The following is a 141,549-nucleotide window of genomic DNA, read 5'->3' as shown; positions in this document are numbered from 1 at the left end:
AAGGTCTTTGTAGTCCAGCTCAGAAGCTGTGCGCTCGCACATTAAAGAGGTCATTTTTGGCGGACATTCCATGCGACTGGCCCTACTGTGTTAGCCCACCGGTGCCCTGGGCCCCACCCCCTCTCCCTCTCACGGACTCGTAGCGGGCATGTTACCGCCCTTTCCTGCAGTGTCAGCTACTTCACCTGCTGTCAGCCACAGACTTCCAGCCTCGACTGCTCTCTGCCAGTCTAACCCCTCCTGCCACCTACCCGAGAGTGCCGGGGTCAAGCGAGTAGTTCAAGTGCGGTCCTTCCTTATTAAAATGTTGATATTGTGTTCATCACGGGGTTTTGCATTAATTTTGATTTTCAAAAATTTTCTATTAAAATATTATTTGTCTTATTGATGCGGGGTCGGTGAGCCGAAGAGTCAAAAGAAAGATTTCTTGGACTCTCAAAGTCTGGCAGTAGTGCTCTTTTATTTAGAGAATAGTATGGAATAGCATGGGGTCAGGACACACGGGCAGGAGGAGATGCTGCTGCTGCTGCTGCTGCTGCATGGGTTGAGAGTAGGGCTAAATTTAAGGCATAGGTATGTGAGTTATCTCTTTACAAGACAAAGGAAAGAATCTGTAAAAAAAAGTTGTTAAAATGTTATCAGTGCAGGTGGGGTCTGGTTGGGTGGTCCTGTAACTTTTAGATAAGAATCAAACCAGATTAAGTAAATGGCAGAAGCCACCACCTTAAATACTATCTTCAGCTAAAGACAAAGGAGGATGTTGGTGGTGGGGGGTGTCAGCTACATGAGGTTACCAGACAAGCACAATAAACAAGACTTAAGTCTTTGCCGTCCCCATTAAGAGTTTCTACAAATAAGGTTATCCCCCCTTCCTCCTGGTGCAGAGACGGAGACACTCCCACAGATGGAGACTTCCTTCACAAATGCAAATGTCTCTCATCAAAGGGCAAGCAAATTCCACTCCTCAGAGCCTCCTTCTCATCTGCAGTTTTTAAAAGTAACTAGCCTAAAATAATCCTCATCATTATGTAAGAGATGAAGCTATAAAACTCTTAGAAGAAAACCTGGGGGTAAATCTTCACGTGATGTTGGATTTGGTAGTGGTTTCTTAGATATGACACCTGTCGATGAAAATAATCCATAACCAATCTATAAATGAAAATTTGGGAGAGTTTATTCTGAGCTAAAATGTGAGGACCATGGCCCAGGGCCTTTCTTCCCCAAGGAAGAAAGGGCACCGAAGAAGTGAGGTATACAGAGTAGTTGTATACCCCCAAACAGGATATTTTACATATGACTGAAATGTCTCTCCCACAATAGTCACAAGATTGCCCTGTAGGCACAAGGCTTGATGGACACAGCAGGTAGTGGGTCTGCTATCTCGGCAGGCGTAGCAGGAGGCAAGTCTATTGTCTTGAGCTGGGCGTCACAGGTGAGCGCAGCAATCAGTTCCTAGCCTGCAGCAATCAGTTCCTAGCCTAAAGAATGATGCTTAATCCTTAAGTAAATGCCAATGTTGGGAGGGAGAAGGAAGTTGCACCTTTATCTCAAGGGCCTTTGCTCTTGCCATAGGGAATATCTAAAGCAGATATACAATGCATGCTCAACCGCTATGGTCAGGCCATTTTGGAAAAACAAGGTCAGGCTGAATTAGGTTTACACCAAATGGCTTCCTCATATACTTCAATATCCTATTGCTTGCCATTTTTATTTGTCACACCAAAAGGACAAATAACACAAGAAGACATAGAAATATTGTATTTCATCAAAATTAAAAACTTCTCTGCATCAAAGGACACTATCAAGAAAGTGAAAAGACAAACAGAATGGGAGAAAATATCTGCACATATTTGGCTATTGTGTATTGGGTACGACCCTGGTATCCAGAATGCATAAAAAACTCTTACAACTCAACAGCAAAACAACAAACAGCCCCATTTAAAACTGACTAAAGGATGTGATTAGATATTTCGCCAAAGAAGATACACGAATGGCCAATTAAAACTTGAAAAGATGCTCAGTGTCATTAGCCATCAAGGAAGTGCAAATCAAAACCACAATGAGATACCACTTCACACGGAGTAGGAGTGTTATAGAACCAAAAGTGTGTTCGGATCCTGGCACGGTCAGAGTCAGAGCATGGCGTCCCTGAACAAAGGAAAGCAGGGACATTTATTTCGGACAGGGAATGACTATTCAAAAGGGAGAAGTGGGTATTGGCTTGCGCAGGCTCAGCTGGAAAACATGCTTCCACACACACTGCAGGTGATGGCAATAAGGCCTAAGCTCTTCCTGGAGAGACAGCGTTAAAAGTAAGGCAACGGTCATAGGCAGAGCTCCTGTGGGCTGGGTGTGGTTCAGGGTGGTTGGTGATTGCATCTCCTTAACAGAACAAAAGGAAAAAAAACTATCTATCTGGAAAAAGAATTAAAGGATTTTGAACCCACCCTTGAGTTCCTCAGGGCAATTAGGGGGTGGCAGGTTGGCTAGAATTAAAAAGGAAAACAAGTGTTGACAGGGTGGCAGGTAGGCTAGAATTAAAAAGGAAAACAAGTGTTGACAGGGACGTGGAGAAATTGGAACCTTCATACATTGCTGGTAGAAATGCAAAATGGTGCAGCCGCTATGGAGAATAGGTAGGTGATTCCTCAAAAACTTAAACATGGAATGACTCAGCAATTCCACTCCCAGGTATATACCCAAAAGATTTGAAAACAGGTATTCAAGCAAAACCTTGTACACAAATGTTCATAGCAATGCTATTCACAATTCACAAAAGGTGGAAACAACCCAAACGTCCATCAACAGATGAATGGATAAACAAAATGTGGTGTATAGCCATATAATGGAATATTACTCAACTCTAAAAAGGAGTGAAGAACTGATCCGTGCTACAACACGGAGGGACCTCCAAAACGTGCTAAATGAAAGAAGCAGACACAAGGGTCACGCATGGTGCGGCTCCATTTCCATGAAGTGTCCAGGACCGGCAAATCCAGAGAGACAGAAAGGAGACTCCTAGCTGTCAGGGGCCAAGGAGAGGTAGGAATGGGGAGTGACTGCTTATGGGTGCAGATTTCCTTTCAGAGTGATGAAGATGTTTTGGACCTACACAGAGGTGATGGGTGCACAACATCGCAAATGCGCTTAATACCACTGAATGGTACTTTAAAACGGTTACTTTTAAGTGAACTTTACCTCAATATAAAAATATTATTTGTCCTGATTACTGAGGTTTTTGGCATCTCCACCATTAAATTTTGTGCCTGAGGTGAGTGCCTCTCTTCCTCCCACCCCTGTGTCCCCCCTCTCCCCGAGTCCAGTGTAAACTGGTGCCACACTGTGAAGAAGAATCTGGTAGTATGTGGCTGGTAAGTGAAAATAATCAGATCCCCAGGCTCCAACATTGCACCTGACAAATAAAAATAGCAAGCAATAGGATATATTGGAGTATATGAGGAAGCCATTTGGTATAAACCTAATTCGGCCTGACTTTGTTTTTTCCAAAAGGGCCTGACTGTGGCTGTTGAGTACATATTGTATATCTGCTTTAAAACATTCCCTATGGCCAGAACAAAGGCCCTTGAGATAAAGGTGCAACTTCCCTCCCCCTCCCAACGTTTGCACCTCCTTAAAGATTAAGCATCTTTCCTTAGGCTAGGAACTGATTGCGGTGCTCACCTGTGACCACTCAGCTGGAGACAACAGACCTGCCATCCTGCTGTGTTCACCGAGACAGCAGACCTACCTGCTATTTCCATCAATCGCTGTGCCGACAGAGCAGTCTCCCGACTATTGTAAAAGGACATTTTAATCCTGTGTGAAGTATCCTGTTTGGGGGTATATAACCTGTGCACCCCTCTTCCTTGGTGCCCCTTCTTCTTTTGGGAAGAAAGGCCCCGGGCCATGGTCCTCAGATTTCAGCTTAGAATAAACTCTCCCAAATTTTCATTTATAGATTGGTTATGGATTATTTTAGTCGACACACCCCAGCATGACCAGGAAGCCCCAAAGGCCAAGAACAACACTGAGGGTGGCGAGGAAGCCTCCCACCCTGCCCAGCAGAGGAGGAGGGGCAGGCCAGTCCCCCTCGAAGGGCCTTTGGGTGAGCCTTGTCCTGCACCTGATCCAGGGTGGATGTTGAAGAGGTGGGTGGGAGAGTGCCTTTGGAGACCAAAACACAGGATATGGCATTCCCCCTCCCGCCGCCCCCCCCCCCCTGCAAGTGTTAGGGCCATCCTGGAGGCCCCTTGAGCTGTGCCCCTGGAGGCCCTGGGGCCCAAAAGCTGGTGTGGGCTGGTGGCAGTACCTCTGGTCAGTGAGTGGGGGCAGGGACTGCAGTGGGGAAGGCCACACTCCCGGCTGGTCAGAGCAAAGGGTGCCTACGTTGCCTCTGGCCTGAGTGTGCCCTTGTTGGGGGGAAAGAGGGGCCTTTACCAAAGACCGGAAGAGTGGGGGTCTTGTATGGCATGGGTCAAAAATCCACAGACTTGGGGCTGAAGGATGTTGGGGCGACCCTGCCTAAGTGAGGGACCAGGTGAGAGGCCCGCAGTGAGGAAGGGCCCTCTGAGGAGCCCAGCATGCGCACAGGCCTGCAGCCGGGCACCAGCCAGGACACAGGAGCCAGCCCTTTACTCTGGGCCCCTTCAGTTCCCCCTGGCGGTCAGAGGTGGTCTAGGGAGAGAGGCACAGGCCAGCGCTGGGGAGGGGAGATGTTTAACATACAACGATGTTAGAGTGTTGACCCTTCCGTGGACCCAAACCTTTTAATTTCTGAGAAAAACATTTTTTTTTAAACTAAAAGTGAACGGAGAACTTGTATCCAAGGCATAGGGAAAAACTAGCTCACACAGTGAGTCTGAAGGAGCAGAGGGCAGGAAGAGGAGACATAAATGTGTTTTCCTAAAGTTTGAGATCTGCGTACCTAACATTCTGGTTACATTCATGAGGGGACAAGCCCGAGGTGCTTAGCAACATTATTTATAATAGAAGAACATAGAAAGCAACCTTGACGGCCGTCAGCAGAATAGATAAACTCGAGTCTATTCCCTCAACAGACGACCAGGCAGTTGTGAAAGGGAATGAACCAAAGCTACGTAAGCAGAACCGAGTGATGCTCACTCCAGTCCTTAGAAGGACACTTGCAGCACAATCGCACTATTTAAAGTTTGGTAACATGCAAAACAATATATTGCTCAGGGGTTGGTTCCAACGGAAACAGTAAAGAAACGTGAGAATAATAACAACTAAACCTAGGTGGATGGATGCCTCGGGAGGGTGCTGGGGATTCTCTCTTGGAGGGTGCACTGAGGCCGTCAACTGTACCGGGATTGTTTTCTTTCTTTGGCTGGGATGTGGGCACGTGGCTGTTATTATTCCCTATAGATTTTGTACGTCTTAGATGTTTTATAATCACCCCTCACACTCCCTTCTGCCGACGGTCCCACGTCTCTGCTCTACCATGTCAGCAAAACTTGCCCAGAGTTGTATGTGGCTGTCCCCACCACGCCACTGACACAGCTCTTATCCAGGATGACCTCCTGTTCCCAAACCCAGTGGCCACCTCTCCCACCTCACCTTCCTCAGCCTCAGCTGCACCTGACAACAGCTGGCCACGCCCTTTCTCGAACGCCCTCTTCCTGTGGCTCCCAGGACACCACAGCCTCTTGGCTCTCTCCACCCCACTGCCGCTCCTTCTCTGGCTCCTCCTTGGCCTGGCCTTTAAATACTGGAGGACTCTAGGGTCCGTTCACTTCTCCATGTGTGCCTTCTCCCTATATGACCTCTGAGTCTTCAGCCCTGACCTCTCCCACTGTCTTAATCTGCTCAGGCTGCTGTAACAAAATACCATAGACTGGGCAGCTTAAACAACAGACGTTTATTTCTCGTAGTTCTGGAGGGTAGAAGTCCAAGATCAGGGTGCCAGCATGGTAGATTGTTGGTAAGGGCCCTCTTTCTGGCTTGCAGATAGCCTCCTTCTCATAACATCCTCACATGGCCTTTCGGGCCTTTCCCTGGTATGTGAACCCAGGAAGGAGGGAGAAGGAGGCAGAGGGAGGGAGGGAGGGGAGGGAGAGGGAGGGGGGAGAGAGAGAGACAGAGAGACAGAGAGACAGAGAGACCTGTCTGTTTCTCTTCTTATAAAGCCACTGATCTCATCCTGAGGGCTCCAACCTCATGACCTCATCTAACCCTAATTACCTCCCAAAGGCCCCACCTCCAAATACCATCACATTAGTGATTAGGGTTCCACCACATGAATTTGGGGGGGCACACACTTAGTCCATAACCCTTCTAATACCAGACTTAGATCAGGTGTCCCACAGGAAACTGCTGAGATTTGACTGTTTGGCCTTCAAAGCAGCAGTTTTCTGTGGTCCAACCTCAGTCCCTTCTTGGGTAGCTCTGGTTGGGATGTAACAGGCACAACATGATCAAACTAGGAGTGGAGTCACCCTTGTTTGTTCTTTTTCACTCACATCTAACATCCAGGGCCAGTTTATTGTGCGTGCAACCTGGGCAGTCGTACAGGGCCTCATACTTAGAAGGGCCCTGTGCTTGCTTTAAAGCTCTGCTGTCACCACCTTGAAATTCCTAACAATTTTTGAACGAAGGCCCTGCATTTTCATTTTTCACAGGGCCCTGAAAATCATGTAGCCAGTCCTGCTGACATCCAATCCGTTAACAAGTGCTGTGTTTTCTGAATTCCCCACCGCTCGCCGCCTCCACCATCACAAACCCTAACCAAGTCGGGATCAGCCCACTCACATAGCAGTTGCTCTTCCAGCATCTAGGCCTGGCCCTTTGATTTCACTGGACTCCCCCTAATTGGCTTCTACCCCTCATAATTGGCCTTCCTTCTTTCACTTCTGCCAGCCTACAATCTGTTTCCCCGCACAGCAGAATGATGCTTCCAAGGAACTCAGACCAGAGCCCTTCCCTGCTTAAAACCCTCCAAAGGCTTCCCATCCCATTTTTGAATTTGAACCCATTTGAATTTGAGATAAAATTCAGATATGTGCCCACACCCTCAAGACCCTGCATGCTCTGGTCTCCGACCATCTCTCCACCTACGTCTCCTACCACTCGCTCTCCTTCCTGCTCACTCCAGCCACACTACTAACCTCTGTCTCTCCGCCTCCATGCCTCTGCGCTCACAGTTCCCCCTGCTGGAAATGCTACTCCCTAGCTCTTTATGAGGCTTGCTCCCTCATTTCATGCAGGTCTGCTGGCTCAGATGGCTCCTCCTCAGAGAGGCCTTCCCGGACTACCCTGTGTCATTCTCAATCCTGATCTCTTAGCTATTTTTCTTTACACCACTTAGCACATCTGAAATCACACATGCCTTGGTTATTTTTGCTTGTTTCTCATCCCCATTATAACGGACGCTCCATGAGAAATGGGATGAGGGCTAATGCCTAGAAAAATGCCTGGCACGCAGCAGGTGCTCAAGAAATGGGTGTGGAATGACTAATGCTAAACGAATTAACAAGGAACGAAAGAAAAAAGTCAAGAGGGGATAATAAAAAAATGAATAATAAAGTGGTAGACCTAAATCCAACCATATCAATAATTATATTAAATGGTGATAGTAATCACATTAAATGTTGATGGTCTAGTATTTCAATTAAAAGGCAGAGACTGACTGAGTGGATAAAAAAATAAAACCCTATTAAACGTTGCCTATGAAAGACCATTTTAAATATAAAGACATGAATAAGTTGAAAGTAAATGAATGAAAAAAGATATGCCATTTAAACAGTATGCACAAGCCTAGTGTGGCTATTTTATTTTTTCCAGTTTTATTGAGATGCAATGTGCCTAATTTATTTATGTATGTATTTATTTATTTATTTTTTGAGGAAGATTAGCCCTCAGCTAACTACTGCCAATCCTCCTCTTTTTGCTGAGGAAGACAGGCCCTGACGTAACATCCATGCCCATCTTCCTCTACTTTATACATGGGACGCCTACCACAGCATGGCTCTTGCAAGTGGTACCATGTCCGCACCCAGGATCCGAACCGACGAAACCCGGGCTGCCGAGAAGCAGAATGTGGGTACTCAACCACTGCGCCACCGGGCCGGCCCCTGCCTAATTTAGTAACAGGTAGAAAAAGACTTCAAAACAAAGATTATTACCAAAGATAAAGAGAGATATGTCATAACAGTAAAAGGAGCAACTCATCAGAAAGACATAACCACAAATGTGTATACACCTAATAAATAGAGCCCCAAAATACACAAAAGCAAAAATGGACAGAATTAAAGAATGAAATAGACAATTCTACAGTCATGGTAGGAGAGATTAACATCCTCTCTCAGCAACTGACAGAAAAACTGGACAAAAATTCAGAGAAGACACAGAAGATCTAAGCAAGAGAATCGACCATCTTGATCTAATTAACATGTATAGAACACCCCCCCCAACAACAGTAGAATATACATTCTTCTTAAGTGCAGGGGGAACATCCATCAAGACAGACCACACAGTGGGCTTTCAAACAAGTCTCAATAAATTTAAAGGCATAAAAATCATACAGAATGTATTCTCTGACTACAACAAAATCAAATTAGAAATCAATAACCGTAAGATTTTCACAGAAACTGCAAATATCTGGAAATTAAACAATCCATGTTAAACTAATTCATGGGTCACAACTAAAATAGGGGAAATTAAAAGATATATATATTTTTTTTTTTTTTTTTTTGAGGAAGATTAGCCCTGAGCTAACTGCTGCCAATCCTCCTCTTTTTTGCTGAGGAAGACTGGCCCTGAGCTCACATCCATGCCCATCTTCCTCTACTTTATACGTGGAACGCCTACCACAGCATGGTGTGCCAAGCAGTGCCATGTCCGCACCTGGGATCCAGGCCGGCGAACCCCAGACCACCGAAGCAGAAGGGGCGCACTAAACCGCTGCGCCACCAGGCCAGCCCCTAAAAAACATTTTTAACTGGGGCTGGCCCCGTGGCCGAGTGGTTGGGTTCGCGCGTTCCGCTGCAGGCGGCCCAGTGTTTCGTTGGTTCGAATCCTGGGCGCGGACATGGCACTGCTCGTTGGACCGCGCTGGGGCAGCGTCCCACATGCCACAACTAGAAGAACCCACAACGAAGAATACACAACTATGTACCGGGGGGCTTTGGGGAGAAAAAGGAAAAAATTAAAAAAAATCTTTGAATGATAAAGATAGGACAAATACATGGCACCTAGGTAAGCAGTGTTTGGAGGGAAACTTACAGCAATAAGTGGTTCCATTAGATAAGAAGAAAATCTAAATTCAGTGACTCAAGGTTTCACCTTAAGAAAGTTTAAAAAGAAAAGCAAAAGAAGAAACCCGAAGTCAGACCTCCCCGGGCGCTCAGGTTGCTCAGAGTCCCGCCTGATTCCACTGTTTTGTGGCCAGCTGTCCCCAGGAGGGGGATTCCTGCTAAGGGGCCTCCTCGCAGGTTCAGGACACTGGGCCGCATTCATCCTACCAGCCCTCCCGGACCCGCCGCCCACACAGGCGCGGGAAGGGGCCCCACTCGCGGCTTCAGAGACCCCCGCGGCCCCCGTGACCCCCGCGCCCCGCGCCCTGCGGCCGTTGGCCCGCCCCCGCAGCGCCTCCCCGTTTCCCCAGGGCGGCGGGCATCATGCGGCCGGGACCCGCGCTCCTCCTCCTGGGCCTGGGCCTCGGCCTGGGCCTGGGCCTGGGCCTCGGCCTCGGCCTCGGCCTCGGCCGCCTCCCTGCGCCCCGGGCTGCTCGCGGGGTGCGGGCCGCCGTCCCCGGGGCGCCCGCCTCGCTGCCCGGCGGCCTTCGCGGCCTGGGCCCCGCCGAGGCCCGTCGCCCCCCGCCCGAGGCCCGGGCCCGCATCCCGGCGCGGGGCGAGGCGGCCGCGCCGCCCTCCTTCAGGGGCGCCCCGGGCCTCGGGGGGCGCGGCGACCGCCTCCGCCTGCGGCCCCGCGTGGCCCCTGGGGGCGGCGTGGTCCTGAGCGGCGGCCGCAGCCTCTGCCTCCCTGGCGGCCCCGCGCGGTGGCCGCGCCGGGCTTGCCTCCGCGTGCACGTCCTGCTCCGAGCCGGCCGAGCTGCCCGCAGCGCCAGCGCGCCCACCCACGTGGACCTGCACCTGTCAGCCGCCGGGCGCCGGCTGGCCCTGCTGTGGGTCACCCCCCGGCTGCGCTCACCTGGGCGACTGCAGTGGACGTTCTATCTCTGGCCCGTGGAGCCCGGAGTGGCCGCCGCCTCCTCCTCCCACGTGTCGCCCCGTTCCGTTCTGCCCGGAGAGCCTCAGCCCTACGTGGGCTTCGTGGCCCAAACCAAATGTCCTACAGATGGGCCCACCCGTGTCGTTTTAAAAGCTGTCAACTCAAACAGTTCCCAAGACATGGAGTCTTCCGTGTCCTGCCAGATGTCACCACAGGTGCCCTGCGTTATCCAACAGGTAAAGATCATCAATACGGATGAGGAAGGGTCTCCCTTGAGATTGACCAGGAAGATGGAAGCCACCATCAATGTCACCGAGGCGTTTGACTGCCTGTTGGCCCTGTCCATTTCTCGGCGCTGGAGAGTCTACTCTGTGCCTTCTGTATATGATGAACCAGACTGGACTCACCCTTTGGATGCACCACAACTCCCGTTAGGGAGACCTCCAACAACGATACATATCCCCCAGAATTCGTTATCTCTGGGGGTATATGTGTTTAATTTCACATTGTCCATCAATGTATCGGATCCCATCAAGCGTACCTTACGAGGTTCAGATTCTATCTATGTTGCCATTGTTAAGAGTTTCCTGAAGGCGGTTATTCTTGGGAAGTCCAACATAACAGTTGATTTCACAGATGGGCTGGTTCTGAATGGAACAACGTCCTCTGATCCAGATGCAAACAACCCTTCAGAAGGCCTCCAGTTTTCTTGGTACTGTACCACCAATCCAAAAAACTACCATACAGATAGAATAACAGTGATGAGCAAGGACGTTTGTCTCCCAGAGCAGGCTGATCTGAAGTGGACATGGGCCTCTGGCCCTGTGCTAACACTTCTGCCAGAAACCCTTAGAGGTGGCCATGTGTATTTTTTCAGAATGGTGGTCCAGAAGAATGACCGAACAGCATTTGCTGATAGAAGGGTACATGTGCTCCAAGGACCAACACCTATAGCAGACATTTCATGTATTGAAAATTGTGATACGGTTTTAGTTGTATCAGATAGATTTTCTTTGTTTCTAGACTGCACAAATTGTGCAAGAAACCGTGATTCCTATAAATGGTCAATTCTGTTGTCTTCAGGTGACGAGATGCCATTTGATTGGACGGGGCAAACGACGACAGGGAGAAATGGTGCTTATTTGTCTGTAAAAGCGTTTGCTTTTAAGCATTTCTCTGAAGCTAAGTTTTGGATTTCTCTATCTGTAGCAACTTGGAGTGGAGCGAACTTGTCGTTCAGGCATTCCTTTATTATTAACCACGTCCCTGAAATCGGAGAATGTGAAATTAACCCAGCTAAAGGAATTGCATTTTTTACTAAGTTTGTTGTCCAGTGCCGTAATTTTAAGGATAAGAACATGCCTCTTACATATAAAATAATAGTTTCTGATTTGCATGGTTTGGGTGAAATCAGTTCTTTAAAAGAGAACACCTTTGGGGCCATCCTGTATTTGGGAAATAGTCCCACATCACCTCCTTCCTTTCTTCCTGTTGGTGGGTTGACTGCTCGCTATGGCGTGAAGATACATGCTCAGGTATATGACTATCTAGGAGCTTTTTCTCAGGCGACTTCGTACGCCACTGTAGAGCCTCCTACTAATAAATACTCGTCAGAGGCTGTGCTGCATCAGTTACACAATGCCACCATGGGACCCAATTCATCACTGTCGACCTTGCTTCAAAAGCAGGATTTTTTAGCTGCAGGTTATTTAATGTATATAGCAGCTTCCATTTTGAACAGCATGAAAACCGAAGTAACTCTGCAAGCTGACAGAGCCAAACTCCAGGAACACCTCGTCAATCAGTCCTTCCTGCTTCCTGTAAGCACTTTGGAGGAAATTAGCCAGGTAGTCACGACTATAACGAAATTAACCCAGAGAGCCTCTGAATTCACTCGAGTTGCTCAGAAACTTGCCACGGTCAGGCTCTGGCAAGCAAGTCAAGCCCTACGACGGTATCAACAGAAAGATAAACACTTTCGCTCTGAACAAATAGAAATCTTGAGCACGGGAATATCAACAAGTTTTTCTAATATCCTAAAAGTGACTGCTCGTCACGAAGTTGCTGAAGATCCTTTCTATATAGTAGAATCTCTAGCAGAAACAGTATTGGCTGGTAAAGTGCCGGGGAACAAAAGCACTGTGATAAGGGGCTCCGGCTTTAACATGTATCTCGAGAAAACTGAAAAGTGGGATGTTAGCAAGGTCTTCAGCAATGAGAAAGACTGTCGAAATTGTTTCCATCCCACACTGAATGTGAGCAGCGTTCCTAGTTTGCCTGCAAATGCTCCAGTTTCCACAATGTTTTGCGAGTTTGAAGAGGACCCTTTTCCTTGGTTAAATTACCCCGCAAACGTTTTGACAGAGGTGGTTGGATTCAGAATGACAGGAGCTGCAGCTAACGGTGACGTGGTAGAGATCACACCTGATGTATCGGAAGTGTACCTCGTCAGAAAAAACTTGAGCTTTGCGGCCTTTAATCTCACAGTGGGACCCAGCAGTGACTCGTTGGTTGATGGGTGGCTGAAAAAGACAACAGGGGCATTTCGTTTTGAAGTGGACAGCGGAGCAGTGAAAGAGGTGTTGGTTCACATTGTGACAGAGGTGACTGTGTTGTTCACAGTGTTGGTGTATGCTGGCGGTCAGATCACCCCCACTGCTCTGGTCGCCGCCTTCCTCGTGCCCCATGACCTCCCTCCAATTGCCAACCAGAGTGACCTGTTTGACCCGGCCTGTATGGTGAAGGAGGCCCGCGTGGTTTGCCTTCCACCACCCCTGCTGCAAGTCATAGCTCAGCGAAGTGGCTCATCTGAGTGTGCCATAACCATTCTTCTGCAGGCACCTCGTTTTGTCATGGAGCCCAGTGACAAGCTAGTGAGAATTTCTCTCTTCAGCGTAAACTGCTTGTACATGAATGGGATTCAGAGTGATTGGAGAGAAGATACCTGCGTTCTTGGAGAGAAGACCACCTGGCACAAAGTGCACTGTATCTGCAAGCACACAGGGCGGGCCAAGCGGCAGCTGGATGCAATAAAGCTAGCCAACGTTCACCTGCGCACCCACTATTTGACGGCCAAGGTGATTGTGGTCCCGAATCCTGTGGATCTACGGGTAGAGGTCATCAAGAACGTTGTCCACAACCCTGTGACCCTTTTGGTTGTCGTTTTCATTATGCTCATATACATAGTCCTAGCTTTCTGGGCCTTGCACAGAGATGAAATGGACCCACTTCTTCGGGAACAGGTGATAGTTTTACCTGATAATGATCCTTATGATAATGTATGTTACGTAGTCACTCTTTTTACCGGAAGCCGTTGTGGGTCTGGGACCAGGGCCAATGTCTTTGTCCAGCTGATGGGGACAGAGCGTACCAGTGATGTGCATTGTTTAACCCACCCGAATTTTACAACTCTCTACCGAGGAAGCATCAACCCTTTCCTCCTGACGACGAAAAGTGACTTGGGAGACATCCATTCCATTCGTGTGTGGCACAACAACGAGGGCAGAGACCCCAGTTGGTATTTAAGTAGAATCAAGGTGGAAAATCTGCTTAGCAGACAAATCTGGCTGTTCGTCTGCCGGGAATGGCTTTCTGTTGACACCTCTGTGGACAGAACCTTTCATGTTACGCACCCAGATGAGCCTCTAAGCAGAATGGACTTTTTCCTGATAGACACCGGTTATAAGCTGGGGATGAATCACCCATGGTTCTCTGTTTTTTCTGGTGTCATCCCTAAACCATTCACTAGGCTCCAGAGACTGTCTTGTTGTTTAGCAATGTTGCTGTCCTCCCTGATGTGTAACATTATGTTCTTTAATCTAAATAAACAAAAAACCAAGGCAGAAGGGGGGCAATATATCAGATCAATGATGATAGGAATGGAAAGTGTCTTAATTACCCTCCCTGTGCAAGTGATGATCACATTTCTGTTCACCTGTTCCCAGAAGAAACCTCAAGCGACTCTAGATGAGGTGGCTCCTCAGGAGCATCCCTTGATGTCAGAAGAAAGTGGGTACTGGGAAGAACGTTTGGAAAAGTGGCATGCTCACGAAACTGCTGAGCCACACGCCCAGGAGGCTGAAAAGCTTCCATCTAGGAAAAAGACTAGACTTCCTAAGGCTTCTGTCAAGGCAACCTCTAAAAGAGGGCACCAGCGTAAGAAACCAGGAAGCAAGGTCTCTCATCTCCACAGAACCAATATAAATGCCAGTAATGCAAACGTGAACAACAGTCAAGATGTTCCTCCTGCAGAGCCCGCTTCCCAGGAGGATCCTACACCTGTCGAAAAGCCCAGGATTGTTCTGCCGTGGTGGTGTGTTGATATAGCCTGGTTCCTGATTTTTGCCACTTGTAGCATATCCTCATTCTTCATTATATTTTATGGACTGACTTATGGCTATGAAAAGTCAACAGAGTGGCTCTTTGCATCATTTTGTTCATTCTGTCAGTCAGTTTTTCTGGTGCAGCCATCTAAAATTATCCTCTTGTCAGGCTTCAGAACAGGTAAGCTTAAGTACTGTAAAAACCTTTCGTGGGTAAGCAAGTATCGTTACAGTGAGATCAAGCTGCACAACGTGAGCATGCAGCCCGATGAGAGGCGCAAGCTCCATCAGCGCCTCACCCAAATCCGAGGCACGAGGATGTACCAACCCCTCACAGAGGACGAAATCAGAATATTCCAGAGAAAGAAGAGGCTCAAGAGAAGAGCTTTGCTCTTCCTGAGTTACATTCTAACTCATTTTATCTTCCTAGCCCTTCTGTTGAGGCTTGTCGCCCTTTTACACCACACTGACAGCTTTTACTATAATCAGTTCATTCGTGACCAGTTCTCCGTGGACCTTGCTACGGTGACCAAGCTGGAAGACATCTATCGGTGGCTGAACAGTGTGCCGCCGCCTTTGTTCCACAATGACCTGAACCCCACGTTTCTTCCTGACAGCTCTTCTAAAATCCTCGGCCTTCCACTGATGAGGCAAGTGAGGGCAAAACCTGGTAAAAAAACTTGTCTGCCTGCCAAAAACTTTGTGCAAACCAGCATGGCAGGAGAAATTCATTGTCATCCCGAATATGGCACCGATCCAGAAGACACAGAAAACTATTCTAGCCTTTGGAACAAAGTTAAAAAGCGGGCTATCGACAAGAATGCCAAAGGGTTTACTTATAAGCCTCCAGAAAAGAAATGGGTGTATTTTTCCTATGGACTTTTACATACCTATGGATCAGGAGGATACGCATTCTATTTTTTTCCAGAACAGCAGCAGTTTAATTCCACATTGAGGCTCGAGGAACTCCAGAGAAGCAATTGGCTTGATGAGAAGACGTGGGCTGTGATTCTGGAGCTGACAACTTTTAATCCAGACGTAAACCTGTTCTGTACCATTTCAGTCATATTTGAGGTTTCTCAGTTAGGAGTTGTAAACACAAGCATATCTGTGCACTCTTTCTCACTTGCTGTTTTCAACAGAAAAACCTCAGCAGAAATCTACCTGTATGTGGCCATCCTCATTTTTTTGGTAGCCTACATTGCCGATGAGGGCTACATCATTATGCAGGAAAGGGCTGCCTACGTGACAAGTGTGTATAATTTGCTCAACTTTGCTTTAAAATGCATATTTGCTGTGTTAATTGTGTTCTTCCTCAGGAAACACTTCTTAGCCAGTAGCATAACTCAGTTTTACTTGTCGAACACTGAGGATTTCATTCCCTTTCATGCAATTTCTCAAGTCGATCACACCATGAGGATAATTTTGGGTTTCCTGTTATTTCTGACAATTTTGAAGACCCTCAGGTATTCCAGAATCTTCTATGATGTGCGTCTGGCTCAGAGGGCCATCCAGACTGCCCTTCCTGGCATCTGCCACATGGCCTTAGTGGTGTCCGTGTATTTCTTTGTGTATGTGGCCTTCGGCTACCTGGTATTCGGTCAGCATGAATGGAACTACTGTAACTTCATTCATGCCACTCAGACAATATTCTCCTATTGTGTTTCAGCTTTTCAGAACACTGAATTTTCCCATAACGAGGTTCTTGGGGTCCTGTTCCTCTCGTCTTTTCTGCTGGTGATGGTCTGCATATCGATCAACTTATTTCAGGCAGTGATCTTGTCTGCCTACGAGGAAATGAAGCAGCCCGTGTTTGAGGAACCATCAGATGAAGCGGAAGCAATGACCTATCTGTGTCACAGGCTAAGACATATGTTTAGCTTTCTGCCCTGCCAATCTGAGGCCAAAGATGAACCCGAGTTCTTCGTCGACATGCTGTATGGGCAGCCAGTGAAGACCGGCCGCCAGTATCTGGGGCTGAAGACCAGAAACATTAATGGGCAGAAAATGGTTTATCTTGTTGTGTGATCGATGACAGTTTCAAGAGCCACAGTCCAGTTTCCCCTGAATGCTCAGTTTGCGGGGTTAAGGAACGTTTAGTGGCTCGGCCGTGCTTTGTACCCATATCCTCCTCAGTGCACACCCACTACTTGGCCTCCACTCTCGGGAACATGAAAGGAGGGTGTTGGAGTGTAGTGCAGCATCTGGGGAAAGAGGAGGATGACCAGGTGTGAGTCCTGGGTTGATCTCCCATTAGATAAGAATCAGGCGTCTGGGGGTCCCGCAGTAGTTTAGAGGATTAGAGACGCAGCTGAAGAGACCCAGTCTGAAGCTTCCTGTCGACTCCTTAAGGCTCCTGCACGTTAAAGATGTAAAATTTGATAACATTTTCTGGCCGTGAGACATGAGTTTTGTTAAACAACAGAAAGGTGTGTGTGTGTGGGAATTCCCACCCAAAGACAGTAAATATTCTGTATTTTGAAGATAGCAATGTATTCATCCAGGATCTGGGCTCTTGGTTATCTATGGCATGGTGGATGGTTTAGGAATAGTAAAGAAAATGCAGTTTATTGTTTAAGAGAAGTTTGGGCTAGCAGCTGTTATATTTTCACTCAGAAGCATGTTCATTTATGTAGATGCCACTTTACACTTTCTCAGAATTAAATGTGAGATTTCTCCTATGAGCCTTGAAGTGATTTCTGCACGTGGGGCATGTGCACAGATGGCTTCTGCCCCGCAAGTTGAGGGCCCGCAAAGGGGGACGGCCAAATCAGGCAGTGGCTGCTTTGTCCCCAGGTGTGTGTTACTCACACGGCTGCTGCCCCTGGAATCCTGAGCTGCAGGGGAGTGCACGCTGCACCCTGGCAGGCACAAGAGCACACACACACACACACACACACACACACACATCATTTCCTCCTGAGGGGACGCCTGAGAACCCGGGGCGGGGAGAAGTCTTCTCCGCCAGAGGAGAGAATGGAGAGGCTCAGTGACTCTCCCAGGCCACCCACACGGGCAGTGTCAGAAGGTCGGATTTGGATTTTCTGACTCCCCTGGTGGGGAGGTCACGGCATCGCCTGGTCTATACTGGCCCACTGGTCCCACATGGAGCGCACGTTCACAGTTAGTGCCTCCCTTCACGGCCTGACTTCTGAAAAGGTTGAGAGAAAGAGTAAACGGGGGCCAAATGATTACTTTTTACTGATGGAGGCAGGTTTCAGTCTAGTCAGATGCACTCGCCCATCGAACCACAGCATGAAGAGTTTAAGCCTCAGTTGCTGGCAACGAGGGGCAAGCCTCCCCTTAGAGGCTTCAAAGGCTGATGGCAGGCGAGGCAGACTCATGTGCTCCGTGGGTGGGTGCGCACAGACATTCTTCCCAAATTTAGCAATCAGCTGAAGTCTCTGCCCCTCTCCTGGTGCCGTGGGAGGCTCAGGTTATGCTAGCTGGCCTCCCTTCCTGGGAAGAAAGCTCCGGAGGCGGGGAGAGGCCAGCAGCGCATCTCATGACCTGGAGCTGTGCAGCGGGAGAGTGAATTACAGGGTCATAAACACAGGGCCCAAGTGGGCAATCCCAGCCAGAGAAGCCTCAGTGGTCCAGGAAGGGGGCTCCTGGGACCAGCATGGAGGCAGTCTGAGTGAGGACCCGGGACGGCAGCTGCGTGTCCTGCGAAGGAGACAAGACTCTCAATTTCTGGTTACAATGAGAAGCCTAGGAGAGTCACAGGACATTTTCCACAGGTATTGGGAGAGAGAAGAGTGCCAGGGGCCTTCTTCTAGTCTGATAGAGCAATGGCAAGTATTTATATAGTTTAGAAATACAGAGATGCCAATTACGACATTATCAGGAAAACAAAGCAAGGAAGCAAAGTGAAAATTCAGGTTTGTTTTGAAGGCCATTTGCACTCGACATGGCAACAATTTCCGGAGGAGTCTTTTAAGACTCCTTTGTTCTCAACACCATCCCACAAAGACTCACACACACAGAACTGAAACTGCTGACCCAGGGCCATTTCCAGGCTTTCCAGTCCTTCCTTTCTGCTCAGTCTCTGATGGGGGTGCCAGTGAGCAACAAAACCAGGAAAAGAGTGGCTCGCTGGTGGGCTGGGGAGAGGACAGAGGAGGAGAAATAGAAAAGTGGAGAAAAGTGAAGGACTCAGCCCGTGATGAAGCCATGCGTGCATTTAAACTCAACCCTTAGAACAAATTGGGCTTTTAAAATTCTTCATTGTTTGTGTTTCTCTCTCCAACTGATGCTGTAACTCATATTACCATATATTATAAACATTTTCCCAGGGAGAAAAAAAAAAAAGACTCCTTTGTTCTCATCATATTTCCAGGATTACGGTAGGTATATTCCAGAACAAGTTGGCAACAGTTATGAATACCCTACCAAGTCTGTACTACACAGGAAAACAAGATGGACGTTCCTGGATTTGTTCTCAATTTAGCCCTTATTAACTCAGAGTAGTTGAACAAGTTATATCTGCAGAGAGATCTCTCCATCCACACGGGAGAGGAGACCTGTCCTTCATCTACCTCAAACTCTTTTGTTAATTATGAAGACTTGCATTTCTTTTTTCTTTTCTTTTCTTTTCTTTTTTTTTGAGGAAGATTAGCCCTGAGCTAACATCTGCTGCCAATCCTCCTCTTTTTTGCTGAGGAAGACTGGCCCTGAGCTAACATCCTTGCCCATCTTCCTCTACTTTATATGTGGGACGCCTACCACAGCATGGCTTGCCAAGCGGTGCCATGTCCGCACCCGGGATCCGAACCGACGAACTCCCGGAAGCTGAAGTGGAACGTGCGCACTCAACCGCTGTGCCACGAGGCTGGCCTGAAGACTTACATTTCTAAGGCCTGCTTCTGTATGTATATTATACCATTAAAAGTTTACTTAAAAACTATACAACATTAAAGGTATTTTGTCCGTTGACAACAAATACAGGTCTCTAAATGCAGCCTCCCTCCACCACTCCACGGAGGGCCACACTTTCCCATAAGCCAGAAGAAACCCCCAGCATCACATGGACGACTTCCTCTGGGTGCCATATATACTGCTGTGCTTTGTGAAAATTCATCTTGCTGTACACTTGGGAAGTAGGTACTTTTCTGTATGTATGTTATACTTTTAAGAGTTTACTTAAAAAACTAAGGCCTGCTTCTGGAATTTCGTTAGTGCTAAAAGCAAAATGCAAGCCTTTAGACTTAATTTTACTGGCAGAAATGGAGAAAGAGATGACTAGGGCTGCAGTTAACAGTGAAACAGGGTGCATAAGGAATTAATCTTCCACGGTACTCCTTTTTTGTTTTTAGCAATACTTTGCTTTAGATTCTAATTTACATTCAATTCCTTATTTTCCAATTTTCAGATTTCCTTTCTCAGTCTGTACCTAAATACACAATGTACAATACTTTAGTATTGTGATTTTTAAAAAGCTTATAAGCTATTCTCTTAAGACCACATTTATACAACATTTTATCAGTATTGCCACAATACATAGGTAATCATTTTCCCCAGCAAGCCCACTCTAACATTGTGGGGGCCCAGGGCAGGATGCCAAAATCCAAATGTCTAGATATTTAAAGGTTATAAAACAAGGTTACCAACCATCACATAAAATGTTATATCTACCTACCTTGACAAATACACCTTGATAAGGACAACATAAAAAATTATATGTAAAGCTGTGGCTTTCATATGGCTGAAAATTGGCAAAATATCAAAGATAACTGAACTATTATTGTGCACTTCTGGAGGTTCTGTCCATGGGCCACTGATGCTTGAATAAGTAAGAAGACATACATAATCCATAATTTATTATGTATGTATATATACCACAAAATTTATTTTTCTTGCCTTTGTTTCAGAAAAAAAATCATTGTGTTGATAATAATAAAATTTTCATATAATTGTGTTATATTGACAATTGTGCCAAGTTAGATAAACTTTCCTGAGTCATTATAGTTTGTAGACAGTTTTCAATTATTTCAGTTGGGAGAAACTTCACTCTGCTGAGGGAGCAGCAGCTGGAATTGTCAATAAAATTCTTAAAGCTTTAGATTTAGAATTGATCCATGAATAGTGACATCAGGTTTAAACATGGTAAGGAGGGTGAATCTGAAAAATTAGCACCATTGCAGAAAATATTACAAAATATTTCCATTTCATTATATAAATGAAATAATTAGTTCACTATTCTCACCATATCTTAATATCTTACAACATATCTAGATCCATACAGTAGTTCTTAAGTTTTTCTCCTTTCACATTTTTCAGTACTAAGATATAATAAAGAAAACTGAAAACTACAGTAGGCTGCCCACTTGGTTCAACTCTCTCTTCAGTAGCGACTATACCTTGACCCACAGTGGCCAGAAAATAGTCTCCAGAGACATTATTTTCAGGATTATTTGTACATGAATCTTCTCCTTCAGAGTCCAGCAAATGTTTCTGTTTCCTAGTTCTAATTTCCCTACATTGTATTTGAATGCCACCTTAGTGTTTTCTAAAAAGTACTTTATTTTTTAGAACAGTTTCAGGTTCACAGCAAAATTGAGGGGACGATTCAGAGATTTCTCCTATACCCTCTGCCCCAACACATGCATACCCTTCCCCATTATCAACATCCTCACCAGGATGGGACATTTGTTACACTTGATGAACCTATGTTGACACATCATTATCACCCAGAGTCCATAGTTACATTAGTGTTCACTCTGGGCGTTGTACATACTATGAGTTTAGATAAATGTATTATGACACGTATTTACCACTATAGTGTCACACAGAATATTTTCACTGCCCTAAAAATCCTCTGTGCTCTGCCTATTCATCCCCCACCCCAACCACTGGCAACAACTGACCTTTTTAGTGTCTCCATTGTTCTGCCTTTTCCAGAATGTTCTATAGTTGGCATCATACAATATGTAGCATATTCAGATTGTCTTCTTTCACTTGTTAATATACATGTAAATTTCTTCCATGTCTTTTCATGGCTTGATAGCTCCTTTCTTTTTAGTGCTGAGTAAAATTCCATTGTCTGGATGTACCACAGTTTATTTATCCATTCGCCTACTGAAGGACATCTTGGTTGCTTCCAAGTTTTGGCAAATATGAATAAAGCAGCTATAAATATCTGCGTATAGGTTTTTGTATGGACAGAAGTTTTCAACATCTTTAGGTGAATACTCAGGAGCATGATTGCTGATCATATGATAAGAGTATGTTTAGTTTTGTAAGAAACTGCCAAACTGTCTTCTAAAGTGGCTGCACCATTTTACGTTCTTACCAATAATGACTGAGAGTTCCTATTGTTCCACATGCTCACCAGCATTTGGTGTCATCAGTATTTGGATTCTGGCCATTCAAATAGGTATGTCACGATATCTCACTTCACTTTGCATTTCCCTGATGACATAGAATGTGGAACATCTTTTCATATGCTTATTTGCCATCTGTATATCTTCTTCAGTGAGATCTCTGTTCAGGTCCTCGGCCCATTTTTTAATCAGCTCTTATTGTTGAGTTTTAAGAGAGTTCTTTGTATTGTATATTTTGGACAACAGTCCTTTATCATATATGTCTTTTGGCTAATATCGTCTCCCATCCTGTAGCTTGTCTTTTCATTCTCTTGATTTGTGCTTATTTCACATGCGGTTTCTTTTGGGAACCACTTTTTTCCCTAAAACATTGAGATATTTTTAATCCTTTTGGATTTTTTGGTAAGCTTTTTCTTACAGTAACAACTGTAGACAGCTCAAACTCAAAATTAACTTTATTTTCTGCCAAAGACCATGATTTTATCTTTGGATATGATTTCACTTAACTCTTCGAGTGCATCTCCTAACTTGTCTAAACTGTCTAATGGCTTTCACAGCATTCATGGGATTACCGTCATGTATCGAGAGTGGTTATAAATTAGATTTGAAATGCTTCGTCAAGATGGTCCATCTTTGGGCAGATCTAGAAAAAAACCCAACAGTGTATCATCTTTGAACTGATCCAAAGAATGTCACTGCTGTAAGCACAGTTTGTCATGTTTTCTAGTAACGAAATCAAACTGCTTGCTAATTCCTGGTGCCCAGGGCAGGGGCCCCTCTTGCCTAGGTCCAAGAATTTTGTTCCCAGCGTTACTAAATAGTTTGTATAATCCTTAGTTCTTAATTCCCCGTGGGAAAAAGTCCCAGATCTCAGGCCTGCTGGCTTCAGAATCCTGCCCCTAACTCCACAGAATGATGCCTCGCGTACACAGGCACAGAGGGGTCAGGAGTGGGGCTGGGGTAAGGTAGGACAGTCACTGCAGATTTAGGGGCTGAGGGCAGGGGAGCTTGGGGGCCAGGGGGACCTTTGAAAGTGTGGTTGGTGCCCCGGAGCGAGGCTCAGAAGGTTGAAGGATGGTGGGGCCCAGATCACGACGGGCGTCGCAGGCCACTTTAGGGCTTTCAAAGAGCACAGGGACATGTCCCGAGCGCACAGGTTTACAACGGTCACAGGAAACGACGGGGCTCGTTTTGAACTCATCTCGACTGTTGCCTTAGCTGACACAGTCACCCCCGCCTGCGGCCTAGGCCCGGGGGGCTCCCGTCCGATGGGGGGACAGGGAGCTGGCGAGATCACACCACGGCATCTCAGCCGAGGCGCGAGGTGAGCAGACCATGCCGGGGCGCCGCCGGGTTATCTGCGGGCCACGCGCCCGGGCGCTTCCACTCTGCGGATCCCGGTGGAAAATCCAGGAAGAAGCGGAGCGCCTCGGGGCGGCGAACACCGCGCAGAGCAGGCCCAAGTCTTCCCCGTCCTGCTGCCACCCCCATAGCTCACTGGCCCGGCGCACGAGACGGGGTCGAAAGTCAGCCACGAAGCCCCGCCCTATCCCGCGCATGCGCCCTCAATTGGGCGCCTTCGGGGCGGGCCCGCGCATGCGCCGTGGCGGGGGCCGCGCGGGGCGGCAGAGGCGGCGGAGGTGAGTGTGCGGCCTGGTGTCCAAGCGGCGCGTGCGCGGTGATGCCAGCCCTGGTCTCCACATGCCTCCTGCTCGAGCGGCCGCGGTCGGCGCCTCAGTGGAGGGCTGCGGGGGCCTGCGGCTTTGGGACGGGACGGAGGACGCGGGAAAAGCCACCATGGTGGATGGCGGCGCTGGGGACACTGGGGGCTGGGGAGCTCCGGGGTGGTTCCTACGTGCGGGGCGGCCCCGGAAACCTTGGGAAGAATCGGGGGGCGGGGGCTAGGGATAAGGAGGAATGCCTCCCGGGCCCGTCAGTCATGTGACGCGGCCGAGGAGGAAAGTCAGTGCACTAGTTAGGTTACTAGGAATGCCCCCCGTGAGACACGAAGAGAGGAAGGGACAGACGCAACCCGCAGCCAAGCGTCCGAGAACCGTGGGACGGTGTCGCACGGCCTCCTGCTCTTGCAGTTGCAGTCTCAGGAGACAGAGAATAAGGCAGCAGAAATATTTGACGTGATAATGCTGCGGGCTCAGCGAGGCAAAGAGTCAAAAGAAAGATTTCTTTGGACTCTCGAGGTCTGGTTGTAGTGCTCCTTTATTCAGAGACTAGCGTGGGGACGGGACCCACGGGCAGTGAAGGGCTGCAAAGTGTTGAGGGTTAGGGCTCAATTTATAAGGCATGGGTATGTCACTTACTTCTACCAGACAAAGGAAAGATGATGTAAAAAGTCATTAAATCATGTCAGTGCAGGTGGGGTCTGGTTATTATGTGGTCATATAACTTTAGATATGAATCAGGTCATGATCGGCATATAGGCCAGGACGCCTTAGGCTTCTCTCCCCGGGGCAGCCTTGATCCACGTCAATAATGCTCAAGAATTTTCCAAAAATGACGAAAGATATGAAACCACAGATCAAAGGCTGCTTAAAGAAGCACAAGCAGGATAAATAAGTTTAAAAGAAAGAAAGAGTAAATATATATTCAAAGCATTGAAAGCCAAAGATAAAGAGAAAATCTGCAAGGCAGCCAGAGGGCAATTCCTTGGGTAGAGATGTGGGGAAAAGCCCTCCAGGTGGAAGGAACAGCAGAAGCAAAGGCAAGGAGGTGGAGAAGTATAGGGGCTCTCTGAAGGACAGCACGTGAGGAGGGGTGAGTAATTGGACAAGATGATACCCAAGTTAAAGAGACCTCAACTGCCAAGGAAGGGAGTTTATTCTGTAGTCAGTTGGGGAGCCCCGTAGGGTTGAAGCACCACCCGGAACCTTGAATTTTGTAAAATTCTGTTGAATTTTATCATACTTTTTAATGCATCTATTGGAATGATCCTATGGTTTTCTTCCTTTATTCTGTTACTATTGTGTTCTGTTACTATTGTGTGAATTGTGTTCATTGGTTTTTGAACGGTAAACCAACCTTGCATTCCTGGAGTGAATCCACTCAGTCATGAGGTGTTAGGTTTCTTACATATTATTGAATTCAGTTTGCTAATATTTTGCTAAAGATTTTTGTATCTATTTCATGAAGGATATTGTATTGATCTATAGTTTTCCTGTAACAGCTTTGTCTGGTTAATAGTATCAGGGTAATCCTGTTAGTTTTGGTGTCCATGTGATCCTGGTGTCATAAAATCACTGGGGAAGTCTTCCTTCCTCTCTATCCTGAAACAGTTTCTATCGGTTGGTATTACATCTTCCTTAAATGCTTGACAATTTGCTGGTTAAGTCATCTAGGCATGAAATTTTTTTGGTGTTGTTTTATTTCATTTTTTGGAAAATTTTAAATTATGAATTCAATTTTCTTAGTAGATACAGGGCTATTCAGGCTTTCTATTTCTTTCTGAGTTACTTTTGATAATTGGCATTTTTAAAAGAAATCTGTCCATTTCACCTAAATTTCTAATTTCTTTGATAAAAAGTTCACATATTCCTTTATGACCCTTTTAATGTCTGTAGTCTTAGTGACGTCCCCTTTTTCATTCCTGATTGTGGTAATTTGTATCTTCTTCCCATTTTTCTTTATCAGTCTAGTGGAGGTTATCAACTTTATTGAAGTCTTGAAATAACCACCTTTGGTTTTATTGATTTTTTTTCCTATTGTTTGTCCATTTTCTATTCCTTTGATTTCTGTTCTTTATTATTTTATTCTTTCTATTTATGTTGGGTTTAATTTGCTTTTTTCTAGCTTCTTAAGGTAGAAACCTAGATGATTGTTTTAAACCTTCTTTTCCAGTTTAAACATTTAAAGCAGTGAATTTCCCTTTAACCACTGCTTAAGCCTCATTCTACATACTTTGATATATTGTGTTTTGGTTTTCATTTAGTTCAAAATATTTTCTAATTTCCCTCGTGATTTCTTCTTTAAACTATGGCTTATTTGGAAGTATACCATTTAATTTCCAAATGTTTTGAGATTTTTTGTTACTGATTTTAATGATCTTGGGGTTGCAGAACGTACTCTATGACTTTAGTCTTTTAAAGTTTGAGGCCCATTTTATAGCCCAGCATCATAGCCTTTCTTGGTGAATATCTCATGTGCACTTGAAAATAATGTGTGACCTTGAGCGCTTACTCTGAACTCGTACTTACTCTGAACTCACGGTTCCCTGTCTGTAAGGGGTGCCCTGTGTCTTGTGAGTAAGCAGCATGCAGCAGGACGCTTTGCGATGTGTCGTTCTTGGTTCTGAAGGTGCTGTGCCCTGTCTCTTGATCTTGCAGATGGCGTGTGAGACAGAGTGCCGTCCCTTGGGTGTGTTTACGTGCCAGCTCTGTGCCTTGACAGCTCCATACAGCTATGTGGGGCAGAAGCCCCCTGACACCCAGTCTGTCGTGTGAGTACCAGTGTCCTAGTGGCCCCAGGAAGCCCTACTCGGAGCTGGTTGGCCTGAGTCTGACACATGGCCTGGGTGTTGTGCTCTAGGCCCACCCCTCCAGGCTCTGGCTGCTTCACATGTGACCTGAGGAGGCACAGGACAGGCTTGAGGGCCAGCCAGCTCTTCCAGAACCCCTAAGCCCCTTCCTTCTGCTCAGCTCAGAGTTCAACACCCGCTCCAGCTGTGGGGTAGAAGCCCCATGGCTCCAGCTGAAACAGCTCAGCAGCTGGGAATGAAAGGCGCCCTGGCGGCCTTATGTGGGCCTGAGTCTGGTTGCCATTCCTGCTGGTTCCTGTGGAGACAACATTCTTAGCCGGAAGCCCACCTGCCTTGAGGCCCTTGCACTGGTGGGAGTGAGTCCTGAGGACCAGCTTCCTAGGAATCTGCCCAGGGAAGGCCTAGAGTAGAGCCAGTGGGTCCCAGAGCTTGATTCTTGACCTTCAACCTGCCCTTTGTCAAATGCGCCATTGAGGGAAGTTGACCAGTACATTACTCATGTGGGACAAGTGGCGGGGACAAGGCTTCTTTCTTCTGTCTGGGGTTCTTCTGCTGACTGGGAACCAGGGATGTCATCATGGAACCCTCCTTTCTGGTCTCCTTTCTGATGCATGACGTGGGGCCAGACCATACACAGGGTGTAAGGCGCCCTAGTGCTCCCTGTGCGGAAGCACTTGAGAGTGGGCGTCACTGTTCCTTGGCGTGAGCGGAGGGCTTGGAGGGCTGGGGGGGACCTCGTGACCCTGCCTGCACTCTGGTTAGTCAGGTTGGGGTCTGGGGGCTCGCTGGCAGCAGCCCTTCTTCCAGCTGAAGAGGAGCGGGTCTCTCCACCACAGCTGGTATAGAGCCCAGAGCAGGTCCAGCTTCACTTCCAGCCTGGCGCCCCACTGCTTGCCTTTCTGTTACTACTGGGTGGCACAGGGGGACCAGCCCCTCCCTCCATGAGCCTGCAGTGTGCAGGCCCTGGGGAGGTCCATGCTGCTGCCCAGCTTCTGTGAGCAGAGGTTCAGGCTGTTCCGACCGCTGGCATCACTTACTGTCCTACAGCCTCCTGGAGGAGAGCTACGTCATGAAGGACCCCTTCACCTCGGACAAAGACAGATTCCTGATCCTCGGCTCGAAATGCAGTTTATGCAGCAGGCTGGTGTGTGTGGGCCTGGTAGGTAAGCCGCGTGTGGCTGGGGCTGCCTTCCGTCCCTCCCTGAGGATGGGACCCCACACGTGTGATCGTGGGAGAGGTGACGCGTGAGCCTTTCCCAAGGACTGTGTGAGTGTCAGTCTTTCCTGGTGACCCTAGGAGCCTTCACAGTCCCTAGGTTGGAGGGCCGGTGGGGTAGTTCTTAGAGGCCAGCTGGCCCACCTCATAATGGATGGATCCTGCAGCCCACAGAGGGGGAGGGGACAGGTAGAGGGGTGAGCTGGGGTCAGGTAGGGGGTCTCAGCGGGGGTTGAGGAAGAGAAATTGATTCTTGGAGGTTCGGCCCCACCCCCAGGGACCCCTAATAGTTCTTCCTCCTCCCCCCAACTCTGCAGGGGGCCGTCATGCTCCTCGCCTCCAGGGGATAGCGACCTTCCTTTTAAGTGTTCTGGGGGCACTTTCCAGAGGTAGGAGCCCACTTTCTTGAGCACTTGTGGTGTGCCAGGCCCTCTGCTTGTGACTTGTCTTACCTGTGAGGCTTCCTGCAATCCTGCCCCAAAGGTGGTTGGGCAAAGCAGGTTATTACCCCGTCCTATAGGTGAGGAGACTGAGGGTCCGAGAGCCCGAGTGGGCCTGCTTCACCGAGATTGCTGAGCCTCCTGTTTGAGAGCCCGAGGACGGATGGAGGTGTAGCTGGGGAGTGTGGCCCCTGTAGCCTGAGTGATCCCACAGTCTGAGGTCCCCACGCATTCCACCGGGGGCAAAGTGCGAGCAAAGGAGCCATGTCACAGACCCCACTGACACAGCCTCCATCCCTCAAAGGTCAGGGGAGGAAGCCTCAGCTCAGGCAGAGCCGGGAGGGAGGACACACACGGCACCTTGGGGTGTTTGAGGAGATGGGGCGGCTGACGATCCTGAGGCTCTGGCCGGAGAGGAGCAGCTGGGAAGCTGAGACTGAAGAGGGGGGTGGGGCCGGGTGGGAGGAGCCTCGAGTGCACCCCCTGGGAATTTGGGCTACACGTGGTCAGCAGAGGGGAGGGTGCCCAGGGTGCTCTCAGAAATCCCCAGCCTTCTTTGAATAAGTGGTAGGTTGTTAGGGAGTGACTCCTCGTGGGAACAGACCTCTTCTGAGAACTGTAGGAAGGGCGGCCTTGTCTTAGTTGAGGCACATGCTAAGGTGCAGGAACAGAGAGACTCCCTAAGTGGCTTCATCGAGACAAATAGGATTCACTTAGTTTTCTTCTGTGTAAGAGTCCAGAGCAGGGAGTGCTGGCTGGAAGGGCACGGCTGCCACCCTCAACTCAGCATCTGCTGGGGCCACTGCGGCTGTTGCAGCTCCCACCGTCATATCTACATCTCCACTGCTGGGAAGGGACAGGGAGCACACACCCATTCCTTCGAAGGGCATGACTTGGAGGTGGCCCACAGCTGCCAATGACAGCCACTGACCAGACTTAGCCACGTGGCTACACCCAGTTGCAGAGCAGCTGGGATGGTAGTATATGGGCCGGGCCCCGTGCGGGATGAAAATCGGGAGTTTCGTGTTAGAGGATGGAGGCAGGGGGAGAGTGGACACATTGGGACCGTTCTGGCCTTCCACCCAGAGAAGCCACTCGACCATGGCCTTTTTGATCTGTAGGGCTGGACCTCTTACACCCTGCTGCTCTGAGCATCAGTGGTCACCAAGCCCCTGTCCCACTGCTGTGACAGCCCTAGGGAGGGATCTGGGATTTCTGACCATGTAGCTGTGGCTTGTGCCACAGCTTCTCATGGTTTCTCTTCAGCCTGCAGTGGAGCAGGGCAATCCTGTAGTCTTTCTGTCCTGTCCCGCTTTCCCACCCTGGTTAACCCAGGCCTGCATCCCTCTCTCCTGGATGCCTTTGCCATTCTCACTGGAGGATTCCCACATGCTGAAAACCCTCCGACACCCACTGCCTGCAGGGTCTCACCCTGGCTCTTTTGCCCCTCCTCTCCGGCAGTCCTCCATCATTTCTTTCTCTCTTAGGCAAAGATCACACTCCTCGAGGTGGCTGGCCAGGCCCCAGGGCCCTGCTCTCCCTCCTGCTGTTCTGGCTCTGGCCACACCGTCCCCATCTCCTCTTAGCTGTCTGTGTATCCTGGGGGCCCTGCTCAGCGCCTCCATCCAGCATGCGGTGAAGGGCTGGCCTCCGGGAGAAGCTGCACCAGGCTCCCCGTGGTACTCAGCCCCCTTCCTTCCCCTCTTCTTTCAGGAATGCAGTTTATTCTATTCCAAGAGATTTTGCCTCCCCTGTGTCCAGGAGAACATTGATGCTTTCCCTCAGGAAATTCGGCAAGACTTGGAGAAAAGGAAAGTTCCATCAAAGAGGCCTGCCAGCCAGCCCAGTTCTCGGACGTGAGTGCAGCCAGGTGCCAGGTCCACAGCAGCGCCCTGCAGGGGGCTTCTGTATCGAGGTGGGGCTGAGCTGGGAGCTGCTTGGCCCGGCCTGTTTCTGGGCCGTCAGGAGCAGCGTCTGCAGCCTGAGGTAGCTGGGGTACAGCCTCAACAGCAGCAGGACCGGGAGCCACATAGAAGGCACCTCAAAGGCAGACCTCAGACCAGACACCCTGCAAACCCAGCCCTCTGCTCCAGAGCTCCCGTCCCCTGAGACCGAGAACAGGAACTGGCCACAAAGGGAAGCCACAGTCGGGCCTGTGGGCCCTTTTGCTCTCCTGCTCGGGGGCTGAGGCTCCAGGCTTTCCTGCAGGGTCCTCCCCTGGCTTCTGCTTGCACAGGGCCAGGCATGGAAGGCTCCTGTTAACCCTGCGTATGAGTCATCAGATCCGGGAGTTGCCTCCATGTGCCGTGCTGCTCTGCTGGGTCCTGTGGACACAGCAGCGAAGAGACAGAGGCCCACTGTCTCAGAGCTGTTGATCTAGTATGGGGACACTGTGTGGTCATGTTGAGGGGTCATGTTGTCTGTGCTCATGCAGAGGCAGGAGGGGCTGCTTCTCCCAGCCATGGCGGGGGGTGTCACCTGCCTCCCCAGATGCCAGAAAGTGAGTGCTCCTGCCACGAAGATGTCAGTCAGCAGAATGGTTCACAGGGAGGCGACCTGTATGCTTGTGGGAAGATGCTGAGGTGTACTGAGAGCTACAGAACGCGATTGGGATGACTGGGGGGATAAAATTTTTACTTCCCATCCTTATGTGATGCTTGGAAAATGTTCTTAATCTTGACCATGTGTCATATTTATAATTAAAGACCCAAAGAACCAGTTAATGTTTTGGAAAATAATCCTTCCCCTGAAACATCTACGAGACCAATCTTCTCCGTGGGTGCTGTGGGCCTGGCGGTAGATCCAGAGGTTGAATGTTGGTGCTTCTGGCCTTTTCTGGTCCCTCAGGCTCCGGCTCCAGCTCCAGGCCCAATTCCATTCCAAGGCAGAGGAATGCCCTCAGCTTCCTTCCCTCACTCGTGCTCACACCTCAGAGCCATTCTGTTGCTTGCCTGCCTCCTCTCCATAGTGAACTCAGCCCTTGGTGCCTGTGAAGTCCAAACCCACAGACTGCCGGCTGTCCTGGGGCACCCCGCCCCCAGGCACCGCCCACGGCACTCCTGCCCTCATAGGCCCCATGGTAGCAAGTGGGAACTGTGAGCTCCCTCCTGTCTGCTAGTTCTTAGAGGGTAGGAAGTGCTCTGTCTCATGTTATCGTTACTGCAAGGCCAGTTCACATTCCCGGGGCGTGTTAGGAGCCTGTCTGATGAGAGAATGAATAAAGAGCTTGTGCTGACCCATCTGTGTGCTGGGTTTTATTTTCAGATGCCCACACTTTTAAAAGCTTCCCCTGTTTCATGTTACTTTAGACAAATGGATGTCATGTTCCTGGGCCACACGGTCCCAGGTCCATTCTGTCCACTGACGAACAAAAAGGGACTCTGTTCGGGGGAAGGCCAACACAGATGAGTGGGCGGGAGGACTGTTTCGGGCTAAGGGCAGACACCAAAGCTGGGGATTTGGTTTTTTCAAACCAAACAGTTCATCTCACGGTATCACTCAAAACTCACCAAATAATTTTAAAAAATAGTTTATTTTTTAAAACCATTAAGGCAAAACTGTACCCTGAAATTAAGTCTTTACATTCATCAGTCTTACAGTAGGACATTCCAAACATATGAGTTCCCCCAAATTCAGGATATAAATCAATATATATGATCAGTTCAATCTCCTAGTGGGAAAATGAGTAAGATTTTTTAAAAATTAAAGTTACTTTATAGCCATTTTCTAATTGCCTGGAACTACTATCAGTTAACGTGATGAGGAAGATGCCATTGCTCTTCTCTGCACACCCCTGCTTCCCGAGGCCCTGGATGCCCCCTGCCCAGAGGACACCAGAGCCTGCTCACGAAGATCTCCTTTGGAACTGCTCCTGTTCGGTCGAAAAACAAAGGGTCTGTCAGCCCTGAATACTACGAGAGTGTAAGGCACCCAGGAAAAGTAACGATAAACAAACGCCCAGAAACCAAGCTCAGTCTCGCTTTGGAAACCTGCACCGTCCTGATGGGGTGTCCGTCAAACACTCTCCCTGGCGGGTCTCAGCACAATGGCCCTGTGGACCGAAGGGGCAGGACAGATACACATCAAGACGGAATTTTGCAAAGATGGAAAACAACGCATGGGAGACTCACGGAGTCTGTGGTTTCTGTTTTATGCTTCAGGTTGGGCCGTGTGGAGGCTGCCAGAGAACCAGCTGGTGCAAATCATTTCTGAAAGCATTTTTCAAATTGAAAAGTCTTTGGTAAAAACCCACAGGCAGTAACTTCCTGAAGAGCAGATGGCTACTTACTATGCAGGAAGGGGTCAGGGTCTTCGGTGAGACCCTGCTGTGTGCAACATTGACTTCTGACCTGGGCCTAAGGCGGCCTTGCCGGTAGAAATGATGAGATGGGCTCGCTGTGCTGCTTGCCGGTGAAGTGTGATGAATGAAACAGATTTGTACAGTGAAAAACAGTTCTACGTGGCTCAGGAGAGATGAAAAGCTTTGACGTGTGTGTGTATGTGTGTGTGTGTGTGTGTGTGTGTGCAGTTGCATTTTAGTTGTGACATTTCAGCTTCCTTTGTGTTTCCTATAGGTCCCAGAGCCAGGCTATTAAGAGCATACATCAATTAACACTGATTTCAAAAGAACCCGAACGTTTGTTATTAGATGCATGATTGTAAGTTAGTAAAATATTTATATTAGCATTTTAAAAACCCCTCAAATCACAGTATTTAAGATACAGCTATTAACATAGTTCTTTTCACCATACAGTGCAGAAAAAAATCGTGATACTCGAACGCGAATACTGTAATCTTACCGAAAAGGGTATGACTGAGTGGTATGCATCTTTTGTGAGGTACTTTTTTTTTCAGGCCTGAAAAAAAGGAACAGACCATCTGTGCCTTTAAGAGAAGACAGTTCCCAAAAGTGAATGGTTTTACCTTGAAAAGAATGGTCACTCACTTGTCTTCAAGGCCTGAAGCTTGACCTCCCTGCCTCGAGGAGGCTGAGTCAAGGCCTGAGGCCCCTCTGGCCACGTGCCCCTGGTTTTGCAGCTCACCCCTTGTCCTAGGAGGCAGGGCTCATGCTGTGCACCTGCTTCCATGATGCTGTATCCACTCAGCCTAGTAATGACTTTTAGATGCTGGGTGGAGGGAGAAGGGCAGGAGAGGAGGAGGCTGGTAATTCCCTTCTCTGGAGAAAGACATGGAAGGTTTTCACATTTGACCCAAACTAGCAAACATTTTAAGTTAAAAAATCTGACCCAGGTCTTAATTTCCTCTCTATGATGTAAAAAATTGATGTTTCTTCATTTTTTTTTTTTTTTTGAAAGAATGCATGTAATAGCCATGGGGCCACTGAAGGCCTTGATGTTCTCAATTGCTTCAGTCAAGATGTGACACTGCACATGGATGCAGTTTGGTCTGTTCTGTTTGGCAAAGGATTCCAAAAGGATGTGGCTGTGTGTATTTCAGCTGGACCGCATTATATGCTATGGCTCCCCCTTCTTGGGGAGGGGAAGTAAATGGTTCTATTTCTCACGCTTCAAACTGAGATTCTGAGAAGCAGACGGTCAGTGGCCAGTCCCACTCTAGATCTGAGAAGGCAGCCCAGGCCCCTCAAGCTGGGACAGGGGCGTGCGGAAGGCAGCCCTGGGCGGCGGCCACGCGCTTTCTGTTCCAACCAGCGGGCCTGCACCACAGCTTCTTAAAGAAATAAGCCTGTAGCCCGCTCTACTGAAATAAAGTTTAAGAACCTGCTGCATTCCACAAAAACAGCATAACGGAAAGCATGCAACTATTTAAACTAAAGCATGAAGACTCTGTCTTTTTTTTTCTTGCAAAACTTCCAATATCACATTTTAGTTTGTATTGTGGTTTCCTGAGAAATATATGGATCCCCTATGTCTTGAGTCACACCAGATTTGTCACTTTATTCTTACTCTGGTGTGCTTCACAGGCTGGAGGTCAGTGACCATTTTCCTGAATTCTATTAAAATGGCACCTAAAATATGTATAAATCTCAGCAAAAACTTAGACGTCAATCTTTGGAGCCCACTCTTAGATCTTCCTGGGCAGAAGGTCTTCCAGAGGAGGGCTTGCCTGGGGAAAGTCCTTGCACTCAGAAAGGAAAAGGAAGGCCGCTACACAGCGCAACGGCGTCAAAGAATTCCTTGGTTAGCGAGGAGCTGCCAGCCCACTTTAGGCAGATTAGTCAACATTTGTCACACCCCTTCTTTTGCTCCTCATGGCGACAGCACAGCTGAGCTGTCCATAGAGCCATTCACGGACACTTTACTTCAGACTGTGCCGTCTGAAGGTCGCTGTTGTCAGGAAGGCAAGAGTCTCCTTAGCTGACAACTCGATGCAAAGATTTGGTTGGTAAGAGTCCTTAATCCCAGGGGAGCCCTATGAGTCAGCTTGGACCAAGAGCTAAGAGGAGCTGGGCCACTTTTAAAATGAGAACAAATACAGAGTCTGGCTTTGGAACCGTCTAGTGCCTGGCAGTGCCAATGCCATAAACGCTGGGTGTGGAAAAAATCTTCCAGGGACACTTTTTAATACTCAGGAAGCCCCCACTGGTGGCCTCATCTTAGTTTGTGCCTTCTATGGGCAATAGAATTTCCTTGCCCCTCCTGGATCCACACCACTGTTGTGAGCTTAAAAGGAAGGCTTTAAGCAAGTAACTCCTCCAGGAACAGCGGCGTCAGGCAGACCAGGCTGACCCACAAGAGCGTGGGTGGAGGACAGGGCCGGGGCCGGGGCCGGGCTGTAAGCGGCTGGCAAGAGTGCGGAGGTGGAGAAAGTGCGCTACACCTGGGGGCCAGAGACCTGCAGGGCCAGGCGGCCCTTCACCCTGAGCCTGGGTGTTTCCACTTTAAAATGGGGATGATCCCCTCAAAGGGCTGAGAATTGCAGGAGACGGCAGGAACCTTCTTTGAGAGCTGTGAAGATCCACGGTGTAGCTGGGGAGTCGTGAGCACTTGACATGTTTTCCTAGTGGGATCTGTGTTTTGAAAGGCCACAAGGGTTGAAGAGGTACTTTGAAGGTGGCTGGCTTTCCCTGGGGCCATGGAAGCCCCCCAAAAGGCCAGGCCCGCGGTCAAGTCAGTCTTAGCTGGGAGCGCCGGATTGGTTGGTTGAAACAATGGACCCATATTTAAACAGGAGTTCATTAAGATGTTCCAAAGACAGGCACGGCCATTGGGTCAAGACAAAAAAACCTTCCATTGTGCATCCGGCTGCTAAGCATCAGATGTGCCCAGTGTCAGCATGGTTTGCAAAAGGGAGCATGAGGCAGGAAATGCCTGGAGAGAGGGACAGGTGCTGCCAGCAGGGTGAGACTGCGGGAAGTCACCATCCGCCTAAGGTTTGCTTGGAGGCATCTCCTTCCATCCTCATCCGGCAGTCTCTCCCTGGACAGCTACACAGCCAGCAGGCATAGTTGAACACGACGGGGAGGCCCTTGGTGGGCGGGTCACTGCAGACCAAGACCATCACTGCTTCTCCTGACCCTGCATCATGCTCGTGCTCAGTCTCACTAAAACGGGGCAGCAACTTCTGCACGTGTGTATCTTTGACGCTCCCTTTAAACAACAGAATTTCCTTTAGAAAGTCATAACTTCTCATTTCTCAGCGTGTGGACAAGCAGAGGTGAGTATGCAGCCTCTGAGCCCTGAGCACAGACGGTCTGCCTGCAGATGCACCATAGGGCCCCCGAGCTGGTGTACCTTAATTCTAACAGTGGTTTGTGATATGTCTATTGAGGTAGCTGTTATACTGTTGATTTGGGGAAAAAATAGTTGCTAAATTAATAGTTTACTTATCATACATCAAACAAAAGATTTTACTTGTGCCTTGAGCTTCTGCTCAGATCTTAGGATGCTACCCCGTCCCTGGATCGCACAGTCCCCAAGCCCGTTTATTTCCTTAGAGTTCTGGGTGGCCTATGTAAGAAACGCATCAGTACAAGCAGAAAGATATGTTCTGTGCTCTTAAAATGAAGAGAAAGACTCCCTTTAAAACAGGGACAGCTCTCGCCGGCGTTCTTGAATGCACTGAGCACCGAGTTTCTTTCTCCTCGACTTCATGTTCATTATTTGTGCATATCCATACCTGCTCTGTACTTATGAGCCAACTTATGAGCCAACTGTAGGAAGGTCACAGGGAAACTGGAGAGCAGGTGGGAAGAGAGGAACAGCTCACTAGTGCTCTGACAACTGCTCCTGAATCCCGCTCTCGCTGATGCAATTGGGAGCCTCCTATTTTTGGCAATACTGGACTTCACCGAAATGGCCTCGAGCACGTGCAGCCCTCAGGCTTCTTGCGGGGTGGCAGGTGCAGAATTCAGCGTAAACTCTCAGGAGGCGGAAAAGGAGGGACACGCTGTGGGATGGGGTGGGAGGACCAGGTGGGACCCCAAGCCAGAGCTGGCTGGCACGATTAGGAGGCACGTCTCGGATGAGCCCCAGTTATCCTTTCATTCTCATCAGCACACGAGACAAAAGCTTTTGGTAACTTTGTGGTCTCTGAGGAGTTTGGCACGTTTTGCTATTACAGGTGGAGAAAATGAAGGGCCAGGTTCAAGCAGTGACTTGAAGATCCGTCACAGCTGTGAAAAGGAGGCCGGACCTGCTTTCACCACCAGAGGCGGCGGGCTGCACGCCTGTGGCCGGAAGCTTCCTGAGCCTGTTACGAAGTTGCTGTTGTACTCTGTGCTGATGTCTACTGAAACCCAGCAAGCACTCTTTCAATAGTTCCTATGTGAAATACTACAGCTCAGTGAACTGGTGAATAATTCGTCTATATTTGACTATCGATGCTATGAGGAATCTTTGATTAGGTGACCCAAAATATTCTGAGTGGCCATTATTGATGCTGTATTATTTTAAATGAATGGGAACACGTGATTTTCGTCCTATTAAGAAAAGTGAACAGCATCAAATGACATTCAAGCCGAGGTCCCTGTGGCCTCCTTTCTGGCCTCTCCTTGCTGGTAGTCCAGCTAGGCCCCAAGAGAACCAAGTGCTCTCGAAGACCACTAACGCAGATCCTGTGTCTTCCATCATCTTGACTGTTACTGCAGAAAGCAGGAAATAAGGAGCTATTTTAGATAGGTTTTATGAAAATCTAAACAGAATGAATGACTTTTCTGAAAGCCTGGGTCTTGAGGCTCACTTTCCAAGTCCATGTCCACTTGAGTGGCATCTGTGAGCGTACACCAGAGCGAGAGGCTGGTGGTCAATGGAGGCAACACGGGCCTGGCACTGGAATCCACTGACCCCGCGACCTCAGACAAACCACAGCCCTCCAGTCTTATCAGTCCAAGGAATTCTCATTTTAGGAAAGAATGGTGAAATGGATGTGCCATGTGCCTCAAAGCTTAGCTCCTTTCTGACTTAGGATGACTTCTTGATTGGTGTCATTTATATGTGGAAATACTTTTATTTGCTTCCAACATATCCTTTGATTGGATCTTTAAAAAAACATACCACTAAATGTGCAATTTTTAAAAGGATGTCCTAATTGTAGCTTTCGTTTTTTTCTAGTTCAAGTCTCAGTTTTATTGTTCTTTCTACTGTTGCATTTTCACAATGCTGATCTTGGGAACTTTATCAATATCAATCTTAATCAATTCTTTAACAGCAATAAAATGCCCTTCTAGAGTCCAATCTTCTAAAGATGGCGTGGGAGGGGCATCGAGGGTACAACCAGATCGTAAGTGCTGTTGGTGAGGCGTCCAGTGACCCCAGGGAGGCAACAGTACTGGCAGGCTCAGCCCAGTCTGGGTTGGAGGGAGGGACTACCAAAAGCTCTCTCACGGGACAATTTATCTACTATGGTGGCCAGAAAGAGAAAGTGTCTCCAGGTCCATATGGCCTATGCAAAAAGCACAATCCACACTGCTTTCACAACCGGACCGAAGTTGAGAAGTCGATCTTTAAGGCTGAAACAGATATTTTAGATGTTGGAAAAACCACCTTACATGTGTGGTTGGAAAAGGAGACTTAACTCTCTAAATCTCTGTAAAAACAACCAGCCTGTTGCAAATCCTGAGACTAAGTAAAACCACCCTTTGAAGGACTTTGTACCCCGCCTCGTTCTCCAGGTCACCTCACCCCAGCCCAGCCTATAAAATCCCATTGGCCTCGCCTTCTCCACTCCAGGGAGCATCTACTACCACCAAGAGTTAAAAAAAATAAAGTTGCATATTTTAAATAGCAACACTGGAAAAGACCAAGGAGCTGCCTTGACACACGGGGCCCAGAGGGACATTTACAAATATCTTGTCAGTTTGCCCCTAAAAACACTATCATGGCCCCCAACAGCCTGACTCAGTCAGTTCAGATCTGACAGGAAGTGGAGGTGAGAGGAATGGAGGCTGGCACGCTTGCAGAGTTTGCTTTACCTGCTTGCCACAGACGCTGGCTTACACAGGGACATGGTCAAGTCCAGAGGGGTCTCTTGAGATGTGGTTTTCCAGGATCTTTTACGCAAATCTGGAAACTGGCTTTTCCACGTATTCACTGCGACCACGAAAACAGTGACCCGAAAACAGAATGACTGTGCATCCTAATAGCTTATCAAAGAATTCTCTGAAACTCGAAATCCTATGATTAAAAAACAGCCTGTTGTCTTTCTTCAAATTCAGGAAACAGAATTGAAGTCTTCCAAATAAATATTTTGCTGCTTTTTAAATACCTAACCTTTGGATACAACTAGATTTACAGGATTATAAAAGTTTAAAAGTGCTGATTAGTTCTCAAAATTACACAGGAGCACGATAGCCAAAGTGTGGTAAAATGGGAAGACCGACCACGTGTGGAGGTTGCCGGTGGATTCAACGGTACATTTCTAGTGTGATATAAAGAAATCTGCATTGATTAACATCAGGCGCGTTAAAATCAGACTACTGAACATCATTCTCCTTAATTTTCCAAGTCCTGACTATTAGCCACTTATCACCAGCATCTCAATTCTTTGCATGCTCTTAGAAGTACTGATTAAAAAAAGAAAGAAATTTGTGGACTAGGATTCCGGTTACCTACAGCTTACACTTTCCATTCTCTAAGGTTAAAATGGTGGATGTTTGTGCAAAGTTGCGTTGCTCCCAATTGTCATTTGTAGTGCTGTCAACTTTAAAAACCTCGAAAAGTTTCTCTTTTTTGTTCATTTACAAGAAATCAGTACATATCCCTGTAGATTTCCTGCAGCAGCGGGTGCAGAGCTGCATCAGACTCGGTCTTTTTGATTATCTGCACCAGCTGCGCGTGCTCGGTGACCAGCTGCCGGAGGTCTGCCATTTTCTGAAGAAGTTTTGGGAAGAGAAAGACGTCGTCGGGATGGTTGTTCTGTAAGTGAAGTTTGAGCACGTGCACGATACCCTCCTGCATTTTTTCAATGTGTCCCACGTTTAGAAGGCCAGGACGATCTATTCTCAAAAGAAAGAAGAGATGTGATCATCACCATGTTAACGCCTAATAACTTTATCACTTTGAGAAACCAAACATTCTTATTTCACATGGCCTTTCTTACAAAAAGCTTTGCGGCCTTAGATATTGCCAACGTGACTAGAAGATAGAACTAGATGTTTTCAAAGTCACTAGGCCCAATAGGGGCAGAAAGACAAATACCCCTTCTTAAATATTTATATCACCTTCAACCGACTGGCTGCCTTACAATTTGGCCCTTTCATTTTGCATTTACCTGATGACCACCTGTCTGAGGGTAAACACCCCAAAACAGTAAGAGTAAGTATACATTCTGATGAGGATTACAACAACCAATTTTGCAAAATATGAGAAATGAACTTCTTCCTCCTGAGTCAAAACCGGATATTTGGTTTCAAGTTTTTTACTAATATTTAAGGAGTGTGATCACGTTAGGCTTGGGTTCTGTGATATACAGTACTGTTACAGGTACCTTCTGACATGAATCAGCTGAAGAGACAGTGGAGCGAGATATGAATAGGAGGGCAGAGACCAGGGGAAAGGATGCTGAGGAACTGGCGTGGGGAGCTCTGAGACCAGGTGCAGCAAGGGCCACTGTTCGCACAGGTGACCCACCTGGGGAGCTCAGCCGTGCACGCGGGACTTCCTCAGTCTCAGCCCACATGTCCCGCCCTTGGTCTGGAAAATATCCCCCATCCATATTCAGTAGGCAGTGCTTTAAAGCCCCACTCATTACTAGGATTTTCAAAAGTGTTGCTAATCATGGGAACTTTTTATAGTTTTTTGGTTGTAAAATAATTAGTTTTTAAACATTAAAAAAATAGAAAGTTGGGGTTGGCCTTGTGCCGTAGCGGCTGGGTTCAGCGCTCTGCTTCGGCGGCCTGGGTTCACAGGTTCGGATCTCGGGTATGGACCTTCACCACTCGTTAGCCGTGCTGTGGCGGCAACCCAAGTATAAAGCAGAGGAAGACTGGCACAGATGTTAACGCAGGGCTAATCTTCCTCAACCAAGAAAAAGAAAGTGACCCCCCCTCATAATTCTAACCTCATCATAGAGGTTTAATGTATATCTCACCAGACATTTTTCTTTATATAGGATTAATGTATAATTAGCATTTCTTTTATAAAACTGTGATCATACTGCCTATAAATAGTTCTGCAATTGCTTTTTACCCACAGCACTATATCTTGAGTGTACGAAGGACAGTGATCGATTACATACAGCTGCTAAGTTGTTTTACCCTTTTTGTCAGAGAGAAGGACGCCCTCCCACTTGACTCTGCCCAGCTGGATGGTAACAGGGACAGACCTCATGGGCTGGGCCGCTCATACCCCGCTCCACTTCTGGAGTCCGGGCCGTTGCCGGTCGCGGCCAGCCTCAGTGCCGCGAGTCGGTAAATCACAGGGTGCAGTACAGCTGCTGGCAGTTCGCGGGGCAGTGGCCCCGTCGGCTCCCCCAAGGCCGGGCAAGGTCAGCTGAGTTTACGGTAGAGGATGACCTTCTTACACCCGGGACAGGGCTATTTAAAGGAACGTGACACTGAGCCAAAAATGTGGGGGCTGCAGAGCCACCTTCCTGAAGAGAGGCCCAGATTTTCCTTCACTGGGATCCATTTCCTTTGGCAAAGCAAACTTTGCAATTGCTGCCAGTTAGCTCCTGATACTTTTCAAAATAGCATAAATATACCAATAGTGACAGCAACCGAACTAACATCTGCATGGCACTTTATAGAATACTGTCTGTAATACAGATGTAATATTATAATAAAATAATTATAGTATATAATAATAATATATACCATACATTATGATATAATTATAATTATTATATATTAGATAATATATATTACCTAATATATATATTAGCTATTAGATACATTACAATTATTAATTATACCTAATATAATATTTGATATTATGATTATAAGTAGAATATATATTTATATAATATTATAATTATAAATAGAACCTATTTCTATAATGTTTAAATACATACTTATATAGCATAATGTATGCTAGAACACAGTCCGACACTGCCAGAATCTCACTTAGTTCTGGTAGTGGCGACGTGGGGCTCAGGAGCCGTCCCACCCTGCCAACGCTCGCTCCACCACAGCGCGGCTCCCGCTCATCGCAGATTTACCACTGTCCAATTCTTCAAGATAGGAAGCTGTAAACGACATGTCACCAGCTGATTAAATCAAGAACTTACCTCCACAACAAATTATAGCAGCCACAAAAAGGGAAATATCACTGTCGTCCAGTTCCAGTGCATTAAACTTCATTGCAAAATCAAACTTAGGCTCCATGATATCACAAAACGGTTTTCTCAGGCTTTTTAGGAATTCACGAGTGATAAAACCACTTCCATATGCTACCAGCATCCCGTCTTTGTTCATCACGGAAGACAGCATTGTAAATATGGCCTCATAAACTCCATATTTCAGCAAAGTGACTTGATCGTTCAAGTCCAAGTTTGCGAAGCCGGGAATGGACTTGGCGAATTCCGTGAGCTCCGTGACGGTCTCTACAGACGTGCACTGGCAGCAGTGGAAGATGCGGACTTCCGCTTCCTTGTTCTGGATACCGTTGGCCACCAACTTGGCCACGAGAGTCTTCTCAGCCATACACAATGTCTCCATGTCATGTATGACAAAAGGCTGCAAAGAAAGACATTGGAATAAGTCAGGTAATTGGGAACAAACTGTCTTCCTAACTGTCGTTAAACTGACGAGCAGCCACCGCGCCCAAGTCACCTGTGGAAAATCAAAATAGGTACCAAACACAGTCCTCATCCTTCAACAGCCTCAAAATTAGTTCCAGACAAGACGACATTAATAGAGAACCAACAATATAAATCAGTAAGATAGTAATTGTCATTGCCCGATGTTGGGTAAGGGTTTCAGTGCTACGAAAGTGAAGTACTGATTTTGGCAATAAAGCTAACAAGAGAATACCAGCAAAGCACTTCTAATATTTTATAATATTCTCTGAACTCCTAAATTCTACTGCAATAGGCTTAATTACAATAATTCTTACTTTTACCATTTTATGAACTTTAGAGATAACCATCATTATCTAACACTGACTGTTGAATGAATAAATTTGGCATGAAATATATACAACTCAGAAAGCTGGCATTTGTGTAGAAATAAGCAAACAAGCATTACTAAACGCTTGCTCTTTGGAGATAAACTGGAAAAGCCTTGACGAGCCTGTGTTTCCCTGTGCATGAGACTGAAGCCTTCCATGGGTGCTCCATGTTCTGGAACAAGTGCCAAAGCCCCGTGGCAGCTCCCTATATGTTGTCATACCATTTGTATCCAAACCCACTGGTCCTGCCATTTTATAAGGATCTAGTGGAGGAAAGGAGAGATGGTTGGCTATGATATTTGAAGCCAACATCCCCAGCAAGGATTATATGTCTGGTGGGGCTTCGGAGAACGGGCACAAACACCACCGCTGGCCAAATTGTATGCCAGATCTGTGTGCGGAGCAGAAGAGATGACAGCCTCTAAGGGAGCTCTTGATTGATACGTGTTCTACAGACCAGTGATCAAGTGGGCTGAGGCATTATTTTCAGTCCCTGCTGGAGGACATGAACAAAGAGAGCACAGGCAGCCCAGTGGTTTTAAGAATCACTCTGCCAGTGGGCAAAACACATCACTGACATGCATCTGGACCCACGGCATGACACGTTCCCCGTGTGTGGGCTCACGAGAGCATCTGGAGGAGTCACAGCCCAAAACCATCTTCAGGGCACCTGTGGGGTCCACTTGGCACAGGGGCACGATGGAGGTGTTGAAACGATCCCATGGGCTGTCTTCAAAATTTTAAACAGAATTAGAATTTGCAATGAGTGTCAGACAAAAAAGTCTGATCCCACATCTGAGGAAAAGGGCTATTTTTAAAATTACCCATGAATAAGTGAAAATATTCTAAATACAAAATTCAAAGCCCAATTTCTAAATATCTCAAGTCTGATTAAGGAAGACTAAAATGATCTCTCTCCAAAGACCTTAAAAGCAAGTCAGATTCCCATTATTTTGGGGAAGTTTGGGGGGGACGTTCTGCTTCACAGGAAGTTGGAGCTCAGATTTAAGAAATTAACATTTATAGGGTGCACAGAGAAATGTTTTTAAAGGATAGCTGGCAATATTCCCTCAATTCAGGAAAATACACCATCAGGCTGCCTTGACTTTATGCAAATCACTGCCTTTTTAAAAGTACATTTAGCAGAAATTAAGGTGTTAAATTAAAAAAAAAAAAGAGTTCCATGGTCAAAACAATTCAAGAAGCACTGAGTCAAACAAAGTTAGGGCCTCCCAGAATCTTTAACATAACGAGTGTGCTCTATAAATCAGGGCAAGTGGCAGTTCCCAAGGTGTTTGATTACCAAAGGCTTATCTTCTTTCTTTCTTTTTGGTAGAGCATCTCACAGGACTAGCGCATACTACACTAGCTACATAATTTGCAGGGTCCAGTGCAAACTGAAAATGTAAGGGCCCTGTGTTAAACAAATGATCCAGAACTCCAAGACAGCAACAGCAGCGCATTAAACCCCAGGGCGGGGCCCTGCCAAGCCGGGGGCCTTTGCAAACAGGTCACACACCCAGGAAGCTGGCCCTGGACTAGTTTTATGTGAAACAGACTCTCATAAATGGGGCCTTAAACAGTAACAAATATTTCATGGCCTTTTTATAAAATTATCACTTGGATTTTAGAAGGCAAGTCTCACTAACAGGCAAAATTAGAAAGCATTTGAATTCAAAATAAGTGCCGACAGTAAGAAACCAAAGTTCTGGGGGCCAGCCCCGCGGCCGAGTGGTTAAGTTAGTGCACTCCACTTCGGCGGCCCAGGGTTTGGCCAGTTGGGATCCTGGGCACAGACACGGAACCGCTCATCAGGCCAGGCTGAGGTGGCGTCCCACACAGCAGAGCCAGAAGGACCTACAACTAGAATGGACAACTATGTACTGGGGGGCTTTGGGGAGGAGGAGGAGAAGAAGAAGAAAAAGAAGATTGGCAACAGATGTTAGCTCAGGTGCCAATCTTTAAAAAAGAAAAGAAACCAAAGTTTCTTAAAGCTAAAGAGAAATTGTATAGTAAAACACTTGAAAATTTGCCAAACTTCAGTGATAAACATTCTTGAGAAGACTATTTAAAAAAATCCATGCAGCTTATATTTAATTTTGGTATGTGCCTTCTACTCTCAGGTTTGAATATGAATATATCTGACATTACAGGTGGCCGATTCAAATAAAGAAAGCACGTTGTAAAGATTTTAAACAGCACAAGGCAGAAAGCTGCCCAGTGTCCCCTCCAATCACTCCACGCCAAGACCGGAAGGTGCCCCTAACCACACAGATTACTCTTGCTGACAGCCGATGGTGTTCCATGTGTGTTAATGTGTAGAATTCATCTCCAAAATACACTTTTTTTTTGAGGAAGATTAGCCCTGAGCTAACACCTACTGCCAATCCTCCTCTTTTTGCTGAGGAAGACTGGCCCTGAGCTAACATCTGTGCCCATCTTCCTCCACTTTATATGTGGGACACTTGCTACAGCATGGCTTGCCAAGCAGTGCCATGTCTGCACCCAGGACCTGAGCCGGCAGACCCCGGGCCACCGAAGCAGAATGTACGCACTTAACCGCTGCACCACCAGCCTGGCCCCTCCAAAATACATTTGAACAGCATTTTCTATGAAAAGTTAGGCAGCACCATTTTGTAGGAGAAATTTAGTTGTGAATTATTGGTAGAATTGCTTTGGATGAAATTATTTAATAAGCTTTTGGTTAAGTTTTACTACACATTTCTAGAAACAGTATAAAATCTTAAGTATCTAAAGACACCTTAAGTAGTCTGTATAATATTTCAACATAACACAGGAGGCAAACCCCGCGATGTAGTGCAAGGCAACGCCCATCCGAAGGGGCAGTGCTGTCCCGGGACGGTGCCCGGGAGGCCTCCTTGTCCCAAAGATTTGGCAATGTTGAGAATAATGTTGGAATTCCTCTTTCAAAACGAGTTTTAGAACCCCTTCTGAGCCACATGTAAAAAATTAGTCTCCTTGCTTCACTTATTTCTTTTCAAATACGACATTTTACTCTGTTTAATCCCAGTTTGCGAACAGGCTGGCTGCAACTGATTTATGGTCTTGTCTAAAACTCAATTATATCCTCAGAGGATGAAGATTTTCCATACCTGAAGGTATTCAAAGACTCTAAAGATAATTCCTGACAGTTCTGAGCAATACGGGAATCTTTGCCATAAACATACGCCGTCCCCTTCATTTGAAGCGCATAAAGTTCTGACCCGTGTGTTAGATTTAAACGGCAGCAGCACTGCACTCCCGTCACCTAATTCTGCTCTGTACTGCTCAAGTCGAAACAGTCAGTGCTATGAGTCGGCTTTTTTTTTTAACTGAACACCCTCCCCCTTTGTTCAGAGGTACAGCCAGCTTCTAGAACCAGAAGCAGCTGAGCCTGAGAGAGAGTGAGTGCGTGAGAGTGTGGGAGTGTGCGAGTGCGTGAGTGCGTGAGTGCGCACGTGTGTCCCTGTGCGTTGGGGTCTGAGTCCTTGGTCGCACACAGGGAAGCAGACACCCTCAGACAGGCGCTGACGTCAACGCTCCTCACAGTCTCATTTGCACCTTGCCTCCGGGAAAGTCTTTTCATGGCAGATCAACACATCTTTTTAAAGCACTGTTGAAAAGTGCCTCTCTTGGAAGCCATGCTCAGAGGAGACTACTGTTGCCCCGTTCCCCACCTCTGCTTCTGTCCCTGTCACCCTGAAATCCAGGGGCAGCAAGCTCCCCTGACAGGCTCTGACCAGACAACTAAGGGCCTGGTCATTTTCTGGCCCATGGTGCTGAAGTCTCAGGCTCAACCCAGCTCGTGTCCAGATAGAAACAGACATTCGCTATCCATCCTATCTTCCCCCTTCCTTCAGCTAAAACCCACTTTCCCCTAAAGCGACTGAATCTGTGGCTCCCGTGCGGCTCCCTTCCTCCTCCTGAGGCCCCCTCTCCACCCCTCCCTGCCAGCCCAGCAGGGTCCCCGTCCTCATCTACTCAGCACCCTAACCAGTTCCAGGTCAGCCAGTCTTTGCTTTTTCTGACCTCCAGGTCATGGAAGTGGTTTCTACAGAACAAAGACCGGTCTCCTGCAAGGATAAATTCAGCTCCCCACTTCCAGCAAACCAGAGCCCCGCTTTCAAATTAAAAGTCCGTCCAGCACCTATCTTTCTCTATCAAGGTTCCAAAGATCTTAGGGCCAAGTCGGGGTGGGGAGAGCTCAGGAGCTCAGGTGGCCCTGCCCAGCAGTCCTTGCGGAAGGAAGCTGCTCGCGGGCCGGCCGGGAAGCGCGCCCAGCCCTGAGCTGGTGGCACAGCAGCCCTGGCCTGCTCCGGGGTCGATGCCTGTGCTCCCACACAAGCTCGCGGTCCTCATGGTTGTGTGAATAAATCAGTTTACAGCCTAGACAAATTCACGTCCCCCTGCCCCGCCACGCACCCTCTGGTGGGTTGGCGCCCCCTCTGCAGCCATGTTAACATTAGACACAGCCTCTCCGAAGCACCCCAAGCCTGCAGACTTGGATGTCTGCAAAACAGACTCCGCTTCTCTGACCCACTCCATGTCCCTGAGCATCACTGAGGGCTGTCACATCCTCCCAGGTCGCAACTTTCATGAAAAGCTTACTGAGGGGTGAGCGCAGGTCAAGGTGAATATGCCAGGGACCAAGCTTGGTCTCTCCGACCCGCTTCCCACCAACAGACTGAAGTGCCTTCCAAACCATGGAAGAAATGCAGGCCATGGTCCCGACATCCACTGACTGCAGTGACAAAACCAGGGCTCTGTGAAGAGACTCCAGCAGTGGCAGTGGGCGTGCCACCTGTCAGCTCTTCCTCCAGACTGAGCACAGACAGAAAAGCAGAGACTGTGGCCCCTGTTGGGAGCTCTGAGCTCTGGGGTGCACGGGGCTGGGTGAGGAGACGAGAGAGCCGTGCCTCTCACACACAGAGGACACGGGTGGGGTGTGAGCTCAGCCTGGAGCAGCAGTGCAGTCAGACACAGTAAGCGACCCTGGACACTCCCTGTCAGACGGGACCTTGTCAAGGTGCTCTGGTCTGGAGGTGGGGGCGGGGGCAGGCAATACACCAAATTCTGTTTTTCCGATACGGTGAAGCCTAATCCTAGACGACTGGTCTGTTATTTGTTTCCTTAAGAACAAAATAAAGATTCCTCTCCAAGAGGAACTGTGCGCGAGGGTCCTCCAGTGCCCAGGCCTCGGCGGCTCCGGCCGAGGGTGACGGGGCTCCTTCAAGGCCTGGGGATCCCAGTGGGCGTGCAGAGGGTACTCGATGGGAAGCAGATCAATGTTAACCAAGAGTGTTTAGCTAAGAGAAAAGATGACTTTTAAGTTTGCTTTAAATTTTGAGACTCCATTGGAGAAATAGAAGCTCTCAGAGAGATCTAAAAGAGACCAAAACTCTAATTTGGGGCTATACCAATCATTTCCAGGATAGAAATTCAAAGTTAAAACTCACTTTGCCTTCACCCTTGTGCTCCAGGAAGGAGCCTCTGGGCCGCCCAGCTTGGGTGCGGTTTTACCAACTTAATAGACTTTGCTCGAACCCTTCTGGGGCGTCTCAGCCTATTTAACTAGAGAATTCACTGAAGAATTAAGAGATGCAGTAAAAAAGGGGTTTGGTTTGTTCATGAAAGTAAGCAGCTTGTGAAATACTTTATTTTCCTGTGACTAAAAATTCCAGCTCATAATTCCCAGTAAGGATTGCTTCAAGCTATTCATTAGTACAAATTAAACCTGTTTCACCATGTCCATAGCAAAACGGCAAAATATCTTTATTTGCCAGCCGTGGACCAGCCCCCTCTTTGAAGGGAGCTCTGAGATTAGTTCTGCAATGGAGACAGAGACTGAGGTCACCGTGGGGTGGGGGCAGACGACGCGAGGCCAGGCGGTGATGAAGCACTGGGGGTCCACGAGGGACACTCACAGTTGCTACTGAAAAGGTCCAGAACTGCCCAAAAAGACACTGAAGTTTCCGTAAAGAAACGACCCTTTCTAAGCCCTGAGATGTCACTGCCTTCTTGTTGAAGAAAAAGAAGGGGGGCGGGGCGGGGCGAGGGGTGGGACAGAGGAAAGGACGGAGTGGTTTTAGGAGAAGGGAGGCAAAGGCACGTTTTGAGTGGGAAGTGAATGGTTTCATTTTCTAGCATTAAAATAGGGATTTTTTTAAAAATGTACTTAAGAAACGACTCTAGAATCTGGCAAGCTATTCAGGTTTTTTTTAGTGTATTAATTACATAGCCATTATAATAACTTGGTTGCTAGGAGCTCTGAGGTGGCTCAAACCCAGAAGACAGGAGTTGTTGTTAAGCTACATCTCAGAGTCTCTGAGGAAAACGTTTCCACTCCATTGTCTTCGGTTTGCCTTGGGAATAAATATTATTTTCTCAACATTTCACACATGTTTCCTCAATCCTTGTCTAGGACTCTAGTTGACAGGTTGCCAATAGAACGCTGTAGACTCGTAAGAAACAGCAGGAAAACACCTACTGGATGGTTGCTGGCTTTCCCCGCGAGGATGACCCGCGCCTTGACCTTGTTCATGTTGAAGTTCTTCAAGTAGGCCTCGTAAATTCTCTTGGCAAGAGACTTGAGATCTGCGGTTTCGGCGTCTTCCATGTCATGTTCACATGTAAGAATTTCTGCTTTCAGTTTTGCTTTTTCAGATCTTGGCATTCGTCCGAAGCGAATTGCTGGGGAGTTGGGAGAGAATGGAACAACGGAAAACAAACAGAAATGAACAACACAGCTCGGGATAATGACTAACAGCCGAACGAAAAGTTCGCACCATGAACTAAACAATGAATAAAAATTTGCGGGCAAGTTGAAATCCACTTCTCAACACGATCCAACTTTGTGCTTTGGAGAGATGAAGGCAAAACTCAAACTCCATAAATCCCGGACTTTTTAAAAAGGTTAAAAGGTAACAACATTACTCATTTCACCAGTAGGATGGGCTTAAGGCCGCTTACTCTCGTTAATTGATCCTTTAGGTTAAGGAGATGGAAATAAGCTTTACAATGAGCTTACATAATGTTTTTCTTTTCCCAGAAGGTAGACATGCCCTTCTCATGAACTAGTTATTGTAAATTTACCTTCATGTAGTAATTAGCATGTTCTAAAATTAGAGTCTGATTGAATAAATGAAATTCATAATATGTTAAAATGTTTAAAATGGCACAAGCCTCATATGTACGATATGAACATAGAGACATCCGCAGTGACTTCCGATCGGTTTTACTATCCTCTATCACCGTCTTATCTGAAGTTTCTAACCGTGATCCCAAGTGCTCAGCTCAATCTCAGCTATTTGAGACTTTTATTTTCTTAAGGTATTACGGTTACAAAATAATGTGAGTATTAACTGTTGAACATTCATTCAAAAGACAGTCCATTTCAACTCAACAAGGAAGGTGAACTGAGGCATGGACTGGGAAAATGCAGTAGGCAGCCTTACCTACCATTATGGGACATCCCAACCGAAAGGCACTTGTGAAAACGACAATATTGGCACTTATTTCGATTCTTTTTCTGGATCTTGCAGCTACGTTCACATTTGTCATATACCAGCTTCAGTCGAATCGTCCGCCGGAAGAAGCCCTGTGCGGTCAACACACAGTTTGTTGAAGAGAACGACCCACTAGCGAATCAATGCTGTTGCTTCATCCACAGTTCTTACCGTTCATTTATTATTTCTTTCAAAATGAAGTAAGTTTAGAGAAATAGCTCTTCTAAAAAGTCTGACATAATTGGGACAAATTGAAAACGTTAAATTTCATAACACGTAAAATGAAAAACAGTAAAATGAGGTGGACTCAAATAAGTTCAAAATGTCCTCATCTGGCTCGGGAAGACACAATTATAGTCTCCTAAAGAGTCACTCGGCCCTGTTCAGATTTATACAAACGTAACTTTTTCCTCTTGTATAACATACCATATTTGTGACGAAAAACTTTCTAGGCATTTTCGTAAGAGAATATTAACTCCCTTAAAGACAGAAATTATAATAAAATATAGTAAACAGCAGCCAGCTGTTTGTAAACAATTTTCTAGCTTTATAAAAGCATCTTAAACTTTCGCCAGTAAGAAACAACTTTAGTATTTAGTACACAAAAGATAAAACTAAACAAAAGTAATGAAACCATGGCCATGCAGAAAAGGCCACTTTGCAAGCAGCTTTTTTAAAGGTACATGTTTTTCTAACTTGGGAGGGACTTTCTATCTGCGTTGGGTTCTTTTTTCCTCTCTGCTTTGCAGTCATTCTTGCATATTTCTGATGTGGGGGGTTCTGACCGGCCCGCATGAGAAGGGGCAGCCGTTTCTTGGGGAATCTAAGAAGGCTGATGTCTTCACTTGATCGGTATGTAGGTTTGTAAAGTAGGATGGCCAAAGAACGTATGGGATGATGAGGAGGGGTGAGGAGAGAGGGTTTTAAATGTCAGGATACAGCGATGCCCCACAAATGTGGTCCACTCGGCCTGTGAGCAGACCTCTGAGGCCAGGCCTGGCCCAGGGCAGAGGGCTAGGGTTTCATAATGCAGATTAGGTAGCATGCCATGAAAGGCTGCGGCATTTTCCAAAGTTAGGAAACACCCCAGCGTGCGCAAGGAAAGGGGATTTCTGATTTTAACCCCACACTCAGATTACCGGATCTCCCATGTATCATATCCGTGAAGGGCCAAACCTGAGAATGTACACATCATTCTAAAAGTATGCGATGATTCAGGGGAGGCTCAGGATATAAGAGTATGTGGTCCTTCTCATCATGCTGGAAAGTCATAGAAGGGCCAGTGATGCAGTGGGCAGAATACTGGAGGGCGTGGCTTGCTGGCCTTGGGTCACACACGTTTAGAGGTCCAGCTGAGCGGGCATAAGAATGAGGGTGAGCACAATGGCGCCCACGGTTTGGGTGGAGAGACCCCTGACGTGCAGGAAGGGACTGCTGGGGGAGTCGGGAGCAGCTGCAGGAGGAAACTGCACTGGGTCTGGTCCTCACCTGGCATGTGCTGTGGGATCCTGAGCAAGACACTCGACATCTCTGATGGCCATGAGATCCACTATCCTACCTGACCTTCTGGTGAGGATCGAGAGAAAAAGTGGGCAAAAACTCTCTGACCCCATGTTCAAACGAAAGGGTCATTAAGGAACACACTTCAAGTTATTTACAAAGTTCAGTCCAACAATGCGCCGTAGACCCTCGGAAGAGGGAAATTAATGTGTTATTTAGGTCAGTTTCTTATCTATGATTTTTTGCAGATCTGTTTTAGTCACGACGAACATTTGTGTATAAGACAAAAGGAAGCACACACGGTCCCTGAAGCCAGCCACCTTTCTCCTCCTCCAGGGTCCACGCACCTTGCAGCCTTCACAGGCATGAACTCCGTAATGGTACCCCGAGGCTTTGTCCCCACAGATCCTACACTCGATGTTCAATGCTGTGCTGGAAGATTCATCGGTGCTGCCAGGAACCACAGGATAAGTGACTGACGAGGGACTCGAAGCGGGTGAAAGGGTATCTGAGAACAGAAGAGGAAAGATGTGCAAACAGTCACGGCATCCCCATCCTATGTCTAAGTTAGGTCTATGAGGCTAGGGTTTTGCATGTGAGGTATTGAGGGAGGGGGCGTCAGCTAATGGGCAGAGCTGCCGTCCTAAGTCGGCCCCTGCCTGAGGCTGTCCCACCTGCTCTGTGCTCATACGATTACCATCGTGCTGCCATCCCCAGAGCTCTTGCTGAGGGGTCCCTGGGTTCTGGAGCTGCACATCGGCTGCCTCACAGATCCCTCCACCCCGGGCTCCCCAAGCCCTCCCCACTTGATGCATCCTACAGAGAACCTGTTACTGTGTTTGCTTCCTTCCAGCTGGTCTGCAACTGTTAGCTCAGTAAATTGCACCAGTATCAAAATCCATGTGTGCAACACCAGAAACATAACCCATGGAAGAAAAAAAAATAAATTGGACTTTCTTAAAATTAAAAACTTCTGCTCTGCAAGAGACTATTAAGAAAATGAAAAGACAAGCCACAGACTGGGAGGAAGTATCTGTAAAACACATCTGATAAAAGACTTGTAACCAAAATATACAAAGAAGGCTTAAAACTCAACAATAATAAAATGAACAACTCAATAATGGCCAAAAGATCTGAAGAGACACCTCACCGAAGAAGATATACAGACAGCAAGTAAGCATATGAAAAGATGCTCCACATCACTGGTCATCAGGAAACTGCGATTCAAACAACAATGAGACTCACTGCATACCTATTATAACAGCTAAAATCCAAAAAAACTGGCAACACCAATTGCTGGCAAGGATGTGGAACAACGGGCACTTTGATTTATTGCCGTGGGAATGCAAATAACAGCCACTTGGGAAGACTGTCTGGTGGTTTCTTAGGCAGCAAAACAGTCTTATAGGAATTACACTCCTGGAGATCGCCCAAGCAATCTGAAAACGATGTCCACACAAAAAACTTCCAAGACTGTTTATAGGAGCTTCACTCTTCATCGCTAAGAATTAGACACAACCAAGATGCCCTTTTATAGGTGAATGGATAAACAAAAGGCCAGTCTGAAAAGGCTATCTACTGTATGATTTTAAACATATGATAACTGGGAAAGGCAGAAGGGTACAAAGACCAGTTGCTGGGTGGGCATGGGGGAGGCAGGGTTGAATAGGCGAAGTGGTGAGACTATTCACATGAAAGCGTAGTGGTGAACACATGAGAGTTCGCATCTGCCAAAACCCACAGAACTTCACAGTACAGAGTGAATCGTAATGTGTACAAATGAAGCAAAGATGAGTCAGCAGGGTTAGGATTCCAGGAAGGAAGGCAGAACGCGACAAAACAATCGAACTGCATCACAACTAAATGAAACAACCTCACTGAGGGAGGTGGGAAGAAGGTGCCCTAAGTGACCTTGGAAACGAGTGGCATCTGTAAGACTAAAGGCAAAAGGAACTGCACATAAGCGCTGGGCGTTAGCTGATACAGTTGCTTCCCCCGGGGCTACCTGTGCAGCACTGTACACGTACACTGGAAATGAACAAGCGATTAACTGAATGGTGGATGGTGGCAACCAGGTTTCTTATTATTGGAGTGTGAGCTTACAGGTAAGCAAAGAAGGAGTCTAGAATGATCCATGTGGTGATGGATTAGAGTTGCAGACATCAGTATGAACTCATGTTTAACTTCATATAGATACAGATGGCTACATGTAGAAATATCTACAGATTATGTGCATATACACTGGTTAGGATACACACATATGCGTCTTTGCTCTGTGAGCCGTAAGAGCCTAAAGGAAAAGACACTCCTGTAGGAAGGTGAACTGCTTAGAAGGAACTATACCCAGGACTCACATGGGGCTGGGTAAGTCCTGTTCCTCCACCTCAGAGTGGAGAATCTCAGAATGCATAGGGCATTGGGTGAAGCACTCAAAAGGGCTTTGCTTTAGGAGTGGGGCAAAATCGCCTTGAGAGTCGACACTGCCGCGGTTCCATCCAACAAACCTTAACAACCAGATCTGAGCGGATCATGTTTTAAGTAACTTAACTGCGTCCCAAACAAAACTCAAAAATATTTATGGGAATACAAAAACACCAATCACCAACAAAGTTCACAATATATGGCATCCAATAAAAAAATTACAAAACATGCAAAAAGGCAGAAAAATATACCCCATGATGAGGAGAAAAACCAATGAACTGAAAGTGACCTAGAAATGACACAGATGATAGAATTTGTAGACAAGACATTTAAAAAAGTTATTATGACTGTATTTTAAATGTTCAGGAAGCTAGATGAAAGACCGCACACATCACACCCGCTAGAATGGCTGAGATGCCAAAGCCTGACCGCGCTGACGACAGTGCGGAGGAACTGGACTCGCGCTACAGGTGGGAATGTAAAATGGGACGGCACTTTGGAAAAGCTTCTGGCAGTTTCTTAAGTAGCTACACAAATGTGTGCCGTAAGTCGCGGCCATTCCGCCTGAGGCATGACGGAGAGAAGCGAGAGCACAAGTCCACACAGAGACTTGGGCACGAATGCTCACAGCAGCTCCACGTGTGACTGCCAGAACCTGGAAACAACTCAAATGTCCATCCACACGGACAGGTGCCTGTATAGGCAAACAGCGGCACAGCCACACGCCGGATGAAAGATGGGAACTACTGAGTCAGGCTACTGCATGGCTTAATCCCAGAATGATCTTTCCGAGTGAAAGAAGCCAGACTCAAAAGCACACAGTGTATGATTCCATTTATATAAAGTTCTAGGAAATACACACAGATCTATAAGGATGGACAGCAGAGCAGTGGTTACTCAGAGGGAGGGAGGCATGAGAGGGGAAAAGAGAGATTATAAAAGGACGCCAGGAAATTTTGGGGTCTGGTCACTATTATGATGGGGTGATGGTTTCACATGCAAAAATGTGTGTGTGTGCTCATCAAATGATACACTTTAAATAAGTGCAGTTTACTGTACGCCAATAAGGCTCCTAAGAAAAATAGAGGTAAAGACAGATTGGTTGAGCAAGCAGCCTCAGCCAGGCCATCTCTTCGAGTAAAGTCTAAAGTGAATACGCTGTCTATACGGCACTTCCGTGTGAGCAATTTACATAACTTAGAAATATCACCCAAAGGATCAGATACGAAGAAGAAAAATCTAATTTGCAAATAAGAAATAACCTTATGTCTCAAACTAGCTGGTAACAACAACACTGAAAAACCTGCAAAGGAAACAAAGCACGATTTTAAGAATTATGAGATGATTCCAAACAACCAAAAGGATGAGTACCAACAGTAAGGAGAAGCTGGAAGGAAGCACACGTGGACGATCGCACCCCCACCCCAACAGCCAGTGGCCCAAAGTGAAGGATGTGTGTCCACTACACTTCCATGTGGCCACTTTTTTGTAAGTTCCCTTTTTGTCTTTTTGCTATAAAGTTTGTTGGAATTGGTTAAAGACCAATTTGGAGGGCTTTCTCTCCCCGTAAGAACTTGTCTGTAATTTACTGAGACGGGAAAGTGCGTGTCAGCTCGTGGAGCTGGCTCGATTGTGGCTTTCCATGGACTGTGCAGACCACAAGGCCAGTTTATACGAAATTCCCAAGTCTTATCTGTGTCAGAACTTTCAGATGAGTTAGAAATCTATTTTAGATTGTAGTTCTTGACAATGAGCTAAAAGACACTAGTTTTAGCAAAGGAACCTTGAATTAAATTAGACAGAAGAACATAATTTCAGATTCCTCCTGTTCGAGGGCGAGGCTCTGGGAGAGAGAAAGCATAGGCAGAGTGTCACTCTCTGGACTCCTCCTGGAGAAGGCAGGAGGGCGTCTCTGCACCCCTCCCGTTCCCTGCTGGGAGAGAACTTTCCAGAGGCTTTACAACTGCACATCCACCCCATTCACATAAATTCTTTATTTCAGAACAACCTCTAGGGTTTGGCTGACCCAAAGAAAAAAGTATACTCCTGAATTCTTTCATTATAAAAGGGACTACATTTTTTCCAAAGAAGGGAAAAAAAACTGCCTTCCTTAAAAAGAAGGAAAAAAATGAACAAAAAACAGATAAATCTTTTCAAATCCAGATAAAAGAAAAAAATAACAATTTTCTGAAAAATAGTCAATATAAGAAAACAACTGACCAGCAGGCGGTGTGGCTATAATGTGGGGAATAAAGGACCCATTCTGAGGGGTTAAGACCTGGGTTTTGATCTCCAGCATGTCCCAATGTCCTGGGGCCTGCCTCCTTCATTAAATAGAACAACGAACTTAAAGCGTTGTTCTTGGGATTCAGTGAGATAAGGTATGTGCGGTGGCTCACACAGCACTCGGTAACCTGGGCTGTCACTGTCACTAGTGCAAGCTGACCACGCGGTGACCTGCCTGGGCTCTTCAAGGCAGTCCCACACCATGGAGGAATTTCCTTGCTCCCCTCCCTGACTGTTTCTGGAGGCTGCCATCACCCCGCATGCTTGCTCTTTTCCCCCAAAGCACATCCCCTCTAACGTGTCGTGAGAAAGGGAATCAAAGCTTGAACCATTGTTAAAGGTCCGTCAGGGACACTACAAAGGCTGCTGGGCCATGCAGGTCCCCCGAGTCCACTAACCTGTCATGTCCTCATGGTCTCACATGGATGGCGTGACTGCTGATTTACTAAGCTGGGAACACCGCTGGCTTTCAAAAGGGACGCTCATGCTAACGTGCACAGAGCTCGGCTTCAGAGCCAGCTGAGAAGCGTGGGGTCGAGTCTCGGCACCCTCTCCTTCTGGCTGTGTGACCCGGCCAACTTACCTAATTTCTCCGAGTTTATTCCCATCTTTGGAAAACAACCACAACAAGCTTTCTCACTGAGCGTTTGTGAGGATGAGGAGAGCCCTGGCACATGCTGCCTTTTTCTTCTGCCAGGAATGCTCTTTCCCACTCTTTTGATTTTTCTTAAAGTATTTCCAACATGTAGAAAAACATACAGTATAACACCCACCACCCAGATTTACAAATGGTAATGTTTCAGCCCACCGCCTCATGTCTTTTTTCAAAAGTACAACCTGGAGAGAGTTAAAGCCCCTGAAGACCCCTCCCCAGTCCCACCTCTGTCTCTCTCGGGAGCCGCCCAAGACTTTAAAGCTGGCGCACTGCCTGGCGTTTGAGACGTCACATGAACTGAATCACACTGAAGATGGCCTCGAGCTTGTTTATTTTCATTCGACACTGCTTTTTAGACGGACTCCTGTTGACACACGGGGAGCTAGTTCATCCTTTTAAGTTGCTATAAAGTCTCCCACCGTAGGACCTCCCACAGTGCAGCGGTAGGACCTCCCACAGTGCAGCTATTGCCTTGTTTCCGTTCTTTGAGATCACGAACACGGCTGCAATGCACGCCCTCTTGCACGTCTCCCTTTCAATGCTGGCTGCACCCCGTGGGCTTGCTGGGGTTCAGAGCACACACGCGTCCAGGTGCCGTCTCCACGCAGTGGTCAGCACACCGCTTCCAGCAGAGCGCAAACGCTCCCTTGCCCTGCCTCGAGGGTCGGCACAGTCACTGAAATGATCTTCAGGGAGTGGGAGGAAGCGAGAAGACAGCTGGCAGAAATGCATTCCAGGCCGCGAACCTGACACACGGGCAGGCGTGGAAGGGCATGAGCAGAGACTTCCACCAAGCGCCGCCAGGGAGAACCTTCTCTCGACTGCCCGAGAGCCCCTCTGTTCCACGCTCACAGTGGAAGACCGTACACACGCCTCGTCACCAAGCACAGCTCCTCCTCCCGGCTAATCCACATTCAACGCCTTCAGTCTCGACCCAAGACCCTCCTCTCCAAGAAGCCTGGCGGAGCCAAGTCCATCCAGAGGGAGCTCCCATCACAGCGAGGCTGCAGTTCATACCACGTTATCCGGGGCTGGCTTAAACGTCGCCTGGAAGGGTGGGCTGCTTCGTGATTTCCTCTTTGCCAACAACACCGCAGGTCAGCTGAGCAGACCCCGCACTTCATTGCTTTGTACCCACCTTGCCCGATACCTGATGTAGTTCCTAACGCGGTGCAGGAAGGAGGGAGGGGCTTCACAGACATTTCCAGAGAAAAGGGCATCATTTTTACTACAACAGGAGTCTCTGCTTCTAAGAAATATAAACTCACAGCATCTTTAAAGTGCAGCCGACCATCTCGACTGGATGCCCAGCATGATTTGACTTGTGCGCAGCCTTTGAAGGAAGGCATACGATGAGAAGCGAGACACAGCTTAAAAGCTGCAGGGCCCAGCGGCCCTGGAGGCGATGCTTTCCCTTGTCTGAGATTTCCCTGCAGAAGGACGCGACTCCTTGTCCGGCTAGAGAGAACAATTTCCTCTGTGGAAAGAACATTTCTAAATAAAGCTTTCTGGGAGACAGCACACTCACCTGTAATAACAGATCCATCTGATCCTGGACCACTTCCTAAATACTGGTATTCTGTAAAACTAAAGCTTCCGCAACTGTCCTCGCCAATGGACTGCGAGAGCTCTTGGATGTTTCCCATTTCTTGCAGGAATCCTTCCGATAACGGGCTGTCCAGATCATCAGCCTCGAGAGGGGAGAGAGGGCAAATCGGGCTTTCCGTGTCCACCATCGCGACAGACGCACTGATCTCGCAACGTGCTCCGACCTACTGGGAGGAGGGAGAAGCAATTGGTGAAAACAGCAGAGGAGAACTGGTTTTCTCTGAATGAAAACATCATTGGTCAATGAAGATGAACCTGAATTCATAATTCATAATCTAAATCCATAATCTAAATTCATAATTCACAATCTAAATCCATAATCTAAAAAGCAACTTTGTTGACCACCTGTTCTCAGCTTGCATCTTGGTAAGCACTCTAAGAAAATGAAAATCTTCCAACGCAAAATGTTTAAGGAGCCAGAGCCGATAGTCCAGGAACCATTCATTCTCTCTGAGTGCACACTGTGTGCTGACCTCGATCCACTGTATCTGAGATGGAAAAAACCTGCCACGGACACAAAATCCCTGCTCCCCAGACACCCCTTCCAGTGGGGACACAGTGAGCAAGTCAACAAACACACCTACGGAATGTCTGATGGTGACCCGATCATGCAGGACAAATGGCTGGGGAGTGGACACTGCTGTACACCAGGAGGCCAAGGAAGGCCTCCCTGACTCGGGGACAGTAGGGACCTGAAGGATCGAGGGAGTGAGCTGAGCCGATGTCTTGGGGGAGAATGCCCCAGCAAAGCGAACAGTAAGAGCAAGCCCCAGGATGGAAGCACGCCAGTCAGTACATCCCAAGAAGGATCGGGCCAGTGTGACTCAGGCTGAGGGGCAGGGAAGCAGGAGGGACGAGCAGTCAGTACACACCCTGGGTGCAAGCTCATGCGTTCCCCTTGTGCCCACAGGGTAAGTCATGTAGGTATTCCTAAAAAAATGACTGCGCTGTAAAAAACACATTGTACAGTTCTAAAAATCTACATGGGCGAGTCCCTGACAAAGCTGGACTGTTTCAACTAGCAAACGAAAGAACCCTCTCCATGTGGGCCTGTTATGGGCTGAACTGTGTCCCCCCCCAAATTCATATGCTGGGGTCCTAACCCCCAGGACCTCAGAATGTGGCTGTATTTGGAGATAAAGTCTTCAAAGAGGTGAGGATGCTAAAATGGGGTCTTTAAAGCTGGCCCTAATCGAATCTTACTGGGATCCTTATAAGAAGAGGAAATCCGGACACTTAAAAAGAGACCCCAGGGATGCACGTGCACAGCGGGAAGACCACGTGAGGTCACAGCCAGAAGGAAGCTACCCGCAAGCCAAGGAGCGAGGCCTCGGGAGACACCAGAGCTGCTGACGCTCTGATCTGGGATTTCCAGCCTCCAGGACTGTGAGGAAATAAATGTCTGTTGTTTAAGCTGCCTGGTCTGTGGGACTTTGTTAGGCTGGCTCCAGCAAAGTGACAGGTACAAAATCAAAACAACGGTTCTTCCCATGCTGGCCGGCTTCCTGTTCTCGCTCAGACTCGTGAAACCACTTCCTGTGACGTCCAGACTAGAGCCCAGGCTCCTCAGCACAGCAGTGGGGCCCTCACGGCGTGGCCCCTCCTGGTCTGGCCCTTTTCCCGTCCCCCTGTGCCCACGGCATCAGCGGCGCTGGGCTATCGCCTTGTCCTTCCTTCCTATCGCAGGCCTTGCCTGCACAGCTCCATCTCTGGGCCTTCACCCGGCTCCACCCTCCTGAGCTGCCCTCCCTTCTCCGCCTTCCTCAGGCTGCGCTCCAGGTCCACTCCTCTGAGCCCGGCAGAGTCACTCATCACCCAATGAGGCTGACGAGGTGACATTTAGGTTCCGAAATTGTTTCCCATCTGAAATGGTCAGTGAAGCCCACAGCTCGCATGGCAGAGAGGACCAGAAGGGGTGCATACGGTTACCATCCATCGTGACCACAGAACGCCAGGCTCTTGGGGTGGAGTGAGAATACTATTCCAGAGCAAATCTGTGGAAGGTCCTCGTGTAAAATCATTTTCACACTTCAGCCTTGCTCAAAGGAAATAGTAACTTAAGTGCAAAGGTGAAGGGATGTTTGGTTTCCTTTAGAAACGAAAGATGGGTACAATCCACACATCTGTGAGATTCACATCTCATGCTTGGAATTCTGACCATAAGTTATCATAGTCGACAACAACACACAAGGAAAACTATAACAGCATCACTAATCTTTCAGGGGATTTGAAGACCTTCTTTCTCTATAATCTATTAGTATAAATCAGGCTGTGAATCTGCGCATTTTTCTATCGTATTTTATTCTGCATTATATCTGAAGAAAGATTTCCTCAAATGGCAAGCAAGATAATGGGGTAAGCAGCACTTAAAGTATTTTTCACCATGAACAAAAGGTTCAAAACTGTGGTCACTAACTTACTACATTAACCATAAAGTCCAGCCTAATAGATATCAGCTAACTGGGCAGAGGCTGTGTTACCGCTGGAGCGGGACCACCTCTTCCTCCACCCCTCAGAGTCTCGGTGCCGCGATGGAAGCGCGCGGACGGCAGCCTTTTAGTCCCGCAGGTATTCCATCTTCCAGCCGGGAGAGCCGGAACAGGAGGAACTAACGTCATGATGTTAGTTTCCTTGTCGTTACAATCAGGGAGTCGGAATGTTTTGAGATCTTATCATCTTACTTTTCAGTCGCTTTCAAAGCAAACTTGAGATTTATTTACAGAACATCAGTCTTCCTGTTCATGAAGAGCTGAAGGAGATAAAGTCCCTCCAAAGAGTGACGCAACACCTGAACTCTGGCCAGGGGACTGGCTTTTGCACAGATCACTGGACACGCTGGCCCTTTCTTGCTTCCAGCTACAGCAGATAAGGAACAGTTCCCTTTGAACGCGTCCCCAGGTAAAGGGCTGAGGCCGAACGGGCACACACTCTACCCGCCTGCCCTGTGGCTCCCGGCAGGCTCTGGCACCTGGCTCTGCCCCATCACTATGGCTTCTGCTCAGGGAGCAGAAATACCACTGGAAGCCCCCGCCTCTAACATCCACATAACAGTGCCACAGCCTGCTTCACGGAGAAGAGCGGACCAGGGCCAGTCACTGTGTCCTACGCCCCCAGTGCTCTGGAGTGACAAAGAGGTGCAGAAAACAATGTGTTTTCTCAGCAGCTGCCAATCTGGCCCAGGAGGCAAGACAAAACGACTGGAGAAAGGACAAGCAAACGCAGATGGAAGTGAAATAGCTCCTCGGTTTCTGGCACAGAGAGTTTCACACGAGCCGAGATATGAGCCAGGGGGCAAAGGAAAACTGAGAAAAGGAGTGGCTCAGTCCTCGTCCCGGCAGACGTGATGTTCTGTGTAATCCTGGCATTCCTCCTTCACCTGAGGCCTGCTGGGTTTCTCAATGCATTTCTTTCCCCATCCAGTCGAAATGTTAGAGCTGCACCCTGTATATCGAAACAAATGGAAACTGCTGCAATTCAATCTTCAGGTCTTAGTAACTGAACATTTGCAATCAAAATAATCCTTTGAAAAAACAAAACAAAATAATCCTTTGAGAACCATGGAGCAGAGTATACGAAAACTACAGAATATTTAAAAAAAAAAAGAAATCAAGGGGCTGGCCCGGTGGTGCAGTAGTTGGGTTCATGAGCTCTGCTTCAGCAGCCCAGGGTTCGTGGGTTCAGATCCTGGCTGTGGACCCACACACCACTCATTGAGCCATATAAAGTAGAAGAAGATGGGCACAGATGTTAGCTCAGGGCTAGTCTTCCTCACCAAAACGGGAAAAAAAGAAATCAAAAAGAAAAGAAACGAAGAAACAGAGAATTCTGTTACTGTTTTATGTTACCTAAACATAGGGCAGGTGAAAACACTGGAAGAATTGTAACATTAATTGATAACCTTTCACACTAAGGTATTTTCCATTTTGGAAGATTAGCTAAAATGAGTTATTAATGGTGTAATGAGCTCTCAGTTTGTGAAGCCAGGGAGGGCTCGGCACACTCCCCTCTGGGTTCCCATGGCACCTTGGGCCCAGTTCTGACAGAGCCCTAATGACATGCAGTATTGGAACTTTTCACATCTGTCTCCCACTATATATGTTCCCCGAGGGTAAGGAATGTATTTTGCTAATCTTTGTATCCGTACTTCTGGCACAATCTCCACTGTGCAGTAGGTGTTCGATTTCCATTTCTAACACTTAGCTAAGGCTGGTATAGACCGCACTCACGAATTACTCCATCAGCAACCTGGTGAAGGTGTGTGAGAACTCACCCGGCTCTGCGTTAGCATCTACAGGCTGCCGTCACCCCGAGGGCAAAACGGCACACACAGGCGTCCAAAGACAACAAACCCTAAGGACATCTAGAGCAGAAGTCAGAGTGGTTCTGTGTTGGGAAAGTGATCACAGATTTGCAGAGTGAATCGCAATCATCGCAGGGACTGAAGGACAAAGCAAGAGGACAAATCAAATCAAAGCAAAATAGTGAACAAAGAAGCCTGTGGGCAGGAAAGAGGATGCTTCAGACGGGGATGCAGGGAGCAGACGAGCTGCTCGTCAACACTGTATCCCCAGGGAGAGGACCGTGCCCACGCTGGGCGCACAGGAGGTGCTCAATACAGATGCAGGTAAAGGCACGCACAGACCATCAACTGACTCTCTACCTCAGGAGCAACAGAGAACTTGGCAAACGCTCTGTGATAACACCAATTAGGTGCTTTGAAGGCATAAAGAACCTTCGTCATCGGATTGGACCACTGTCTTGCCGGCTCCCAGGGCATTACTGTATCTTACCCATCTTTGCGCCCCCACATTGTTAACAGGGTTTCTTAGACCCAGAAGATCCTCCCTAAACACCTCCTGAAGTTAAACATTAAATAACAGTGAGCTATCAAAATGGTTTTTATGCTACGGAATCAGATACTCAAGAAAAAGAATACATGAAATTGGGCTTGAATTTTCACACTCCTAACTTATCTCGGACACAAAAGGGTCGGGATGAACAGCCACAAACATTAGACTTTGACTCTGCTCTACTCGTCTTTCTGTAACCAACCCTAGTTTATTGTACTGTGAACCCTCTCCGATTATCACGCTTAATAAGGGCCACCTCGTACAAATCTCTTCACATTCTCCGTTGCTAAATTAAGCCTGAGAAGACTTCATTGAGTGATTTAAAGGTAAAAGGTGGAAATTTTGTCAAAGGAGTACCATTTATGGGGCAGGTAAGACAACTATCAATGAATTTTTGTTTTCCACCAGTTCTCATTCACCACCTTGTCAGATTCTTTATACTTTTCTGTATACTTTCTAGAGATCGTATTTAATATTTAGAAGCCTTTTGGCTTAATTTGTGGGCTAGGATTTAAACAACATTTTAAAATAAACAAAAGAATCCTAAAATGCCCTCTGTACCTTTACCTGGCCCCAGGAATTCACCGAAGTAGATTAATCATTACCACCTGTAGAATGATTCACCTGTTAAGTAAGTAAGTACAGAACTTGCCTACAGAAATATTTAACACGGAAGAAAAAAGTACCAGGGAACAGCAGTGGTAAAGAAGCTAATGACTGGCTGTTAATGAATTAATTCAAAGGCATTAGGAATAGTCCGCACAGCACACAGGCTTAACCAGAGCGATCTAGAGCTTTCCTCAAAATGCCCAACACCTTAAAATTTTGTAATCAAAAGAATTTGGCAGGTGAAATGGGTGACAAGTTCAACGTGGCACAAAAGAGTAGCTGCGAGCCTCTGTACCTTTCTCTGTACAGGGGCAAAAAGAACGTTCTCAACCATTTCCAAGAGAAATTCCCCCAATTTTACACAAAGGTCACACTATGTGATAGTATTTATTACTTCACTTCAAACCCAACACTCTTTCCCATTTTCCTGGAAGTGGACTTATTGTTTTTAAACGGAATCTTACCTTTGTTGGTGGGGATGTCAAAAGAAAGGGAGGCTGCAACTGGGGACACATTTTGTGTCTGCTGCAATGAAATCTGAGTGAGCTGAGAAGCCTGTCACAGAATCGAAAGCCAACGGAAAAGAAATTCCCATCTACCACACAAAGGCTTTGACCCAATACGGACGGAACCAGCAGCAACGGGGAAGACGTGGAAGCGTTCACTAGCCAGATGACGGAGAAGCGACGGAGGACCAAGGGCCTTGCCCGTTACAGAACTGAATGAAGACATTCCAGAACAACGACGGCCTAATGGGTTTTGGCAGAAATGTATCAGACACTCAACAGGCAAATTTTATCAGGCTGAGCCTTCATTTTCAGAGCTAAACGGATGGTTCCCTTTGGGATGGAGGCCACGTTTCATGAACTCCATGGAACAGATGAGTGTGCACCTGAGCTGGTGACTCCCAACATCGGAGGACAGACGCAGAGAGGCAATCTCGGCCTTGGAGGGACCACAGCCGCAGGACAGTGAGTAGGGAGATGGGATGGGGCTGGAGGGGAGGGAAAAGGCGACAAGCAACATTGATGGAGCCCCACCATGGGCCAGGCCCTCAATCAGTTCCACGCACTGTTTCTTTAATCTTCCCAATACCAGGGCAGGGTGGGGGAGTATTGGCCGAATTTATAGAGGATAAAATGCAGAGGTTCAGAGACAAAGAATTTGCCCAGCTGATAGGTGAAGGGGAGACACAAATAAACAAATGATTGTAGAGGCTGCATGATGCGTGCTACCTGGGGAGTCCAGGAGGGTCAGGGAGGCTCCCTAAAGGAAGGGACTCTCAAGTGGAACCCCAAAAGGTCATTAGAAAGAAATGTAGCAGAGGGGCTGGCCCGGTGGCACAGTGGTTAAGTGTGCACATTCCACTTCCGTGGCCCAGGGTTTGCTGGTTCGGATCCTAGGTGCGGACATGGCACTGCTTGGCAAGCCATGCTGTGACAGACGTCCCACATATAAAGTAGAGGAAGATGGGCACAGATGTGAGCTCAGGGCCAGTCTTCCTTAGCAAAAAAAGAGGAGGATTGGCAGCAGATGTTAGCTAAGGGCTAATCTTCTTCAAAAAAGGAAGGAAGGAAGCAAGGAAGGAAGGAGGGAGGGAGGGAGGCAGGAAGGAAGGAAGGAAGGAAGGAATGCAGCAGAAAATAATGACAGATAAGAGGGTAACGGGCATTTCTAGGAAAAGGGAACAGCCTCTGTGCACATACAACCTAAAACCTCGTTGAATAAGCTGTTGAGAATGGCTGGCCAATCCACTTTGAGAACTGTGTCAGGTACGCATCACTGCATAACAAACAACCCTAAAATCCAGTGGCTTAAAACAAAACCACTTTATTTGCTGACAATTCTGGGTCAGCGATTTGGGCTGGGCTCAGCTGGCTGGGCCTTCTGGGGTGACTCGTACAGCTGTGCTCATCTGGCAGCGTGACCACAGCTGGATGGTTGGCGGAGGTCGGTGCTGGCTGCGGTCGGTCTTTCTCATCAGGAGGTCCTTCATCCGCCCAGAGGCCAGTCAGGGCTTCTTAAGATGCCAGAATATTCCCAGAGAGCGAGTGCAGAAACAGTGAGGGCTCACTTGTAAATTATACAACATCACTTCTGCCACATTCTGTGGGTCCCAGTGAGTCACGAGGCAAGCTCAGATCCAAGGGGGAATAAACCCTACCTTTGCTGGGGGGAGCCTCGGAGAATTTGTGACCGTTTTTGATGTAGCACAAGGAGGAAGTGGCCAGAGATGAGGCTGCAGAAGGTGGAGAGGACGGCAGTGCTCCCCACGGTGCACTTTACCCAACAAGCAGGAAGGAGTCACGGAAGGGCGCTGAGCAGGAGTGTGGCGCGGGAAGGTCTGCACTAGGGTTGTTCTGGCAGCAGGGGGTAACCTGGATTTAAAGAGGACAAGGCGAGAAGCAGCAAGACTCCTTATGAGGCTGTCGTAACTGTCCCCGTGAGAGGTGACGATGCCCCTGGGAGCTGATCTGGGGAGGCCGGGAGGACTGGAAGAAGACGAGGAGCTAACACGGACAGCTGGTGGCCGACTGGACCAGGGATCTGGGACACAGTCTACGTAAACCTGTGCTTTGGCTTCAGTAACTGGGCAGGTGAGGTGACATCCACGAAATCCGGAATATGAAGAGAGGAGCAGGTTTCCGGGGTGAAGAGACTGCTGGGAGGTGGAAAGATGGCAAGGTCAGACGTAAACCAGTGTTTACGGCATCTGAGGGACACACGGGCTTGGCCTCTGTCAACCTCATCTCCTCTTGCGGGAGGTTCCGACGGAGCTGACGGTGTTCACCCGTACGGTTCCCATTAGCAGCAGCATCTAGGCAAGATCAAGCCCCGTCCTCAGGGGAGAGGGCAGTGCTCTCCATGACCTTGAATACTTGCACCTCAGTTTCAATAACTGTAAATCGGGGTTGGTAAAATGCACATGCAGCTTGTTCTGAATGTTTGCGGACGATGGACCGGACATGGGGGTTCTCCTCCCTCCTTCCCTCCTGGGAATCCCTCGTCCTCACCCCCACCCCACACCTTTATCCTTTCACCACGCTCTTCCCTCTGCCTGGCTGCTCTTCCTCGAACTAGAATGTCCCCTAAGGCAAGACCAGGCCTTATTCAAGCGTATTGCACAAAATACACCCTTGGATGCACTGAGCTGAACCACAAACGGAAGGGGAAGAAGACAAAATTCAGAGTAGAAACTGCAAGTAACCAAGGATAAATGTCTGAGACACATGAAGGACTTCAGTTACTTAAACAAAATCACACAACACGAAGCAGATTACTCAAGCTGACAGATGGCATCCAGCTACATAGTGAATTTCTATTTTAGGATATTTCAGAATGTACTTCTACTTTACTTATTATTGTATTTCTATTTTAGAATATTGTGTTTCTATCTCACCATATTTCTATACTGCCGATCCTACAGTGTCTAGAGTCGCTGACGAACGTGTGATACTGGTTTTAAAGGACAGAGAAAAGTTCCTCCCCTTTTTCCTTAGCTTTTGGGGCCAACTCAGCGGAAGTCCGAATGTGCTCCGACCCGAGGAGCCAGGGAGCAAGATAACGACTTCTGGTGAAGCTGTATATCCTGGAGGTCAGTTTTGGTTTTGTTGACAGAAGAAGCTGATAAAGAGATATGTCCATTTCTAAAACTTTCTGCTTCGGTTTTTAGATTAAGTCAACGGTATTGGATTTTGTCAGAGCAGACAAGTTCTGAATGTATTTCCACTTCTTCAAAGTCGGACAAAAAGCAGCACCAGAAGAACAGAACAGGGTCCACAACAGAGTCCGGAAGCCAGGGAACTCCGGAGGGAAACGATCCTCACTCTTCTTAGAAAGTTATGGGAACTGGTAAATACCAGAAGTTTCTGATGAGAGAAAAGCTGCCCAGCATGGCTCTGAGCACCCAGCGCCCGCGAGGCCCAGGGAACCTTCTGGGAACTCCTCAGCAGCCCGCACTCAGGATAATGACTTGGCCGATACAGTTCAGCCTCCTGCAAGGTGAGAAGCACTTTTTTGACATTTGTATGAATAACACTAAGGTACAAAGTGAGCGTGTGCCTTCCGCTTTTCCTGCTCGACTAACAATGATGCCTGTTCTTCTCATTCTGTGTTCCGCTCTATGGCAAATTAGTCAAAGGGAAGAAAAAAGCTCAAATCTGGGATATTCAATATAATATTTTCATTGGCTTCATCCTTCTCCATAAGGATAAGGAGAGAGGAAAAGGAAACACTTCTCCTGAGCAGTTCTAGTTAGATAATGGACATGTCACGTGATAACTTTATTCCTATCGTTTCTCTCCAGCGTTATTGGCCTGTGCACGGCCTGCATTAGGCACTTTGGGGAGACAGCTGACTAGGACATAGCTCTTAACCCTTAAGGAGTCCAAAGTCTTTGGGGGGGATGGTGGACGGCAAGAGGCGTTCCCCAATAATCACCCAGGAGACAGAATAAGAGCCGGCACCGAGTGCCGTGTGGGGGAGGTTGCAGCTTCAAAGAAGAAATGCAGTTAGCACACTCAGGAAGTAAATGGAAGCTGAGCTTTGCAGAACTTTTTTTAAATTCAAAATTTAGTCTTAGCCTCATAATTAGGAAGTGCAGGTTTTGGAGTTGGTGGAAACGGCCAGCACTGCTCACCAGCTGTGCAACACTGAGCTCCTCGACCGTTTGCTTAACGCTTCTAGCCTCCATTTCCTTCTCTGTAAAAGAGAGGTGGCCTTGGAGATGCAGCGGTGAATTCTATGTGTTTAGTTTCACTCTTTTCTGAATCCCCTCTGAAACCACAGTAAAGAGATTTAAAAAAAACAAAAACAAAAAGTACAAATCCATGAAGAAGAGAAGAGCAGGGAGGAGACAGCAATAGAAACATCTGGAGGCTGGAAAGCAGACGGAGGCAAAAACGAGAAAGCAGAATGCAAACAACTAGCCGTGGGAAAAGCAAGAAGCACGTGGTTAGTCCTGCAGACCCCGGGAGCTCAGGAAATGGGGTACGAGGCGCCCCAGCACCTCCCGGCGCCCAGTAGGGGGAAGCGGGGGGACGGGCAGAAGCTCTGAGCAGCAGGCCAGTCCTCCATCCCCTCCCCCATCCACCCCGCTGGCAGCCGGTCCTAACAGGCCACTGGGGGCTTGATTCTCTGGGAAGGGTCAACTTGAACCGGGATCTGAACTGGGGGCGGCCAGCAGACACAGGCGAAGGCAGGGGCTCCACAACCCAAGCACAAGCGGACATTCGGTGAGTTCCTGCATCTGGAACGCTGACTCCCAGCCTGGAGCTTCTTCCCTGCAGAACACGGAGTTCTGGGGCTCCCTCCCTCCACCTCTCCTTCCACGGCAGGGGGTTGAAACATTTTATCTGGGGGGTATCTTCACTTAAGAAGAAGGAAGCTCTCAAGCACTGAGGGTCAGCATATCAGGAGCCCATCCGCACCCCTCCCAGCCTGATCTCCACAAGGAAGCCCAATGGTCATCTCACCCTTCTGCCCAAGACCGCAGTCAGCCTTTTAGTTCCTCACTTTTACACAAAAGTAGACGACCCCAAGTCACAGACCCCTGAGGAAGGCAAGCAGACATCAAACAAACGAATACAGGAAGCTGGACGTGGAGAAAAGAATACACAGGAGAAAGAAAGCCACAAAGCCAGCAGGGGAACGTTATTAACATCCTTGGAAAGAGAGGACACTGCACTCATGGAAAGAGATGAGCAGGCCACCAAAAGGAGCATTCAGGGAACAAAAGCCTCTCGGGAATTAATAATATGATCACAAACTTAGCAGAGGGGCTCGAAGATAATCTTCAGGAGAAAGAAATGAAAAGACAGCGATGGGAAATGCAAGACGACAGAGAAGAAAGCAAGAGGACCAGTCCGGGAGGGAGACTCACCCAAATGAAGCCGTCCCAGCAGAGGGCTGGGAAGACAGGCCAAGGGGATTAGCCGCGAGAGGACTCAAGAATATTTCCCAGAAATGAAGGCTGTAAGTTTCCAGGGTGAAAGAGTCCACCACCTTCCCAACGAACGGATGGATACAGCCCCACATCGAGGCAGATCACTGGGAAATTTCAGAACACACTGGGGGCAAAGAGAAGATGCTACAGGATCCTATGAGCTTTCAGAGGGGGGAAAACACGTCACATGGAAAAGATCCAGCGTCAGAATGCTTCTGGACTTCTCAACAGCAGCACTGGAAGCGAAGGACCTTTAAAATGCTGAAGGAAAATTACTTCCAACTCCTAACTCTGTATTCAGATAAACCATCCATCAGGCGGGAGGGCGGGAAGCTTCCTATTCTTGTAGTTGGGTAACCGTGTCTCTCTCAGACTCTAGAATCCTTCCCGCTGTCACACGCGGTACTGATGTTATATTGGGGGTGATTATTGGGGACCATGGCCTTTTATGGAGTTATGGAATTTAACTCACGGCACCCTTTCTAGACGTCTAACTTATAGTGCAGCGTTAGAAGTTGCTTGCACTTCACTGGCATCATGTTAATAGTTTCATAGAACTTTGCGGGCCAACTTTAGGACCGTGTCATCACCAGCTATTATTCAGACACAACGCTGCTATAAATTGGAGATTTTGTTGACGCTGATGACGGTGGCTGACACTCCTTGAGTCCTCACCATGTGCCGAGCACGTATTAACTCATTTCATCCTTACAACCACTCCACAAGGGAGGCACTCTTCAACGTTTACTTTGCAGAGAAGGAAACAAGTACAGAGACGTTACAATAATGCGCCCAGGGTCACCGAACCAGCTGCCTGGGGTTTGAATCCAGCCACCAGCTTCCAGTTTCTGCTCCTAACTACCGCTCCTAACTACCATGCTATAATCCTCTGTATAACTTACTGCGTAACATCTCCCAGGGCTAATGTTTCCCTGCTTTCAATCCAACCATCAACGAGTTAGCGATTTGATAATCTAGTTTCTGAATCACCTGCAAGCTGTTTTTCCTTCCCAGTTTATCTACATTAAGAGGAGACGGCCTGTGGCATGAATATAATTCTTTGCTAGAGTCTTTAGTAAAGTTTAGAGATGAGGGGAAAAAAACCCAGAATTATTCTGATTTGCTTTTAAAGTAAAGATTGGAGGTTTAACGTAACGGCAAAATGAAATCCAGAGGATTACTGGAATTCCTAGTACTCACGCTGCTAACGGTTTGCATATTTCATGGAGAACTGTCTACTCCTTCCGCTGATGGAGGCGCTTCTGTAAGCGTCTTCACGTTGGGCCACTTGAGAGGAAGTGCTTGAGTGCTTAGCCGAAGACCTCAGACCCAAGACCCAGTTCCAGCGCCAGTTATCAGCCAATCATTTTGTTCTGTTTTGTTTTTTAAAACTGACTTTATTGACATATAATTGGCATAAAATAATCTGTACCTATTTAAAGTATGCAATTTAAGGGTCTGGCCCCGTGGACGAGTGGTTAAGTCAGCACGCCCCGCTTAGGTGGCCCCGGATCTCACCATGCAGACATAGCACCGCTCATCAGGCCATGCTGAGGCAGCGTCCCGCACAGCAGAACCAGAACCAGAAGGAGCTGCAACTAGAATATACAACTATGGGGCCGGCCCCATGGCTGAGTGGTTAAGTTTGCATGCTCTGCTTTGGCAGCCCAGGTTTCACCAGTTCGAATCCTGGGCACGGACATGGCACTGCTCATGAAGCCATGCTGAGGCAGCGTCCCACATGCCACAACTAGAAGGACCCACAACTAAAAATACACAACTATGTACTGGGGGGCTTTGGGGAGAAAAAGGAAAAGTAAAATCTTTAAAAAAAATAATATACAACTATGTACTGGAGGCTTTAAGGGGAAGGAGAAAAAAAGAAAGAAAAAAAAGATTGGCAATAGATGTTAGCTCAGAGCCAATCTTTAAATAAATAAATAAAACACGCAATTTGATAAGGTTTGACATACTTTGACATAAGTTTCACACCTGTGAAACCACCATCACAATCAAGATAGTGAACACATCCATGACCCCCAAAATGTTCCTCGTGCCCATTTATAATCTCTCCCTCTTGCCCCCGATGCCTCCATCACCACTGGTCTGCTTTCTGTCACTACACACCAGTTTGCATTTTCTAGAGTTTTATATAAATAGCATATACAATATGTACTCATTTTGACTGGTTTCTTTCACTCAGCATAATTATTTCAAGATTCATCCACGTTGTTGCGTGTATCAGTAGCTCATACCTCTTTGTCGCAAAGTACTGTTCCAACGTGTGGGCAAGCACAGTTTGACTATCCATTCACCTGTGGGTGGACATCTGGATTGTTTCCAAGTTTTGGCTATGACAGAGAGCAGCTATAAACACTCACGTACCGTCTCCATATGGACATATGCTTTCTTTCCTCTTGGCTAAATACCTAGGTATGGGATTGCTGGATCAAATGGCAGATGTTTGTTTACCTTTTTAAGAAATTGCCAATCTGTTTTCCAAAGTGTTTGTATCACTTTACATTTCCACCAGCACTGCATGAGAGTTCCAGCTCCTCCACATCATGGCCAACATTTCGTATGCTCAGTCTTTGTAATTTTGGCCATTCCCCTGGGCGTGCAGTGCTATCCTACCACCACTGCAGAAGCTGTGAGAAACAGCAGCAGGGGGGTTGTAGGGTCATTTGCCTTGTCCTGATGACTAGTGATGTTGAGCATTTTCACATGCTTATTGGCTATCCATCTATCTTCTTTGGGGAAATGTCTGTTCAAATCTCTTGCCCATTTAAAAAATTACAGGTGAAATTTTGAGAGTTTTTACTGTATTCTGCATTTATCAGGTTTATGCTTTACAAAGATTTCTTCTCAGTCTATAATTCGTGTTTTCATTTTGATGAAACTGTCTCTTGAAGAGCAAAAGTTTTCATTTTGATGAAGTCCAACTAATTCATTTTTTTCTTTTATGGATGGTGCTATTGCTGGCATAGCTATTAAATCTTTGCTTAGTCCAAGGTCACAAAGATTTTCTCCTGTGTTTTCTTCTAGAAGTTTTATAGTTTCACATTTTACATTTAGATTTATGATCTATTTTGAGTTAATTTTTGTATATAGTGTGAGGTACAGACCAAAGTTCCCTTTGGGCATATGGATAACCAATTGTGCTGGCACCATCTGTTGAAAAACATTGTCCTTTATCTACTGAATTGTCTTTGCACCTTTGTAAAAAAGCAGTTGTTTTTATTAGTAACAAGTACGAAATTTTATCAAATGCTTTTTCCGTATCTATTGAAATGATAAAAAAGCTTTTCCTTTTCATTCTGTTAAAAGAATGAATTACATTAATTTTTTACTATTAAACCATCCTTGCATTTCTAGGCTGACATTCACTTGGCTATGATATAATAGTCTTTCTATATATTGTTGAATTCAATGCCCTAAAGTTTTGTTTAGAATTTTTGCATCTATGTTCACAAGAGATATTGGTCTTTAGTTTTCTTTACTCGTAATGCCTTTGTCTAGTTTTGGTATCAGATATTGCTGGTCTCATGGAATGAATTGCAAAGTATTCCCCCCTCTTAAATTTTCTGGGAGATTTTATGTAGAACTGGAATTATCTATTCCTTAGATATTTGGTAGAATCTACCAGTGAAGTCATCTGATCCTGGGGTTTTTTGTGGAGAGCTCTGAAACGACAAATTCTATTTGTTTAATAGCTGTATGGCTACTCAGGTGACCTATTTCTTCTTGAATTCAGTTTTGGAAGTCTGTGTATTTCAAGTAATTTGTCCTTTTCATCTGAGTTGTCAAATTTGTTGGCATAAAGTTGTTTATAATATTATCTTGTTACCCTTTTGATATCTGTAGAATCTGTAGTAATGACTCTCTCATTGCAGATATTGATTAATCTGTGTCTTTTCTTTTTTCTGGATCAGCCAGGCTAGAGATTTATCAATTTTATTGATCTTCTGAAGGAAGCAGCTTTGTGTCTCATTGATTTTCTCTACAGTGGTTTGGTTTTCTATTCATTGATTTCCACTCTGATCTTTACTATTTTTTTTTCTGTTACATTGGGTTTAATTTGCTCCCCTTTTTCTAGTTTCTTTAGGACATTGATTCGAGTCCCTTCTACTCTTCTAATATAGGTGTTTGGTGCTATAAATTTCCATCTAAATACTGCTTAGCAGCATTGCACAAATTTTAATATGTTGTTTTTATTTTCATTCAGTTCAAAATACTTTCTAATTTCTTTTTTGGTTTCTTTATTGACCCATGGGTTATCTGGAAGAGTGTCATTTAGTTTCCAAATATTTGGTGATTTTTCAGTCATGTTTATGTTACTGATTTCTAATTTACTTCCATTACGGCTACAGAATCTACTCTGTATGACTAGAATCTTTTCAAATTTATTAAGACTTGTTTTATGGCCCAGAATATGGTTTATCTTGGTAAATTCTCTGTGTGTGCTTGAAAATAATGTATATTCTGCTGTTGTTGGGTGGACTGTTCTCTATATAAATGTCAATTAGATCAACTCAGTTGATGGTGGTGTTCAAATCTTCTACTATATCCTTGCTGATATTCTCCATATTTGTTCTATGAATTGTCTCTGACTATAATTGTGTATTTGTCTATTTCTCCTCGCAGGTCTACCAGTTTTTGCCTCATTTATGTTAAAGCTTTGCTATTAGATGCATCAACTTTTAGACCAGTTCGATTTTCCCAATGAACTGACCCCACTGTTTCTTCAAATATTTTTTTATGCCCTCCACTTTTTTCCCCAGGGTCTCCAATTATACATAGAGTAGGCTGCTTAAAGTTGTTCTACAATTCACTCATGCTGTTTTCATTTTTTAAAATTCTTTTTTCTCTATGTATGCCATTTCAGACAGTTTCTATTGCTATACCTTCAAGTTCACTAATCTTTTCTTCTGCTATGTCTAATCGGCTGTTAATCCTATCCACTGTATTTTTAATCCCAGACATTATAGTTTTCAGTGTAGTAACAATTTGTATCTTTTGTTATGTCTCCTCAACTTTTCAAACATCTGAAACACATCATAATAGCTACTTTAATGTCCCTGTCTGCTAAATCAAATTTCTCTATCAGTTCTAGGTTTTGTAGGTCAGTAGTAGGTTTTGATTTATCAGGTTTTTTCTGCTCATTATGGATCCTCTTTTCCTGCTTTTTTGCATGCCTAGTAATCTTTGATTAGATGCCAAATATTGTGATTTTATCTTGTTCAGTGTTGGATAGTTTTGTATTCCTATATTCTTTTTTTTCCAGCAAAATAACTTTATTTCCTAACACATGGTAAATATATACATCCAATATTTACTTACCTTACACATTTACTCACTAACTGCTTCCTCAGAAGTTTATCAACTGCTTTGATATTTAAGCATGTACTAAGAGTTATCTCAGTTGAGATATGAAAAATGCTTTTAGATGGATAACATGTATTATTGGAATATATTTTGAATATATTGGATTGGTCACAGCAGAAATTGCTTGAGTTATGTTAGTTCTATAAATTTAAAGCTTTGAGAGGCTACTACTTTTGTATCTAATACTTCCAGACGAACAGGATGTGGCAATATAAGCTTGTATTCCAGAGACATTTCCTTAGTTTTTCTGGTGATGGAACCACTTATCCACATCTGTTGGGACTGTGCAGGCAGACTCACATGGCCGTGGTAAAGCATCCACAGTGGCTTTGGCAGCATCAGGATCACACTTGAAGGGACTCTCAGACACCCTGGTATTCATGCAACTGATTCCTATTCCATCGATTTTCTTTGTCACCATTGCTCTCCACTAGTCATGAGTGCTTTTAATTATATAAATTGCAAAGTCCTTATCTTTAAATTCTGCATGGAAAGCAAACTGGTTCCCTGGTTTTCCATCAGGAAGCTTGTACCTTCTAAACCACAGTAGCTTCCAGGTAACCAGGTTTCAGCCGCTTGACATCATTAACATCATTATAATTGGCTGCATCAGGATCATCCACATTAATGGCAATGACTTTCCAGGTGGTTTCCCATTCATCAATCATAGCCAAGATGCCCAGAAATTTCACCACGATTATTTCACCTCTTGAGCACACCTTGCTTCCAATTTCACACACATCAATTGGGTCATGTTCACCACAACAGCCAGTGTGTTTGTCATTATGTCCTGGGTCTTCCCAAGTCTGAGGGATGGCACCATAGTTTCAGATATATCCTTTACAAGGGAACAAATTTGCCACATAACGAAGTTTTCCTTTCATCATTTCTTGTTTAATTGGTTTGAAAGGGTCCTTTGTAGCAATCTCCATCTTTGTCTTAGACCAGAGTGGCGCTTCAACCACCGTGTGGAACACATCCTCATCTGCATAAATTGGAATATCACGAAATGGAGAGAGAGATATATAGTGCTTTTTCATTTTTGAGGAAGACTCAGTACTTGAGGGTGAAGGGCGCGGTGTGCTCCTTGCTGCTGAAGCCTCTCATGCTGCCGGAGACGAGTGGCCACCACTGTGACAGAGCCACAAGCTCACAAGCAGTGCCCAGTGACGAGGAGAGCCCTCTGCTCTGCGCCTGCACACAGCAGGGACTGGACCCCCTATGAATAGTCTTGATCTTTGCTCTGGAATGCAGTTACATTACTTGGAAAAAACCTCAATCCTTTCCTATCTTATTTTTGACATTTGCTAGGCAGAAGCACGGCAGTATGTAGTCCAGCATACTCACTCCCCACTACCGAGGCAAGATCCTGATGAGTACTCTGTCCAATTCCCCTTGAAGTATGAGGTTTTCCAGACTGGCAGGTGGAACAGGCACTGTTCCCGGCCCCGTGTGAGTGCCAGGCACTATTCCTGGCCCAGTGTGAGTGCCGGGCTCTGTTCCCTCTGACCCTCTCAGATGGTTCTCTTCTTGGCCTCCGGTAGTTTTGCTCATATCCATGTACCAGTCAGCACTTGAGCAGACCTCCAGAGCGCTCTCTGTGTGGCATCCTCCTCTGGTACTTTGCCCAGGGAACACTAGACACTTGGGTCTCTCCAGACTCTCAGCTCCATCTCCTCAACTAAGAGAGTCTGCCAAGCTCTGCTTGTCCCCCCTCCACCTGCACCGTAGCCTGTAAACCCTCTCAAGTCCCACCTCTCTCAAGCAGCAGGCTCTGCTACTCCTCCTTGGGCGAATACCCAAGATTCTGATATGTTTTCTCGGATGTACACCTGAGAACCTGATAATAGCTCCTGTGTATATGCCCAAGATCCTAAAATACCTCCTTCTCCTAAGATATACTCAAACCCCTTCCTAAACCCAACACTGACACCCATCCAAAAACCCGTGTTTATCAAGATTATGTAAGAGTGTTCAGAGTTCATTCTGAATCTTAGAGGGTATGATACTATCAAATTTTCACATAAAATGTCAGTTCTGATGTAATGTTAGGATTAATGAAAGCTGACTAGAACAGGAAAGGAAGAAGACTAGCAGGCCATCAAGCAGATTATTTTTATCTTTTTCATATTATTTTTAAAAGAACTAAAGGGATGGCAAAATGATAAAAGGATTCATCCACTAGGAAGACACGACGATCCTACATATGTATGTGCCAAATAGGAAAGCCTCAAAATACATGAAACAAAAACCAACAGAGCTGAAAGGAGAAATAGATGCATCCATCACTATAGTTAGGGACTTCAACACCTCCCTCTTAGCAACCAACACAATTAAAAGACAGAAAGTCAGCAAGGTTACAGAAGATCTGAACAACATAATTAACTGATAGCACTTCACTGACATAAACAGAACACTCCATCTAAGCACAGCAGAATACAGTTTTTTTCGAGTGCGCACACAACATTCACCAAGCCAGATCACATCCTGGGCCATTAAACAAACATCCACAAATTTTAAAGAATTGAAACCTTATAGGGTATATTTTCTAACCATAATAGAATCAAACTAGAAATTAGTAATAGAAAGATAACAGGAAAACCTCTAAATATTGAAAATAAATCAATACACTTCTAAATAATCTATGAGTCAAGAGGAAGTCACAAAGCAAATTTAAAAATACATAGAAATGAATGAAAATAAAAATACAACATATCAAAATATGTGGGATGCAGCAAAAGCAGTGCTCAGAGGGAAATTTATAGCATTACGTGCTTACAATAAAGAAGATGAAAGGTCTTAAATCAATAATCTAAGTTCCTACCTCAAAAAACTAGGAAAATAATAGCAAAATAAACCCAAAGTAAGCAGAAGGAAGGACATAATACAGAGCAGCAATCAATAAGATTGAAATCAGGAGGGGCCGGCCCCACGGCCGAGTGGTTAAGTTTGCATGCTGTGCTTTGGCGGCCCAGGGTTTCACCAGTTCGAATCCTGGGCGCCGACATGGCACCGCTCATTAGGCCACGCTGTGGCAGCATCCTACATGCCACAACTGGAAGGATCCACAACTAAAAATACACAACTATGTACTGAGGGGCTTTGGGGAGAAAAAGGAAAAATAAAGTCTTTAAAAAAAAAGATTGAAATCAGGAAAACAATAGAGAAAATCAATGAAACAAAAAGCTGGTTCTTTGAAAAAAATCAACAAAATTGATAAAACCTGTAGCAAAATCGAGAAAAATAAAAAGACAACATACATATCACCAATATCAGGAATGAAATAGGAGATCACTATAGATCCTTCAAACAGCAAAGAGTTAATAAGAAATGACTAGAAACAATCTAAGACTCATAAATTCTACAGCTCTGAAGAAACTGACCAAGTCTTCAAAAACTACAAACTACCAAAATTTAACCAAGATGAAATGGACAATCTTAATAGCTGTATAACGATTTAAAAATTGAATCTATGATTAAAAATCCCCTGAAAAAGAAATTTTTAGGCCCAGTTGTTTTTATGGAAAATTCTACCAAACATTTAGAGAGGAATTAACACCATACCAATGTTGTACAATCTCTTCCAAAACACAGAAGAAGAGGAAATACTTCCCAACTCATTTTCATGAAGCTAGTATTACTCTGATATCAAAGCCAGAAAAGCCAATAGAAAACAACAACAAACAAAAAACTACAGACCAATTTTGTTTGTGAGCTTAGACATAAAAATCCTCAACAAACTATTAGCAAATCAAATCCAAAAACATACAAAAAGAATTTACACATGGCCAAGTGGGATCTATTCCAGGTATGCGAGACTGGTTTAACATTCAAAAAGCAATCATCAATTGGATAAAGAAGATATGGTATATATACACAATGGAATACTACTCAGCCATAAAAAAGGACAAAATTGGCCCATTTGCAGCGACATGGATGGACCTCGAGGGTATTATGTTAAGCGAAATAAGCCAGACAGTGAAAGATGAACTCTATATGACTCCACTCATAGGTGGAAGTTAACATATTGACAAGGAGAACTGATCGGTGGTTACCAGGGTAAAGGGGGGGGGGGGTGGGGGGAGGGCACAAAGGGGGAAGTGGTGTACCCACAACAAGACTAACAATAATGTACAACTGAAATCTCACAAGGTTGTAATCTACCATAATATTAATAAAAAACAAAACAAAACAAAAAACCAATCATCATAATCCACTACATCAACAGACTAAAAAAGAAAAATCAGGGGCCGGCATGGTGGTGCAGCGGTTAAGTTAGCACGTTCCACTTCTCAGCGGCCCGGGGTTCACCAGTTCAGATCCCAGGTGCGGACATGGCACCACTTGGCAAGCCATGCTGTGGTAGGTGTCGCACGTATAAAGTAGAGGAAGATGGGCACAGATGTTAGCTCAGGGCCAGGCTTCCTCAGCAAAAAAGAGGAGGACTGGCAGTAGTGAGCTCAGGGCTAATCTTCCACAAAAAAAAAAAATTTAAAGAAAATCATATAATCATATTAATTAATGCAGAAAAAGTATTTTACAAAATCTAATACCCATGCATAATAAAAACTCAGAGCAAGTTTGGAATAGAGAAGATCTATCTCAACTTGGTAAAGAACACCGACAAAAGCCTTCCACCATGTTCGAGGATGGAAGGCTCGATGCTCTCCCCCAAGATCAGGAGCAAGGCAAAGACGCCCACTTGCACAACTCCGTTCAACATAGTGCTAGAAGTTCTAGCCACTGTTAACAAGGCAAGAAAAAAACCAAAGGCATACAGATGAAAAGGAAAAAATAAAACCATCCTTATTTACAGATGATATGATTGTCTAGGTAGGAAATCCCCAGGAATCCATAAAAAACTTCTTGGAACTAGTAAGCGAGTTCAGCAAGGTTGCAAGACCAACACACAAAAATACATTATATTTCTATCTACTAACAGTAAACATGCAGAAACGAACATTTAAAACGATGCCATTTACAGTCACTCTAAAGAAAACGAAATACTTAGGTAGAAGCTTAAGAAAACAGATACAGGATCTGTATACTGAAAATTACAAAGTGCTGATGGAAAAGGTCAAAGAAGACCTAAATAAAGAAGAAACATACCCTGGTCACGGATTGGAAGACTCAACACAAGAAAGAGGTTAATTTTCCCCAAAGCAAAGGCCTAACACAGTTCCGTCAAAACCCCAGCAAGATTTCTCGGAAACACAGACAGGTCTCCTCTTAAATTTATACGGAAAGATACATGCCCCAGAAGGGTTACAACCACCACGACAGAGAAGGACAAGGTGGGAGGAATGACGCCACCCAACCTGAAGACCTGCTCAGTAATCAAGACAGCGCGGTGTTGGCGAAGGGACGGACACACAGACCAATGGAACAGACCGGAAAACCCTGAGCCAGACCCACGCAAATATGCCCAACTGATTTTCGATAAAAACGAAAAAGCAATTCAATGCAGGAAGGACAACGTTTTCGACAAGGGGTGCTAGAGCAAACGGACATCCACGATAAAAAAGTGAACCTCAACGTAAGGGTCACTTCTTACACAAGAGTTAACTCACAACGGATCATGGACTTAAACGTAGAATGTAAAACCATAAAGCTTTTAGAGTGAACATAGGAGAAAATATTCAGGATCTACGGCTAAGTAAAGAGTTCTTAGGGTTGACACTAGAAGCATAACTCCTAAAAGGAAAAATCGATAAATTGGATCTCATCAAAATTAAAAATGGTCTGCAAAAGACCCTATGAAGAGGATAAAAAGACAAGCTCAGTTTGGGTGAAAATATTTGCAAACCACTTATCTGACAATGAATTAGTATCTCGAATATATAAAGAACTTTCAAACATGAACAATTAAAAAAACAAAACTACAATTAGAAAATGGGCAGTTAGAGTCATTTTACCAAAGAGAACATACAGATGACAAGATAATCACAGGAAAAGATGTCCCACATCATTAGCCGCTAGGGATCTACAGATGAAAATCACAATAAGATGTCACTGCACGAGGGGCCGGCTCCGTGGCCGAGTGGTTAAGTTTGCGCACTCTGCTGCTGCGGCCCAGGGTTCGGATCCTGGGCGCAGACATGGCACCGCTCGTCAGGCCACGTTGAGGCGGCGTCCCACATCCCACAATTAGAAGGACCGGCAACTAGGATATACAACTGTGTACAGGGGGGTTTTGGGGAGATAAAGCAGAAAAAAAAAAAAAAAGATTGGCAACAGTTGTTAGCCCAGGTGCCAATCTTTAAAAAAAAAAAAAGATATCACTGCACGATTATCAGAACAGCTAAAACAAAAGATAGCAACGCCACCAAATGCCAGTGAGGACGCAGATGAAGAGGAGTGCTCAGACAATGCTGGGGGGAACGTAAAACGGGACAGCCACTCTGGACACCCACTCTGGGTGGTTTCTTATCAAATTAAACGTACAACTACCATCTGACCCGGCGAGTGCCTCTTGGGCATTTAAACCAGTGAAATGAAAACTTATATTCACATAAAAACCTGTACACACACAAAGAGTACAAGTAACAAAAGAAAAAAAATTAATAAATTGGACATCAAAATTAAAAATTTTTGTGCTATAAACACTACCTCGAGAAAGTGGAAACACAACTCACCAAATGGGAGAAAATATTTGTAAATCATACATCTGATAAGAGACTCGTATCCAGAATACCTAAAGCACTCTTACAACTCAACAATAAAAAGAAAATATCCTAATTGAAAAATGAGCAAAGGATTTAAACAGACATTTCTCCAAAGAAGATACACGAATGGCCAGTAGGCACATGAAAAGAGGCTTGGTGTCCTTGGTCATGAGGGAAACACAAATGAAAAGCACAATGAGGCACCAGTTCACGCCCACCAGGAGGCTGTATTTAAAAAGACAGACAATGTAACAAGCATCGACAAAGATATGGAGGAACGGGAACCCTCACACATTCGCTAGTGAGACTGCAAAACGATGCTGCCATTTGGAAAACAGTTTGGCAGCTCCTCAAAAAACTTACACACAGTTACCACATGACACAGCAATTCCGCTTCCAGAGAAATGAAAACAGACATCTACACAAAAACTCAAACATGAATGTTCATCACAGCCAAAGAGTGGAAACTACTCAAATGTCCACCAACTGATTAACGGATAAATGAAATGGACTGTATCTATACAATGTATAATATTTTTGTCAATAAAAGGCAATGAAGTATTGATTGATGCTACAACATGGAAGATCCTTGAAAACATTATGCTAAGTGAAAGAAGCCAGTCACAGGAGAACATAGAAGGTACGAATCCATTTTTATGAGATGTCCACGATATGCAAATCATAGAGACAGAAAGCACATCAGTGGCTGCCTAGGGCTGTGTGGGGGTGGGGGGTGCAGGGAATGAGGAGGGATCAATAATGGGTATGCGGTTTCTTTCAGGGGTGATGGAAAAATTCTAAAACTAGATTGTGGTAATGGTTGCACAACCCTGTATGTATAAGAAAAGCCATGGAATTGTACACTTCAAACCAGCGTTGTACGGTATATAAATTACATCTCAACAGAGTTATATGAAACAAAAACTGAAAACCAGTACACAAATGTTCATAGCAGCTTTATTCATAATAGCCTCAAACTAGACGAGTGGATGTTTCCACCAACTGTATACATCCACTCTATGGAATACTACGCAGCAATAAAAAGGAATGAGTACTGATACACCCAACAAGTGGGACAACTCTCATGGGAGTTATACTGAGTGAAAAAAGCCAATCCCTGAAAGTTACATACCACATGATTCATTATATAACATTCTTGAAACGACAAAGGGATAGAAATGGGGAACAGATTGCCAGGGATAAGGAAGGGGTGGGGTGGGAGGGAGAGGGTGAGTGTCAGGGGCAGCTTTTACGAGGGATCCCTGGGTGTGAACATGTTCTGTATCTGGACGGCATCAATGTCGATGTCCTGACTGTAAGACTGGGCTGCTGTTTGCCAAGACCTTCCCACTGGGGGACACTGGTAAAGAGGACTGGGCATCTCTCTGTAATATTCCTTACAACTGCATGTGACGCTACAATTATCTCAAAATTTTTAACTTAGAAAAAGTACTAATGGGCAGGTAAATTAGGAGTGATATTTTAAGAATAGGTGAGCCGTTACTCATATTTTCTGATCTGCAGCTTTCAGAATCCAAACATGGTAATAAATGTAGCTAGGATATATACTGTAGAAACTGTCTTTTTTGTTTGCCATTTCATTTTTTATTTGGAGGTAATTTTACTTACAGAAAAGTTGCACACACAAAATATTACAAAGAACACTGTAAACCCTTTATCATATTCACTTACGATTAACATTCTACCAATCTGCTTTTTCACTTGCTTTTTCTTTATGGGTAGATAGCCATGGCGTAAGTGTGTGTGTGTGTGTGTGTGTGTGTGTGTGCATCTGGGGGTAGTTACTTAAGCATGGCCCCAACTCCCTCAATACTGAAGGATGTGCTTGCTAAGGATAGCGATGTTCTTTCACATACCACGGTGCCCTTACCAGTATCAGGAAACATAACAAAGACACCACACTTTAATCTATGATTCACAGTCAAATTTTGCCAGTTGACCCAATAATGTCCTTGATAGCATTTTTTTCCCTCCAGTACAGGATCCAGCCTAGGGTCAGATAATGCATTTTGTTGTCATTTCTTTTAGTGTTCTGAAACACTTCGAAAGCTGTTATTTCTCTTTTACAATATTGGCATTTTTAAGGAATACCATTTCTACCTCTCCTTCCATTTCCAAATAGAACGCAGAAACCGCTTTAGTACTTATTTGTACTCAATTCTCCTTTCGGTTGGTACCTGCACAGAAGGAGCAACAGTGGATGAGGATCTCTCACTGGCGGCGTCCTCGTCCCCTCTGAGGCTGCCTTCCTCCACAGGCTCCCAGCCTCTCTAGCAACTTTCATGCCCTCGGTCTTGTCAGTTTGCCAGTTGGAAACGCTGACAAGCCTTTCCTCTTCGGAACTAGAGGTTCCCGGAGCTACACAGCTCCAATTCCTACTCACCACGACAAATAAAAGAACACTAGAAATGTAATTATTCTGTAAATCCCTAAGTAAGAACAGAGTAAAAGAACAGAAACAAAATCTACCCAACACTGATTTTAAGCAGCCTGACATAGTTCAGACATTTAGCAAATGTTAGTAACAATAAACCAAGCGCTTTCTTCACTGGCCTGTCTTAGAACAAATCCTTTTCTAAAGAAACAAGGGTGAATGCAACTTAAAGTGACAAGAACACTAAGGGAACAGAAGCAATCTGTTTAAGAAAAAAAATTTGAATTTTCTGCTATAAAGTAAAACTCTGCATAAAAATAAGAGAAACAGGAAACCCACTAAGAGTTTATTCATAAGACCCAGAGCTGGCGATCTGAAGACAGAGACAGACATGCCTCTGGGGTAACTGATTATGTGCTTCCCGGTGGCCAAATTCAGGAGCGAGCCTGCTGAGGAGCCTGTCAGAGCAACAAAGCTTTATGTGCAGACGGTTCCCTGTGGCCACCCTGCCAACAAGAGGGCATATCTGAGCCGGGAACAGCTGTCAACATGCCATGTACCCAGCACGCCCTGAGATGACCTTGGTGTTTTACGTCTGCACAAAGTTACAGCTTAGGGTCCTTAGCATGGTCTGGTTTGTTTGTCTGCTGTTCGTTTGGAAAGACCGTTTTCTTCTTAAATCACTCGCATCCACCCATCTCCACCCCGACACACAGCGTCACTCCCTCCCACCTGGACTCCGGCAACAGCCTCCTCTTGTCTCCCTCGCAGGCTGTCTCCCCTCTCCAAGGGTCTCGGGGTTGCTGCCAGGTGCATCCCAAAGTACAACCCTCATCAGACCACCCTCTGCTTAGAGACCTCTCTGAAAAGCGCAGTTCCAAATACCTGGGTTTGCAGGTAAGGAAACAGACCAAGAATGAGCAACATCCAAGGTCACGCAGCTGCTTAAATGCCAAGCTAGACCTGAAGTCACCGCTCCCCTCGCCCCCTCCCCCACCCCTGTCCCCACACGGCGCAGGGCTCTCGCTCTCCCATCGCGCCACCTTGCCTGCCGGAGTTGCACACCTTCAGGACCTTTGTAAGCCCTGTTAGCCTCATGACCAGCTGGCAGCTTCTGTCCCTGGCCCCAGACAACAGCCAGAGGGAGGCTTTAACAGCTAAATCAAGCGTGTCACATCCCCTCCTCCCGTGGGGCTGCTTTCACATGGAGTACAACCAGAACCTTTACAATGCCCCCAAGGTCCTCCACGGTGACCCGCTGCCACCTCTCCTCTGGGACCTCACGTCCTCCTCCTTTCTGGGACATTCCTTCCTCATGCTCCTTGCACGAGCCTGGCCTGGCTGCCTGCTCTGCCAGAATTCTCCCCATCCTGGCGTCTGCCCAGTCACGCTCTCACTTTCTTCCAGTCCTTCCTCAAAGGTCACTTTCTCAGCGAGGCCACCCTTGCAGCCCTCCCCTTCCCTGGTGCTCCTGACCTGCTCACCGACTCCCCGACTCCATGCTTGCTTCCCCCCCTGCACTTAGCATCTTCAAACACACCAAGCCGGGTACCAGCTCCCTCTGCTCATCACCTGTCTCTCCCACCAGTGCTGGCTCGATGAGAAAACGGATTTTGTGGGGTTTGCCCCCTTACATACCCATAGTGCTTAGAATGATGCCCGACACCGAGAAAGAACTTAATAAATATTTGATGAAGTTTGATCCTGAATAAATCAATCTTCTCTTTATTTCCCTTTGCAAATCCTGTATTCTGGTCAAAATAAACTACTCAGCATTTGCCAGACTCACCTCATGCTTCCCAGCCTCTATACTCTATCTTACTCCTTTGCCTGGAATGCCTCCCATTCCCACACATTTAGCATGTCCCAATTGCCCCCAAAAGCCTTCCTGGATCCACTCACGGGGAAGGACCCCCTCCCTCCTCTGCATCCCCACTGCTCACATCACAGGTATCAACTGACGCTTTTTCTGCCCAACTGTCCGTAACTCCTTAAGGCCGAATTCACGTCTGGCACGGTCCCCTCTCATACACGGCAGGTGTTCAATAAATATTGACTGTGAGTCAATCTAACACTGGTACATTCTGAACATTGTTCCTTTTCTTACAAAAAAAAAAAGCACTCTTACCATTTTAAATAATGAACCTATGAAAGGAGCTTACACAGAGGAGACCAGCCGTGTTTACAGGGCAAAGGCTGGGTGTAGAACACATGCTTTTCTAAAGAAACAAGGAAGAATGCACCTTAAAGCAACAAGAATGCTAAGGAAACAGAAACAACCTGTTTAAGAAAAATATAGAAATTTCTCCTGTAAAGTTCCTGAAGTGCATCCTAGGACATTCTGGGGGAGGGTGCATTTAGGGGCTGCAGGGCCGTTTCAACTGTCTGTCATCAGTTCTGAGAGGCCACAATGTTCAGCTGAACACAGCTGACATGCCTCAGGTACTTCGTGTTGCATGCCATATCCCTCGAGGGGCACAGGTGGCCTTTCAAATGAGAATTACACCCTCCCGATTGTGTCTCTTCCATGAACATGGTATAGCCATCTATTTATTGGGCTATTTTTAATTTCTCTCAATAACGTCAATTTTCTGAGTAGGTCTTGCACAACTTTTTTAGATTTATACCTAGGTGTACTATATATATATTTAATGTAATTTTTAATTAATAGACTTTTTTAGAGCAGTTTTAGGTTTACAGAAAAACTGAGTGGAAAGTACAGAGTTCTCATATACGCCCTCCTCTCCTCACTTCCCCTCCATGGTTTTTCTATTAGTAACATCTTGGTACATTTGTTACATTTGTTACCACTGATGAGCCAATAACAATATATTATTACTTACTAAAGTCCCTGGTTTACATCAAGGTTCACTCTTGGTCTTGTACAGTCTATGGATTTGGACAAATGTATAATGACATGTAGCCACCATTACAGACTCATACAGAGAAGTTTCACTGCCCTAAAAATCCTCTTTGCTCCCCCTATTCACCCCTCTTTCCCCTAACCCCTGGAAACCACTCATCTTTTTACTGTCTCTATAGTTTTGCTTTTTTCGGCCTCTGAAATAGTTGGAATCATACAGTATGTAGCCTTTTCAGATGGGCTTCTTTCAGTTATATGATACTTTCGATAATAATGTCAGTGATATCTTTGCCAAAATGTTTCCCCAAGTGGCTGTACCATTTTCCATTTCCATCATCAGTGTATGAGAGTTCCTGTTGCTCCACATCCTCAGCCACTCTTGGTCAGTCTCTAATTGTAGCCCATTCTAGTCGGTGTGTAGATATCTCTGTGCCACTAATAGTGGTATCTACTACTATTAATTTGCATTTTCCTAATGACCAATGATGCTGAACATCTTTTCATGTGCTTACTTGCCATTCAGTGCCCTTCTTTTGCCCATTTTTGCTTTAATTCTTAATTGGGTTGTTTGTCTTCTTTTTATTGAATTGTAAGAGTTCTTTATATATTCCAGATACAAGTCCTTTGTCAGATATATGTTTTGCAAATATTTTCTCCAAGTTTGTGGCTTGCCTTTTCATCTTGTTAAGTGTCTTTTGATGAGCAAAAGTTTATAATTTTGATGAAGTCCAATTTATTTTTTATTTTATAGTTCATACTTTAATTATTTATTTTTGTGAGGAAGACTGGCCCTGAACTAACATCTGCTGCCAATCTTCCTCTGTTTTATGTGGGTCACCACCACAGTGTGTGGCTTACGAGGAGTGCTAGGTCCATGCCCAGGATCCGAACCTGCAAACCCGGTGCCACTGAAGTGGAGTGCAAGAACTTAACCACTGTGCCACCAGGCCAGCCCCATATAGTTCACACTTTTTGAATCAGTTATAAGAGATCTTTGCTAAACCTCAAATCACTAAGATTTCTTTATGTTTTCCTCTGGAAATTTTATAGTTTAAACTCTTACAATTAGGTCTGCCCCATTTCAAGTTTTTCTTCTTTTTCTTTCTGTAAATGTAGTGTAAGGTGAGGGTTGAGGTTTGTTCTTTTGCATATGGCTATCCAATCGTTCCAGTACCATGTGTTGAAGAGAGTATCTCTCCCCACTGTGTGACTTGGCACTTTGTTGAAAATCAATTGACCATATGTGCAGGTCTATTTCTGGACTTGCTATTCTGTTCCATTCTCTGTATTTTTTCATATCGATACCATATTGTCTTGAGTACTGCAGCTCGATCACGATTCTTGAAATCAGGTAGTCTAAGTCCTCCAACTGTGTTCTTTTTCCAAGTTGTTTAGTTATGTTTCCACATAACTTTAGAATCAGCTTGTCAGACTCTACAGATAGGCATGCTGAGATTGTACCCTGATCGCTTGGAATCTGCAGATCGTTGTGGGAAGAAGGGCTTGCAGACTCCACTGTACAGGTCTCATGCATTTTATCCCTACGCATTTCATCTTTTTTGATGCTTGATTACTTTTTAAATGTTAAACTAACCTTGTATTCCTGGAATAAATCCAACTTTCAGAACATTGAAGATGTCTTTTCATTGTCTTCTGGCTTCCATTGTTTTGGTTGAGAAATTATCTCTGAATAGTTGCTTCTTTGAAAGGCTTTTGTTTGTTTGTTTTTTTAACTTCTAGCTTCTCTTAAGATTATCACTTTGTCTTTTTTGCCAGCAATTTTATGATAGTGTGTCTAGGTACGGATTTTTCCTTGATTCTAATTCTGCTTGCAGTTCTTTGGGATTCTTGAATTTGTGACTTGACATCTTTCATCAGTGTTGGAATAACTTCAGCCACTCTCTCTTTAAATATTGCCTCTACTCCATTCTCTCTCTCTTATCCTCCTAGGATTCCAATTACACATATGACAGAATTCATCACTGTATCCTCCATATTTTTATTTCCATCCTTTTGTCTCTTTGTGCTTCATTTTAGATTTTTTTTTCTAACCTATCTTATAATTCACCAATTCTCTCATCAGTTGTGTCTACTCTGCTGTTACCTCTACCTCCAGAGAATGTACTTTCAGTTTTTGCATTTTTCAGTTTTATAATTTCTACTTGGTTATCTTTCAAGTCAATGTCCTTTTTAAAAATACAATGTCTAGTACTCTACCAAAATTACCAACCTTATCTTACTTCTTCTTGAATATAGTAAGCAACGTTATTTTAAAGTTTCTGTTTTACAAGTCTAATATTTAGAGTCATGTGGGTCTGTTGCTATCATCTATTATTTCTGCTGGTTCATGAGGTCTTCTCTCCTCGTAGGTTTCGTTGGTTTTGTTGTGTGGCATTAGTGTACACAAACAGTCTTGATTTGCATAGTAGTGCACGACCATAAAAAAAAATCATGCAAGCAGAAACGTGCAAAGTGATTTTATTAATTAATGGCAAAGATTACAACTGCTCCTTGATCTTTAAAATTTTTTGTCAAAACATGAAACATCTCTTATTATCAGTCGTAAATGCACAGGGAAATAAAAAATATGGTAAAACTAGTGTTTATTTAGTACATTGTAATTTAAAACATTAGGAGCACTGAGAATTAAACTGTTTTATTTCTTCGTAAAAAACTTATCAAGAATAGTTCGAACCAGGCTTGCCTTCTCATTGTATAACTTCCAGTACGGAGTGAAGATCTTTTCTACGCCTTAGCGAACGGTCATACTTCTCAGCCTGGATCACCTTCCAACATTTTATCCTTTGCACTTTCAATGTCATGAACTATCTAGCGAGTTCCTTTCAAAGTGATTTTTTTGCTGGGATCACTTCCTCTAGGATATCTTCATCTTTTTCATCCCAACTGCTTTCTTTGTTTACGTTTAGTCACTTTCACTAAGTCCTTCTGGCTGCCCATCTAGAGTCTCGAATGTCAGCAGTGTCCACATTTCCATGGTCCCCTATTTTTTCTACAATTCCGTTTACATCTGATTCTTCCAGAATTACCATTTTTCACTTATTTTATTTCATATTTCATTTAAATAAATGCACTTTCATCTTTGTTGGCCAATTCCTCTTCCACTTTTCCGTTTTCATAAAATGCCACGTGGGCTTATCACTGGGAGACAAGGAGGCAACACAACTATGCACTTTGCTCTCTGCGCGGGAACAGAATGACAGACTGCAGTGACCAATCACAGACTGGCTTTGAAAGGAGTGACGGGATTGGTCACTGATCCTGACGCACGTCTGTGATCTGTGTCGTGATTTGTGGAGAGCTGACAGCAGAGCCTGTGCTCTATGCAACTGCTCATAGTTCTTATGTCTGGTTACTGAAACTTGAGCCGCGTTGTTGGGTGACTGGTGTTACTATTTAACTACCTGTGGTCACTGAAATTCGTGCATCATGGAACTATGCAAAGCAAGGATTGCCTGTACTTGAAAATGTGTTCTTAGAAATAGAGGCCTTGGTGCTGCTTTGTTCCTGCAGAGAGCATATCCGTTTGCTTCTGCAGGGATGGGAAGCCCTAGCGATCTGGGATCACCTTAATCCAACCTCAAGGATTGAGATTAGGTAGAACCGGGCGTCAGTCCTTGAGCAGCTGATCCATTTCCAGATCACCTGTACTTCTAGAGGGCAGCTTTTTGGGGTCCCAACCCAAAGTTTGGGATGTTTACCAGGGTTTTCCCTTCTCACAGGTTTTATATCCCAAACTTTGACTCCTGGCCGCACAGAAGTGCTACTAGGTTCTTAAGTGCATCTTCCATAAACTGGCCAACACCCAGAGACAAAATGACCCCAAATGTCAAGTTTCCATCTTCTCCAGACCTCAGCCTGGCAAGGGTTCACTACCTCATGAGCTCTCCAACACCTCGGCATGTGTTTAACGACTCTGTCCACCTTTTTGAGTTGACTTCCAAACTACTAAGCCATTACCAGAAATGGAGCCAGCATCTTAACATGTACAAAGCACTCAATAGTCATGAATATTTATCAGCTCCACAGTTTGAAATGGTGCTTTTTCTCTTTATTTTTTTACTTCCAGAGCTACCAAGAAGTATTTCTGTCTCTTCAATGAAATCCATAGACTGGAATATAGGGAAACAATTAGATGTTCTTAAGGTTTTCCTCAGATTCAGGCAAACAACAGCTTCCTAATAAAATTTTAGGACAGAAAAATTGTCATCTTTTCCACAAGCAGGAGGGCACAGACCATTAAGTAGAGAGGAAGGCTCTGTTCACTGGGCAGACAGTTTTAGGTACCTCCCATGCTGGGCCATGTTGTAGCCCCTCTGGGCACAGAGTGAAGGAGACAGACAAACATCATGGCCCACGGTGCTGCTGTTCCAGCAAGGGAGTCAGAGGAAAGACGACAATGAAAGCAGCTGCCATGTTAGATGGAGACAGTGCGGGGAAGGGGCTCAGAGAAGACCTCCCCCAGGGGAATGAGCATGACATGACATCCCTCATGACATTCCTCCTTCTATGAACAGGGACACGGAGCTGGGAGAGTCCTACAGACCCCATGACCCAGCACTCTAGCCTCCCCTACAGCTGGCCCCCTCAGCACCAGCCTAACGGAGGGAAGGAAGGAGCCGCCAGGCTCTGCGCTCACTGTGCTGTCCTTCCTGACATCTGTCTCCTAAAACTCTCATGGCCTGGGCGAGGTCCACACTACCTGCCCCACCTTAGCTGCCTAAGGCACTGCGCAATGCTGGTCACCACTTTTTATCTTTGATGTCACAGATTAGCCCTTAATTGACAGAGCTGGACAATGAACAGGTCACCCACACTCGAGTGTGGGTAAGACACGTTCAGTGGTCTCAGTACCCCACACCTCCTTGAGCAGGTGTTAGGTGCCAATAGACTGTGAGTTCCAGGAGGGCAGGACCATGGTGTGGTGGCAAACAATGGCCCCCAAAGATGTCCACGCTCCAATCCCAGAGCCTATGGACATGTCACCATGGCAAAGGGGGCTCCGCAGAGGTGATTAAGGTACCATTATGGGCTGATATGTGTCCCCCAAAAACATACATCCACATCCTAACCCCTAGTCCTTCGGAATGTGACCTTACTGGAAACGGGGTCTTTGCAGGCGTAGTTACGATGAGGCCATACTAAAGTCGGGGGCCCCTGATCCAATATGACTGGTGTCCTTATGAAAAAAGGAAATTTGGACACAGATCCACACACACAGAGAACCCAGGGGAAGACCCAGGCAGAGACCGGAGAGATGCTTCTACAAGCCAAAGAACGTCCAGGGAGGACGGCCACCACCAGGAGCTGGGAGGAGGCAAGGAAGGCTCCTCCTCAGAGGCTCAGAGGGAGCACAGCCCTGCTGACACCTGATTTCAGACTTTCGGTCTCCAGAACAGCGAGAGAATAAATTTCTGTTTTCAAAGCCCCCGGATCGTGGTGCTTTGTTAGGGCAGCCCCAGGAGACCGAGGTACAGACCCCGAGAGGGGAGATCACCGAGATTACCTGGTGGGCCCGATCAGATCGCTGCAGCCCTTAAAAGCAGACAAGTTTCTCTGGTTGAAATGAGGCAGAAGAAAAGGGAGGTCAGAGAGATGCAGAGCATGAGAAGGACTCCACCCTTGCTGCTGGTTTGGGCAACAAAGGGGCCACGAGCAAAGGGATGTGGGCCCCTCAGCTGATACCCAGTGCAGAAACAGGGGCCAGAGGGGGCTTTCAAAACTCACAGAATTGTACATCTAAAAAGGATGAATTTTACTGTATGTAAATTATACCTCAATAAACCTGACCAAAAAAAGCCCTTCAAACCCATCTCCATTGCCTGGTTTTTAGGGAGCCTACTAGAAAGAGGCGGGGCTGGTGTCGGAAGCTGGCCCAACACATCATCACGCCCATGGGGGTTTCCCAGGAACACCTGGCAGCCAGCCCCGAACGCAGCCACAGGGCTCAGGACCCCGGGGCGGGAGACGGCTGCCTCCCTCCCTCCCTCTGCACCCCCCACCCCACAAAGCCAGAAGCCAGCCTGCCCTACCGCACCCCCCCCCCGAGGCGCTGACATCACTCACTACCATCCTAGGAAAGGGCTCACATTTGTCTAGGAAATAATTTGCCTCGTTCGCGTCTATCAAACCAAATGGTGTCAAGCTACCAGCACTCACCGTCCAGCTCATGTCACTTCAAGTCTGCCTGTCAGGAAGCAATTATCACACTCATGTGATTAACACAGACTCACTGCTCAGAAGGCTTATCTGCTCTTAATGCTGGAACTACTGGCGACAAGGAGAGACAGACACAGTGACTAAACACACAGTGTTTCCTGAACGTCAGTCATTAGTAGCACGACGACAGTTAACATCCACCTGAGATTTGGATTCTGCTGACCTAAGAGGGTCAGAAGGATTTCACGTATCACTTAATGCCTTTAAGATAAGCCTCACAACTAAAATGGGTTCTGAAATTTCTTGGGTGACTTTTATTTACTCTTTCCTCTCTCCCAACTTAGTTCCTTTAGGGAATTTGAAAGACAAGCATTTCCTAGGCTGCACATTCTGCTCGGGGTTAAAATGCTGCTTGCTCCGGCAGCCGCCACGGTGCCAGGGAGCAGCCCTGCCTCGAGCTGGCTCTTACCACACAGCTCATGTCCTGGGCTTCGTGCCTGCCTCCCCTCTGAGCCTGCGGTCGTGCTCAGGCAACTGGGCCTGTTGTGTTCCCACTGCTTTCCCAACACGTAGAACACTGCCTGGCACAGAGTAGGCGCTCAGTAAACATGTGCTGAATGAATGAATGAGTTCAGGAAGAAATGACTGAAGTGCCCCCTGAACAGCTGCTGAAGTGAAGGCAGAATCTGTCAAATCAGAGAGATTCAAACTGCCGTAGGGTATCTGAGGGGCGACATTCCTGCATCTGGTTTGGGGGAGGATCAAGGAAGTCTTCACGAAGGAGGTGGTGTCCGATGAGGCCTTGACGGAATCTCAAACGGAGGAGATCCCACAGGAGCTGCAGCTCGCACAGCCGGTCCTGTAGCGCCTGCTGGCAGTGCGCTCCAGGAGGATGGTGAGCGAGGCAGCTAGGGATCCCCCCACCCTCGGGTCCGTGACCCACTGACTCATCACTCATCTGGGAGAGGGACTTCCATCAAGCTGCCAGGCAAATTGCATGCGCTTTGGAGAAAAAGCCCTGAGCTGGTTAGTGCTTCTATCAGAGAGATCGCCCTGGGCACGCACTTCAGAGAGGTTTTCCTAAGAAAGCAATTTGAAGCTGAGATCTCCAGAGTAGAGGTTATGGGGGTGAGGTGGGGGACGAGGGTGAGGGAGTGCCCCAGGGATGAAGCAGGAAGCACGGTGGGTGGGAGGAACCAGTAGTGTAGAAAGAAAGTCGGCCCCTGAGTCGTAGGGCCAGGCCTTCCTAGTCAGGACGGGAGCTGACAAATGAGGATGAGTGAGTCAGCGTTAAGGCTGGAGAGCGAACCATAAGCAAAGAAACATCTACAGAGTTCTTACTATGCCAGGTACCACCCCCCATGGAAAGCACTAGTATTTGCCCCATCTGGAGACAGGGAAACTGAGGCACAGGTGAGAGGAGCAGTCCACGTGCGTCGGAGAGCTGAGGGTCGGGACCCTGCACTTGTCCTGCCTCTGTTGCCCCAGCAGAGGCCACTCACTGGACAAGGACGAAGACCACGGTCAGGGAGGGCAAACACAGGTGGCTCAGAACCGGACGCTCTAAGTTTGAGCCTCAGGGAGGGTGGGTGGTGGTGTCGGGAAGGCCAGTGGGTGCTGGGCCTGACGTCACGACAAGGATGACGAAGAGCAGGGGACCTCTAGGGAGGTGGCGAGGTGGGCTGGATCCAGGCCACCATGGAGACGAAGTGCTGGCACAGGGGGAGGGAAAGCCAGGAGGGCTCGGAGGAAGGTACACACAGAGGACCAGAAAGGGAACAGCCGTCCCACGGCCCCTTGGCAATTCAACGTCACGTGTGTAAACACGATGACAGCAGCTGTCTAGAATGACAGGCCGGTGGATGTGTTAATGCCTTAGGTTGGAACTGCACCTTTTCATCTCTTGAAAGTAATTCCGTCCCTGAGTTCTGAGTTTTAATGGCTTGGCTTGTCTTTCACGTTTCCTTAAAGGGACTGAACCAGATCCGAGACCCTAAGTGGGCATGTATCTTTCTGAACTGTCTCCTAGAAAATGGTTTATTCAACTCAGACAGCCCACATCTGAATTCATTCACGCCAAACACAGCAACCCCATGCTCCCTAGGTACCATGCTCTCTAATCTGTCCATGATTCAGCCGTGGATATACCTGGGTTTTTTTCCTCCTAGATTCTCCTTTCTCTCAAGCGTTGTACCTCTCTTCGTATCAAAGATTACCAGCCGTCCTTGAATCTGGTTAAATATTCACCCTGCCTCAACTTCTGACCTAGACACTGAAAGCTAACTTTGTTAGATTCATCTAAGTAAAGAGAAGAGAGGAGGAAAAAAAGTTGATAATCTTCAGTTTCCAGAGTGAGAGAAAAATTTCATAGTTCTCTCCTCTTAGATTGAAATCCTGCTAAGCATTCTTTAGACTCTACATTCACACACGAAGGCCAGGACTCAGGAAGAATTGCTACTGCTCTCCCCCGAAAGCTTTCCACGCAAACCTTCCTCTGCCACCATCCGCAGTCGCCCCCAGCCAGGAATGGTAACCTTCCTCCTTCTGGTCAACGCATCAGCGCTGATCCGCACTTCCTGTCTCTTCGCTGCCGGTTCTGAGCTTTGGTTTCCAGGCTGCTCCAGGGCTCGGTCAGCATCCTTCACCTGCCATTGGTGACCACCCTCCCATCTCTTTCAGAAATGCTCCACACACAACTGAGTGCATGCGCCTTCACCCACCTTTTTCCCTAGGTCTAGAACCTTCTTTCTCTGACTTGGACAAACCCTCCAGGCACCAATACTTCCACCCCAAGTTCTTTCATCATCACTTGTCATACATGCTTTTTTGTTTTTGGTGAAGAAGATTGGCCCTGAGCTCACATCTGTGCCAATCTTCCTCTATTTTATGTGGGATGCCACCAGAGCATGGCTTGATGAGTGGGCTAGCTCCATGCCCGGGATGCAAACTGGTGAAACCCCGGGCTGCCAAAGTGGAGCGTGCAAACCTAATCACTCAGCCACGGGGCCGGCCCCCACACATGCTCTTTTAATCCTGTTTGTGCTGGTCTTGTCTCTCAAGGAACATCAGTTTCAAGTGCATTTAAATTCTCCAATACCTTTCTCTTCTTCACGCTTCTTATTTTTCAAAGCCGCCTTCTTCTTTGGGGTCTCACCTCCCATCAAGCTCTCACTGTCAATTTCTTTGCACAATTGAACTTTTTTAAAAACTACTTGTCTCTTCTAGCACTCCGTACTGAACATAACGATTAGGGTTATTTCTATGATTTGAGAACCACAGCAAGAGAATGCCTTCCTTTCTAGAAAATACTCTCAACAAGGGAGTTTTTCTAAAGAAAGAAGAGAACAAAGGTCGTTTTCTGAACTGGCACGCACATCGGTCTGCCTGCTGTGCACCATCAGGAGGGCTCGGCAGAGACGGGAGCGGAAGCTGCCTTGCCTAGATCGCCTAAGAGACTCTGTAACATTTTCAAAGTGGAAAATAAGGGCAATCATAATACTCAAGCAAAATACTCCCCTCACAGATCCTAACATCTACGGGAGCCATGCACGTGTCAAATGCAGCCCTGTTTGTTTCTATTATAAATAACTTCCACACACACAGAGATGATTCTGTTTAACCCAAATTTCAAATTTCTCTGAACAATCTTCCGTTTAAACATCATTCACGTTAATCCTATCCTCAATGCACAGACAGAAAAACAGAAATAGACTGTGAGTAGACAACAGTGAATAAAGAAGACACTAGCCCGGTCATCATGCTGTCCCGCAAAATGAGCCACAATGAGACGGCCGTCTCGAATTTATCAAACGTACTGATAATCGCAGACAGAGTGGAATATGCTCCTCTCATTGGCAGCCTGATAGATGTCAACTTGTCCAATAAGGAAAGCTGCCTGAAAATGCTTCCAAGAATTCTTCCAGTGAAAAAAACCCCATCTGGCATACAGGTAATAGAAAAAAACTTGCTTTCAGATCATCAAGATGTGGTTGTCCCTTGATTCTGCAATCTTGTATTTTATAAGCCTATTGCTCAACTGTAAACATGCATTTACATCTTCACATAAGGCTGACAACTAATTACTTAGACTATTTCAGAAAGGGACATAGCCACATGTCAACCTCACCATAACCAGGTCTCTTTCACTGGAGCTTGGCGATTTGTCACCTCAGCGTGGTTATCACATAACCACAGACTGACTCAGTTACAAATGGCGGCAGGAAAACCTGGGGCCTCACCCACTCTTTAAAATGGGGGAAAAAAGGGAACTGCAATACACTGTTTACTTAACTTTATTATAACTTCAAATCATTCCCATGAAGCTCATAATCTTTGAGACAATTAGTCCTTCTGTATTTGCTTTCCTAACTCCTACCATTCAATGCAATACTTCTTCACAAGCCTACTTGGGATCTCTAAGTTAAAGCGTAAATCAATCAGAATAGAAACTGCCACTCCTTTTTATTTGCAAATCTCCTAAAATACAGCAAAGTAAAAGCAGTCAGAAGAGAGCTGCATCCTGGAACACAGAAGATGTTTAATCCGTGTTTTCTCTAATTTCTCCTGTGCAGATCTCACGTCCACAACTGGAGCGTCTGCAGGACCCTTGCCATGTTAAATATCAGCACATCCCAACGCACAAAGGTTTAAACATAGCGCTGTCCAACTGAGTCTGTTGTTTGGGATTTGAATCCATGATCTCGCAGAAAGAAAGAGCATTTTACTTCATTAGCTTCTCAAACCATCTCATAAAAAGTCTACTTAATGCATGATATACCCCAAACCTAATGATAATTACGCATAGAATTGTTTTAACTGCCACCACCACATTTACAGCCCTGACGCAACAGAAGCTTCACGTGGAAGTCCAGTGTGGCGTACAGGACACCCATCTAGCACTGATGGAAGAACGCGCTCTCACCAACCCAGGTACCAGGGAAGGGGCAAAACGGCAGGTGGAGTCCTCCTGTGGAGGGTAGGCCTGCTGTCTGTGCTTCTAAGTGCCCCAGCCAGCTCCCCGCCACGTCTGAGTACCGGAGAAAACAGAGGCCCACCAATAAATACTTGTTGAATTAAATTCTGTTCATCACTTATTTGTTAATGAACATTTACAAGTGCCGACTCAGTATACAGGACCAGCTGCGCAGAAATGAGCAAGGTACACTCCGCTGTCAGCAAGTTAGAACCAGTGGGGAGAGTGACACTAACGAGGAGCCCGATGCAGGGCAGCACCCAGGAGCCGCCCGACACAGGCGCGCCCAGGTCCAGGAAGACTGCACCGAGCCCGCGATTTCGCAGACCCGGCAAGGAGGAGGGCCAGTATGGTCTAGCTATACCGGAGTCAGGACAAATGCAAAATGCATCACCATCCAAACCTGAGGCATGTCCACGTTCAGAGAAAACACGAGCCACTCGTGACGTTTTATTCTAACTGGTGTAGAACTCTCAAGTATCTATTAAGAAATTTTTTAAAAATTTGCATATGGAGAGGAGGTGTGTTTCTTTCTGAAAGCCTTTGAAAAATCATAAAATGGTCAGAGCAAAAATCATACAGGAATCAGATGTGGCTGAGGGAAAGGGGCGGGCAGCTCAGGGTGTAGCTTCGTCCTCTCGAGACGCCTCCTGGGCCACAGACGGTTTTACAGATTTTATAAAGAATCTTCACGTAATCCACCGTTTTTGACCCTTTAGAGGCGGAAGGCAGAGGAAATCCATTTTCTGATGAGAAAATAGCAGTGGAGGGATGTGGACAAAAACCCCAGGCCTGGCAGGCAGCAGCTGAGGGACGAAAATCCAAACCTCAAGGTTAACCACCTAACGCCTTTTCCACCAGAACAAGCTGCTTTCCTGATGCAAACCAAAAATCTTCCAATACTTCTTGTCTATACGCTGATCTCAAAGCAAATGCAGCTCACACACAGGAACAGCTCGAACAGGGCTGACCCGGTGAGGAGTAAATTCTTCACTTTCGAGACCCCACCGTATCATAACTACACGATGCTAAGGAATTAAATCCTCTAGAAGCAAAGGACAAACGCACCTCCAGATAACGAGCAAATCAGACTACATTACGCCTGCGACCCACAGAAGAGGCTGGAAAATTCGCCCATGTGTTCATTTCCCTAAGAAGCTCACTGCACGCCAGCAACAGAAACACCTGGAAGAAGAAACAAGTTCTTTTAAATAAGGTCCACTGGGACATCCAGGACTTCTCCTTTTTGGCTCTTACCTTAAAACTATCTTAACACCAAGTCGGAAATTAAAATTCTCTGCCTAATTTTCCCTAACCACATAGCCTTAGAAGTGGATTGGCTTGTTTTATGTAATTAATAAGGTAGAAATAGCAGATACAGCAAATGTTTTCCTACAAACAGAAACTATGCCTCTTTTTGAAATGTCTATGAAACATTTAAAAGACTGACTTTACGCCAAGCCACCGAAAACAGGCCCTCAAATTCCAAAAAAGCAGAAATTACACAGGCCACATCCTCTAACTGCAAGGCAACAAAATTACTACAATTGTTCAAAAACACCAGCCGCTTGGAACTTAAGATACTCAACCCACTTGCCATTGAGAATACATCCACTCACACACAGAGACCGCGAGAGGGGAAAAAAGAGCAGAGAATCTGGCATGTCTAAAATCTGTTTACATTAAGCAGAGAAACATTTCAATAAAATCTTTTTAAAGATTACTTAAAGAATATTTATCATGAAAACATGGATGCTCATAGACGGCATGCAAGGAAAAAAGCACTGCTCACCAATCGCCAAACAGCACGATGCTAGGCAAGAAGAGTTCCCTCTCTGCACTCCAGTTTCATCCTTTAAGAAGGTGAGGATAATCTTTACATTTCTCTTTCATATTCTGACATAAAAATCAGCTTGACGAGCAGATCCAAAGTTGCCTTGCTCAGTAGTGAGCCAACAGCCCACAGCAGCTACTTAATAACTATTTATAGAAAGAATGAATAAATATACACATACACACACACATATAAAGGAACTGACTAATTAATGTATCTGAACGCAATGGAATATTATAGACATTTAAGATGATAAAGCACAAACATTTATTCACATGGAAAGACTTTTCATAACCTAATAGTCAATAAAGCAGGTTACAAAATAGTTTATATAGAAGAAACCTTTTTTTCTCTCCTCTCTCTGTCACACACACATACAATGTTTAAAAAACTGTTCACAATTTTGACAAACACGAGCTAGTAAAAAAACTGATTTTATGGTTACAGAATGACCTATACGTCTAAGATGTGAGAAAAGAGAGAGAAAACTTTTTTTCTACTGTCAATTTGCCTTTCCTTCAAAGTCGTACAGAATTTTGTCAGGCTCACTGTCCAGCCCCTCACGGACAGTGACCTCTCGAATCTGCAGCGTGGCTGTCGCAGTCCTAGCTGATGGCAGTTCTAGACCTGACCTGCTATCTCAGCAAGCCGTCTGCTTGACACTGAGATTAGAATTAAGACAGCTAAGAGGCCAGGACGCTGCTCTTCCCTTGTCAGCCTGAGCAACTTCAGGGTCCACCAAGTAATAACAGTTCTCTGTTACACGACCTAGTTTTAAATTACATGGAACCAGCCTGCCATGAAGAAATGAAGTTCCTAGCGAAACAGACACAATAAAGTTTTCAGAACTTAAAGGGGAATCTATCCACGTTTATCTTATTTTCAAAGCACTGAAAATATATCTCAGGTACATCACAAAAGGATAATTAACCCCCAAAATGCTGCGTAGGGCAGCGGAAAGCATTTCATTCTGGAAACAAGTAAATCAAACCCTCTATTTCACCTGCGATGCCAACGTCTGGGTTCTGCGCTTGTGCCACAAACTGTTACTTCCCAGGGGAGGGAGGGCCTTTCACGGCAGCCTTGGCACGGAGAAGGTAAAGGAGGAAACGACTGCGATACGTCCTCTGGATTCTCCCCAGCTCTCCACCACCTTGGAAGAGGAAAGTCACCGTGACCCGGCTTCTTCCACGGCAACGGCATGGCAGGAGGGTTGTTCCCAGGAAAGCCCTGGGCCCCGCCTCCCTTCCCCACTGCCCGCGCACCCCTTCCCAAGCAGGCCCGGGAGAGGAGGGTGGCTGGGTGGAGGTGGGCGTGCAGCCCCGAAGGTCCCTGAGCGCCCCTCGAAACCCAAGACAGTATACCACCACGGACTTTCTTAGAAAGAACCTTGACATGTGAGGCACGCCGTCCTTCTTTAAATGAAAAAGGCGAGGACAGCACAGGCGCGCTGCTGTCCGCTGTTAGTCTGGGGTGGGCGTGGGGGCAGAACAGACCCTCGGGACGTCCGCCGGCAGCCCCTGCGCCCCGGGGCCGCCTGACTGCGCGCGGCGCGAAGCGGGGCCGTCCAGCCAAAGCGCCCCGCGGCCGGCGCACTGCCCCGCGTGAGTTTCTCCCGTCGGACCGCGGCCGCCGGGCGCACGGCCCTGGGCTCGGTCTGTCTGGGCCTGGGGCTACCTAGCCTCGGGGATCCCCAAGGGTCTTGGGAAACGTACCCCCAGTCGGTGACGCCCAAACTCGACCGCGCCGAGGGAAGGGAGCGCCCGAGGCCCCCGCCCGGTGGGCCATCCCTCCCAGGGGACAACCTAAGGATCCAGAGGCTCTGAGGGCCCCGGCCTCGCCCGCCGCGCAGCGCAGCCCCGCCGACAGCCGCGGACGCCGGGGCTCCGGGCAGGCCCCCGGCACTCGGGGCGAGGCCGAGCACGGGTTGGCCCCCTGGGCCCGGGGATCCCGGACACAAGTCCGCGGCGGGCGCCGGAGCCCCGAGCCCCGCGCATGCGCCGCCTGGCCCCGGCCCCTCCCCCGCCCGCCGCCACCCTGGGTCCCCGGGTAGCGGAGGCCCGGCCCGCGGACCCCCGCGCGCCCGCCCGCCCGCCCGTCCCTGGGCACCTGGGGCCGCGGTCCGCCGCCTGCCGGTCCGCCGGGCGAGCGCGCCGAGGGAGGCGGCGCCGGGCAGGGCGCTAGCGGCCGCCTCCGCCCCCGCCGCCCACTGCCCCCGCCGCGGGGCCGCCGCGTCCCCTGCCCATGCCCGGCACCGCCTCCCCGCGCCCGTGCCAGCCGCGCCCCCGCGGCAAGCGCCGCCCCCTGGGCCCCAGCCCGACCCCGGCAGCGCGGGCGGCGAGCGCGGGTGGCCGACCCGGAAGCCCCGCCCCCGGGCCTCCCGTCCCGCCCTCGGGTCCCCGGCCGCTGCCCGGGCGGGACACACCTCCCGGACGGCGGCTCCCGATTGGCTTCTCGCGGGGGCGGGGGGGACCACAGAGACCACGGGGCCGCGCTGGGTGGTTCTCACCTCGTGCCCTGCAGCAGCTGCACCAGTGGGGAAACTGAGGCTGGGGAGGCGGAGGGACTGCCAAGATCACCGGGCGGGCGGGAACGGTGCCGCGATGGGACACTGCGGGCGGCTGGGCTTAGGCGCGCGCGTCGGGAGGGGCTGAAGTCCAGGCGGAGGCGGGCGCGAGGCTGCGGGACGGGTGGACGTTCCCGCCCAGCGCCTTGGCCACGCTGGCGAGGCCCTTCCTCCCTCGGGGAGCCCGGCTCTGCCGGTCTGTACGAGGATCTGGTCTAGAGGCTCGGGGGTGCGCGGGGTGGGGAGTCGGGGGCGGGCGGGGAAGGACCTGTCCCCGGGACCCCAGGGTGCCAAAGAAGGAGAAAGGGAACACGAGCTGGGAGGACGCATCAACAGGTGGCGAAGGTGCGGCTGGCGGGGGAACGGGTAGGATGAAGGGCAAAGGGGACGGGCGCGGGGAGGCGCTGCCCTCTCCGACCACCCGCCCCCCACCCCACAGCCGGCTGCCAAAGAGCCGTGCCACCTCCCCCTGTGCGTCGCGGGTGAGGGGCTGACTGTGCCCAGCCAAGGCGCTGGGCCTCTGCCAGCGCAAGGGGAGGTCGCGGCCCCGACAGCCAATAGCTAGGAGCAAGGCGGGGGGGAGGAGCTGCAAAACGGCTGTGTTTGCGCGGCGACGCCCAGCTCCCTGCGGGGAAAGCACAAAACCTCTGGTGCCAGGGCATCAGGATGCCCCTCCTTTGGGAACGAAATGTGTGCTATGCCAGCCCTCCTCCCTGCCCTCCCGCTGCTCCTGCCACTGATCTATTTGTAGCGGCAAGCGCCCAGGAGGACCTACTCGGGGCAGGCAACGCGGCTCCAGCAAATCCCTGCATCAGGCAGTCGCTGGAGAACAGGCCGGAGCGGTCCCTTTCGCAGATGCCTTTTAAACTCACGATGGTTGGTTAGCTCCATGCCTGGGTGAACTTTGCCCCACCATGCACACACCCACACAACCTTCCCACTTGTAGCCAGACAAGTCCAGATTTTATTGCACACTAGCAATAGCCAATATTTGTATTATGTTTCACTAGGAAGTGTTCCCCGTACGTTATATCCTGGCTATCTGTTGAGTGGGGAGGCGACAGTATTATTTATTTGTGCGGCTAGGGGCCATCGTGTGCTGGGTGTCATGGATATAGCAGTGAAGGAAGCTGACGAGCACCTCCCCTTGTGGAGCTTGTGTCCTCATGAGGACCTTCAGGCTCAAAGATGTCACCTGATGTACTCCGGATCCCAGGCTGTCAAGGACTAAGAGTCCAAACGTAGGTGTGTTGGCTTCTTTTCCCACTTGCACCGCAGTGGTCTGCCATAAATCCAGCTCAACCAGGCAAGCTGGAAAGACCCGGGAACGGTCGTTTTGAACGAGGACAAAGGAAGCTGTGCAGGGTTCAACAGAGTGGTGTGCACATCCAGCAGACACAGAGAAGTGATATTCTGGGGTTCTTGGGGTTCCCAAGGTTTTAGGGAGACAAAACTTGTTTTTCATGCATGTGTTGATAGTTGTCGCTGAGCAAATGCTCCAGCCAGGCCCCCACAGGTAGAAAGGGGAAGGAAGTGCAGGAATTTCTCATGGGAGGGTCCTGGCTGGAAATGGCTCCATACATGCTGCCCCCTGGGGAACTGTGGGTTCCTGTTTGCCGTGAAGACCTTGTCACTCACCCAGCATAGGAGAAACTTCCACAAAGGACACCCCCTGCGCCGCCCCCAGCTGCAGGAAATCTCTCCCTCCCTTCTTACCTCCTTCAATGTTGATGGAGCGTAGGCAACACAGCAGAACAGAGACGGCCGTCTGTGCAGGGCCTGAGCAGAAGTCTGTAACTTCAGGGACAAATCAGCGCTCTCGCAAACACGTCTGAGCCCCACCTGGTTCCCCTTGGAGCCTTCGTCAATCCTGGAGCATTTGGGGGCACATGTATCTCAGTTTGTAGCTTCCATTTATCTGGTGCTGATGCTGTTCCAGGGCCCGTTTCATGTTTTCTAATCTTGAGGATGTTCGGAGAAATAATTATTATGGCGCCCACATTACAATGGGGAGGCAGAGGCACAGAGAGGCGCCCACTGCACCAGGTCACATAGATTGTGGGGCCCAGGATAGGAGGTGGGTCTCTGGAGCCCATGACTGCCCCGCTGAGCCACTCGGGGATACCCCAACCTGTCCAGTCCCACCAGCGCAGCCGAGACTCTCCCTCGGCCTCCCAGGGAGAATCAGGAAGTGGGGACATTCAGAGGAGGGGGTGGTGACCTGAAGTGATAGGGGTCTGCCCCCAATACTAGGCAGCAGGTTACACCCCAAACGTGTAAGCAGGTAGGGTCAGCTGTCTGTGTTCAGAGAGAATGTGAGACCCAACTGCTGGCCCCAGCCTGTGCCGGGGGAAGCTTCCCCCAGGGGTCTGGGGGTCCGGGCGGCGGAGTCTGTCTGTTTGCCCTACAACTCAGCCAAGCCCTCTTCCAGGGCCTGTCCAGGGCCTCTGCGGGTCACTTGCTTGCCCTTTGCTGATCCACAAAGCTTCCTGATGAGATGGAATCTGTGCTTCCTGAGTGTTGTGAGCCAGGGCAGTGGCCTCTGATCTCCTGGAAGCGTGCCTTCAGGTCAGGTGGTGGAAGTTGTCGGGGCGGGGGGAGGCAAATTGAGAAAGGGAGAGTTCACTGTCGGAAGGACAGAGCCGCTCCGTGGCCCGCAGCAGGACATCGGTGGGGACCAGCCATGGTCATGTGCATGGCTGCCGTCTTAGTGATGACAGCAAAACCTCATGGGTCCAGGTAATGTAGTCTTGTCACTTTAAGGCACAGAACTCGCAACAGTCCTGCAAGGCAACTAGGTTCGTCCTCGTTTTACAGATGAGGAAACTGAGAACCAGGGACGACGTCACTTCGCTGAGGTCTCCAAGAGAGAGCAAGAACCGGCTCTCAGAGTCCAAACCCACTCTACCATCCACACCTGCCCCGGGGTACCCCCAGGGGTTGGCTGTCTGGTTCAGAAACCTGTGCTTTCCTGGCCTGATACCCGGGCTGTCTCTGGCAGATCCAGGAGCACGGTTTTAAGGATCAGTCTCGGTCCCAGAGCTCCAGAGAGGCAGCTGTGACACAGTGGCAGTGGCAGGAGAGAGGGGCCATATTCAAGGGGAGAGAGAGTGGAAATGGTACAAGACGGACAGAGGTAGGTAGCACCTTGTGGCCAGGTGGGGAGTTTGGCTCGACTCCAACAGATTAGTACAAATAATAAATGATACATGTTAACTAATTGTTATTACTGAAGGAGAAGTGGTGGTGGCGGTAGGTAAAGCCATGTGCTCACTTGAGGTCTGCAGGTTCTGGAACCTTCTGCAGGCCCAGCAGCTGCTGCTGTCATAGACACTCCACCCCTTTGATAAATAACCTGTCCCCAGCCAAAGTTTACAGACTGGCTTTGCTACAGTGTCCACCTCAATGTGGCTTCTCCGTTCCAGAGAAGCCCGCAACAACGCAACAACGCACCCGCAGCAGCCCGGCCCCCGTCCCCTTCCCTCCAGAGAGTCAGATACTCTCCTCGTCAGCACTCGCTATTCCATCCCCCGGTGGCTTAATCTCCTTGGGACAGGGCCTGAGTCATCGACGTCCTTTGTCTAGGGTGAGTGTGGAGCTTCAGGACCCCCGTGACCTGGTGAAGAGAGTCTGGCCGTAAAGCATGATGGATAGACGAATTCGGTTGATCGGGGACGTTCCGCTCTGCTGGAGATGGAGATCTGACCCAGGAGGGGTCCCACCCGGGACCTGCACTGTTGTGGGTGGGCGAGGTCTGGGGGACTGAGACGGGACCCTGTGTGTTGATGCCCAAATGCACAATAAAGGCAGGTGGATATGCACGTCACTGCCTCTGCCTGGGGCATCCCCGTTTCCCTCCTGAGGTCAACAGATAGAACCTGGGGTTTGGAGTCGCACAGACCTGGATTCCAAACCATGCTCTACCTTCTACTCATAACACAGCCTTGGCCACACGACTTGCCCATCTCTAAAAGAGGCAGCAATGCTTGCCTCCATAGACTCTGGGGTGAGAATTAGGAGGCTGCCTGAGGGAAGCGCAGGGTCAGGACCTGAAAGATGGGTCAGATTTGAGACTTGGTGATCACCTACCAGAGGCCTCTACCAAGGATCACCTCCTCCAGGAAGCCTGCTTGGCATCCATCCCACCCGCAAAGCTGCCCTCTTCCCTGGGTCGCAGCTGCCTCCCATGTGGCTTTTGTCTAGTTCAGCGCTGCCTTTCTGGTGCCTAGTCCTGTCTTGCCACTCGAAATGGCGGACGTTGATTGAGCCCTCGAACCTCCCTGACACCTGGCCAGGTGCCTGTGTGTTGCTCCCTCACGTGATCCTCAGATCTAGCCTGGTATCTGCCTTTCATAGAAGAGTCCTGTCAGCCATGGAGGCAGCGTGAACTTGAGCCCGAGCAGCCTGCCAGCCCCCAGCCCCCAGCTGCGGCTCCAGGAGAGAGCTCTGTGCCAGCTGGGCCAGCCTCACCCAGTTCTTCAGTCCGGGAGCCTAGCACCGGGCCTGGCACACAGGAGCCTCCGTGAGTGTGCGAGGCTGTTCTGTTGGCACCTGCTGCCTTGGTCATCACTGACTAGAGGAGGTGGCCCGTGGTGCCCAGCCCCCTGAAGGGACAGACCATGTCTGACAGAATGTTCCCAGTCTGCAGCAAAATGGAGAAGAAAAGCCAGGACATTGCAGAGAGATTGTAAAGCTTCATCTAGTTGATGTCAAGAAATACCCCTTTTCTCCCTGAGAGCGTCCTTTACATTCTTGCATTGTTATTCAAAATGCTTTTTCTGAATAAAAATGTCTTAGATGAAGTGCTGATAACAGGGACTGGTATGTTTTGACTCGACAGACCCCGAAGCTGTGTAAAGTGCTGTTGGTTCATAAATCCCCAAGTCGAGGGCCCGTAGGCCCAGGTGGGCTCTGTTTACTGATAAACACGCAGCCGGTTGTGAAGGCCTGCTGACATTTTTCCAGGCTTCTGCTGCCCAGCTCTCTCCTCCAGGTTTACTTACGATATTTGTGTTCAAGTCAACACCCGGGCTCGGGCTAGTGTCGAGACTTGCACATGGAACGTAAAATCGCTCGTGAGGGCCTGATTTCCATCTTAGGCAGAGCGAGGCGGCAGAGTGTGGGCCGCTGCCTGGGGAGCCTGCGTCAGTCACACACCCACGCAGGGCCTTGGCTCACATGCCATTGGGCACCCTTGGGGCGGGGGTCCGGCCTGGGGACGAGCCTACCCTCTGCCTGGGAGCCTGAGGTCTGCGGGGGAGGGAGTTGGCTGGAGGCAGGAAGAAAGGTGAATTCTGTGTGCTGTGCGAGGGCAGTCCCCAGGGGAACGCTCCCTAGAAGGTGACGGTGGCCCCAGGTGGAGGACTCGGGGCCAGCACCCTGGCGGGAGGGGTTCCTGGATGGTTGGTGGGACAGGCCAACGACTGGGAGACTGTAGCCTGTCATTTCATCTCTCCAGGAGGATGCGTTAGATTAAGTCTGCGAATGTTAGCACTGAGTGTAATTTTAAAACAAAACCCCGAGGGGCTGGCCCCGTGGCCGAGTGGTTAAGTTCTCGCGCTCCGCTGCAGGCGGCCCAGTGTTTCGTTGGTTCAAATCCTGGGCGCGGACACGGCACTGCTCATCAAACCACGCTGAAGCAGCGTCCCACATGCCGCAACTAGAAGGACCCACAACGGAGAATATACAACTATGTACTGGGGGGCTTTGGGGAGAAAAAGGAAAAAATAAAATCTTTAAAAAAAAAACCCAAAATCCCGCCCCCGTCAAAAACAAAGCTCTAGTAGTCGCTAAGTAGGTGCCAGGTACTGTGCTGGCCCTTGAGTGTGACTCCCATGTCACCACCCAGCGCCCACAGTGCTGACTCTCTCTAGGAGGGCGCCATGGGCACTGGGCTCCTGCAGGGCTGCCGGAAAGTTCCGGGTGCCCCCCCACTCCCAACTCCCAGGCGTCTGGCCACTGGAGCCTCCAGCCTACCAGGAGGGAGACTGCTCAGACCTCGACTTCTGTCCTCGCACTCCGTCCCCCCAGGTCAAGGTCCCAACCTTGCCAGCTTGACAAAGGTCTTGGGACAGAAGGGCTGAGCTCCATCTCCTGCTTCCTGCTGCCCCCAACTCAGCCTTGGGGTTCTCCACTATCTTGGCCCTTCTTACAGGCTTTTGACATAATTTTTTTTTTTAATGATTTTTTTATCCAAAATGTTTACTTGTTTGCAGGGAGAGAGGCAGTTGGAATAACCTGGCCTGCCATTACCGGACGCAGAGGTTGAACCTTGCTTTCAGGGGTCGATGGTGTCTGTTTATCTTCTGGTTCAGACACAAAGCTGTTCAGGACTCAGCCTGCTCTGCTCCAGGTGTCCTCACCTCACCTGGCACAGGGCAGGTGGTCACTAATCAGGGATTTTTGAGCACATCCCCTAAGGGCAGTGTTGACCCAGAGGAAAGCGGTCATGGTCCCTCTTCCTAGGCAGAGGGTCAGGTGCCCCGAGCTCCCTCCTGGCTTGGCTTTGTGTAGAGGTCGTTGGTGATGTGCCGCCTGTGTACAGGGCCCTTTGTACTCAGCAACGCTCGGCCTCAAGTGGCCCTGCAGGCAGCCGCTCCTGTCCCTGCTCCCAGCCATGGAAACTGAGGCTGAGAGCTGAGCCGAGTACCTGAGAGCTGCAAGCCTGGGCCGGGTGCTCGACAACCTGGCTCACGTGTGCTCAATTTTTCCACTGTGCCTACTGCTCCCCTCCCGGGCACTGTGACTTTGGACAGCTGCGACCCCCCTGCTTCTGTTCCCAACTGTAAACTGAGAGGCTGGGCTGGATAATCTCAAACGTCCCCTGCCAGCTCGGGATTCCGAGTTGTGCTCGGAGATGTGACTGTGACATGCTCCAGGAGCCAGCTGCCAGTGCCCATGAGGGAGTCATTTTTTCCTGCCTTACTTGGGCGGAAGCAGGCACATGACTGTCCTGCTGAGCCCTTGCAGTGAATTAGATCCGTGTATTGTGCTCTGTGCTTTGGAAATGCGTTCAGGAGCGGCCTCCAGGCCTGGGATGGGCCTCCACGCGTGTTCCCCGGGGGGAAATCAGCCCCCTTTTTGGCTGGAAGCTCCCAGGTCAAGGCAGGTCAAATGAAAGTCACCCGCCTCTGCCTTCTGCAAACACAGAGCAGATAAAGGCTTCATATCCCCTCCAACCCCATCCTGGGGAGGGGACACTCTCGGTGCCCTCCCACCATCCGACTTGCTCTTCCAGTCCCAACCACTGCTTTGGCCCAAAAATACGCTGTAGCTTCTTGTTGGAAACCAGCAGAGGTGACGGATCCTGCTGATAAGAGGAAGAAGTTGCCAGGTGGTGCATGCCTCGGTGAATGCACGGCACAGCAGCGACCCGGGGCTAGGCCGCTCCACGAGGCCTCCGCTCACGCACTGGGACGATAGGGAAACAGAAGGCCAGTTCCCAGCTGGGCCGGGGCTTCCTCGCCCAGTTGCTTCTGCCCTCTTGGAAGAGAGCCCAAGAAGTCGGCTGGGAGGGGTCTCTTGGCAGGACCCGAGGTCCAGCTGGATCTTTCTGGACTGGGGGATTCTTTAAGAGCTCGACCCCATGGAATTCTCTCTGGGCCCCTGGGGCCGGGCACAGGCCCTGAAAGGAAGACTCAGGCAGCCATGTGGGTGACACTAGGGCTGTCGTAGGTGTCACTAGGGTGACATTAGGGCTCACCACTGACAGAGCCCCTTTCCCCATCGCCAGTTATGTTCAGGGCAGCAAAGCTGAGCTGAGTCCGAGCCCTAATGCCGGCTCTGCTGGTGAACTTGGCTGATGGCCTCACCACTCAGCTCCTCATTTCCTTGTGGGCAGAATTAAGGCCGCCCTTGGGGGGGTCTCTGTCAGGGTCAGAGGTCATGAAGGTCGAGGTGGCCCAGTCAACTGGCTACAGGCCCTGATTCTCCTCCACCCGGCCCGCCATGTGCTTTCCACTGGGCGCTTGTTTCTTACTTCCCACCGGCTGCCAGGCCCTGTCCCCCCTGCACAGCCCACCCTCTCGCCACATCCCTGCACTGCTGGCAGCCTGACAGGCGTGGCAGAGCCCCTGGGCCCAACACTTGGGGTCACCCATGGTTATGTTCCCACCTCTCTCCAGCCTCTCCACTTGCAATCCACCACATCACACTTGCTTTTGCTTCTACAGGATGTCTCCTCCTCTCACTTCTCTTTTTCCTTTAAGGATTGCTTCAGGTGCCGCCTCCTCCAGGAAGGCCTCCCTGATCCCCCCCTCTCCAGGCTGTGTTCCTCTTCTGAGCTCCTCAGGACCAGTGCCTCTGCTGGTCTCCCTGTTTCACTCTTGTCTGTTCACTACTTCATCTCCTCACTGGACTGGAAGCTTCTTGGGGATTAGGATCTTATCTGAGATTATTAATAACAATAATAACAACAGAAATGATGGAATAAAAAAATCACCATTTTATTCATATTCTACATCCCACATGTTCAGATTTAACAATGCCCAGCTATTCTGTGCAGAAAACTCTCTCTGGTGCTTGCTTTTACTCATACTACAATCTTATTTTATAGTGAAATATATCACCTATGCCCTCTGAAATTTTGTTTTTATTATGATACATATGATATTCACTATATTTAAATAAACTTTTTACTTATTTATTTTTTAACATAGTAATTTTTTATTGTGGTAAAATATATATAACATAAAATTTACTTCTTTTTTTTTTAAGATTGGCTCCTGAGCTAACATCTGTTGCCAATCTTCTTTTTTTCCTTCTTCTTCTTCTCCCCAAAGCCCCCTGGTACATAGTTGTATATTTTTTAGTCGTGGGTCCTTCTCGTTGTGGCACGTGGGATGGCACCTCAGCGTGGCTTGATGAGCAGTGCCATGTCTGCGCCCAGGATCCGAACTGGGCTGCCGAAGCGGAGCACACAAACTTAACCACTTGGCCACGGGGCCGGCCCCTGAAATTTACTATTTTTAAGTAGACACTTCAGTGGCTTTAAGCACATTCACACCGTTGTGTAACTATTGCCAGTATCTCTCTCCTGGACTTTTTCACCTTTCCAGACTGAAACTCTGTCCTGTTAAACAGTAACTCCCCATTTCCCATTCAGGATTTTAAGTAGCTGTGAGAGGTTTTGGGAACATTTGGTGAAATCAGAATGAGGGCTGTAACAGATAGTATGGCAGTGATGTTAACTCTCGATGTTAGTCGTTGTACGCTGGTCGTATAAAACAGCCATTCTCAAACATTTTGGTTTCATGACTCCTTTATACTCTTTTTTTAATTTATTTTTTAACTGAAGTTAACATTGGTTTATAACGTTATATTCCTTTATACTCTTAAAAGCTGTTAAGAACCCCAAAATGTTTATTTGGCCTATACTTGTCGATATTTCCAATACTAGAAATTAAAACTGAAAAAACCTTTAAATATTTATTAATCCATATAAAAATAATAATAAGCCATTCACATAACACATACAACACTTTTATGAAAATGATTATATTTTTCAAAGCCAAAAAATTGTTTTTAAACATGTTTGCAAATCTCTCTAACGTCTGGTTTGGCACAGGGGAGCTGGATTCTCGCGTCTACTGCAGCAGGTCATTTTTGTCGACGTCTATGAAGAAAAGCCAGCCTCACATGAATAGCAGGTGGACGAGGCAGGGCGTGTTAATAGCGGTTTCAGGCAACTGTGGGTCCTCTGGCCCAGTGGCTCCAGGGGATCCATTTATCCAGTGGATGTTTCTTTTCTGTTCTAACATCGCAGCTTTATCTCGGTGTAATTCATGTGCCGTAGAACTCAGGCTCACAGAGGCACACAGCCCTCACCACCGTCCATTCCCCCCTGGGGCCTGGGAGCGCATTTGAAGGGAGTGTGCTCAGGCCAGGATAAAACCAGGACCCCCCACACCTGATGGGGAGATGTCACGGGAGGGGAGGTGGCAGGCAGGCTCGGTCCCATCAGGAGAGTCCTCAGGCCCCGCAGACAGGTCCGCTCTGAGTGGCCTCCTGCCCTCCCACCTAAGACCACGTGGGAAGCGGGCTTTCAGCGCCGATGGTCACCGTGGAAAAGAGAGGGCATCCCCATTGCCCAGCGCAGCGGCCTGATTCTGTGTCCACCAAGATGGGGATACAAAACACCTGGAGAAACGTGGAGAAGGATTTGGGAACCGTGGTTAATGAGACAAGACAGAGGCCAAGAGGTCAAGAACACGGTGATGGTCCCAGGCTCTTGCAGCCACTGTAACAAGTGACCACAAACTTAGTGGAAAAACAACCCCAGTTTCGGAGGGCAGAGTCTGACATGGGTCTCTCGGGGCTAAGGTCAAGGCACGGGCAGGGCTGTGTTCCCTCTGGAGGCTCCAGGGCAGAATCCGGTTCCCTGGCCTTTCCAGCTTGAAGGGGCCCTGCATTCCTCGGCTCGTGGCCCTTCCTTCATCTTCAAAGCCAGCAAGGAAGCGTCTTCCACTCGCTCTCCCCTCGGTCCTCCTTCCTCTCATGCCCGTTAGCATGACCTTGGACCCACCCGGTTGATCCAGGATCATCTCCCCATCTCAAGATCCTTAACTCAGTCACGCGTGCAAAGTCCCTTTTGCCATGTAAGGTGAAATATTCACAGATTCTGAGGATCAGGACGTGGATGTCTTGGGGGGGCCATAATTGTGTCAACCACAGTAGTCAGGAGTGTGGCCACTGGAGCAGGCTGGCTCTGCCATTTGCCACCTGTGGGGCCTTGGGTGAGTCATCTCACCTCTCCATGCCTCAGTTTCCCTGTCTGTAAAGAAGGGTTAATGATAGTCGGACCTCATCAGGCTGTTGAAAGGATCCATAAGGTCGTCAGGGCCGGGCCTGGTGCTTAAGGAGTGCTGGCACATAGGCGGAGGTGTGCCCTTGAGCGGTCCAGTGGTTTCCAATAGGGTTGAGCTTTACTGGCCATGGGCCTGTGGGCAGGGGCCCTTTGCCCTTCGCAGTCCAGGAAACCGGCCTTGACAAGCCCCCAGCGCCGCACCTGCGGCTGCTCTGCTGTGGCTTCGGAAGGGTTAACATGCAGCCCTAGACGAGAGGCCCATCTGTGTCCCAGAGCCAGGGGGCCCAGCCACCCTCTCCCACGCCTGACCTGCAAGAGTTCCCCAAGGACCTGGGGAGGCTCCTGGGGACGGCACCGCAGCAGCCAGCCCCAGGGGGGTGTCCACTGTGCAGGTGGGGAGATGGAGCCCGGAAGAGGAGGGGCTAGTCAGGGGCAGCCCCCTGCTACTGGGCTCCTGCCTCCTGGTTCACTGCTGTTTCTATAACACTTCCTGGCAAATGGTGTGTGACGTGGGCAGGGGCAGCGTTTATGGGAGTCCCGTGGCCGCAGCCTGTGTAGCTGAGGAGGGACAGACCACTTGGATCAGTGGGCAGGACACCTGTGCATCTGCCCATCACCCCTCCTGGCTGGGTGCTCGTTGCTCCCATACTCAGAGCACCTAGGCTCACCCCGGAGTGGGGGACGGGAGGGCAGGAGGTGGCCCAAGCCGCCACAGCCACACAGGGCTTCTTCTTGGATTTAACTGGTTTACAAGAAAGAGGACTTGCTTTTCCTTCCATGCGACGTCCTCCCACGTTGCTGGAAGTCGCAGGCGCTGAATGTGTACTCGTTGGACAATGACTCATCCGTTGGCCAAGTGCTGGGGAAGAGATGGAATAAGGCTCTCTCCCCCCGGTCTCAAAGCCTCCATTTTTCTCAGTTAATGTATAATGTAAGGGGGATTTATTTCAAAACAATAAAAAGAACATTGGCCTCAGCAGGCTGTATGACCTTGAGCAAATCACTCTCCCCACCCCCAGGGTGGGCACAACCAGCCCCCAGCTGCGGGAGGTGGCAGCCCCAAGGGCTCGTCTCTGTGCCCCACTCAGGAAGCTGCCCTGGGAAGTCCAGAACTGGAGCAGAGGGAGCTAAGCCCGCTACTGGGTGTCCGACCTTCGGCTGAGCAGGAGCCCCCCAGGACCATGGTTCTGCTTCCTCATCCAACAGAGGAGAAAGATGAGGGTGGGAGAGTCACTGGACTCCACATGGCCAAGTTACCGGTGGAGTGGGGAGAGGAGGTGACCTTCCCTGACTCTCAGCTCAGGGCCACGTTGAGCATGGACGTGTGCACAGGAATGCATATATGTGTATATTCTTGCATATGCATGCGTGCATGAGCAGGTGTGCATTTGTGTGTGCACATGTGTGCGCATACATGTGACTGTGTGCACTTGTGTGCCACCTGAGCGAGAATGTGCATGCACCCATGCACACCTGTGTGCAAACATGTATGCATGTGAGTATATGCATGTGCTTTTGCACACGTGCGTCTGTGTGCACGTCTGTGTGTGCACACATGTGAGTTTTTCGTTTACTCCCTGCAGCAATCCAGAGGGCGGTGGAGACGGATGCAAAGGCAGGCCTGGTGAGGAGCTGCCGGCTGGGCTCTGTCCCGCCCTACATCCGCCCACAGTCTGCTCAGACCCCAAAGGCCTTGGGACCTTGCACTCGGGACAGCCAAGGTCACAGGGGCAGGACGCTTCCCAGGACACGCTGCCAGCACCTTTGACCATCTCCACTGCTATTTCCCAACGTCTCCCACTTGAGGGTATCTTGCCTGTGTTTTTTGGTTCCCAGCCCAATCTACGGGCCAGCTGCTGCGCTGCCGTCGCTGGGGGAGCTCTGTCTCCCAGTAGCAATGGGACCGTCCCCACCCCGTGAGGGTGCCGGGCGCAGCCTGCTCCAGGCCAGCCTCTGGGAGTCCCCTTCCCCACTGACCTGCCTCCATTGCTGCTGAGCCTCAAGCCTTCCCCGGGTTCCAGAGGACTTCTTGACAGAGTGTAACGTGAACAGCCTCGGTTTCTCTACCATTTACTTCACTGGGAACAAAGACAGAATTGTCACAGCCTCTGGGAAAGGGGAAGCAGTTCATGTGACACAAAGAATTTATTTTTTCCTTCCCTGATCTGAGTCCTAACACCAGGCCCATGGGCTGCTTGGGAATTCAGAAGCAGCTTCTTGGAGAAGGCCGAGGCAGGCGGTGTGGGTGCAGTGCTGGCCATGGCTCCTGCTGTGCCAGCTGTGCCTCCCGGGGCGTCCATCTTGTCCCTTGACACCTGCCCACGGCCCACATGGGGGTTTTGGGACGCACTTGGCATCTCTTTCTCCCAACACTGGCCTCTCCCACCCTCCTCCTCCAGGTTCCTCTCTGGGTTCCTTGGCCTCTGCTCAGGACTTAAGTGCTGTCCCCCGTCACTCCCAGCTGTACCCCCAGCAGTCCTCCTCTTTCCAGTCAGCCAGCCCTCCTGGGTGCCCCCCGCCATTGCCCAGAAGCCTGCCGCCTCTCAATCCTCTCGATCTCGGCCAACAGCGCCAACTGCCAGCCAGTTCTGTCCAAGCCAGACATGAGGAGCTGGCCTAGACACTCCCACGCCCCACTGACCCTCCCGACTCTGGCCAAGGCTCCTCTCCAGAGCAGCTCTCTCCTTACTGCCACCTCCTCACAGCCACCACCACCCCGCCCAGGCCAAGCCACCACCGGCTCCCCAAACAGCCCCCACCTGGGCTCCCCTGCCCCTGAACCCCTCCTCTGAAAGCACCTCTGATCCTATCACTCTATAGCTTCAAATGTTCCCGAGCCTTCTCACTGCCACAGGAGAAAGGCTTGTCTCCCAACTCAACCCCTAGGCCCCACAGGGGGATCGCGGGGGGCATGGACCGCGCAGGGATGAGGAGGGAGGAATGTGCAGGGATGACGGAGGAGCGCACAGGGATGGGGCCGAGGGAGGTGACCCAGGCCCCGGCCCTGACCCCAAGGAGTGCCAGGCCAGAGGGGAGCCCAGTAACAATGCCTGGGCAGTCAGGGAGCAGGGGTGACCTTTCTGGGTCGAAGGGGTGGAGGAGGGGAAGGCATTGTGGGGACAACCAGAGCAGAGGCCTGGGGGTCTTCAGGACTCCAGGTTGGTGGAGGCAGACACGGCCACAGAGCCAGCAGGGGAGCGTGCAGCTCTACGTGCTCAGAGGAGGGGCCGTGGACCGGGCAGGCTGCCTGTAGGAGGCAGCCAGCCAAGGAAGGAATTGCACATGGCATGTCAGGGGCCAGTTTGGGCTTCACGGGGCTGAGGTGAGAGCTGCAGAGGAAACTTGAGCCCCGGGGTGCTGGGCCCTGAGGGAGGATGGGCAGCCATGAGGGGTATGCTGGGCAGAGGCCAGCCTGCTGAGGCCCAGGCTCTGAGGACGGCCGAGAGCAGGCTTAGAAGAATCAGCTCATTTACTCCTTACCTGACCCTATGGGACGGTCCTAGTGACCCCCATTCTGCAGGTGAGGAAACTGAGGCAGAGAGAGGCCATGGTGCTAGGACTGGTGGAGCCGGGATTGGAGCCAGGGTCTCAGGTCTGAGTAGGGTCTCCCAAGTGCTGTGAGATCCCCCTGTCAGAGAGGGGGACGGAGCCTGGCGTGGGGACTCCAGGGACCAGCTCATTCCACGCCGGGATGCAGGCCGGGCTCGGGGGAGGTGGGGGCCTGGGTGGCCCTGAGAGGGGGTTAGGACGAGGGGGATTAGAAGAGTGCATGAGGGAGGGGGAGGAGCCCAGGACGGGCCGAGATTCTGGTGGGAGACTCAGATGGGTGCAGGCTCTTCGCCCTGGAAGGAGGGCTGCAGGAGCAGGTATGGGGCGGAGAGGCCAGCAGCGCTCGGGCCCCTGAGGGGAAGGCAGAAGGCAGGAGCCGAGGTGGCGCTGGGGTCCTCGCCTCTGTGAGCTCACCTGTAGCCCTCCATGGAGCAGTGGGGCTCCAGGTGTGGGCTTGTACCCACTGGCCCTCAGAGCCCAGGGACACTTGTGACACAGATGCCAGGCTGGGAGAGGCTGCCAAGTGGACCATGGTGACGGCACCCTGGAAGCTGGGTGCTCAGACCCCCCAGCCCGCCCCTGAGCTGCCCCGCCAGGCAGCTGCCCCACGGGAGGGGCAGAGCTGGAGCTCCACAGCACACTGGCTGCCTGCCCCTCTGTTCCCCCAGCCCACTCTGGAGAGCTGAGGGCGTCCTCAGGCTCATGTCACCTCCCAGCCACTCCACACCCCGGACCACCAGAATGGTGAAAACCACAGCCTGTGCCAGCCGGTCCTGGATGCTGTGGCCTGCTGCGGGGGAGAGGGCTCAGTGTGGGAGCACAGAGCCAGCTTCTGGCCCTGACTGGCCCTGGGCGCGGCATGACCTTGGCCTGGCCTTCGGACTCTTGGGGCCACGTCACACAGATGCCGAGTGAGGTCCTCTGGCCCAGTGGCTCCAGGGGATGGCCATGAGCGTGACGATCTGCCCGCAGCACCTCCCACCCCCAGCTCCCCTGACCCTGGGTGTCCCCAGGACCCCCACGACCTGCAGTCAGAAAGATGGCTACTGCCCACAGTGCCACTCAGCATAGAGCGGACACGCAGAAAACACAACTGCAAGATGAAGCTCCAGGTTGGATCTGGTTCGAGGTTGACAGACCAGGGGGCAGAGCCTCCTCTGTAGGAGTGGGGAGCGCTGGGTCCCTGAGCGCAGCTTCACACATGGCCTGGGGCTGGGAGGCTAGTGCTGAGACCACGCAGATCTTGCTGTCCAGTGAGGGGCAGCTGCAGACCACCCAGCTGCACAGGGGTCTGGATCTTGCTGCTGGATCCAGGTCCCAAGTGCCAGACACACAGCACCAGACGCCAACATGGGCACTCTGACTCAGGCCCCTTCCTGGCCTACCTGGGACTGGGCGTGGGTGTGAATGCACGTTGTGAACTCAGGGGCCAGATGAGACTGCTCCCAGCATGGACCTGCATCCTGGTCACCCCGGCCACCAGAGGCACTTCACACTTTCAGCTCCTGGCACAGGCCATGCCTCCTGAATCAGGGACTGCATCTGGCAGAGGGTGCAGGCAGGGAGCACTGGTTCTGAGTCCACAGACTGAGGGCCCTTGCTCATCAGTGTGCGACCTCAGGGACTGCTTCTCCTCTCGAGCCTCGGTTTCCTCATCTGTGAAATGGCGGGCTGTCCCCCAGCACAGGGGGAGTCGGGTGTGGTGGGTGAGAATGCATGCTGGGTCTGGCATGTGCTTTCAACCTCGGCTCTGTCACTCACCGTGGTGCGACCTCGCGTTGACCATGCCCAGGCTCCGTCTCCTGGCTGTGAAGCGGGTGTAACAGAAGTACCCAGAATCTAAGATTAAGGGGTGATATGGAGCAGATGCCATTAGAGCCAGGGGCCCGTGGACCTGAGCGCCAGGAGCCCCCAGCCTGCAGGGTCAGGAGGTGGGCATGGGGAGGGCTTCCAGGGGAGGGAGGGGGACGCCGGTTCAGAGACAGCGGCCTGCTCCCGGCCCTCGCCAGGCTGTCCGCCCTTGGGAAGGTCACTGGCCTCCTCAGCTGACCGCCCCTCTGAGGCCCCACAGCAGAGCCTTGTCCACCTGTGTCCCGGGCCCTGGGTGATGGCCGGGCGGCCCGGCTGTTCCTGGGAGCTGACCTGGGCTGAACGTGGTGCCCGGCCAAGCCACGTTTCTGCTGTCAGCACCAGAATCGCAGCCGTAGAAAGCAGGGCGAACACCTCCTCCTCCGGCTCCATGCAGGAGCCGAGCTCGTCTCCCCAGCTGCGGGTCAGCTCCGGCCACCGGCCCTGGCCCCACCCTGGCCGAGAGCCGCTCCAGCTGAGACAGGTGCTGCTCAGGACTTTTGGGGCTGGCACCGATTTGGTGTAAATGAGGTGACCATCAGGGACAAGGGCTCCTGCTGGAACCTGGGGACAGCACTTGCCTGCACTGGGTTCTTCATGCTCTGTGCCTCAGTTTCCCTATCCTTTCCCCTCTCCACTGAGTAATTGGCCCACCAAACACCACCTGGGCCCCAGCGCCATGCCAAGCCCTGAACTTGGCCCTGTCTAAGGGGCCCCCATCTGGTCCAACCAATTCTAAGACAGGCCGATCCCTGTGTGTGTTGGGGGTGGGGCGGTGGTGGTGGTGGTGCTGGGGGCACAAGGAGAAGAGAAAGGAGTGATATATGTGGTCTGGGGCCAGGGAACCCAGGTGATTTCCTGGAGGAGGGGACGCTTGGGGCTTGTCCCCATTAGCTGGTACATTAAAGCTTTATTGAGCCATCATGTGGCCACTCACTACAGCTGAGGTTCAGAGAGGGTGGGCCACTTGCCTGAAGACACACAGCCTGGCTGGGATGGGCCTGTGACCTCACAGCCTCAGGGGAGCATCATGCGAGGTGATGGAGCACACTCTCGCCGAGGTGGAGTACCTGCTGGTGTGACGATCTGGACTCCACAGGACGGGGCTGCTCAGGCTGGGCCCAGTGGTCCTGGGGCAGCAGGGGGGCCATTGGGGTGCAATCAGTGAACAGGTGGGAGCATGAAGGCTGTGTCCTGTGGCCCCAGCCTGGGCCAAGGCATCCTGCCTGCTCATGTCACTCCCGGACAAGCCTCCCTGAGGGCACCGGGGAGTGGGCCTGGCCGGGAGCCCCCGAGTCTCCCTCACCCATGAGGTTGGAGGGCAGCTTCCACCCACCCTGGTGCGGCCACCGGGGAAACGGTGGGGGGCTGGGAGGGGAGGTGCCCACAGCTCACAGCCTCCCAGGCCCGTGGTCAGAGGGGCAGCGATGCCATGGGAGGCTGAGGGCGGACCCTCTGCAGCTGGGGGCCTAGCCTCCCAGCGCCTGCTTTGGGCCTGACCCTGGCCTGCTCTCAGAGAGCTGCCCAGAGACAGCTGTGCCTCAGGTGGAAGTGCCGGGGAGAAGGACGGGGGGCTGCTAGCCCAGCCTCGGGGACGGTGGATGAGCACCCCAAGGAGCTCATGTTCCCGCTGAGTGGGGAGAGCAGGGAGGGTGGGCCAGGCAGGTGGGGCTCTCCCACAGGAGCCTGAAGGGGTCTGGTGTGCTGAGGGTGCCAGTGGTCAGTTGTGGCTGGGGCCTGGAGCAAGAGGGCACAGGTACTGGTGACACATGCAGGGAATCTGTCATAGGGAAGCAGTGACTGGGCCAGAAAGGCTGAGGGCCATAGGGGACACAGATGTGGGTGACCCAGCTTTCCCCCTGGGAAGAATGCCACAGCCCCAGCCAGGGGAGAGGCTGGAGCCCAGGTGGCGATGGGGCAGGGCTGCTGGGTGGGAAGGGTATGGGGAGGGGGCAGGGGCTGCCAGGCAGTGTCACTTTCTAAGAGAAGGAGGCTCTGCCGGGGTCCAGAGGGCATGTGGGACGGGGCAGGTGGGCTTGCCCCCCAAGGCCCCCTGGCCAGCCCAGCCCTGGCCCTGTGCATGCACCCAGCCCCAAAAGGCTCTGTGTCTCGTTCTCAGAGTCGGCCTCAGGTTTGGGACATGGGATCCTCAACTTGACCCAGCCCAGCTGGAGGTGTCACTTTGGATCACCCCGGCACCCTCCTCGGCCTCGGTGTCCTCATGTGCCCAGCGGGTGCTGACCAGCCTCTAACGGGGGTCCCACAGGCTGGCCGGGGTACTATATGAGGGGCAGGAGGGCAGATGAGCAGGAAGTCCAGAGCCAGTGCTTAGGCTGGTCAGGGGAGTCTTCCTGGAGGAGGAGGCTGGGGCTAGGGGAGAAAAGGGAGATATAGGGGGGATCAGGGCTGTGCTGGGGAGCCAGGACAAAGGACTAGAGGTACCAGCAAGGCCAGGGGCAGGAAGGAGTGGACATTGGCCCCTGGTGGACCAGGACCCCACTTCTTCCTTCTGACTGAGGGGAGAGGGGCTTCAAGTTCTTGCACAGCAGCAGAACACACAGAGCTCCTGCCCACCTCTGGGATGTGCCTTCCACTTGGGATGTGGCCCTCTTCTCCCCCTTGATGAACTTCTATTCATCCTTCAAAGCCCAACTCAAACGTCACCTCATTTGTCCGTCTGTCTGACAGATGTTCCCCAAGCACCAGCTCTGTGCTGGGCACAGGGCACAGAGGAAAGTGCTCTAGCCGGGGCCCCGACCTTTCTCCTGGGGCAGCGGCCCAGAGTCTTCTGAACCCATGAGACACAGACACCCTCTTGTCTGTGGGGTTCCACGTTGGACTCGGGCTCCTGCCACTTGACCCCTGCCACAGTGGGGGGTCAGAGCAGAGAGTGTGGGTGACACCACACCCTGAGCTCCCACGGGGGCTGTGGCCCCACAGGAGGCTGGACGCCAGGGCAGCAGTGAGAACCTCGGCTGTGAGCTGTGCAGGGTGACGCCACTGGCCTCAGCCCCGCCTGGTTTGAGCGTCCAGGCTGAACATTCTCCTGGCTCCTCCTGGGCTTGGCTTGGTTGCCACCCTCTCCGGCCTCTCACTGGAGAAGGTGAAGTTGTCCATGGCCAGTCGGCCACTTGCCCCACCCAGGAGGGGGCTGGGGCGGTGGGGCAGGGGCAGAAACGGGAACAGGGCCCGGCCCACGCGGCTCAGGCATGGGTGGGATAGGACTGCTGGCCAGTCCCAGCTCCCTGCCTCCAGGCTCTCTTTGGCCGGGTCACAGAACTCTGTCTCAGCTTCTGATCGATAGAAGGGGGCAGATGCTAACAGTGCCTCCCTGGGGCTGCTGGAGGCTCATCTGGAGGGTCCTGTGGAGCCACAAGCAGCCAGAGTAAAGCAGGATGGCCAGCGCTCATGCCCTCTCCCCGTCCTCCCAGAGGTTGCCGCCAGTTCCACACTGGCCTGGCCCCCCAGAGGGCTGCTCCCCTTCCAGCAATCTGGCCAGGGTGGCTCCAACCATGGCCCCCAGTTGCCACACAGAGCTGAGCGCTCAGACAGGCTCAGGAGACAGAAGGGAAGCCCCAGCTGACTCAGCCACGGAGGTCCCCTCAATCTTCCACAGTTCAAGGTTGCTGCAAGGAGCCTGCCCACTTGGGGCCATTTCCACCCAGCATTGACCTCAGTGCCAGTCCCAGAGCCGCAGCCTGCTCTGTCCACCCAGCGTCCACTCCCTCTGCCACCTGCTCCCCTCCCTGCAGGGTGCCCAGGGCTGGCTCCACACAGCCGCTGGCTGGGGCTGAGCACCTGCCCCAAGCCCAGCCAATCGGAGGTAACTCAAATACAGGAGGAGAAAGCGCTTTACACGGGGGCGGGGCAGCAGGATGGAGGCGGGGCCATCTCTGCCTAGTAGGGGGATCCTGCCTGGTGGGGGGAGCCGTGTGGAAGAAAGCAGTCAGCAGAAGTGGGGGAGGCAGAGTCCTGAGGATACCCTTTGATCCAGCCATGCCTGATGCTTGCCCAATTCCTGGATTTTTTGTTATATAAGCCAATAAATCCCCTGTGGGCCTAAGCTGGTTTGGCTGGGGTTTCTATCACCTGCAACTAAAGCTTCCTGATTAATTATGAGACTCTAGGAATGACCTGCCCTTTCGGGCATGTGTGGTCCCTGGTGCCCTTTCACCTCATCAGTATACCATATAGCAGGTCCCCATGACACGCATGTACAATCACAGAGTGTGAGTGTGGGGGGATTCTCATGCCTTTCCCTACCCTGTGGCTGGCAAACTCCTACTCATCCCATAAAACCCAACTCAAGACTTACCCGTCCCAGGAAGTTCTCTATGAACTCCCCCCCCACCCCACCCCAGCTGTGTGGGTCCTCCCTCCTGCCCTGGCCCCCAAGGCCCAGAGTCTCTCCCCTGACCCTACTGTGCAGTCCTTGCCTGTTTTCAGGTCTACATCCCAGCTGGAATATAGCGAACGAAGGTCGTCTTAAGGGCTGCACCGCCAAGCTGACCCCTCAAGGTGACAAGCTTCTGTTCTGGCCCATGTGCAGTCGAGGTTGCTCTGGACCATGAGCGGCTCCCCCTCCAACCTGAACTGTCCACAAGTACCTGAGGTGCCAGGACTCGGAGATGTTCCCCAGAGGTGAGAGAGGCTGGGCTCCTGCCTCCAGGGCGGGCTGATGGAGGTGAGGCCGGGTGTGTCCGTGTTTCTGCAAGTCTGCCTGGGGCCCCAGGCGCTCCGGAGTGGGCGTCTTCCAAGGCTAGGGGACCTCGGGCAGGTTTCTCATCATTCAGACGGGGAGAAAAATATCACACCCACGGGAGAGTCGGATAATGTGACAGTGCGGGGCACATGGTTAGCAGTTAACAGAAGCGAGCAGTGGTGGCTGTCATGGAAGGCCCAGCGGAGGTAGCGAGGGGAAGGGCCAGGAGAAGGGGCATCCTAGGCAGAGAGCCCAGTGTGAGCAGAGGCTGGGTGCCACGTGCCCCGGGGTGGCAGTAGCCTCCTGTGGCCAGAGGGAAGCTGGAGGCCGAGGGTCGCCCGTGTTGCAAGTGAGCCCCCCAGAGCTGGGGAGATCAAGCTGAGGCTGTGAACCAGGTAGGGGAGGACTGGGTGACCTTTGGCCCCTCTGGCCCTAGCAGTTTGCTCTTTCTGGGCATCTGACCCTACCCGGGCCTGGGCCCTGTGCTGAGAGGACAGTGGCCTGGCCTTGGCCTCGGCCTCTTTAAGATCGCGTCACCCAGGCCCAGCAAGGCCACACAGCCCATGGTCCCCCAGATGAGGCTGCCCCACTGAGCGCTGCCCTGGCCACCAGGGTCTGCCAGAGCAGCCGAGCCCCCCAGGCCTGGTCTGACTCCCAGCCTGGCCCACTATGCCCACAAGGCTGCCTCGGCCATGCCAGCAGCCGCCCCCGCCCACTGCCAATGGGGCAATCTCACCCGCCGGGCCACCTGCCCCTCACTGGGCCATGGGGTAGCCAGGCTGAAAGAGCTCTCATGCCCGTGTGCACCGGGCTCCCATCGTTGCCAGGGATGGCACCTTTGTCCACCTGCTAGGGATGGTACCTGCCCACCTGCCCAGAGATGGTTCCTATCCATCTGCTAGGGTGGTACCTGCCCACTTTCCAGGGATGGCACCTGTCCACTTGCCAGAGATGGCACCTGTCCACCTGCCAGGGATGGCACCTGCCCACTTGCCTGTGGCTATTCCCACACTCCCTGCCCCCCCTGTCACTAGTGTGTCCTTGTGAGCTCAGAGCTTTAGGGGGCCTCTTTGCCACTGTGTGACACTCCCAGGACTCCCTTGGGGGTGGGGGGTCCCCAAAGCTCTATGAGGGTAGCCACTGCCCGGGACCAGCGAGCAGTGACTATGCTAGTAACGACAGTCAGTGTCTACTGCCCATCACTCCCATAGCTGGGCTCAAGGGACACAGAGGGGAGCGAGGGAGGCCCCTGTCCTCAGGGGACACAACTTTGTGACCCTGGACACGGTGCTGACCTCTCTGGATCTCAAGTTCCCATCTGGAGCACTGGGATGGGAAATCTTGTGGGGTCAGATGAGACCAGCGGGGCCCCCACCCAGGCCTCCTGCTGCCCAGCAAGTGGTAGACAACTGGGGCTTTCATCCTGGCCCTCTCCCGCCATCTCGGCCCCTGCCGGGCATGACCTCGGGCCCCACGGTCTCCAGCAGCTGGCACGGGTGACACCCTCCACTTCAGGGCGGCCTTGCTAGGGACTGGCCACCACATGCAGGGGCCCGGCAGACAGTAGTGGTGGCCGGGGGCAGATGGGGATGGCACTGTGCGGAGGGGGTGGCCGGCCTCGCCCACCCAGGGAGGAGGTGGAGTTATTTTCTGTTTAACTGATGTGGAAATTGAGGCTCAGAGAGGTGGAGGTAATGTGGCCCATGCCACAGTGGAGTGAGTGCAGACAGACACGGGGCCAGACCCCAGCCCAGTAGTCAGACCCCTGCTCAGTGGATGGGAGGGGCAAGGGGTGGCAGTCCTCCCAGGTGGCCGGAAGGTGGGATGTCCCATGTCCCCCTGCGTCCCTCCCACCTCAGCCTCTAGAGCACTGTGCCCACCCAGGGGATGCCATGAGGGAAAAGGGGCCCTACTCCTGCGATGGTGGCCAGGCCGATGCTGAATCCACCCTGTGCCCAGCTACCTCCTACTCTTGACTCCGGGACTGCTCATCCCCAGACCCAGCGAGGCGGAGAAGCACTTTTTATCAGGCTCATGACGCCACCTGCTGGTCGCCCTCGGAGGCTGGCGATGAACCTGCGCATCCTAGGTGCACAGCTAAAGAAGGTCCGGACCCTCAAGTTCGCGCCCTCCTCGCTATGCACATGGGGAAACTGAGGCTCACAGAGAGGTCAGGAACCCCCTGGGTCTCTCAGGGAGGCAAGGCCTGGGCCAAGGCTCCTGACGTGGGGCCACTGCCGGTTTCTCTGTGGTTGTGCTCAGGGCCCCTGGCAGGGTGGCTGGGCTGAAGACGCTGAGGGCACACGGGGACCCTGGCCCAGCCCTGCAGGGACCCAAGTCACAGCTGGGCTTGAGCAGCCCCAAGCCAGTGGGTCTGGTCTGTCTGCCCTGACGAAGCTGAGGCCCCCCTGCCGTCCCCAGCCCCCTTCTCAGAGCCGCTGTTGGCCAAGATCCCAGAGGGAGACATGCTCCAACTCCTGACCACGAGTGATGGACGAGGACCAGGCTCTGCCCAGCCCTGAGCCCAGCTCACTTAGGGGGAGCCTCCACTGGGACGAGGGCCTTGCCTGAGACCGGGAGCGCTGGGAACTGCACCTCAGTCCCTGCCTTGGGGTCTTCTCAGAACGCGATGGCCCACTGCCCAGTCTAAACCCTGTCCTGGGGCCTGGCCGGGCTGCGTCCTTGGGTAACCCTGCTGCTGTTCCAGCTGCTGCTCCGAGACTGCCCGAGGCCTGATTCCCACGGGGCCAGGGTGTGAGGGGCGCTCCCTGACCCTGAGGCCGAGGACGAGCGGGCAAGGAGGCCCAGGAGTGTCTCCTGGATCCCCTGTGGCTGGGTGTGTGGGGAGGGTGCGCGGCAGGGCCTGGCTCCACACGTCTGGCTTCCTGCAGGGTGGGCCCAGGAAGCTCCTCTGGCCTCCAACCCATGTGCGGTCACCGATGTCAGCCTCTGGGGCACCTCGTGGGGCATGTTTCAAACTTCACCTGCTCTGGACCTGTTCCCAGCCTCGCTTCTTTGTCCCACTGATGGTCCACCTGTCGACACAGAAAGGCCTGGGTCTTCCCTGCCACCCCCACCTCTGCCCCAGTCAACCCCCAGGTCCTGTTCGTGTCACCTCCCAATGTTTCTCAAACGGCCCACTTCAGTGCTCTCCTTGGTCACCACCACGGTCCAGGCACACCTGCTTCTGCCTGAGCCCACCCGGCCGCCACCTCTCAGGCCTCTCTGCCTCCGTGGGGCCCTCTCCCCTCATGGCTGCCAGAGGGACCTCTGGCAAATTCAGAGCTGCCAGGCCAGGCTGGGCCACAGCCTGCTGTGATGGCTCCTGTTCTGTGGGACGGCCACTGGTGTGACTGGACCAGCTGGGGCCTGTCTGGGAAGCCGTGGGCCAAACCAAGTCAGAGCAGCCTTGTCAGAGCCTTCAATGGGCTCACCAAAGTGTGACTCCAGAGAGGATGCTGTGGACAGCAGCCCTGGACCCACTTGTCCAGGGGGCCCTCAGAGTCCGAGAGCACCTCCCGGCCCTTTCAGGGCAGCCAGCCCCCTCCTCAGCCTCGGTCCCAGGCACTGCTCCCTGTCGCCCACCTGCCCCACCACCTCTCCAGCGGCCCTCGAGGCGCTGGGCTCCACCCCACCAGACCACGTGCTCACTTTAAGCCGTTTGTTCCTTCAATGGGCGTTTATAGAGCACCTGCTGTGTGCCAAGGCTAGGCGCTGGGTGGCTGCAGGAACGAGATGACACAGTCCCTGGATCTCACAGCCTAGTCGGGTAGGAACAGACCCCGCCCAGGCGGATATAGAACACGGGGCGGGGGGGTGGAGGGGGGGCGGTGTTTAGTGCTGAGGAAGGGAAAGCAGGCCGGTAGGGACCTCGGTGGGGCCTGGGGTCCTCTCGCAGACACGAACACTTTCACAGAACACCGACCCTGACAAGGCCGCCCTGGGACTGCGATGGGTCAGGACAACAGTGAGACCCCTGTAGTGGCGTCTGAACGCAGACAGCACATGAACGTCATTCACGCCGTAGAAAGTCCAAACCTTGCCCGTCCCGGTTACAGGGGACCACCACGCCTGTGCCTGCTGCGGCCCTCCCTGTAGACAGGTTTATTAAGGCGCCCAATCACAGATCACCCCCTTCCCAAGAGCGTCCACTCCCGGGCAAAGCCCCGCCTCCTCGGCCCCCCAGAAGCACGCAGCATGCTCCCGATGCCCTCTTCCTGAGACGCCCCAGGGTCTCCCTGGTAGCAAAGACCAGTGAGCCCCTTGTCCCACCACCTGGGGCCCAGCGTTCTTTGGCTGGAGGGTCATGACAGCTCGATGGAGGAAAAGAAAAGTGGGCTGGGGGAGAGAGGAGAGACTCAGGAGGGAGCGTGTGCTGCGGGCCTGGGGACCAGGGTGGCTCTCTGTCTGGGAGCAGGTACTGGGACCTTCATGTCCTCTGCCCTCGGAGGAGCTTGGCTGCTCTGCCCGCCCTGGCTGGCATTTGCCGAGCCTGTGTCTGCCGTCCGTGGGCCCCGTGGGCCCTGGGAGAGCTGGTCTTCTCGTCATCACCCTGGGTGAGGAGACAGGCTCAGAGAGGGTCAGAGGCTTGCCGTAGGTTGCACAGCTGGTGTGTGGCTGAGCCAGGACCCTTCTGCTGGGTGGTCTCCTGATCTTGTGTTCCTTCTGCCACTCCCTGGCCCCTCTGTGGCATTTCAGGGGCTGCTGGGGTGAATGTGTACGAGCCAGAGGGCCTAGGTGTTTGCTGGCCTCCCTCTGACTGGGACACACGGGCCTCTGGGGGGTGCCTCCATCTGTGGGCAACCACGGCCACCTGCAGGATGCCTCCCCCCAGTGCCCAGCACCCAGGGGGCCTGCTGGGTGTTCCCGAAGACTCTGCCCCCTTCTGGCTGGGCAGAGGGAAGTGGGCCATCTAGCTGAGCCCCTCAGGCTGTTGGGGCTCTTGGCCCTCCAGTGACCTCTCCAGACACAGCCTTGCTCGCTCCTGGAACCAGCCAGCCCACCTGCTCGGCTCTCTGAACTGCTCTGAGCCCATCGGAGCTGCCGGGACAGGGGCTCCATTGGCTCCCTACCATCCCCCCGTCAGCTGCCCTACTGGGCACCCTCCTGCGGGGGCCTCCTCCTCCCAGAGGCCCTCCGCTGTGGCCCCACAGCCTCCCCCTTCTCACAGGATCTCTTAGAGGAAGCTGGCGCCTACTGCCCTCTTTCCTCCTCAGCCTCTCCATTCTCCCTCCTTCTGGAAAGACCACCCCCCACTGCCCCAGGTGGCTTTCCTCACTCCTCCCCTCCTCTTCCCCCCGTGCCCCCTCGCCTGGCCTCCCCCTCCCACCCAGGCCTTCACATCATCCTCCACCGGTTCCCCCCGGCCCTGACGCTCCCAGACCCTCCAGTCTCTTGGCCGGATGTGGTGCGATAGAACATCTTCCCACGGGTGCCAGGTGCCCGGGGCTTCTCGGGGCTGACCGAGGAAATGGGCAGCAGAGGGGCAGGCTGAGGGGAGGCCCAGTGGGGCCCCCTGATGTGGGGGAAGGCCTTCCGCAGGACAGGTGCCCTTTTCTGTGGGATCCCCCGAGACCCCAGGAGGTCAGCTCTACATGCTCACCACATCTGGACGGCACTGCCTGCCTGGGGCTTGGCCAGGGGCCTGGACACCCAGGATTGGAGAAGGTGGAGGGCTGGGGTCCAGGTCCACCAGGGACAGGCCCCACCACCTTTGAGGCCAGGTCAAGTCTGAGGGTAGACAGGTCACTTCCCTCTGGGGGACCAGACGCGTGGTGCACAGGCGGCCACTATTCTCTTGTTAAAATGAACCCTCAGGTGCGAGGCGGGTGGCTAAGGCACCTGAGGGCCCTGGGCCTGGCCCGTTCCCTTGGTCACAAGGAAGGGACCCCAGAGCTGCACCTGTCCCTCCCCGCCCAGCTACAGGCCCTGGGGTGGACAGACCTGGTTGCTATTCCAGCTCTGCCCTGGGCTGCTGTGTGGCCACATCTCTCTGAGCCACAGTGTCTGCTTCCATGACATGGGCTCAGGACGGCAGCCCCTCCAGGATTGTCCTGAAGACCGGAGACTCCATGCTGGCACATGGTGTCACCAGTGGCGGCTGGCTCACCAGTATTTAAACCAACGGCCTGAGCCCCCCACCCCCATTCCTGGGGAAGTTACTCCTTCCAGAGAGATCTGGCCCCCAGGTAGACTCTCAGCAGCGGGGGGTTCTAGGCCTGGCTCTGGCCCTGGGCCCAGGAGGCCGTGGGAGCCCTGGGAGGGGTCGGGGGCACTGCTGGGGCCACCCTCCTCTCCAGGTCTCCTGACAACCCAGTCTCCCATCCTCCCAGGTTGGGGATGGTCTCCCTTCCTGCAGGAAGCCTGACCTCGGGCCAGTGGGAGGTACCTGGGGACAGATGTGGGTCTGGATCCCGGGCTGCTCCCTCTGGTCCCCTGTGAGTAGAGGGGGCAGGTTTGCTTTGGGTGTGGCTGTGAGGAGGGGGGCCGAGATGGGGCAGTGACACTGAGGGCTCGTTGACGGCGAGCAGGATGCTGCCAGCCCTGTCACCGGGGCCCTCCTCTGTGCTGGGGACCATGGCAGGGCGTGCAGAACACGGAGCGAAGGGCAGGGGGTGTGAGCAGAAGCTGCTCAGTTATTACTCGGTCTGCGCTCAGGCCCCACCCACCGGAGGAGCAGGAAGTGCCCCCGGGCCCCCCTCCCCGAGTTGACCTTGAACCTGAGGCTTCCGGCCCAGGACGGGTCACCCCCTTCCACAGCCTTGGGCTGAGGCCACGGAGGGTGTGGCCAGGGCTTGGCAGCTCACAGCTCATGGCTGCCACCACCTCCTGCCACCACACGGTGTCACTGTCGGGAGATGCACAGTCTGATGGAAGGGCTGTCTGGCTGGCCGTGGCCCAGGCCTCTCTCAAGGGTGGCCAGGAGGGGGACTGCGGGGTTGACAGCCCGGCAAGTGAGGAGCCCAGGGCACGGAGCTGGAGGAGGCGTCATGTTCTGGGGAGGCCGTGCAGCGGCCACTCTCCCGGGTGGGCCCAGGCCAGCTTACAGCCGGGGCACTGCCTTCCTGGGTCCTTGCTCCATAAAACAGATGACAGAACAGGTTTTATGACTGGGTGGTTAAAGACGAACATAATCCAGGCTGGATTCATTATTATAGATGTCATAAATTATATACCACGTATTATTATATACATTCACTCTGTAATCATATATTATGTATAATACATATTCGCTACTAGATACATTGAAAATCGTGGTATTCATTTTCCTTTAGATTTGGAAAGGAATTGAAATGAAACTGCCTTCTGGGCCCCTAACAGTATGCGGGCCTCGGCTCTGTGCCCTGCCACCGACCCGAGAGTGAGGGCCCCTGAGACGCCAGGCCTCTGCCACTCACCGTAGTCCTGGCCCTGGGTGACGCCCTGTCCTTCGATGCCCTGCGGCCAGGCAGGCCATAGCTCGGCTCCAGGCTGTACGGTCTAAATGCTGGACTGGCTCATCTGTCCCTCCTGGGGGTCAGAGGTGGCCTTGTGGACCCTAGGGCCCACAGGCTCTCAAACGACCTATGCTTGACACCCAGAAGCCCTTGGAGTCTGAACGGTCCTCTCCCAGGAGAAGCAAGGACACACAGACCTCTTTTCTGTGGAATACAGCCGTGCTTCGGTGACCCGCCTCAGCTGGGAGGGGTCCGTGTGGGCCACCTCAAGGTCCGGGTCCCTCACTCTTCTCCATGGACTTGAGCTGGGCTGTTCTCAAGTTGACTCATCCACATCTCTGACCACGGTCCCCACCTGCCTGGGGAGCCCATAGTCTGGTGGGGCCGAGTCCTGGGGCCCCCAGCCTGCTCTCCGCCTGCTCACCTGCTGACCAGCCCCGAGCCCCACCAGGAGCCACTCCCTGGATGAGGCGGCAGGTGGCGCCAGGCGCCCAGGGTTCAGGTCCGTTCCCCCTGCCCCCCAGCCCTTGTGCTGTTCCCACCCTGTGCCCCCGCCAGAGCAAAGGTCTTCGGGCTGCTGCCTCCGCACATCCCGTGCGCCCGGTGAAGTGGGACCGGCGAGTGGAGGCTCACTGCGCAGAGCCACCGCCCCAGGCCTTTGTCCTTGAAGTTGGGGCTCCCAGGGCTAGGCGGGCAGGATGAAAACAAACCAGCTGCTTTGGTCACACTGATGACTTCGCCCAGTTTGTTTTGGGACTGAAGTGCTTCTCCATGTCGCTGATGACCAGATGACAGGTAGCACCTGCCCCCCCCACCCCGCCCCCCTGCCCACATTTGGGTGGGTTCCAATCTCAGTGTCTTTAGAAACTGCCAGCTGGCAGAGGAGAGGCTGGAAGTTGGTTGGCTGGAAGGTAGGGAGGGACAGAGTGAGCCAGGTGTCACCTCCTCCAGGAAGCCACCCCTCACTGCAGGGCTGGGTCCAGGGCTCCTCAGGGCTCTCCCAGCTCCTGGGCCATTCCTTTCATGGTGCTGACCACAATGGGTGGCTTCTGTGTGTCCCTGGCTGCTTCCCATCAGGCCGTGAGCTCTGCAGGCAGAGCCCGGCTCCAATCGCAGGGCTGGGCACAGCAGAGGTGCGGGAAGGAAAGGATGCACAGACTTCTCCGGGTGTTCACCGTCACGGTTGGCTCACACACAGTTACCATGGTCAAAGGCAGTGTCTGAGCTGTGGATGTTCAGAGGAGGGGGCTGCGTGTTCAGAGCCTGATGGACAGGGAGGGGTCTAGGTGAGGCTGCGCACAGGTGCGAGGTCGGGGCTATGCACAGGGAGACCGAGTGCCTGCAAGAATGCAGAGGGGCTGCTCAGAGAGGCTCTGAGGCCTGGTGGTGAGAGTGCGGATGGAGAGAGGGAAGGAAAAGATGCTCAGGAGACACAGGAGGCCGGACTCTGCCACTGACTGGGTATGGGGTAGTCGGGGAGGTGGATGGTGCCAGAGTGTGCCATGGCCCCGGCCCCAGAGGGCAAAGGAGCTCCTCACTCTGTCTCCAGCTGCAAACTCCTGCACAACCATCAAGACCCAGCTCAGATAGCTCCTGTTTAGGAAGCCCTGCCTCTTGGGGTCCCTGATCTGGGCTCCCGCAGCCCCTTGAGGGCAATAGGCCCAGGGTGAAGACAGGCACTTGCTGGTCTGCCCAGGCATGGTCATGTGGGTCTGGGGGGACCTTCAAAGACCAAGTAGGAGACCAGGAGACTCAGGATGGAGCTTGGGGCCAAGATGCAGCTTGGAGACAGTCACCAAGGTGGGAGGGCTGAGGGCACTGGGTCCCGCCAGGACCCCAGGCTGCTGTGTGCATGGCCAAGAGGTGCTCAGCTCAGCTGGCCCCTCCCCATGGGGCCTCTGCGGACCCCTGGCTGGGTCAAGAGCCTCTTCTGGTCCCTGTCACAGGGTCCCTGTCCTAGATCACTAACTGAGGACTGTTTCTGTCCTGTCAGCTCTGTTGTCAGGCAGCAGCATTTGGGGGTGCGGTGGAGTTCGGTTCTGTGCACACTGTTGCAAGGGCCAGCCTGGAGCTGTCTTTCCTAGGGGGTTGTGGGGTGACTTGAGGGGCTGGCTCTGGCTAGGAAGGTGGTGCCTTACTGGGGTCTGTGCTGGGCATCGTGGGTACAGGGGAGGGTGTTGCCCCCGGAGGGGTGCTCTCAGCACTGGGTCAGGCACGGACAGGCCCCTTCTAACACTCAGGCTGGGATCACAGGGACAGGCCTGCGGCTGCCACCAACACAAGAGCCAAGGCCTCAGGCAGAAACACAATGAATGCTTGCAATGGCACACGGCCCAAGGACGGACACCTGAAACAAGGGCGACCCTGGAAATGTCCTGGGGGAGCTGGGTATGGGACGACGGGAACTTCCGGGCTCCAGTCAAGCCCCAGGTACTGAGGGGGCCGAGGGGGCCAGGCCCCGGACTGCGCTCGGAGCTCCTGTGGGGTCTGTACCACCCACAAGGCAGCTGTCCGGTGGGCTTCTCCACCAGGCTGGGGGCCAAGTAACACCTCTGGGGCCGGGGTCCCACAGCCCCGCCCTCGGAGGGGGTATGAGTGGGGTAGAGGATGGGCTGGGTCTGGGTCTAGGACTGAACCCATCGGAGGGGTCTGAGGGCTGCTGGAATGGGCGGGCCGGGGGTGCAGACGGGAGGCCTGGTGACCCCAAGGGTCCAGGTGGCAGCTCCTCAGTCCGGCCACACACATGCACCCCATGGCACCACCAACACGCACACACTCTCCGCCGTCCAGCCCATGGGCTTCCAGAAGGAAGAAGGGGCCAGATTCCAGTTTCACATCAGCTTTTATTACAGTCAGGTGTGCACACTGTGGCCTCCCACTGCCCGGCCAGAGCCCCGGCATCCCCCTGGAGCGTGGCGCGTGGGGTGGGCCCTCCCGCGGGCACGTGTCGCGGGGCTCCTCGGGGAAGGCAGTAGGTTGTATAGTTATCTTCCGAGGGGGCAACATCACTGCCCTGAAACCACACAACCTACTACCTCACCCCGCCGGCGCCCAGGGGCGGGAGGGTCCGTGGCCCGCCGCTGCCCCACGCCCAGCCCAGCCCTGCCCGGTGGTCCGCAGCCACCAGAGCTGAGCTGGAGGGCTGGGCAGGCGCAGGGCAGGAGCCAAAATGCAGATGGTGCCTCGGTTTCCCCACGCAGTGCAGCCCATACCGTCCACCTGCAGGCTGCTGGAGGGCAGGGTGGGCCTGAGCCGGAGGGGCCGAGGGCGCTCGCTGGGCTGGGACAACGCCCCTCCCGCTTCCTGCTCGGGAGAGCTGAGCCACAAGGAGGGATGGCCCCGGCTCCCACCCTCCCCAGGCCTGACGCTGAGCTGGACAGGCTGGAGCATCGTCTGGGGGACGCACTGATGAAGGCAGACCCGTGGGTCTCCCTGCCCTGCAACCTCAGCCAAGCCCACAACAATTCCTCCTGGTGCCCAGCGCTGGCCACAGGGACACAGCTGAGGGCACAGTCCAGACACGTGCTTGGGGCCACCCACAGGATAGGGGAGCAGGCTGCACAAACTGTCCCATGCATCTACTGGGTCTCAGCACAGTGGGTAGAGAAGTAAGGGCCAATTCCGAGCCCCCCACCCTAGACACTTGACACACTATCTCCTTTAATCCTCACTTGCCCCCATTTCACAGATGAGAAAACTGAAGCCCAGAGAGATTAAGGGACCTGCCCAAGATCACACAGCAAGTGAACCCTAGGCCTGTCAGTCTTCTTACTGCATGGCAGCCACTGCCACCCACCCCGCAGGGTTGCTCCCCACCCCCAGCTTGCCACCCATGACCCTCCCAGCCAGGGTTCTGGATGCTGTCCACCGTCGATATTACGGCCACTTCAGGAAAGACAGTAGATTGTATAGTTACCCCATAGCAGGGCAGAGCCCCAAACTATACAACCTACTACCTCACCCCAAAGGGCCGTCAGTCTTGGCTCCCGGACGGACTTCACGGCTTCCAGAGGCACCTCCTGGAAGGAGGAGAGGCACTGGGGAACCAGGGCTGGGGGCCAGGCCATCTGGGTGCTAAGGGGACAGGGACTCTGGCAGGCAGGTCAGCAAAAGGCCTGGGCACCAGCGAACTGCCGGCAGCACCACCGCAGAGAGGGTGCCCCAGGAGAAAGCCACCAACCAAAAGGGGAGAGAGAGGGGAGGGAGGGAGGGCATGGGGAGAAGTTCGAGGTGGCTTTTGGGAAACTCTTACAGGCGACTGGACCACTCCCATCTGGACAGGAGTGGTCACCATGTCCCCAAGGGACTTCTGCATTAGTGACACTGGGAGGAAGGTTGTCAATTGTTAGAGGCCATATGTCAGAAAGGTGCCGTGAGTGTCTACATGGCTGCCCACCCTCCGACCAACAGCCCAGCCTCCGGCTCCTGGCCACACCAGATGCCCCTGTGATCTGCGGGCCTGCTCCCTCCACCCCCGGGACAGGTGCGACTCCCTCCCCGCAGGCTCTGCTGATCTGGTCCTGCATCTAGGGTGACCTGAGCCGCCCCCACTTTGCAAGAGGCCTCTGGATGCTGTTCTTTTCTTCTAAAGGGAACCTGGCTCCCAGGGGAGTGGCTGGGCCAGAACTGGACCCTCGAGGGACACACAGGCCCAGAGGCAGCCTCGATAAACATCCACAACAGCCACCGGCATGGCCACCACCTTCCTGGGGAACCCTGTGAAGCCGATGAGGCAAGGACTACTGTCCACCCATCTCACAGGTGATGAGACTGAGGCCCACCCAGAGAGGCGACATGAAGTTCACGCAGCCGTTGGCATCAGAGCAGAGCTCCGAACGTTCTGATTTCTGCCTAGTCAAGTGCAAAGAGAGCTCTGAGCTCTGAAACTTCAAACCTCCTTCCACATCCCTTCCTAGCAGGCTGCCTCCTCCAGGCAGGCACCAGGCTGGGCCGTGCCATTTGGTCCTCACAGGCCTGGTAAGGCCAGGATCACCAATCCCATTTCTCGGTGAGGAAACTGAGGCTCAGATGGGCAGGGTCCCTGACCCCAGGTCAGCAGAGGGCTCCCTCTCAGGCTCTCCCAGGCTTGGCCTTGCCCATGGCTGCAGAGGGAGGTCTCGTGCTCAGGCCCAAGCAGCAAGCAGCTGCTGCCCCCGAACCCCTGGGTGTCAGGCGCTGTGCTGACAACACCCTGTGCAGGCGTGTGCCCTGCCCACAAGGGGCGGGACTAAGTCCCACGAACCCCAACCAGGGACCATAGCATCAGCGCCCATGCGTGGCACAGCCTACCCAGAATGGGAGACTGAGGCGCAGTCACCTGGGAGGGGGGACCAGGAACGTCCCAGCACAGCCTGAAGCCCCAACCCAGGACCTGGTCGGCCTGTGAGCACAGACCCCTGTGCTCCCTCAAGGCCCCAGAAAGAAATCTGCATGAGAGTGTCTCGACTTCCAGTCCCCTGCCTCTACCCGGACTCCTTGGCTGCGGTGGGACCAGGGCATCCCCAAGGATGCTCCAGGCAGAGCCAGCTGGGGGGATCCGGGCAGCAGCCAGGCCACCCTAACTAACATCAGAGCTGGAACCCACGGGTGTGTGCCAGGCGGACTCCAATAGCCCCTGCCCTGCGGCCTGGACCCACTTGCCCACCCCTGGGCCTGGGCTTCAGCTCCAGAGCCTGCAGTGCTGACCCCGGAGGGCCCCAGCCCCAGCTGGGAGGCAGGGACTACGCGATGGGCCAGCCCACGGGCGGGGCTCCACAGGGTTGGGAGAGGCAGGGAGAGAGGGGCACACAGGAAGAGACACACATCCTGGCTGCCACCACAAGCCCCGCCCCGTGCCCTAGTCTAGGAGAAGATGTGACTCAGTTTCCCTCATGCGGCCTTTCTTCTTGTTCCAGGTTAGATTCGCCTGTGTGGCATCTCAGGTGGATGGCAGGCGGCCTGTGTGTATTAATCACACCCTCGAGGGCTGGTTCACGGCTGGGAGGAGAGAAGGGGCTACCTCAGGGACTCCTGGCCCCAGAGGGCCCTCGAGGCAGGGCGAGCCTGGGGGGTGACCCGGGGACAGCGAGTCCTCACCATTGCAGAGAGATGAGGCTGAGCGCTCCTCTTCCATGCAGACACCCGGCAGTGGACCGTGGCTGCTTCAGGCCATGCCCAGTCGACGGCGAAGGCCAGAGGGAACCTTCACAGAACAACAGATCAAAGGTTACTATGTCACAAATGCATCGTGGGCGGATGAGGTGCGTCAACTAGGGGCGTTTGTTGAAGGGGCATGAGGAGGAGGAGAGACATGGCTGAAGGCAGAGGGCACAGCTAGGGCACAGGTTGGGCAGTGACACCATCAGGTCCCCTTCTAAGGACCTCTGTACCTGACAGCAGGGCTCGGAGATGAACGAGGCGGGACACTGTTCTACCATGTCCCTCCCCATCATAAAATCCTCCATGGCTCCCTACTTCCCAGAGCAAGGATGGTAGGAGGGGCATGCTGTGGTGCCAGATGTTACCCGGGCATCCAGCCAGAGGGGGCGTGCATGCCCCCCGGGGTCGGGGACCAGGCCGTGGGCTCAGGCCGGGCTGGGACGAGTGGGGCAGGCAGTGAGGTAGCCCTGTAGGGTGGGCATGGCCTGGCCCAGGGGCCTGCCCTAACCCCAGCTCACGGTGAGGAAGCTCGGCCGAGGTCAGCAGCTCCTGTCTCGCCACCACTTTTTGACCTGTTTGGGTTTTAGAAAGAAAGAAACGAGCGTCAGGTTTAGAAGAGACGCAGCCGCGCCTGAGCTCTGGCAGCTGCTCTGCGCCTTGACCCGGCCTCGCCCTGCGCCTGCTGCAGATCCTGCATTTCGGCCCAGCCTGTCTTACCACGGTCTCTCGCCTGGGTACACACCCTGTGCAAGGGCCTGGAAAGAATGGTCTTTGTGGCTACCCTGTGCTGGACGACACCGGGTCAGAGACGAAGACCCAGGCCTTGTCCTTGCCTGGTCAGGGGCACCGGCGTTCCCAGGCTGGGTGGCCAGCACCATGCCAGGCTTACACGGCTGCTCTGGGCCTGGATGGGGTACACGTGGCAGTTAGTGGGACCCTGGAGGGAGGAGCTGAAATCTCCACTTCCCAGAGGCTCCGGTCTACAGCAGGTAAGGCCCGGGAGCCTCCCAAGAGTAGAATCCCCAGCGTAGGAAGAGGGGCTTCCAGGACCCGCCCGAGGCCTCAGCCAGGACATGCTCAGTGAGTTGCAGTGCCACCTGGCTCCAGCCCACTCTGGCAAGGTGCCCTCCTGGGACCAGCAAGCTGGGGGAAACCGGCAGGTCCTTGCAGCAAGGGACACAGGTGTTAAGACAAGCACACAGCTGGACTGCTGACCAGCTAGGGGGCCACTGAGGCTGAGCCCAAGACGCTGGACCAGGCACCAGACCCATTTAGATCTGGCCAGCCCTGCTACATGCCCACCACTGAGCCTTGCTGGTGTCCCTCCCCCTGACAGGGACGGGATGATCTGGCCACCTGGCTGTGGGGGTCTTGTCCTGCCGCCTCACCCTCAGTGCTCCCAGAGGCCAGGATGCCCATCGCCAGCGCTTACGCCTTCTGTGCAGCCACATCTCTGCTCCCTCCCACTGCACACCGCCCCTCCCACCCCCGCTGGCCCTGGCTCTCACCCCCAGCAGAGAAACACCCTGGGCAGACCTCCCAACCCTCCTTGATCGCCTGCCAGCCTTCTCCACCTCTCGGCCTTTGCCCCCTGCTCATCCTCAGCCAGGAGCAACTGCCCACTTGTTCCTGCTCCTTGCCCACATTGGCCCTGTACTCCTCCCACACGGGCACCTCCCTTACTGCCCATTGGGAGGCCTCAGGGGGCCCCAAGGTGAACCCTTGCTCCGCCCTGGCTCGGTACCCAGGACTCATACCTGGAAGACGGGGCCTGCGGTGGGCAGTGCAGCTCATGTGAGCCGGGCCTGTGAAGGTGCCCTCGGACAGCGCATGCCTCCCTCCACTGCGGGCCCAGGGCGGGCTCCCTGCCCACTCCCAGCCTGCTCCAGGTCTCTCCAGGTGACCAGGAAGCAGATCTCGTGACCCCAGCACGGTCCCCACTCTGGCTTTGCCCCACTGAGGCATGCCTCGCACAGAACCTGGCTTTCTTCAGCGAACAACCCAGGTTTTTGCAGGGGGAGGGGGAGCAAATAGGAGTGACATTTCTGGGTCTATGACCCGCTTGTGAAGCTGTTTCTGAGCTAGTGGAAGAAAGGCCCCAGTTCCGTGTGTTGGGAGCCATGATTTGCTGGGTCCACCTGCCCAACAGTCCTAGGACTGACCATGGGAACAGCAGAGACTCCCCTTTTCCCAGGGGGATGTGGGGGTCCTGAGACAGACCAAAGGGACCCTTCCCAGGCCCTGCATGAGGGCCGGCGGCAGGGGCAGGAAACGCAGTGTGAAGGGGGTTCCCTGAACCGGGCTCCTGGGGAGTGAGCAGTCCCCTGCCACCTGCCAGCTGCCACTGCTGGCCCTGCCCATGTCCTGCAGTGTCTGCCCGTGGGCAGGGTGCCGGCAGGCCCGGGGTGGGAGGGGCCAGGCCGGCGGGGACAGGTGTGTGGGAGGCCTCAGTGGGCAGGTGGCCCTTTCAGGGCTGGCGGATGTCTGGAGCGAGTGAGGCAGACAGACGGTGTCACCCAGCAGTCACCTCGGGCTTGGCTCGGGGCCACTGGGAGCCGGGACCCCCCCTCAACGGCTGCCCCCCACTGCTGCCCCGATTAGGTTTCTCCCCATAAAGCAGCCAGTGTTTCTGCTCGGCAACCCGTGCCAACAATGGATTCTGGGAAAAAGCCGCGGGGGTGGCATCCGGGGGCCCGGGCGGGGGGCAGGTCTTCCTGCAAACACGGCCCATAAAGTTAACGAGACGTGTGCACCAGGCAGTCTGGGACTGACCAGGCCGGGCCGGGGCTGGGCGCCCACCGTGTGCCTGGCAGGGCCAGGACGCAGTGAGGCCAGCCAGCCACCTGCCTCGGGCCACAACTGATGGGGCGCCAAGACTCAGCCATCAAGACAAATACTTCAACGTTAAATTTTAAAAACTGCAAAAAGAACGCAAAAGATCCACGATCTAAAGATATCAAAGCTGAATTAAGGTAGAATAGGTCATGATTGCTGACTTTTCCTTTGGCTTCAGGCTCCAATGGCCCAGCCAATGCAAGCCCCGTGGCCTCTTCGTCCCCAAGGGCACCCCTCGAGCATGCAGGGGCAAAGCCAGAACTGGAATCGGATGTTTCTGACCCCAGGCTCTTCCCACAAGCCTGCACACCTCCGGGCGGCACAGGCCACACAGGTGGGGACATGGCACCTCCAGCCAGGAGCCCCAGTCAGGGACAGACCTCAGACCCTTCATTCTCCTCAAGGCTCTCTTGTTAGCACCCTTCTCTGTCTAGCTTCCCCGAAATGGATGCCCACATGATCTGGGTCAGGACCCCCCACCCTCGGAGTCTGTGCCCTGCCCAGCTCCCTGCCTTCCTGTCCCCAGAGACCTCCAAGCTCTCAAGCAGAAGGTGGCCAGGTGTGGGGAATGTCCACTCCCCAGGGCACAGACCTGTCGTGATGCTCCAAGCCTGGAGCAGGGCCAGGCACACAGTGGGGGCCGAGTGTCACTGCGCATAGAGTTTGGAAGCCCCCAGCATGACGGCAGCACCTGGGAAGCAGAGCGCTGCTCTGCAGACACACCTGCATCACGGGGGCCATGGGCATGGGGGCAAGGAGACAGTTGGCTCTGGGGCTGCCAGGCCACTGTTCTGACCTCCACTGCTCAGCAGTGGGCCTCAGGCAAGTCAGTGCCTCTGGCCTCAGCTGCCTCTGTGCCTGGGAGCGGGGGAAGCTGCTCGTCACCAGTCCGGGGTTTGCCTGGAGTCCCTTTGGAGTCCAAGGGGAAAAGCAAGAACGCAGAGCCCTCTCTGATCCTGTAGGCGTCACCGTCTGGCGTTTAACCATTAGGCAATAGTTTTAACCGCTAAGGCGTGTATTTATCTGAAAATATTCTCAGTTCAAGCCGCAGTCTGGGTCACAAGGTGAGGAGAGCTGGGGAGGCAAGGGTGACCAGACACAACCACATCATTAAAAATGCCCAGTGTGAACCCCGCCCTGCGGCAGCCCCATGTGGCAGCAGCGCCCTCCGACGGCCCTCCTGCTGCGGGCTCCTGGCCCCCCGGGGGGGCTCGGGCCTGGCCTGGCTTGTGGACCCATAGTGCTCGTCTGGGCGTCCCACCACGCAGCCCTTGGCTGGGTTTCCCCAGAGGGAGGGGGGCCTGAGCAGACCTCGCTTCCTGGCCACGGAATGTTCTCTCCGGGAACCAGAAGGAGAGGGTGTCTGGGAAGGGCCCGGGGCCGCGTCCAGCAACCTTCCCAGCCTGGAGGGCTTGGCGGGCCACAGGTGTCTGGGGAAGGCACTCCGCAGCTCCCTGGGCCGCCTGCCACACGTGTGCTTTCTGTCCCTCTCCCATGACA

General features: G+C 50.5%; 3 protein-coding genes, 1 long non-coding RNA gene and 1 pseudogene across 28 annotated transcripts; 3 read left to right on the top strand and 2 right to left on the bottom strand.

Moving 5' to 3' along the window:
- Positions 1 to 9,635: 9,635 nt before the first annotated feature.
- On the top strand, positions 9,636 to 17,218 carry PKDREJ (polycystin family receptor for egg jelly). The gene has a single exon (XM_008534049.2). The coding sequence runs from the start codon at positions 9,636 to 9,638 to the stop codon at positions 16,536 to 16,538; it is 6,903 nt and encodes a 2,300-aa protein (XP_008532271.2). The 3' UTR covers positions 16,539 to 17,218.
- Positions 17,219 to 23,386: 6,168 nt separating this feature from the next.
- Positions 23,387 to 31,212, top strand: CDPF1 (cysteine rich DPF motif domain containing 1). Of its 4 annotated transcripts, XM_070599883.1 has the most exons (5): positions 23,478 to 23,632; positions 26,170 to 26,282; positions 27,369 to 27,480; positions 27,855 to 27,926; positions 29,691 to 31,212. In XM_070599883.1, exons 1-4 carry the CDS (start codon positions 23,534 to 23,536, stop codon positions 27,885 to 27,887), a joined length of 357 nt encoding a protein of 118 aa, XP_070455984.1. In that variant the 5' UTR covers positions 23,478 to 23,533; the 3' UTR covers positions 27,888 to 27,926; positions 29,691 to 31,212. The 4 variants fall into 4 exon arrangements, with proteins under 4 accessions (XP_008532260.1, XP_008532259.1, XP_008532261.1 ...); XM_008534038.2 differs by lacking the exons at positions 23,478 to 23,632; positions 27,855 to 27,926 and adding an exon at positions 23,387 to 23,472; XM_008534037.2 differs by lacking the exon at positions 27,855 to 27,926 and having other exon boundaries at positions 23,463 to 23,632.
- Positions 31,213 to 37,496: 6,284 nt separating this feature from the next.
- On the bottom strand, positions 37,497 to 103,574 carry PPARA (peroxisome proliferator activated receptor alpha). 22 transcript variants are annotated; one of them, XR_011534631.1, is made up of 10 exons: positions 102,281 to 102,416; positions 101,175 to 101,324; positions 100,130 to 100,317; positions 58,398 to 58,644; positions 51,855 to 52,015; positions 49,961 to 50,099; positions 48,990 to 49,192; positions 41,622 to 42,069; positions 38,368 to 39,390; positions 37,497 to 37,905 (listed from the first exon to the last, which is right to left on the bottom strand). XR_011534631.1 is itself a non-coding variant. In XM_070599863.1 (10 exons), exons 5-10 carry the CDS (start codon positions 58,603 to 58,605, stop codon positions 39,143 to 39,145), a joined length of 1,407 nt encoding a protein of 468 aa, XP_070455964.1. In that variant the 5' UTR covers positions 58,606 to 58,641; positions 99,406 to 99,522; positions 100,130 to 100,317; positions 101,175 to 101,324; positions 102,281 to 102,416; the 3' UTR covers positions 37,497 to 39,142. The 22 variants fall into 22 exon arrangements, 20 of the variants coding, with proteins under 20 accessions (XP_070455964.1, XP_070455969.1, XP_008532249.1 ...); XM_070599863.1 differs by adding an exon at positions 99,406 to 99,522 and having other exon boundaries at positions 37,497 to 39,390; positions 58,398 to 58,641; XM_070599868.1 differs by adding an exon at positions 99,406 to 99,522 and having other exon boundaries at positions 37,497 to 39,390; positions 58,398 to 58,641; positions 100,130 to 100,190.
- On the bottom strand, positions 75,384 to 76,480 carry LOC139080276 (inorganic pyrophosphatase-like; annotated as a pseudogene).
- LOC139080277 (uncharacterized) lies at positions 102,809 to 107,549 on the top strand. The gene is made up of 3 exons (XR_011534632.1): positions 102,809 to 103,082; positions 105,739 to 105,873; positions 106,323 to 107,549. It is a non-coding gene; the product is annotated as an uncharacterized lncRNA (long non-coding RNA).
- The last annotated feature ends 34,000 nt before the right edge of the window (positions 107,550 to 141,549 follow it).

Source organism: Equus przewalskii, chromosome 29 (assembly GCF_037783145.1).
Source record: "Equus przewalskii isolate Varuska chromosome 29, EquPr2, whole genome shotgun sequence".
Taxonomy (NCBI): Eukaryota; Metazoa; Chordata; class Mammalia; order Perissodactyla; family Equidae; genus Equus; species Equus przewalskii.
This window is presented reverse-complemented; position numbering and strand designations above follow the sequence as displayed.

What these genes read in the sequence shown, in the direction of transcription:
- PKDREJ (XM_008534049.2), top strand. Translation starts at nt 9,636, where the DNA reads ATGCGGCCGGGACCCGCGCTCCTCCTCCTGGGCCTGGGCCTCGGCCTG.
- CDPF1 (XM_008534037.2), top strand. Translation starts at nt 23,534, where the DNA reads ATGCCTCCTGCTCGAGCGGCCGCGGTCGGCGCCTCAGTGGAGGGCTGC. An exon ending in ACGCGGGAAAAGCCACCATG is followed by an intron (nt 23,633 to 26,169) that starts GTGGATGGCGGC and finishes TTGATCTTGCAG; the next exon opens with ATGGCGTGTGAGACAGAGTG. An exon ending in CCTGACACCCAGTCTGTCGT is followed by an intron (nt 26,283 to 27,368) that starts GTGAGTACCAGT and finishes ACTGTCCTACAG; the next exon opens with CCTCCTGGAGGAGAGCTACG.
- PPARA (XM_070599869.1), bottom strand. Translation starts at nt 58,605, where the DNA reads ATGGTGGACACGGAAAGCCCGATTTGCCCTCTCTCCCCTCTCGAGGCT. An exon ending in GGTTGGGATGTCCCATAATG is followed by an intron (nt 49,193 to 49,960) that starts GTAGGTAAGGCT and finishes CCAACTCCCCAG; the next exon opens with CAATTCGCTTCGGACGAATG. An exon ending in GGAAAGCCAGCAACCATCCA is followed by an intron (nt 42,070 to 48,989) that starts GTAGGTGTTTTC and finishes CTTTCTTTGCAG; the next exon opens with CCTTTTGTCATACATGACAT.